General features: G+C 44.3%; 5 protein-coding genes and 2 long non-coding RNA genes across 8 annotated transcripts; 3 read left to right on the top strand and 4 right to left on the bottom strand.

Annotated features, from left to right (window-relative positions):
• The first annotated feature begins 8,591 nt into the window (after positions 1 to 8,591).
• On the top strand, positions 8,592 to 12,385 carry RFESD (Rieske Fe-S domain containing). Its single transcript, XM_048290718.1, has 4 exons — positions 8,592 to 9,748; positions 10,540 to 10,720; positions 10,811 to 10,845; positions 11,048 to 12,385. The coding sequence occupies exons 1-4, from the start codon at positions 9,671 to 9,673 to the stop codon at positions 11,339 to 11,341; spliced, it is 588 nt and encodes a 195-aa protein (XP_048146675.1). The 5' UTR covers positions 8,592 to 9,670; the 3' UTR covers positions 11,342 to 12,385.
• Positions 12,386 to 29,025: 16,640 nt separating this feature from the next.
• RHOBTB3 (Rho related BTB domain containing 3) lies at positions 29,026 to 53,602 on the top strand. The gene is made up of 12 exons (XM_048290698.1): positions 29,026 to 29,111; positions 29,281 to 29,497; positions 36,876 to 37,068; positions 38,874 to 39,025; positions 39,819 to 39,927; positions 40,703 to 41,071; positions 43,344 to 43,456; positions 45,006 to 45,117; positions 47,824 to 47,997; positions 49,181 to 49,347; positions 50,537 to 50,633; positions 53,214 to 53,602. Coding segments are annotated over exons 1-12 (1,821 nt in total). The 5' UTR covers positions 29,026 to 29,109; the 3' UTR covers positions 53,330 to 53,602.
• A 3,763-nt stretch (positions 53,603 to 57,365) lies between these two features.
• Positions 57,366 to 63,816, bottom strand: LOC125320250. Its single transcript, XM_048292385.1, has 3 exons — positions 63,805 to 63,816; positions 61,120 to 61,126; positions 57,366 to 59,996 (listed from the first exon to the last, which is right to left on the bottom strand). The coding sequence occupies exon 3, from the start codon at positions 59,211 to 59,213 to the stop codon at positions 57,366 to 57,368; it is 1,848 nt and encodes a 615-aa protein (XP_048148342.1). The 5' UTR covers positions 59,214 to 59,996; positions 61,120 to 61,126; positions 63,805 to 63,816.
• A 3,126-nt stretch (positions 63,817 to 66,942) lies between these two features.
• LOC125319508 lies at positions 66,943 to 69,179 on the bottom strand. Its single transcript, XR_007200777.1, has 2 exons — positions 68,579 to 69,179; positions 66,943 to 68,184 (listed from the first exon to the last, which is right to left on the bottom strand). It is a non-coding gene; the product is annotated as an uncharacterized LOC125319508 (long non-coding RNA).
• Positions 69,180 to 87,560: 18,381 nt separating this feature from the next.
• On the top strand, positions 87,561 to 140,873 carry LOC125319489 (ketosamine-3-kinase-like). Of its 2 annotated transcripts, none has more exons than XM_048290717.1 (6): positions 87,561 to 88,333; positions 136,945 to 137,096; positions 138,468 to 138,559; positions 139,067 to 139,149; positions 139,555 to 139,677; positions 140,402 to 140,873. In XM_048290717.1, exons 2-6 carry the CDS (start codon positions 136,954 to 136,956, stop codon positions 140,738 to 140,740), a joined length of 780 nt encoding a protein of 259 aa, XP_048146674.1. In that variant the 5' UTR covers positions 87,561 to 88,333; positions 136,945 to 136,953; the 3' UTR covers positions 140,741 to 140,873. The 2 variants fall into 2 exon arrangements, with proteins under 2 accessions (XP_048146674.1, XP_048146673.1); XM_048290716.1 differs by lacking the exon at positions 87,561 to 88,333 and adding an exon at positions 135,814 to 135,963.
• On the bottom strand, positions 93,888 to 98,409 carry LOC125320249 (serine/threonine-protein kinase PAK 3-like). The gene is made up of 7 exons (XM_048292384.1): positions 98,341 to 98,409; positions 97,600 to 97,648; positions 96,706 to 96,818; positions 95,915 to 96,032; positions 95,005 to 95,104; positions 94,365 to 94,561; positions 93,888 to 93,896 (listed from the first exon to the last, which is right to left on the bottom strand). The coding sequence occupies exons 1-7, from the start codon at positions 98,397 to 98,399 to the stop codon at positions 93,888 to 93,890; spliced, it is 645 nt and encodes a 214-aa protein (XP_048148341.1). The 5' UTR covers positions 98,400 to 98,409.
• On the bottom strand, positions 100,913 to 103,908 carry LOC125319506. The gene is made up of 3 exons (XR_007200774.1): positions 103,869 to 103,908; positions 101,255 to 101,389; positions 100,913 to 100,977 (listed from the first exon to the last, which is right to left on the bottom strand). It is a non-coding gene; the product is annotated as an uncharacterized LOC125319506 (long non-coding RNA).
• Positions 140,874 to 142,605: the final 1,732 nt, after the last annotated feature.

Below are 142,605 nucleotides of genomic sequence, written 5' to 3'. Positions count from 1 at the left end.
GCAGTATCCTTTGTAAATTCTCACTTGGATGAGTGCCTGCCCCTGGGGAAATGTGTGTGATGGAAGCAATAGCAACACAGACTGTAAATTTTTCATGTTTGCTCTACTTAATTTTTGATGGGGGGGATTTGTACTCTCACAGATTATTACAGAAAATTCAAATAGTAAAACCTGAAGTGTAAATTTGGAAATATATCTCCTAAGCTACAACAAAAGCAGAGTAAGGAACGGAGAGAAAGACTTACATTGTTTGATCTATATTCTGGAAAAGATGAAGACAGAAAGAAACTTATGCATCTAATGCTTTGACCGATGTCTAATGTTTAATATAGGACAATTATGTTAAATATGGCTTTTGTTTCAAATGGTTATTTTAAAAACAGATACAGAATTAAAAAAAAAAAAACAGGAAAGGAAAAAAAAGGCATTTTCTTATTTAAAAAACATTGCAGATTTCAGTGGGAGAATCACCTCCCTTCAAGTGCTTTGCCAGTGTTTATCTGACAGCATCTCTCATAAGGGTTCAGTCTCTCAGGTGTCGTAGAACAGGCCTGATCATAATGAGAGCATTTCAGCTCCAACAGGATAATTGGAAATTGGATTTTTCTTTCTGTCGTGTCCTTTGGGATCTTCTACAATTGAGCTATCGGATGTTTTGATGGGTAATTGTGATGGTAATGCTGGTGGTGTAATAATAATAAAAACAATGAGGATGATCATAAGTATTTCTTGCAGTTGAATAGCAGCCTGAGAGTTATTTGGGAGGACTTTTATTAAAAGCCCCAGCATACGCCCAGAACAAACCCATTATCCACCTTGTGTGGAGCTGATAATGGGAAAAATGATGTTTTTCTCACTTCCGTTCAAATTACTCACCTTAGGCAAGCAGGGAAGAGACTTTTCCTGGTCTGATTTATTTAATTTTTTATTCCCAAGGGCTTTGCAACACTTTACACAATAATCAGCCACCATATTCCCTTGAGTTTGGGACACCATCAATCTGAGGGTGATCATCACCATAGAGATCCCATGGGGGAAATCTCATGGTCACAAAAAGAAGCCAGTTGGTTGCTGCTTGTCCTGGTGTTCAAGGCTCCCCTTGGCCCCGTCTGTTCTAACAACTCCTCAAAGGCTCTGCCAAACCCCTGCTGTGCTCCCACAGGCTTCAGTGTAAAAGGGGGAAGCAAAGGCACAGGGAGGTGATGTGAGAACAAATTTGTCATTGTCTGGGTGATTTCTGCTTACCGTCACAGCAGCCAAGCCGAGCTGGTTTGTCACTTACCCTCTTCATACTCAACCTGACCTTCTCCAGCAGGAAAAGGTACAGCCTGCTGAAACACTAGCACTCGACTTCGATTGCTACAGGGTGGTGCCTGGGGAAGAAAAATGACCTGAGCACCTCCATGCAAATTGTCTGCTGTTAAATTAGAATAGAGGAAAGAAATTCGAGATTAGAGACTAGACACTAGACCGGACTAGACTAGACTAGACTAGAGTATTTCATTTGAAAGGGACCTACAGCTGTCATCAATTCCAGCTCCCTGACCCCTTCAGGGATGACACAAAGTTAAAGCCACATTAAAGACATTGTCCAAATGCCTCTGGAACACTGATGCCTCTCAAGGAAGCCTGTTCCAGTGTTTGGCCTCCCTCCTGGTAGAGAAATGTTTCCTCATGTGAAGTCTGAACCTGCCCTGACACATCTCTGAGTCATTTCCATGGGTCCTGTCATGAATCCCAGGGAGAAGAGATCAGCACCTCCCTCTGCACTTCCCCCAGAGGATGGTCAGTTTGTGAAGTACTACACGGACAATTTTTCTACCAAAACGCTTTCTTTGAGCAGGGGTGGAAGGATGCTTCCAATATTTAGTACATCTCTGCTTCAGGACAAAGGTGGAGTGAGAGGAGACATGTGGTAGTGTTGGCAGAGGAGAAGAGAGAGGGAGGCTGAAGCTGGGAAGAAGCAGATGTGGACCAGAGGTCTCTGCTCAAATGTCCCCTCTTTGCCTATACCCTGTCCCCTCAAGTTCTCCTAAAGCCCCACAGTACCAGGAAGGCTTTTTGCTGACATTAAACAGAAGGAAATTGTTGCTATACATAGCTGTAATTGTTTTTTTCAGTCTTGATCTGAAGTTCATGATTTAGAACAGTCTGTATGGTGCTTGTTGTAAGTGATGCTTTATGTAATCATTCTGTCTGAGATGTATTGTGAATATACGAACCTCCAATGTGAGGTAGTAAGACACAATGGAAATCTCTCTTTTCTTTTAACCTCTTCTGTGCCACTGTAGCTTTTCAGCATTTCTAGAGCACAGAAAAATCTTGTTATATGAAAAGCTAACAAATAATGCTTCCAAAGTAGATGTTTTTTATTCTGTCTCATGTGGTCTCTCCAGGTGCTTCTATCTACCAGAAAAATGCAAATGGTTTACAACAGCTTTCACTGCATAAAGGCATTAGCATTCTCTGCTGCTGAAGAACTGAATATTAGTTTTGAAAAAAAATTATGCTTACTTATACCAAAAAAAAAGTGGAATTTTTGCAAATCATGACCTTTTCCACTGCAGAATTGTAAACTTTCTGTGTGCGATAAAACCAGAAATACTTGGAAACAAGGATATACAAATTAAGGTTAAGAGATGTGAATGTCATTGTAATCGGGTTGTGGGTTCTTTTCTTCTAGGAATGGTGAGAAGTTTGTGGGGATAGGGAGAGCATGGGGGGAAAACATTTGCAAAAAGCAAATCTAGCTTGGACATGAAAGAAAACTTGCTAGGTGCTAATTGCTAGGTTAGATGTGCCTTGGAAAGCTGGGATTCCTTTTTTTCAAGTCACAGAGTTAAATTTTTGTCATCCTTAACCCAGTTAGAATACATAAACTCCATAGGTTGCTGAGGTCCTTTCCGCCACTACTTACACATTCCTGGTATGTGAACCACCATTTACTGATGAATGCCACCATTTACTGACCGTTTGCTGATTCTTCTGGAGTGTAAGAGTGTTTTGAAAATGACAAAGATCAATTTGTCTTTTGAATGCATCGATGAAGAACTTGAATTATAAGTCTGCTGGGAAGGTAATACAGAACAGAGTACCAACACAATATGCTTGTGAAACCTTGTGATGTTGAGCAGATGGTCCTCTGCATTTTGCACAAGCTGGCACTTTGTCAGGGCATGTGGCTTCTTTCATAGCCCTGAATTACCATAGAAAAACAACAGGATTATCTTACACTTCTTTATAACTAAATGGATTGACACCTGTAAAAACAAATAGAAGAGTACTATAAAATTGGTCTGATGTATTCTTCTTATCAAGGTGTTAAGACCTGTCCTGCACTGTCCTGAAGACCTTTCCAAACTAAGTGAATTTCCACATTGGTCTGTAATCTCACATAATGCCCAATTTTTATGGTTTATAGTTATGCTACAGTTAATGAGATGCTATGCCAGTATTTCTGTACTTTCTCTAGAGTAAAAGTCCAGGAGATTATTCTGTGACACCTCTCTTAAAAAAAGACATGAGCTGGCAAAGCACACATTTCTGGATCCTAGGGTTTGTTTCCAGCTGATTTTTACAGGTATCTTTTAAAATAGCTTGGTACCAGTGGAAGTAGAGGGCGAACATGGAGGAGGTAGCAGTGCCTCCAAAGAGATTAGCACCTGGTGTTTCTTGGACCACAGATTAAAAACTATAAATTTATGGTACAAGGTTTTAAATCACATCTGGTGGTTTTTTGTTTGGTTTGTTTGGTTGGTTTTTAAAAATAAGTTAAATTCAGTTGCTAAAGTGATGTAATTTCTTCTTACCTTTAGGTAACTTCTGAAGATATTAAAATGTCCAAGTGGTTGCACAGGTGCATCCAGTAGATTATTACTCATCGTACACCAAGAATTGCACAGGAGAGTTCTCAGAGCAAAAAGTGAGGAAAGTGAAAGCATTTTATTATGCTGTGTGTGCAGGGACAGATGCCTTACAGGGTGGGTACTGTTCTGATTTTTTAAAGAAAATGCTCATAGGCTGGTCTTTGAGGGGGGAAAGAAGGCCTGGGAATAAATCATATAGATGTTGCTTACCCAGTCTATGAGACAAATAACTGCATAACTTGTGAGGCTTTTGCAAGATGAAGGCAGAGCACTCTGGAAAGTAATCACAACAAGCAATCAGAGACCAAGTAACTGCAGTAAAACCTGGCATGATGCAGGTACAAGAGGAACTAAAGGACTAACTAAGGAACTCACTGAAAAACTAACAAGAGGACCAAGTGTTGACTGAAATTATGGAAATAGTTGTGAAAGGGACAGACTGGCAAAACAGAGCTGGAAGGAGAGAAAAATTTTAGGGCATGGATGAAATGCTGTTCTGCATAGACTAAACAGTAAAGTTGCTCTTGAAGTCCTCCTTAGCAGCGTATTATTGCCAGTTTAGAAGAAAGAATTAATTGGGCATTCAGAATTCTTCCTAGTTTGAAGTAAGGTCTTCACAAATAAAAATGATAATGCAAATTGGTCTGAACTTAAAGTACTTTTTTTCCTTGATTTGAAAGAAATTTCCTTGCATTCTAATATGAGATTCTTGAATAAATAAGCTTATCTTTTTAGCAATGTTAGAATGATAAAATAATTTAAAAGACACTTAATTACTCTTCCACATTTTATTTAAAAACAACAACAAAAAAAGGTACCTAACAGAATCAAAAGGCTCCTGTAGAGTTGTAGGCACAGGAAGGAGAAACTTCCACTGATTATATATAAGGTGGACACTGCCAAAAGTCCTTCCCCCTGAATATAGTGTCAGGAGTTCTGATGTTCTGTTTTGCTGCTGTTGAAATAATTGTTAATATTTATGCTAAAAATGACACAAAAGTGATGACAGCAGATTTCCTGTGGTGCGTCCTTGCCTTTCGACATTTTTTATGGTTGTTTGGTCCCCTCCATACTTCATTGGGAGCCAGACTTGAGCATCTCCTTGGTGACTGTACATTAATCTGGGCTGTAGGCTTCTCTCTGCCTTCTGTGGCACAGAGGGGAATTGCCAACCCTCTAGGACTGGAAACCAGGATTCCTCAGGATTTGCACACTCCCTCACTGGTACAGAAGTTGGAAGGAATCTTTTGAATGTATCTTTTTCTTGTGGAAGGTGATATTTTTTTCAGCTGTATGAGACACTGGGCTTAAAACAATTTCCTTGTTACTGTTACTGTCATCAACACAGCTACAGGGAATGATTAGATACAGAATTATTTGTTGTTAAAAAAAGGTGGTTTAGATAAAAATAATCTCTGCTAGCTGTCATGCCTAACAGTCAACTATAGAAATGATAGTGCAAATGCATCCAGGAATAATATTAAACCTGAAAGGGAGGCAGGTTCATTAGCTTATCAAAGAAACTTCCATTATGAAGGGTCATGTGGAAGAAATGTGATAAAGACTCTGTATAGGAAATGTACCATTGATCTGTGCAAGCATGATAATACGTCATAATATAATAATAAGATATAATAATGGATGTAGTTCTTACTTCCTTGGGTATGCAGGCCCTCGTTATGAGACAGAGAATCAAAGAAATAAGGCTGGTATTAAATTACCTAAACACACATGGAAATCACTGTTAATAGGGAATTTCTGAAGTGACCTGTGATAAAACATGTAGGAGATGAATCTTAGTGAAACTAAACATTAGATGAAGTCACTGTGGGAGGTTTATCTGGGATCTTTCAAGCTACTGAAGAGGAAAACATTCTTTTCTATACAGACTGCAAAACTTGCTCTTTCAGAACTGTAGCGTGTAAACTGCAGTTTCTGGAGAGAACATGGAGCAGGAGGTAAAACTGTACTTCTAGCTGTAAAATCCAGAGAAAAATGCTTTTCTGTATTGTTCTACATTGATTTTCTAAAAGTGGAACAAAATATTTATCTGCTTGTCTCTTCTCAAATATTTTGAACCAGTTGTCCACTCGAAAATAGGATATAAAATCTGAGTAGCTTTGTCTTCCAACTACTTATATCAAATACTTACATACATGATGAGTTTAAAAATCTCTTGGGTTTTACTTTGTGCTTTTTCCCAAAATAATATAATTGGTCTGCTAGAATTCAATGTAGTGCTGTTCAGTATTTTTTTGGGAAGTAATTGAATGCAGGAGTATGCAATTTTTTGCTTGTTCAGCATGAGAAAATGCACACTGGGAGAGCTACCAGTGCTCTTGAGGATAAGCTAAAATCCAAAGGAGTCTTGATTAGCTGGAAAAATTATCTGAAATCAATCAGGTAAAATAATAATGGATTAGTTAAAAAAAAAAAAAAGGGAAAGGGAAAACCACTAAAACTGTGAACAAAAAACTGTCTAGGCTGCATTTTTACAGTTCGAAAAAAGTACTATATACCTGGAAATTTTACAGAAACAGAAACAGCATCAGCCAACCACATGATGTGATGAAAAAGGAAATTAGTGACTTGTGAGTATGGTTTAAAGGAGTACTGTTTGTAAGACACAAGAGGCAATTATTTTATTAACTGCAGTTAATAAACTGCAGGGTATTGTCTCTGCTTTGTGACTTTGTCTTTTAAGAAGGGCATAAACATATCAGAGCACTTGAAGGAAAATAATATAAATAAGGGACCTGTGAATTGTATTAGGTATCAGCTGTCAGAGCAACCTTGAGAAGTCCTCTGCAGTGACAAAGCCTTCACTTTGTGGAAAATGCTGCCACCAAGAGCAGGAAAAAGAAATTATTTTGATTTTCAGGCAGGGCTGTTCTGATGAGCAATTTGGAGGGAAAAAAAAAAAAACTCCAAGTGTTTAAACATGAAAACAGCCTGCCAAGCTATCTAAACTCTGCCACTGGAATTAAGTTCAAAATATTTGTCAGGAATGGTACCAAAGTAGATGTGATCCTGCACAAGATCGGGAAGCTGGCAGAGGTCCCTTTGGGACGTTCTTTACAGCTCCTTTTTGTCAGCAGAGGGGTTGGTTTAGGCCTCGCCATTATTACTTTAAAAACAGCCACTGAGCTTTCGATGTCACCTGCTTTGGTCTGTCAATCATTTTCGTACGCATGAGCTGTCATCAGCATGCTGAGGGTTTTGATGACACATATACAACCAGCTGTAAACATTGCACGTTGCTTGTGCCCGGTCCCACAGAAGCAGAACTCTCACATCACAGAAAAGTATAGGTTTGGCTGTATTTGTAATGTCAAAATGACAAAAAAAAAGAAAAACTCTACTGGTTCAGTGAGTGCAGGGAAAACTTCATAAAAAACAACAGAGCTAAATGAGGAGGGTACAGTCTCAGAGCAATATTCCTTCACTGCTCTGCCTTAAAACATGCCAGGCAGGAATAACTATAACAATGTTTTAGAAGACTTTTACCATATGCAGGGGTGTTTTAAACATATCCATCCCATCGCAGTGTGCCTGTTATAGTCCCCTATGCAGTCTGTGCAGCTCATCAATTAACTAATGCAAGGATTGCACCAGCCTGCTTGAAATGAAATGGTCACATCTACACTGTTCTAGTGGGTTTAAACAGCAGCAACCACAAAAAAAAACACCACCACCACCAACACGACAAAAAAAGAGAGTTATTTCCTGGGCTGGACAATTTTATTTCTGAGTGAGGTATCCCAAAATCCACAGATACGACCAAAATACTGGTAAGGCTTTGTAAGGATGACAAAAACTCAGGCTCTGAACGGGAATAAAGTCCGGTCAACTTCTGTAGCAACTGCCATCCTGCTGATCTTATCTGCTTCTCTAAGTTTGACATGAAAACATTGGGGGGGGGGGGGGGGGCAAAATAAAATTAAAATAAAAACCATGTGCCCCAAGCTCAGGCAAGGCTAAGATAAAAGACACGGGCATCAGCAGCAGGACGGCGCCCGCTCCGAGGGGATGACGGGGGCAGTTCGGCTGAAGACGCGGGGTGAGTGGTCCCTCCTCTGTCTCTCCCTTCCCACCTGCAGCGGGGCTGCTGCTGCTCTGGTGGCCCTACCCGAGCCTCCGCGGAAGCTTGTGTGTATTTATATACCTCTATACATATGTGTGTGTGTGTGTGTGTGTGTGTGTGTGTGTGTATATACACACATACACATGTCGGCTGCGCCGCCCCGGCGGAGCATCCCCCCAAGGAGAGCCGGGGAGAGCGGCGGGCGATCGCCCACGGCCCCGGCGGCAGGGGTATTTTTCCTTTTATCCAGAATAGCAAAAATTATTCAGAGCAGGGTGCAGCAAGGAATTGCCACAATTCACAAATTCAGCTCTGTTTCCAGCTGGAGAGGGAACCCTTCCGCTGCTCTCAAACCTCTTTGTCGTTCCCACCAGGTGGCACTTGGCAGCAGGGACAGCTCCATGCGTGCTGTCTTCTGTGACTCAGAAAATATTAAAAGCAGACAAACTTTTAAGAAAATATCTGAAAAAAAGCTGTTAGAAGGCTATCTTACTGTGTACATGCGTTGAAATAACCTTTCCTCTTGCTGCCTGAAGTGTGCTCACTTCCTCGACTTGGTGCTGCTCCGGTAGCTCGGGATTCTGCCATGGAACCTGTGAGGTGCTGATGTGACCCATTTCTGCTTATCTAAGGGAATAAAGTTGCCTTGAGGGCTTTCTTTGGAGGGCCCCTGATGTGCCAAGGTAGTCCTTAGTCCACACTTGTTTGTAGATAAGAGTGTAAGTATCAGCTGTGAAAGAAAGCTGTTGGCTACTGGATGCTTGCACAGTTTAAGCTATTCAGGGTCCACGATGTGCTGATGGTCTCAGTCAGGCTTCAGAATGGGAGCCTGGATAATTTATGTGCGAAAAATCCAAGCTGACCGTAAAATGTCATGGCTAAATGAGCTGGAGGTTAGGTGACAAGTGTTACTCTGATACTGGTTGGGACACACACATATACATGTACGTGTACAAATACCTGTGTATGCGTGTGCTTCTGTTTCTATAGATGTATTTATACACACACGGGTTTTTAGAGGTGTGTTAATAAAAGCATTTTTAACTACAGACTTCTGCATTTTAGTATCTTTGCCAATGTGGAAAGTTTATAGGGAGAGTCAGCCAAAACGTGATGGCAAAATTTGGGGATTTCCTACTCTGCTTCCTGAGGTTAGTTTGCTTATCTCCTAAAAAGACTAAGTGTAAATGCCTGAGTGGATCGCCCTGTGAGTCTGGCAGTGACGTTTCACTTTCTGGGTAAGACTGGGTGGTAGTTCCTTGAACTGGAAAGCAGGGAGTTGGTCTTAGCAGTTGGTCATGTGCAGATCAGTTAACAACTGGTCTTGGAAATGCCACACTGTCACTTAAACCAGTCTTCCCAGCGCAGTGGTTTATGAGGAAGCACGCAGTTGCTGATCCTGAGGACACGCCACGTAACGTGTGACTGAGCAGGATTTTGGGAGCAGGCAGCACTGGCGTGGGCTCACGGTGAGGAGAGCAGCAGGAGGAACTGGAAGCTCTGCTCTTCTGTTATCAGGCCAGCTCCAGCGTGTCCCCGGTTCTTATCAGCCCTGGCAGAGCCGGTTTCTGACGCGCTGAGCCTCCACACGTCCTGCTGTAGGGTGCTGTTGGGGCTGGCCCCGTTGCCTCCTGCTTGCACTTAAAGAGGGGCTGCGAAGCACCTTGTGACATATGGGAGCAAGGCAGGGCAGTGCTGATAGACACCGTGAAGAGAGGGGATGCTAGACCTCATCATCCTCAGCCTCCACTACTTCATCTGCTTTCTCATCTCTGTTGCAATCTGGTGTGGACCAAAGGTACAGTGCAGCTCTCTGTGACTCTGCACACCCTTGCAGCCAGGGAGACAGAGAGATCCCCCCCACCCAGCCCACGGTTCCCCTTTCTGTGTTTATAAAGACCTGTTTCAGCCTTATTTTTCTAAGGAAGTGAGGTTGTACTGGGAATTGAGGAAGAGCTGGAACACAGTGGCTAATTGTAAGTAAATTTAATGGGAAGGTTGCTTTTGTGATAAAACTGCTTATATTCTCTGTTGTGAGAGGGAGAGTCCGTTATATGTTTGAAATATGTAAGAGGAGGGAAGGAAAGGCAGGCACATTTGCTAAAAATGTCAGGCTGAATACAGCTTCTTAATAAATAATATTTTCTCCCCTTCACAGAATAATTTTTTATTGACTTAAATCACTTTATATTTCTAGCCATAATATTATGTGAAGAGTATCGGATTTACATGTAAATGCTACCCATTGAGTACCTGAATTGTACAGTATTTTACATTTGCCATACTTGTATTTATTTGCACATGGGTTTTGAGGGGTGAAGGTGGTTTAGGTGCAGAGTTAATGAAAAGTGATTGAGAGTTTATCTTGCCTCAGCCTCAGGTATCAGGTTTCCAACAGCTGGTTTTCCTTGTCCTGATAGTTCTGTTAGAGAACATGCTGAGTGAACTTTATCACCAAGCTCTTGTGCTTTTCTACATCTGCACACTGATAGTCTTTCACTGAAACTTTTTCTCCCTCTGCCCACAGAAATCCAAATGTGAACTGCTTTATAAGTGACTTTTTCATTTGTTTGTACTGTGTGTTTTAAGGATGTGGATCGGCACAGCTCAAGTGCAGGAGGAGCTGAGGCGGAGCCAGATGGCCTTGTATTCATTGGCAAGGAAGAGGACATAAAGAAGTCCCAAAGAATAACAGCCAAAGTCGATGGCAGAGAAATTGTTGTTTTCTACCATGAGGGGAAATTCCATGCTCTGGACTCTCGCTGCTACCGTAAGATATTTGTCTGTGTGATCTCAGTGTTGCTAGAGTTAAGCATGAAGTGTGCTGCATAAATTAATATGGTGTTCTGCCATGTTTCAGATGAAGGAGGCCCTTTATGTCAAGGAGAAATAGAGGTATGTAAGCAAAATAAAAATAATGCAGAGGCATAGAGTCATATGGAAGCTCTAATGGATTTTTTCTAATGCCTTTATCTGAACATAATATTGAAAAAACCCAGTCGTATACACATAATAGCAGACAGTCATACAGCCAAATTACCAAACATACATTTTGTCCTAGAAGATGACTTGCTATCTTTTCTTCTTCTTCCTGCAGGATATCGATGGACAAGCATGTATTGTTTGTCCTTGGCATAAGTTTAAAATTACCTTGGAAACAGGAGAAGGATTGTATGAAGGAATAAATCCTCTGGAGCCATCACTAACACCAAAGTGGCAATCAAAAGGAGTCAAACAAAGGATTCATAAGGTCACAATAGACAATGGAAACGTTTATGTGAATCCTCCAGATCTGTCTGTGAGCTTCGACTCTGATTATTATGCTGACAAGTACAAAATTGGTGGTGAATTAGCTATGGGAAAACAAAGTCACTCAGAAGCCGCGGAGTAGGTCACAGCCAAAAAGCAGAATCCCGGGGAATGCACCAATGAAGAACATTTGTTGGGAAAAAAAAATGTACTGTGCCATGAAGGTTGTCTCCAAATTATATTCCAGCGTTAATGTTATGTTAAAGCATCAAAATACGTGGAAATGAGAAAGATAAGCAGCCCTGCATTGCCAGAAATGTGACTGATCTTGTGCTGAGGACATTTTTTTCACTTGCATTTCAAAAAAGACTTAATTACAGCAGAGTGCCTCATAATATTTGATATTTTGCTAGAACTATTTTAAATTTTAAGAGGGGATATTGTATATTACAGTTTATAAAACTTACTATATAATTTAAGGTAGATAGTCAGGTGGAAAGGTTATCTTTATATGCTTAACAGTTTATACTTCTAATGCCTTTGGTAAAAATTGCGTGGGAATTTTTAACTTTTGAAGTACTTGTGTGATCTCTAGGTGTTTATTAAGTGCCACAAAGGGAAGCACAGAATTTCAGCATATTTTGGTGCACTCCTTTGTGCCTATTTGTGCGTTGCTACCTTGAGTACATAGAGCCATTTATTTTCCTTCTCCTCACTGAACTCTTGTTAGTTCATTGAATAATGTGGCAAGGATTTGTTATGTATAGCTTGTTCTTCCTGATTCTGTTGGTTAGAGGGAGCTGTTTGGTGTCATATGTGATGTAGTAGCCCTTGTTTGTTTTATTTTTTTATTTATTGTAACCACATTTTTATACATTCATTTGAAAAAAAATCATGCTTTCTGTGTAGAGGCAAAAGTTGTGTTTTTCTCTGTGTGTTCACTGTACAATATCAGACCTGCCCCAAAAACCCCTTCCAAAGAAGTTTCTCTCTGAGCTCTGCTGCCCTCCGGGACATGGTGGGCTCTTCTGTTAAGCCTGTGGAGCATCACGGAATCATTGAGGCTGGGAAACACCTCTAAGACCATCAAGTGCAATGGTTAAATCAGCCCTGCCAAGCCCACCACTAAACCATGTTCCCAAATGCCACACACATCCCTTAAATACACCATCCTGCATTGCTGCAATTCTTCAGCATGTTTTTTTGTGTGTGTGTGATGTGTTGGCTTTTTGCAAAGTTCATTCATAGTCAGGTTCAGTTTTAAATGCCTGCTCTTCAGCTTGAAGTTTCTCTTGTGTGCGCAGCAGGCTGGCTTGCTTTTAATGTATGTCATGGGCAACTAGGCCTGTGCCAACACAGTTGTTCATACAAAGGTGTTTAGAAGTAGTGAGGCAGAGGGAAGAATCAAAGGAAAATTTGTGCCCCATCGATCACAATGAAAAAAAGCAAAGCACACAACAAATTAATTTCACCACATCGAAATTGAGAGAACCACCTCTGATCATGCCTCCTTGACATGATTTTTGTGGTTGACAGGGGAAAAGCACATTGAAAGTGCTTTTGAGCTGACCTATCTCAGTTTTGTATTTTATATGAACTACAGCACAGAAACGCTTCTGTTGCTTCCTCCTCCTCCTCCTCCTCCTCCTCATCCTCCTCCTCCTCCTCCTCCTCCTCCTCTTCCTCCTCTCCCTGACCACTCAGCCAGCCAGTGCCAATGACCAGATGCAAATGCCTGCCTTCTGTTAAATGAATCACATCTTGATTATCTGCTAGAAAATGCTGTTATGTACTGACCAATTCTGTGATTTGTTGGGAGTTTTTTATTACTATTTGTTTGTTTGCTTTAAAATGAATATGTCATCTTCTCCTCTTGAAGCCACAGGGTAGACAGCAGGAAGGTAGGGCAGGTACCTTCCTGCTGTCTACCCCAGATGATGCCCCAAGGGGCTTGGGTGGCATGAGGGGGATGGAGAATTGCTGCCCTTCCCTCCCTCCTCACCCAACCACCTGCACCTGCGATTAAACTTGACCACAGACATCGTGTCCTAGTGAAAGACATGGATCATATAAAAGGAGGGTATTGAATCACCCCAAACCGGGCGAAGAGACACTACAGAGACAGAGTCAGAGAAGCGGGTATTTGCTTTATTCGGCACTGGGTGCGTGGGGGATCGCTCCTCCGAACACACACGGCACTTGCTACAACACAATATTAGGGGTCAGATTCATGAATACTCATCAGGTTCCTAGGGATAGGAGGGGTTATACAAATTAGTTCTCGGAAGTCATTAATATCATTAGCGTATGTGTCACACGTGCGGTGTACCCTGGTGGTCTCACTGGGGAAGGCTCCTCTTTTTCCTCCGGGGTCTTTCTGATGAATATCAGTATCTTCATCACAATGCACTTTTCACCTTTCTTTCTGAGGCATGCATAGTCCTTTATAGAATGATTCAGCAGTTTCTGTCTTGGATTCAAGTAAATTCTTGTTCCTCTTATCTGGACAAGATTGAGTCCTGCTTCTTAGGTTTTGATCAACATTTGCTGTCTCCCAATACTTAACTGCGCTTACATGAGTTAACTATTGATCATTTTTATCAGTATTGCAAGATCTTCAGCTATGCCTGCATTGGCTCATGGATTGTTGAGATGGTATTTTTTAATGACATTTTTTGAAGCAGTGCATTACTAGAAATTGACTCTTTAAATTAGTAAATATGCAGTTCAGTTTAAGAAAGTACCAACTCTGAACAAAATGCTATTGACTGTATGACATTTAGAAGCATGCTGGTAACAGGAAGTTCAGTTTGAAAGCTTCATGGACATGTTCATACCAGTGGAAGAGTGCTCATGATTTTGCAGAATTGCCTTTACTGGCTAAAATTCAGAAAAGTGTTTATTCATGGGCTTACTCTTAATCATATGGAATAAATGCAACTGCATGTCCAGGCATAGGTAAATCCTTTTTCTTCAATACTTCTCAGGTGTAGTAACTATCTGCAAGCTTTTATGGTTGCTTTACCTTTTTTTTTTTTTTTTTTAAAGTGTTCTTTCCCAGGAGGATTGCTTTAATTTAACATCTAAAGCTTGCCCACTTGATTTCATTCCCCTCGATTTTCCTGTTGATGATCACAGGAAGAACTGAGAATTATTAACTTAGGCAGCCATGAACAAAGCCAGGAAGGTTGGTGGGCCATTAGTTTTTCATTTGATTTTCCTCTTTTTCTTTTTTCTTTTTTTCCCTTTTTCCTTTTTTTCCTTTTTTCTTTTCCCCCCCTTTTTAAATATTATTTTTGACAGCAAAGAACAAAGCCTTCAGTAAGTTAGTCACTTCCTTTAAGAAAAATACGTGCACTATTCTGAGCTTTGAAGTGCTAGACTATGCACCTAATTTGAAAATAGTTTAAATATTTAATGTCCTATATTTGAACATTCTGAGTCTTTTCTTTCCAGCCCTTTCTAGGTCCCCAGCTATACCGGTAAGAGTGCATGAAGACATGGAAAGCACAGGTGTTTTCCTGAAAGGGAACCAGTCAGGAGATTTTTCGTGAGGGACAGAGGGGGGAATGCGGGGGGATCCCAGATGTGCTGGGAGGGCAGCGCCAAAGCTGGATGAGGAGTGCCCATACAGGAAAAAAAGAGGAGGTGTTGATCCTCACAAGGGAAGGAAACTTAGGTGGGGAAAACCAGGAAAAGCAGCAAAAGGCACCTTTGGGAGCAAGGACGCTGGAGCAGGTTGGGGGAACCGAGAGCCGTCCAGGGTAGCCCTGGAGAGGCTGGAGCGAGGCTGGAACGTGGCTGTTCACAGTCAGGGACTCACAGCTGGACGGGGACAGAGGCGAGGAGTGGTTAAGATGCTAAGGTGGCATTTAAGGGACAGTAAAGAGACAGAAGGAATGAGTAGCTGCGGGCAAGAGGTCAGTGAGTCAGTGGCTGGATAATTACCACTTCCTAGAGGGGTGTGTTAATAACAACCAAATCATTCTGGAGGAGTGTTTTGTTTGTCTAGGGGGGGAGGTTTGGTTTAATTTGACAAATGAAAAAACACCATCTGGTTTTTTTTCATCACAGATCAGTCAGGCAGGCAGCAGAGAAATAAATTTTATTCTTTGGAATGAAAATTTTCGTGATGATTCTGCAAGACTTTCAGGCTCTGTAATAAGCAAGCAGCTTGAAGACAATCAATAAGTTATGTTTATACTATCATGGAAACATCTTTTCAAGAAAGACAAGTGAAGACTATGTAGCAGTTTGAAACGCAGCGTGAGCCTTTACCTGATGTGCCTGCACTGCAAACCTTGATTAGAGAGTAGTGACTGTAAGGCTGGGCGCTGTCCCTTTCCTTCTCTTTGTAGTACCTTGTTGAGCAATGTTCCCCGGCTGCACTCAGTGCTGCACGCTAAGTTAAGGATCCCTTCAATGTAAAACCTGCTATTAAGTTGGGACTGAGAAGTTCATTATTGAGCATGTTTCTTGGACAAGAGCAGTCTTTGCAGGATGGCAGAACACAGGGAGAAAAAAATGTGCATTCTGTAGGAAAATAATTTTTAAAACCACCTTTCTCTGTTGAAGACCTTTTCAATGGCTTTGTACAGTTCCTAATTTCATACTTAATATTGGAATGAAATCAGTTCTGAATTTTGCATCTCTGGTTTCTGAAATGATCAGAAGTATCTCACGTGGTTCTCTTGCTGGTGGTACAAATATGGACTGTTAAAGTCAGCATTCACCAACACCCATCACTCTGCCTCATTGGCTTGGCAGCTGCTTTCCAAGGTTTCTGGGGGAAGCAGGGGCCAGGGAATGGAAATAATCTCAATGGAGAGGTACTTCAGCCTCTGTGTGTGTGTGGGAAGGCTGCCCTTTGCTGGCAGAGCTGTGGGAGAGCTGCTGCCACAGCAGATCCGACCACTGGGGTCTTCCCCACCCCGGCTGCACCTGAGGTATCTGGGGTCTGTTGTTTTCTGCTGGGCCAGCAAATTCAGCCAGCTCCATCAGCAGGCGAACAGGTACCATGCTGAGGGAGGCAGGAGGAGTCAGTGAGGCTTAAGGGGGTGTGATAAATTGGGTCAGTTCTTTGAACTCTATTCTGCAAATGCTCTTTTTGATGTGGCATTTATTGATGCAAACCTATGGATTTCATTAAGTGAATTTTTTAGTTGAATGAAGAGTTGAGCACAGTTTGCTGCCATCTATAAGTTACTGAAGTAGATTAAAAATGAAAGTGACAGTTTTGCCTGTAGGTAAAAAACCTGGAAAATCAGTGCAGATGTCCTAATTAGCCCATCTGTGACTCTTCCTCCATGAGATGAAGAGAGGTCCCTGACAAGCAGTAGCTGTGATGCTTGAACAGTGGAATTGTTCCCCTGAGAGATGTCAGAGAAGGATGGTTTGTTGTTGCAAACCATAGTAGTTAGAAATCCAAGGCTTATGAATGAAAGACTACTCCAGAAATAATTATTCTACTTGAAAGTAAAATGTGTTATTAAAACCAACAAATGAAAAGTTATAATTAATTTAACTCTTCAAATTACAATTAATTTTTGCATCAGCTGTGTTTGACTAAGGACCCAGATAATGAAGAGATTACAAGTAAAGGTGATCCCTCTTTATTAAGGCAGTCATTACAGTGGAAAAAGTGGTAAAGCTTTTACTCTTACTGAAGTAGGTCTGTAGCACCTGAAAGTTTTCTGATATTTTTAATGTATATATGTGAGTTTAATAAGAGGTTTCACCTCTGCACACAAATGTCCTGCCTTTATTTCCATTAACATCCAAGACTCATATTCAAGGAAAAACTATAGGTCTTTTATTACAGTGTGTGCTGAACATATCCCCTCCCCCACACCCCACCCCCTCCAAAAATGCAAAACTTCATGTTTATTTGGCACAGATTGCTCCAGGAAAGACTGAATAATTGTGTATCTTTGTTTTGCCCCAGGAAAGCACAGAAGAGTAGTGAAGTGATGGCCTCTCACATTCATTGTAAGGCCTTGGGTATTCCTGGCGCAGCACTGGCTCAGCACCCAGGAGACCAGCACAGTCACCCACATTTGAAAAGCCATGGATGCTCAGGATCAGCAGCACTTCCCTGGAGGCTGTGTCACCTTGCAGTGCTCATGATATTTTTCATGAGACTCAGCACTGAAAGAATACCTGAAGCTAATAATAAGTTTGGAGGTGCAGGTGTTCACAGTAGTTTTCATTATCAATTTTCTTGTGCTAAGCAGAATGAAGATTTGATGTCAACTACATGGATATGCAAGGTTCTGCACCTGGGTCAGAGTAATGCCAAGCACACAGGCAGGGCAGAGAGAATGGTGGAGAGCAGCCCTGAGGAGAAGCACATGGGGTGTTGGTGGACGAGAAGCTCGAGATGAGCTGGCAATGAACTTGGACGGGCCAGAAAGCCAAAAACGTCCTGGAGCAGCAAAAGCAGTGTGGACAGCAGGCCAAGGGAGATGATTCTGCATCTCCACTTGGGTGAGACCCTGCCTGCAGAGCTGCATCCATCTCTGGGGTGCCACTATAGAGGGATGTGGACCTGTGAGTCCAGGGAAGGCCATGAAGATGATCTGAGGCTGGAACACCTCTGCTATGGAGACAGGCTGACAGAGTTGGGGTTGTTCAGCCTGGAGAACAAAAGTTTCTGGGGAGACATTAGAGCCCTTTCCACTCAGTAAAGGTACTCCAAGAGAGCTGGAGAGGGTCTTTTGACAAGGGCCTGCAGTGACAGGACAAGGGGAATTGGTTCAAACTGACAGGGGGCAGGTTTAGATTAGGCATTGGGAAGAAATTCTTCCCTGTGAGGCTGGTGAGGCCCTGCCACAGGTTGCCCAGAGAAGCTGTGGCTGCCCCATCCCTGAAAATGTTCAAGATCAGGATGGATGCGGCTTTGTTTGAGCAGGTCTAGTGGGTGACATCCCTGCCCATGGCAGAGGTGTTGGAACCAGAGCCCCTTTAAATGTCCCTTTCAACCCAAACCATTCTGTGATGTTATGATTTTATATGATGTGGTATTCTGGTTAGTTTTTCCATTGCTTTTTAATAGCTGATAGCTGTGAAATTGAAGCAGAAATAACCATTTGAAATGTTTCCTAGTTTTGCTATGGAGTATTATTCCTCTGTTAAAAAAAGTGAAAACACTGGAAATGAAACAATAAAAGATACCAAATGTGGTTTTGGCATTTACCCAAACACTCTCCCTGTATCTCCCTAGTGAAAAAAGGAAACAAGAAAGAACCCAAAATTTCCCTTGGCCTAAAGAAAATAAATCAGACTTCTCGTCTTTTGAAGTTCAAATGGGACAAAAACAGAGCTGTTCTAAACTCCCTTCCTGAGATGACAGATAAATGAAGCACATGGTGGCTTCCCCTTGCTCAGGGCAGCAGTTTTGCTCTCCCATGGTGGTGACAGGCTGTCCTGTGACTGCAGCTGTGCCATACTTACCCTCTCCTTACCTGTATAAAGCAGTTTGTCAGAAAGCTCCCAAGCTCTCCCTGTACCTGGCTCTGCAGAACTCGCCCCAGAGAGGGTGTGGCTCAGTCCAGTAAGTGTCAGATTTGGTTGACAGCCTGTGTCTAGAGGGTTTTTAGTCAGCAGGTTCAGCTGGAAACACAGGTTTGGAGTCTTTGGCCTTGCAGAATGCACAATAACAAAGGAACAAAGTACCTACGGAGACATGTTATGGGGTTTTATCTGTACTCTGTACAGAAGTGAGTGTTCCCCATGCTTTCTGCTTAATGTACCCTGCAGGCATTCCTGTTGGGTGTGTGGGTGTGTGTATGTGTGTGTTCCGTTCAGAAGCTTCCTCCAGCTTCATGAGACCAGTTGGCCCAGTCTCCAGCAGGATTTTATAGCCTTTTGCAGGCTGATGTGCACCAAAACCAAACATCTCAGCTGCCTCATCTCTGGAATGCATTAATTATGCGAGTGCATGGGTGGTTCCTCCTGCAATTCCCACTTGCTGTTCCAGTCTTAGGAGAAACCACATTGCCCATCAGAGACGGTGGGGGGAAGGAGGAAGGAATGTCTCTGTCACACCCCTCCAAGTTCCTTTCAATAGGAGCTGCAGGTGGGAAGAATATCAGTTTATTTTGACAGAGTTGTTCTAGCTGAAATTAAAAATAATAAATGCAACTTCACATTGACAAACTCCTGGTGTTTAGCTTTAAACACCTGGATGACATCCTCTGCAATGCCGTCTCTATACCTGAGGAGCAACATAAGCATTAATTAAGAATGAATGCTGCTAACAAAAATCGCTGTCAAGATCTTTCATGTATCACCCATCTCCAAGTTTCCTTGAAGCCAGGGAAATGGAACAATGGAGGGCAAGCTGCCCATCAACCAGCAGAATTAAGCCTTTATTTCAAAGGGGAGGAACTGAGTTTCCAAAACAAGCTTCCTTCACTCCTTGCAAGATATTTTCTAGCCCAGCAGCTCTTGACAGGTTGCACATCTGAGTTGACTGCAGCTGTGTCCCATCCTGCTGAATGTGGGGCATGTGGGATGCTTACTGCCAAGATGGGATATTGGCATGACACTTTGAGGTACCTAGGAATGCACCCTAGTCACAGGTTTATTTTAATTAGGATTACGAGGAGCTATTGTACATGGTTATGCATATATATGCATATTGGGCAAGGTTTCTGAGTAAACAAAGCTGGGCCTGCCAGGAGGCAGCACATGGTGAATCGCAAATGAGGTATCTGCAAGATCCTGCCCTTGTTCAGAAGTTCATCCTTTTTAGAACTCGATAATCCAGGTTCCAACAGGAAAATAGAATCCTTAGAAATAGGAGTATTGTAGCACCTGCAAATCCGCTGCTGCCTCCCCTCTGCCTCGTGCCAGTTTCAAGGAGGTCCATGGGCAACTTCTGCCTTGTTGACCCTGTGTTCCTGTTCCCTTTGGGTGGCTGAAGAGCTACTTGTGGCCAGTCTCCTCCTTCTCAAGTGTCTGCTGGCCCTTCTCCACCACACTGGCCACAATGCAGTCACCAGCAGGGAGATCTCCAGCAACCCAGCCATCTGGGGCCACACCTGCTGAGCCCAGCCAGCAGGATGAGGCCTCCCATTGAAAGAGTTGATGGAGCTGATGGAGAAGGTGTGTCTGGACCAACCAGCTGCAGCCTTCCTGTCCCACCAGAGTCTGGGTGCTCAGACGTCCATGGCAGTCTCCTCTCTCCAACATATGCCAGTGGGGAAACTGCTGGAAGAGCTGCTCCACATCCCCAGCCTTCTGTGAAGGGGGCTGCTTTACAACTTTTCAGACACTTGGGCTGAGAGCAAGGCTTTGATGTGTGCAGGTGAAGGTGCTGGTGGAGTTTATGGTCGAAAACTATGGTGACATCTTTGGGGAGGTGATGGCTGGCCTCTCCTGTCCATCAGTTGAGGAGACCCCCACGGCCAGTGACAGGTACAAGGGTGAACTAGAGTCTTGTCACAGCCTGGGGCTTGGGATACCAGAAACCTCAAGAAGACAGCTCTGTGTGCTTCAGGTGTTCTTGATGGAATGACATGGAGCTGTGTCAGGGAGTGTTAGTTTGGATATCAGGAGAAGGATTTCACACAGAGGGTGATTGAGCACTGGAACACGCTCCCCAGGGAAGTGGTCATGGCACCAAGCCTGACAGAGCTCAAGAGGTGTTTGAACATGATGGGATTCATGAGGCTGTGCTGTGCAGGGCCAGGAGCTGGACGGTGAGATACTGATGTGTCCCTTCCAACTTAGGACATTTTATAATTCTAATTTGGCCGAAATGGCTCACAAGGGCCAATGAGGAACAGCATTGTGCAGAGTGTGGAAAGAACTCCATGGCAGATCCCAGGCCCTCTCACTCTCCACTCTGAGCCCTGCTGTGTGGCACAGGGGCCCAGTTCACCTCTGCACATGCACAGGGCTCTATGGGCATCACCTACAGACAGAAGGTGCTGGAGCCATCCTGTCACCAGTGCCAGCCATTAGTTCTTTTCTGGGCTGTAATGACCCTGCTCTGGGTGAGCTCCTGACCTCAAAGAACATTGACCTGGTGAGGAGCTGGGTCAGGACCCTAAACTTCAGCTGAGTAAACTTCCAGCTGTTCAAAGAAATAGTGAGATCTGCTGGGATCTGTCCTCAGTAACGGATCTGACCAGAGGTGGCAACTCTTTAAAGCAACTTTTCTTGGAGCAGAAGACCTTTCCAAGCTGATGCGTAAGGAATCAAGCAAGGCAGAAGGGAAAGTCCCACAGATAAACAGGGATCTGCTCCTGAAACTGAGGAGTAAAAGGAAACACACTGCCAGTGGGCATAGGACTGGTGACCAGGGAACAGTACAGAGATACTGTTTGGATGTTTGGATGTGTGAGGATGGGATCAGGAAAGCCAAGGTAAAAATGAAACAGGACATGGCAAAGGGTATGAAGAGTAACAAAAAGGGATTCTATAAGTACATCAGTCAGAAGAAAAAGGCCAAGGAGAATGTACCCCCTGATAAATGAGAAGAGAGAACTGGCGACAGCAGATATGGAGAAGGCTCAGGTACTCAGTGAGTTCTTTGCCTCACACTTCAGTGGCTGTCAGGCTTCCTGTGTCCCTTGATTCCCTGAGGCTGCAGGTGGGGTTTGGGGAAGTGAAGTCTCCTGCATCATCAGTGAAGACCAGGTTTCAGAGCACCGGATGCACCTGAATGGGCATAAGTCTACGGGACCTGGTGACATGCATCTCAGTGCCCTGATGGATGATGTTGCCAGGACACTCTTGTGATAGTTGAAAAGTCACAGCAGTCAAAGTCCCCAGTGACTGTAAAAATGGAAGCATCATTCCCATTTTTAAAAGGGGAAAAAAGAAGGCCCAGGGGACTACTGGCCAATCTGGTGGCATTCTGTGGTGGAGTGACTGCAGTGACTGACAAGGGAAGACTGACCAGTCATCTACCCAAACTTCTGTAAGGCCTTTGACACAGTCCCACACAACATCCTTGTGTCCAGATTAGGGAGATATGAAGGGTGGACTACTTGATGGATAAAAAGTTGGCTGGGTGGATGCAGGCAGAGAGTTGTGGTTGATGGCCCACTGTCCAGGTGGAGCCTGGTGACAAGTGGTGTCCCTCAGGGCTGTGTCTTGGGGCCAGTGCTCTTTACTGGTTTTAATGATGACGCAGACTGTAGGATTGGTGGACCTTCAGCACTTTTACAGATGACATGAGGCTGAGTTGGTGCTGCTGACACAACAGAAGGATGGGATCCATCCAGAGGCACCTGGACAAACTTGAGAAGTGGGCCCATGACAACCTCATGAGGTTCTACAAGGCCAAGCACTGGTGATGCACCTGGGTCAGGGCAATCCCAGGCACGAGTACAGACCTGGAGAATGCTCTCCTTGAGACCAGCCCTGCAGAGAAGGATGGGTGCTGGTGGATGCTGGTGGATGAGAGGCTGGACGTGAATAACCCATTTATAAAGACACCTTTATTTATGTCCTTTCATCACATGGTATTTCTCACAGCACATGCAGAGTTAGGATGCAGCAAACACTCTAAGCAGCCAAACACCTCTTGAGAGAGGTCTGACCTTCTGGAATAAGCAATATGAGAGTGCAGGATAATGCAAGAGGCTACAAGGCTAAAATTAAGTTAATTTCTGACAGCAGTAAGGACAACGTTTAAATCCATGAAAAACATTCAGTTGTCACACACCGTTCATCCTCTCTTGCTGCCTTGGTAATTGCTTCTGTATTTAGAGGTATGCAGACAGAAAAGGAGGCTGAAAAATAGAAAGTAGTGGTGAAATCATAACAGAAAGGAAAACAAAAAAGAAATCAGGAAAGTAAGTTAAAAAGAAAACAGATGATTGGAAGTCTCACTCTGAACGGCATATGTGGGTTTTAGTAAACTGAAGGGTTTTCTTAAGTATTTTTTTAAAATACAAAATGGCCATCCACTGGCAGATGATTAACATCAATATAATGAAAGTTAATTAACAATGTGCTATGTCTTTTGATTCTGGAAAAGTACAGTTGTATAAAAAGGGTTAGAAGGCAACTTCAAACAGGAAACTAACTCCTGATGAAGATCTACTTATGATTCATTGAGACCTTACAACTTCCATAAGTGAATAAGCGGTTTTGTTATGCAGAGAGTTTATGGCAGTTATTTGTATATCTAGGTATAATCTTTGTTCTTTAATTTTCTCTTCTTAAAATGAACATTAACTCATGTATTTTGCTGACATTATTAGATAATTTTCATTTACCATAGTTAATGAATGCTATCTTCACTCCTGTTGTATGTTTTTAGTAAGAAAAAAGTGGAAACATGACTTTAGTAAGAAAAACTATAAAGTTATATATTGCTGGAAAAAAAGTGTGGGCAGACAAAAGGCAGAGCTTCTGCAGGGGCACGTTAAGTAGTTTGAGGCACCTCTCCCTGTAAAATTCACGTGCTGGGTCACTCAGTCTTAAGTGCTTATCCAGGGGATCATAAGGTGGATTAAAACAGCTCAGAACTTTCAAAACATGCTGAGCGTATGCCATCCCTCCCCTGCCCCCAAATATCAGCAGCATCTCTGGCCAGGGTGGTACCGTTCTCAGTACCTAGTGGGAGAGCACACCCAGGCAGCAGGGGTTTGTTGAAGCGATTTGATCAGTATGTGTGGCCAGGCTGCCCCAGAAGAGACATTTCCTTGCTCTCTAGTGAGGATCACGTGCCGCTTCCCCATTCTTTGTGGTGCTTGCTCCACGCCCACCTCTCCCTGCAGCTCAGCCTCAGCACAAGTCCACGCCAACAAGCCTTGGGAGGGGAACCAGGGCAGGCTGGGGTGGGGGTGATGCTCCTCTGCATGACATGCTGGTCCATGCCCACCTTGTGGCAACAGCTTCCCTTTCTAAAACAGCAGAAACAACTACTTTTTTTGGATCCTTTGACCTGCATTCTAATGCAATTAATAAACACTTGTTAAACTATGACGTGAGAATCACAGGATGCAACTCTGCATTTACAGTTGGGGGTTTTCACCATTGTGAGCGGGGTTTCTTCTTTCACATCATGTTGTGCTTTCAGCCCTTCACCTCTGGAGCAGGTTGGGGCATTTAGGTACCACACGGGTCCCCTCCTCATGGCACAGGACCTTGTTTCTTTCACCTCCAAAGGCAGAGAGCTTGCAGGGCTGTTCTTGTGTGGGACATCTGCAGCAGCAGACCGGGCTCTTGTTGTCCACATCTCGTCTTCACAGGGCTAGCAGCTTTCCATAGCTTACTAGTTGCTTGCACAGCTGTATTCTACCACAAACTGGATCTGGTTTTAAATTTAGAAGTGATATTTTTCTTTCTCCTTGTCCTCCCATCAGATCATTTCCCACCCACTTCGTATTTTTGTTTCAATATTGCCCTGGTATTACTTGATCTGATACACTAAGACTAGAAAAAAAGAAGTAGTAAAAGTAGATGTTAATAAATAGATAGGATTAGACGAAATTTTTGAGAAGTCATCAGAAACTGTGACAAGAAAAAAATAATAATTCTCTCTGGGATCTGTGTATCACTGGAGGGCCCCAATATATTCAAAAACTCTTTTAGCGGGGCCTGGGGAATGCCAGAGTAGTGGGAGCAGCTACCACTCCTGGTGAGAGGACACAGCCTGTGACAGAAAGTGAGATCCAGGGATGAACACAGTCTGTTGGGAAGCTGTTGGAGAGGCTCCAGTGAAGTCCAGCATCACTGGCTTCTGGAGGAAGGGTGGTAAGTATGCCAATAAAGAGGGTCGTGTGGGCATAATAATCCTCTTGCAATTTCAAAAAGCCTTTGAGAAGCTTTTTGCAAAGCTTATTAAACTTTGTAAAGAAAATAAGTTGCCACAAGATTGGATGAGAGGTTGGTTTTGGAGTTGAAAGCTGGTGTAAGAAGAGGAAGTGAGGGACAGGGCTTAGTGGTCACTCTCCAGGAAGGAGGAGATTTGTGCAGTCAGGGGATAATTCAGGTCAGAAGGGATCTCTGGAGGTCATCTAACCCAACCTCCTCTCCAAGTGTGTCTAAAGGGCTAAGGTTGTGCAAGGACTTCTTCAGTGAAACCTTGAATACCTCCAATGATAGACATTCCACAACTTGATACAAAAGCCTTCCAATCTGAGCAGTTTTTTCTTGATGCCTCCATCTGTGACCTCCAGAAAGAAGTCAAGAATGAAACCTGTTGGGCTGGAGGGACATCGGACTCTGGCTGTGAGTGCCTGTGCCATCCCTGAAATAGACTTGGATATGGAGGGTGGGGCTGAGCTTGGTGACGCTTAAGGTTCTTTTCTGTCCCAAACCATTCTGTGATTTATATGTGGAAATTGAAAAAAATTGCTTCCAAGTTTGGGCAACACTACACGATTTTTCTGGCATGGTTATGCTGAAAAATACTACTGGTCCTGAACACTGTCCCTCCATTCATTTCCCACACACAGCTTTTGTTGGTGGGGGTGTGGCAGATGACTGCAACAATAGAAAACCTCCTTTTTGTTTGCTGGTGCTTTGTCTGAACAGGGGGTCTTGGCTGGTAGCCGTGTCTAGTCTGGACAGGAACCAATAAAGCCAAGCCTATCACAGGTTATTTTTTGCAGTATTAGGAGGAAACAGCTTTATACAGCAAAGTTTATTACTGTTATTTGGAATCATCTTCTATCTTTGAAAAAAACCACCTGGAAATTTACCTCTCCTAGAAAAAAGAACTCATTCAAAAGGTCTTGTCTTTCACCTGAAGCTGATCACACCAGCAGCAGCAGCAGCAGCTTTTTGCAACGTGCAAATTCAGCTAATGAGCAGGTTTGGCAGTGACTTTGACTTCAGGTGCATTAAATCTCCTCACTGTCCTGAAAATACAGGCTGGATAGTTCTGCTTGGACCAGTACAAGTAAGGCTACAGCTTCCACAAGGGAAAAATCCTCCTCCTTGACTTGCCTGCACTTATCTCCTTGCACTGGAAAATATCATTCCCCTTTGTCATTAGCGACTGTGTATTTGTTCTCAGAGCTTTATCTGAGGTGCTCACCCGAAAGCTACAACGGAAGTGGTTTGAAACAAAACAATAATGTTCCAGCGCAAACTACACGCGACCGAATATGCAATTGTTTCCTGGACCCTATCAAAGACTCCCTTTTCTGCAGTTAGTGTTTGTTTGTCAGCAGCAATGGCAAATGCCTGCTGGCTGAGGAGTTTGCTGATCACAGGGTATTCAACTTCCCGACTGCCAAACAGAGAACAGTCAAGCAATCCTCTGCAATCCTCTCAGTTAAACAATCTTCTACGGCTTTCCCTTGCAGTGCCCATGTAATTGGCAGAACGCATCTAGGGTAGGGGTGCCAAGCAACTTCCCTATTTGTGGTATTTATTATCCTGCCAAAGTGAACTAATTTCCTTCCCTGTTTTGTTTGTTTGTTTATTTGAAGTGTATTGCACAATCCCTGAGCAATGCAAGCAAAAACTGGGTTATGTACTTACTTTGACAGGAGTACAGATAGCATTCTCATCCAATTTTAATGCTTGGTTTAGATATTGTTCTCAGTCTTCTAATTGCTGGGAAACACTAAGACAAGTTCAGTATATTTCAGTCTGTAAACTTTAAGTGCTGTTCATCAGCTGAGATGAATCTCACATCCACCATCTGCCTACTTTGCCAGAGCTGATACTTTTGTCAGCCCCAAGTTTCCCAGGTGGTTGAAGGAACTAGTGAGAGGAAGACAGGTGTTTTGTGACCCTCCTTCTCGGTTGGTACCCCTGCCCTTGGCACCCCCGGGCAGGACTTGGTCCACAGCAATGAATGAGTTTTGTTAATTGGAGTGTGGGTTAATTGGGTCACTCCTCATTTGTACTGCCTTACTCACCAGTCTGGTTTTTCTTGTTACAACTATCTATATATGTGTCCACATCTGCACGTATATGTGTGTTGTATTTATAATATGCATGCATACATGTTTTTAAACATATGCACTTATAAGTCTGTGTATGCACATTTGTGTATGTATATGCATGCACACGTTTATTCATGTATTTAGTTATTTATGCATTTAGCTCTACCAGGTCAGGCTCATTAGTGGTGTGAAGAATTTTTCTCCGAAAGGTTTCCTCATTTTCAATGGGTAGATCGCTGCAAGTGCAAATGTAAGAATTCCAAGGGAGGTTCAGTGACCTTTAAAAAGTACACAAATAGTCATGGTTGCAAAATTTTGAGTCCTCTGTTGACTCACAACATCATATACCCAGTGTTTGGGCACCGCTGAGGCTTTGGAGGTGTAGGGCGATACATCACAGTTGGAGGATCATCTGGGGAAAAAACCAGTGGTTTCCTGTGATAGTTTTTTAAACTTACCTAAGAAACATGTATTCTAACTTCTTTTTTTCAGGAGGAAACAAAACCACAACCTCCACTTGTCCTTTGTCTTATAGTTTTCTAGAGCAAAGATAGACTGAAAAGCAGAAGATCGAATGGGATAAAATGTGTGGAAAACAGGTTGGTAAATTATCTGTTGTTTTGTTCTTTTTTTTTTTTCAGTAGTAGAGTTTATAATAAAAATAAAAATAAAAATAATTCATTAGCATTCATTAACAGATATTAATACTTACATTTTATTAAAATGGTCTTGCCATTAAGTACTATATTGGTACAAAACTTTGGCAGTGACATCAAATGGCATCTCCTACATTTGCAAATAGTGGAATAGTGCTTTTCTCAAACTATGGATTGTTGCAAGCAAAGCTCTATTCACTATTCTGTTGATAATCGTATCAACTCCTGTTTTGAATGAGTTCTTGCCCATGGGATTAACAGTAGCATGTGTTCACATAACAGAGTATTGTTTATCACCTAGAATGACTAAAATATTTTCACTTTTTTTTTTTTTAATTTTAGAGTATGCAGTGGTATCTGACAGCAAACATGGTATTTTTAGAATGGATTTGGTATATTTCCTGTGTGACCTCTGTAGGTGACCCTGCGTTGGGGGTTGGGCTAGGCGATCTTCAGAGGTCCCTTGCAGCCCAAACCATTCTGTGATTCTGTGATTTGTGTTTGTTTTAATACAATTTGAGATCATCCTGTTGGAAAATAGTGCTTTAAATGTCACATGAACACTAAAAAGTCTGCATGGCATTTAAGAAATTATCAGCCTAATATTAAAAAGATATATATTATTTAAATTTTAAAAAATTAAAAGAGGTTTAAATACTTTAAGAGACGATCTTCACACTGCTCTTTCCTTTGGCTGTGACAGTCCCAGGTCTCTCCCCTGGTGCAGGCAAGTGGCGGCACCGTCCCCTGGTGTGGGGATGCTGGTCCTGTTCCTGCGGGGCGGCGGCAGAAGCAGGAGCAGAAGCGGGGTGGGACACGGCTCTGCCCCAGAGCCTTTCCCTGCCCCAGAGCCTTTCCCTGCCCCTGCTCACCTGGCTGCACCTGCTCTCGGGACGTCATCTCGCTCTGCCCATCGCGTCCGCGGTGCTCGCTGACGTCAGGATGCGATGGCCGTGACCGCCCGGCCGGACCCTGCTGCGCCTTCACCGACAGCGGCGGAGCAGCGCGGCCACCACAGCCTGGGCTGCTGCCGCCGCTGCCCCTCCTGCTGCTGCTGCTCCTCCTGCTGCTGCTCATCCCGCTGCTGCTGCAGACCCTGATCCTGCTGCTGCTGCTGCTGCTGCCGCCGCTGCTGTTACTGCGACTGCTGCTGATCCTGCTGCAGCTCCGGCGTGCGGCTGCAGTGCATCGCCCGGAGCAGCCAGCACCAAGTTATCCAGCCCGGCCAAAGCAGAGGGAATGCGGCAAGAGCTCCAGAGGTCACCGCAGCGAGGCTGAGCGTGGACACCAAGGAATACGAAGCCAAGCCCGCTGGGGATTTGCAATGCAAGCAGCCTTTCCAGGTTTCTTTTCTGCTTTGCTCCCACCCTGCTGCTGGATTTGAGATCATGTATGTGGTTTTGCTGTTGATTACAGGAGGGTGTTAAAATCTAGGGAGGGAAGAGGATTCGGAAGGATTAATATGTTAGTTTTGATTTAAGGGGATTTTATTTTCTTTCCCCTTATCCCTGCCCTTCATCTTTGTTAACACAACTTTGTCTTTATTATTTTTATTTTAGGTCGGTTAATATTGTAGCTTTTGGGAATGAAAGAGATGGTTTTTCTGAGGACAATCAGCAGCCCAGCCTGATCTGGAGCTATCTCAGGAGAAGTGCTCTCATTTCCCAGATCGACAGCAGCCTGTCTGCCAGTCACGTTGGAAACCCAGTTTTTACCGAGTATCAAGCCTGCGTGTTTGGAAATGTCAGACTGGTGGTACACGACTGTCCTGTCTGGGTAAGAGATCCATCTCAGTCTTTGTAACTGCAATTAGCAGTGTGAACTTATTTTAGTAAAATGAAAACATATCCTAATTTTATATGGTTTTCACTGTTGAGGAATTTTATTAATAGCTTCATTATTGCAAATAGTAAGAAAAACTTATAAAATGTAACCAGGCAAATGCTGCGAAATCTCAAAGGTGCTACAAAAAGTTTCCCACAAACAAGCCCCTGTTGGCCTCCTCTGTGGGAAGGTGGTTTTTTCAACTGTGCTGCTTAGTGGGAATTTTGTTAAAGATAATCCAGAGGTAAACAAGAATGCCTTCTTAGTGACACTGCATTATAAGCTTTCTCTTCAAATATTTATCAACAATAAAATGAAACTTAATTTTTCTGTAAAAAACAGGCAGTAAGTTTTCCAGCTTTGAAAAATGACAGATGAAAAGATTTGATAGCTTGCAAAATACAATGTAGGGAGTAATTTTACTTCTCTTACAAAGAATAATCACATCTTAACATTATTACCTTTATCTGATAGTAAAAAAAAGATTTTGGCACTGTTGCAAGTTGTCAGCACCTTTGTTAGTAAGTGAGAAAACTTAGTTATGAGTGTGAGCAGATCAATGATTATGTAAGAAATGATACTGATAATCTAAATTAAAACATATTTAATGACTACTTAGTAGCCTTAAAAAACCCCCATCAGCTTACCAGCTTTTAGAAATTAAAACAATAATCAGTTTCAGGTCCATAATTCTATCCTTTTGGGTGATTTTTGTGCTCCTGTAAGGGAAACCTTTTGGAGAATCTGCAGGAATTGTAACAGCTCCGTGAAATACACAATCGGAAGCTGGCAATCTTGAAACTAAACAATCCAGTTTAGCTGTCCTTCTGTTTTTTATTTCTTTTTGCCAGCTGTGCTTACAGAGACCAGTTCAGATGGACTGGAGGATCCTGTTTCTAATCTGTGAAGCTGCATGTGACCTGCATGTGCAGTTTGCTGGAGTCACTGGAGCGTAGCAAAGAGTAAAATCTCCTGAATATAAATGAAGTCTGTAGGACTTCAAAAGGCTGTTTCAGAGGAATGGAGGATTGTAAAGGAGGTGGGAAGGCAAGTGGGGGTAGCTGGAGAAGGGGAAGGGAGGGGTAGATTGGAGACACAGTTGATGAGTTTTTACACTGCTTTAATTACATTTGCCCTTCTGCAAAATGAGATTGTTCAGTTCTGGAGACCTTATAATTTCTGCCCTTCAAAAGCTAGCTTGTTATTGTCTGAGTCACTGCACATCTGAGCCCTCAGGTTTTTTCCCTCTGTAAGCTAGAGGAGGCAGAAGATGTATTACTGGGAATGTTGAGGACAAATTAGCATTTTTCTCTTCATAGAAGACATCTCAGATAGCAGGACTGGACTCTGGTGGTTATTTGCAAGCAGTGTCCTTGCTAGAGTAAGGCAGAACAGGACTATTTCCCATAGGTTGAGTGCTTGAGGCTTACCATGTAACAGTGGTTTATTCAGGGCTGCTCCCCTGCTAGCCTGGGGAAGCAGCACAGAACAATTCAAAATGTTGACAGTTGTTGCCTCAAGTCGGATACTGCAAGGAACAGGATCCCTGTTGGATGTTACCAAAACACAGAGGTGGTGGTGTGGTGGGTCTTGCAGTATTTCAGCCTCTACCATCTGAGCACAAAGGCGGATTTGTGTTTTACCTGGGATTTGTACTTCATCTAGATTAAATCCATATGATTAAGGCAAGTCAGTCCTAGACATGAACTTGGCACCTGAGTACACTGGTAGTTGGGAGTCTCAAAACTCAAGGGTGCCCCGCTGCTCTTTGTCCTTCACAGCCATCAGTCTGGAAAGGCAGTGTTGATGTGAGTTTACTGAATAGAGCTCCACGGTGAGTGGGGGGGACCCTTTTGTATGGCAGATTGTGGTGCAGTTTAAGTTTTCTTCAGTCCCAGTCTGCTGCTGCATCTGTCTGTCAGTCCAGGACATTGCTTGGCCTTTTGAGTCTGCAGGAGGGCCAGCAGTTCAGGTGTCTTTAGAAAATTAAAAAGATAGATTCATGTTTGCCAACATGCAAAACAGCATGTTGAGAGCAGCTCTCCTTCCTGAGGCAGTTGCAGGGTGGAGGATGGAAATGTTGACTTTGGGGACCTTATAATCCACGCAGATATCACAGGGCTGTAGAGACAGTAGCGGAACACCACATTTTCAAAATGTGGGAGCAAAATGTCAGGGTTTCCAAGGACAGGTTGCTATTTGTATGCCACTCTCTGGGTGTACCATTATGGCTTGCTGTGTCCGGCACTGCTCTGGCAGAGCTGTGTGCTCTATGCAGGGGACGGCTGGACAGTGCACCCACATCCTTGTAAATCATGTGGCTTCAAAGCATTTTCTCAAAAAACACAGACCTAGGATGAGAGGAGACATAAAGAACTAGGTAAAAGACATGTGTGCTAACATCTCTGCTGAATATTGTGATTTTAATAGCTGATCAGCTCCTATGCATGCTCAAGCTGTTCTATTGTAGGTCATATTGAAAAAGAATGTCAGAGTTTTTCTAATTTTGGAGGGGCAAACCTCTGTATGGAGCTAGTAACTCACAAGGAGTACCTTCCAAGAGGAATTTTAAGATTTGCTTTGGGAAAGGCTGCTTTAATAAACACTCTGTATTAGATTTGACAGTCTTCATGACTGAGATGCCATTTTACTGACTTGCATGTATTTTGCAATTCCACTTAACACTGAATTTTTTTATGCTTCTGCAGAAAAAGTGCAGGCACAATTTTTAATATCTGGTGACAAGTGACTCTTCCTCAAGTCCAGAATTAAGCACAGAATAGAAGCTGTAATTCGTGTTTTGATTCATTTAATTACAGCGCTTGAAAATAAATGGCAAAATAAAAACTTCTTTCTAAGTGTTCCCTACTTGCGGTAACTCTTGTTTTCCCCTCTCTTACTCAGATCAATACCCTGAGGATATGAGAGTGTTTCTGTCTTATCCTGGGGGTCTTGCTGCCCTTTTTGACTTTTTCTACTATGAGCCACCTGGTTTTGGTTTGGTTTTGTTTTTATGGCTTTGGTTTGTTTGGTTGATTTTTCCCCCCGGAAGCAATACCCCCAGAATTTTTTTGGTTTCCCCTATTCTATAGAAACTGCTCCGTTTCTAGAGAATTACTAACATCATCAAGTACAGAAATGTTACAAAAAGGGAAAAAAGAGAGCTGGGTTTTGGAGATTGCTTTGTGTTGGATTAGATAGTTGCAGTGGTGCGGATTCTCTGCTGCATCTTCTCAGAGCCTTGCACAGAGCTGCAGATCTCCATGGGGCTCACTAGTACATAAATATATTAACTGCAACTTAAATATATTAAATACAATTTTGAAAAGCTGTTCTATGATTTTTTTTTTCCTAATTCTCTCTTACAACTTTCTCATTCTCTTAGTCTATTTGTATTTTTTCTTGTCTGCTTTTTTATTTACTGCACCAACAGGAATAGTCACTTGAACACTGTGAGCTTTCTTATGGCAACGGTATCATCCATAGTGTAGTTGTCTGGCTTTTTCCTCTTTATCATAATTCTTGTGCCCCTTGAGCTGCCAAGGCTGGCCAGTCCTTATCATGTCTAAAGGTAAAGGAATCGGATCCACTTTTAGATTTCATTTACTATTTTTAGAAATCTAGACAAATTACTGCTTCAGTAAAAAATGACAGCTTGTAACTTTTCATTTTTCAGAATGTCATCCCTTCTCATTTTTAAACTTGAATGCCTGAAGTGGCAATTTACAACAAATGATCATATCCTGGTAAAAAATACTATTAAATTAATTTATGAGAGGATGACACAGGCCAATATGAGCTTCCTTTGTTTTGTGGGGGGGACGTTTAGGGGGATTTCTGAAGAAGATACTTCCATCTGTGCTGCAGATTACTTATCTGAGTAGGTTCAGGGGACTAGTAAATTGTAGAGGGTACGCCCATAAAATTTGCCCTGCTGCACACCTGATAAGAAATTGCAGAGGAATCTTGAAAAAAAATGGGGAAGGCCCCAGATATGTGGTGTGGAGAGCATCAGTGTGAAGAAGGTTTTGGTAGAGGAGACTGGGTCTGTAAAAGGATCATAGGGAGGGATAACTCCCCAGTATTCCCAATGCAGCTCTCTTGGATACTGAGGAAATCCCAAGGGAACTTTCCTAGGGGGTGGCCAGGCACCCTTGTCCCCACAAAGAGCGGCTGGCATTGCTGCTGCCTCAGATCAAGGGCTGGTCTGGGTGGACGTGGGGACACTTACGAGCAGATTTCAGAAAGAGTGTGGGCATTGCAAGGGCATTTGTGTGAGGAATTTCACTGCCATTCCAAAAAGGCATTCATAAACCATTTTTAACAAAGCAAGTATTGTTGTCTTGAGGGATCATGTGATTTTTGTAGGAAAACTGTATCTTCAATGCCTCTGAAAGCTTTATTTTCAACACTGAATCTTGAGAAGTATAATTTACTAATGGCAAGAATATGTTATGAGACACTTAGAATGAAGGCATGCAAGGAAGGATGAAGCTTTTCCTGAGTGGAACAACATCTGAAGTATAATTATAATTATAATTAATAAGGTCATATTAAAATAAACTTAGCTGTGCAGTTACTTTTTCCTTTTGTCAACGGCTGACTTGGGAAACAAAGCAAGAAGCATGATGAGGAGTAGCTGTTACACAAATTTCATGGATGGAACCTGAAATTAAGGTTGTTCCTGAATCTGAACTGATGTTCAGATTCAGAAGAAATTCCATCTGTCATTTTTGCATAAAGGTTCTCTAAAAGCGATAACAAAGGAGGCTCCACATGCTCTGCATGTGCAAATAACCCATTGTCAGAGATATTTTTGGAGGATTTTCCCAACACATTAGATTTAGCTCTGTTGTACCCTTGAGTGAGTGAAAAACAACATACGGCAAAAACAATATACAAACTATACACAAATATGATATTAATACACATTAAATTCCTTAAGAAGTTTCCATAAGCATTTTTTATTACTCATGCTTAAAGTTGAGCAGTTACCACATATTTGTCCACCTGTGCTCTGCACTTTGTTTATGATACCACCAATTGTCTCCAATCTTTTAGCAATGGGCAGGTACAAACCTGGGCTGACCTTGAAGAGTGTCAGCTGGAAGGAAATTGCAAAGGAACAGATGTGCTTTCTGTCTGCCAACAGAATAAAACATAAATATTCTATGTTATTTTTGGGTTGTACTGTATTTTTCCATTAAACCTTTGTTGTGTTAAATGTATACAACTCTATTAAAAATTCTTCATTGAGGTCTTCATCAGCTAAAAGATACTAAAGCTGTCCCTTGAAAACTTTCAATTTTTGCCTGCTTTTGTGACCGTGTTCTCCAAATGTCCATCTAGACAGCTGTCTCAAAGTACTGTAGCTGGTAGTCTTACTGCTAGAGGTACTAAAGGTGCATTTATGTGTGAATGTTATGCCATTAACTGGGCCTAAATGATTGTATTAAGTGCTAGTTGAGACTCTCCTTAGCCTGGGATTATAATAGTCTTTAGCTGGTTGTCTCAAAAAAACAACTATCAAGAGCAGTGCACTTGACCTCCTCTCTTGTCAACATGGTTAATTATCTAAGAGCTATTCCTGATAAATTGTTAATTGTGGTTTACTTATTGCAGAACAAAAGCTTCTATTACAGAGATCAGTGGGAATGCCTACTACAATTTATTTCCTGATTTATTTTTTTGTGAGGTCAAGACCTGAATTGGGAATTATGTGCACTAACAGTTCAGGTAAATATTTGCTGACTTTGACTTCCATCAAGGTCATGCTACTTCTTGTAGTTAAGAGCATTGCAGCAACCTCATTGTATTTCAAACAATGACCCTTTTGAAATGATCAAAAATAGTTAAGTTGACAATGCAAGCCACATCACTTGTTGATATTACTAATCTTTTATGTATTTGACTCCCATTTATAATGCTTTTATTTCTGTGACTTGCTTTTCAAAATTTGCATTGATCCCCCCCAACTCAAACTTTGAGTTGTGCCCTTTTGTTACTTCTTCTGTGCTCACTTATTCCTGTTTTTCACATCATCTTTATTTCATTACTGCTGATTTCCTTTTTCAAGATCCCAAGTTCTTCTAGTTTTGCCTCATGATATGCAGGGCTGTGTAGAATGACAGAATCACAGATTGGTTTGGGTTGTAAGGAACCTTAGAGATCCCCTCATTCCAACCCCTCTCCCATGGGCAGGAACTACTTCCAGTAGACCAGATTGCTCAGAGCCTCATCCAGCTTGGCCTTGAACACTGCCAGGGATGGGGCACCCACAGCTTCTTGGGGCAAACTCTGCCAGGGCCTCACCATCCTCTAAGTAAAAAATGTCTTCCTTAAGTTCAACCTAAATCGACCCTCCTTTAAAACCATTTCTGCTTGTCCTATCACAATAGGCCCTGCCAAATAGTTTGTCCCCATCTTTCTCATAAGCCCCCTGAATATCTATAAATAGAAAAAAAAAAAAATCTTGGTTCTGAGAGGTGATAGTATTTTGGGTTATCAGAATTGTTTTTTGGTTCTCTGGACCAGTTCCAGATTTCTCTCAAGAGTTTTCAATTCAGCATACATTCAAAGGTAGGGCTATCCCAGGTATTTATGAGCTATCTTCAGGTGAAGCAGAAGTTGTGGAATCACAGCTCCATGACGAATACACAAGTAATAAATGTATATTGCATGTGGATACAGCACAGTTGGAAATTGACAGGGTATCAAACAATTTTAGAGGTTAAGTCCTCAGCATGAGCAATGAAAAATTGAACGTGAAATTGAAAAAAGAAGTTCAGGTATGTGATTGAAGTCCTTATCCTGAAGACATTAACACCTGGTAAAGCTATGTGGAAGCTCTTGTGAAGCAGATAAAAATCACACTGAATTATTGAGTTTGTATTTAACAGTTCACAGGTACATGGGATAGTTCTGTGTAACCTTTTCCCTAAAATGGTGTGATTAATAATGTTTTTGTATGAATAGCTGAAAACCTCTACCACTGAAGGTGCTTTTATTTCCTAAATGAAACAGTTTTAAAGTTAAGTATTTAAACCAGCAAAGTTTCTTCCTAAAAGAAATATACCCAGATAAACTATATTTTCAGTTCTTCTTGCAGAATTCCTGAAATCATGGAAAATATTTGTGATTTATTCTAACAAACAACTTGTTCTCCACACAAGGAAATTGCAAAGCATGAATTCTGCTCATTGTTGCATGTCTTCAGATAAGGTCTAATCAGCCAAAAACACTTACGTAAACTTTTGCATTAAGAATATTGAATATTTAGTCTTTTTCTTAATAGACAGTAAATTCTTGATCAGTGTTTTTTTCTTATTAGGATATATTTGACAGTGACTGGTACACGTCCTGCAGGCTCATTGGAGGAGCTGATATTATTGTGATTAAATACTCTGTCAATGACAAGACTTCATTTCAAGAACTAAAGGACAGCTATGTCCCAATGGTAAAAAAAGCATTAAACCACTGCTCAGTTCCAGTAATAATTTCTGCTATTGGTGCAAGAAAAAATGGTATGTATCCAGCCTCCTGTAACGACAGATAAAATCTCATTTGGAATTTGGGTACAGTGTAATTTCAGTAGAAGTTGGTTGTTTTTCCAAGTTGTTAACAGAAACAATTAGTCTGTCAGGATGACAGTAATACACACATGTATTTTGGCTCTGTAGACTGATGTATTGGCTAGAACATTGTGCTTAATTAACCCCAGTGATGAAAGGCAACCTATCCTTCTTTGACCTCTGCAACGACTTTCTTGTGGAGCCATCACACATGGGGATTAAATCCAGTAATTTGGATTAAGCAACATATGTTTGGGTATAAAATATGTCTAGTGTACAAGATCAAAATTCTATCCAGCAGTCTGCAAACACTGGAGAATGGGTGGGAAAAGCCTTGAAATTCTCTGGGATTTTTTTCTTAAAGTAATGAATGAAAAACACGAGCCTGGCTTGTCTTTTACTTTATGACACTTGACTAAAACAAGTGCTTCTGAGCATCCCTCCTTTTAATGAGTAAGGGACGCGAAGAGTGTAGATGTAAACATTTATTTTATAATGTGCATAGAAATATTCATCCATATGAGTGTATCCTCTGTGGATGGAATGCTCAGTTTTGCCAGGGTCAACTTATAAATCTTCTAGCTCAGTGACTGATAAAGGACAGTTAAAGATCTCCATAACAGTTAAATATTTATTTTCTTCCATTTAATAATTCACTGATCACAACCAAAAGCTTTTATGCTCTCATTTATACAGGAGTAATAAATCTCCCATTCTAAAGGCGAGATCTTGGTAAATTGTTTGTCTTCCCAACCCTTTTCTTACACTTAGTATTTAAGCACAGGATATCACCAAACTGAATGACTCCTCTAGTGGTTTTTTTTTTTTTCTTTTCCACTTAGTTTTTTCTGTCTTCCTCTTTAAATAATGTGGTCATGGGAGACATCAGGCTGGATCTCTGGGTTTGCCCTGGGACCTGTCAGAGCAAACTGCTGTGCACACACAGAACCCTTTTGTTTCTAGGAGGTATTTGTGAACACAGCAGTTTGCTCATACAGATTACTAAGATCTTAATCCTCTGTAGTGGTAAATGGTGCTGCCAAAACAAATGATCAGAAAAAAAAAGAAAAAGCTCTTTTAGTACATGTTATCCATAGGTCTAGGCAGAGGACATTAACATGGAGCATGCACAGCACGTTTGAAAGCACATCCATGGCTGGCAGGTTCTTACTATCATTGAGCAAAGCTGACCCAGTGTGGCTAAAAGACTTTTAACATTTAACTGGCATAATATTAAAAGTTCCTAATTTGTTTTTTAAAAAACGTATGTAAAATATGTGTAATTAAATCAGATCCTGCAGTATGTACATACCCATCAAAGGTTGGTCTGGAGTGGAAATTTTCCTTTTCCATTTCTGTGTGTGCTTCCTGCATGGACAGGCCACAATAATTCAACAGGTTTAAGGGTGTCATTCATGAATGATAACACCTGAAGGCTAGTACAAGACCTGGGCATGCAAATGTAATGAGCCAAAGCCAAACCTGGCTTCTGGAAGTCTGGCTGGGCTTTTCCACCTTAACAAAACCAGTAAAGTAATGCTAGTGTAATGTGTATTGAGGTTTGTAGAGTGACTAGTATTTTGAACTGATTAATAAGAAGTTGGGGTTTTTTTCTGTAATTACAGATTTCTTACTATAAAATTACTGTTTTCATTTCCCTCTTTGTTCTCTTCTAAAATAACTTTACAGTTATTTAGGAATCAAAAAATTCTGCATTATTTGGCCAAAATGGGTTTTTTTATTACTTTTTACCCCAGGAGTGCCCTGCACATGTCCCCTGTGCACTTCAGACAGGAGAAGCTGTGTCATGACCTCTGAGGGAGTTCAGCTTGCAAAGGAACTTGGAGCCACTTACCTTGAACTGCACACTCTTAATGACTTCTACATCCAGAAATACTTTGGAGGAGTGGTGAGTGAGAATCTGCTGGTTTGGAAGCAGGTAGAACACAGAGGGAGTGCATGATTGATGTGAGGGCTTTAGAGAACCAGGGGAGGCATACCATGGACCCTTCCACTGAGTGCAAGTTCCCACTGATGCAAGATTCAAGTTAGAAAGAAGTTCTTCACTGTGAGGGTGGTCAGACACAGGAACAGAATGGTCAGGGAAGCTGTGAGTGCCCCATCCTTGAAAGTGTTCTTGGCTGGGTTGGACAGGGCTTGGAGCAACCTGGTCTAGTGGAAGGTGTCTCTGCCCAGGGCAGGGGGATTGGAACTCGATTGTCTTCAAGGTACTTTCCAAGCCATTCTAGGATTCTATGATCCTGTGATGCTATCTGAATTAGCAGTACCTAAGTTGCTCTGGTTTTAACTAGGAAGGTTTAGGAAAGCCATACAACACACTGCAGTTTTCCACTTGTATTTCTGTCCTTTTATCTTAACACCCAACTGAACGAGGCCACTTCACAAGATACAGTCAGCATCTAAAGAGGTTGTTAAATTGAATATCTTTGTGTCTGTCATTTCTAGGAAGATGAAATACCCAAAAATTAGCTACAATCATTTGAATAAATCATGTGTTAAGTGGTACTAATTCCATCTAAATATGGTAGCTTCTGCTAAGGAGTGTTGGGACTCTCTTGGATGATTCATAATAGTGTCAGTAGCTTTAGCGCTGAATACAGAACCTGTTATACTCCTTAATTTGACATCTAGGTTGTTATTAAACAACAAGAGTTTTTAAAAAAATGTATTTCTTGTCTTAGTTGGAATATTTTATGATCCAAAGTTTGAATCAGAAGTCATCTGAAAAAATGAAAAGGAAAAAGACACAGAAGTGCCATCGAGTCCAACCACCTCTGCTTGAACAGCCAGGTGCTCACTCATGTCTGGTCTCTAGTATCATTCCTTATGTGTGTCACTTTCTATGCACAATTAATATTTTTTATTGCAGTTTTTACTAACAATTGTTCCTGTGAGCTGTGCTATCTATTGTCAGTTATTCTGAGTATGTTGCATCATCTTTTAGTGATGGTTTAATTAACTTGAGGAGAATTGTATGGCAATATGTAACATTGCAATGGATTTCTAGTTAATTTTAGATATAACTAATAGCGGTTTTCTGGTGGACTTAATGAATAGCGAAAACATGAATTAATAAAATCCTTACATAAAAGGCTTGTGGACTGATTACAAAAGAAAGCTGTTAGTGCATGAATTACTATTCTACAGCATCAGCAAGGGAGAGAAGTATGCACTTTTATGTGATTTCTGACCATATGATGCATTTATTCTGTGAAATAATTACTGACAAGTAGTATCTCTAAATTTGTAATTGTCTCTTCTTGTGTGTTCTAGAAATTTGCTCAGACCTCTTAGATTTGGGATACACAGTCAACATTTCTTTATAGTGTAACTGTCTATAGAAGGTTCATGGAAGGACAGGCACTTACTGTGAAATTAAGTATTTCTTAACTTATTTACTGTACCAAGTATTTCCATTTTTAGAGTATTTTACTGAAGATAGTCGAACTGCATATAAGAAATTTTCTCATTGAATACCTCTTTTAAAAATTGCCCTTTGTTTGATAAGGTCAGTTGTCCTATGATTAACACTTGCCTAAGTTTTACAGCCTGACTTCTTTTGCAGAAAAAATGCCGATCCTGAAGGGTGAAGCCTCGCACTACAACGCAGACCTGCACAACCTGCTCTGCTGCTGCCAGTGCACAGATGTGGCCTTCTACCCCGAGGACCTCAGCAGGGCAGTGGAGGCTCACAAGATCATCCTCTGCTCCGTCAGCCAGCTCTTCATGCTGCTGTTTGGGGTGAAGAGCCCATCTGACGCCCACGATGCCTCCATCATGCAGCTGGCACAGAGTCTCTTTGCGGTGGAGGCAGGGGATCCCTTCCCCTCATCCCCCCGTGGTGTCCCACCCTGTGTCCCACCAGTCAGGGTGGTGGTGAAGGATTCTGTCTTCTGCTCTTGTCTCCCAGACATCCTCCACTTCATTTATTCAGGTACCTACTGGGAACAGGTCTGGCTACCCATTTCCTATCCTCTCATGAAGGAGTATGTGCATTACCCTAAGGAACATGGGTTTGCTGTCGCGAGATGATGTTTATACCATGTTGCCACACGTATTTTATCCTTTGTGACTATTATGGACAATGGAAAAAAACCATCACCTAGATTTAACAAAGATTAAATTAGTTGTCATTCCAGACTTAATGGGCCTAAATTAAATTAGTCTATAAGCTAACATCAATAACATTCAAAATTTTGCCAAAAAAAGTTTGGAGTTGGAGTCATTTTCAGATCCTAGGCTCTTAAAATGTTGTAGGTTCTAAACACAAGAGCAAGAGTGCAGAGTTACTTAAGAAAACCCAAGTAATTTTTCTTCTGGGTATGGTGCTGCTGAAGAGAAAACAGTGGTAAATGGTGGGAGTCTGGGGACTTCCAACATGTTGCATGAGTTTTGTTACCAGTTTGTACAGACTGTGACCTCACCTACGTAATGCCAGCTATTAAAATGGCACAGATATTTTTTTCACTTTTCAGATGTTGCTTAGAAACCCTCAGCTGAAAAAGTTGGGGTTTTTTACTGGAAGTAGAAATACCTGTTTGTTCTTTAAAATTATTTTTCAACCTGTCAGAGAATCTTTCAGCTTTCAGTTGGAGTCTGCTCATCAAAGGCATCCCTTTCAATTCTTTCCAAAACAGTGACAAACATTAAGAACAGATGCAGAAGTTTTTCACAGTGAATGGATTTTTTTTGGTCTCATTTATTGGAGACAAGGATAGGGGATTAAAACTGGAATTTCAGCAGGTGATGGATAAATACAGTATTTTTAATTAATAGAATAATTTGGGTTGGAAAAGATCTTGGGATTATCAAGTCCAATCACTAACCCATCACTGCCAAGCCCATCACTTAAACCATGTCCCCAGGTGTCACATCTTTGAAGTGCCTCCAGGGATGGTCACCCCACCACTTCCTTTGGCACTTTGTTCCAGTGCTTGGCAACCCTTTAGGTGAAGACGTTTTCCTGATATTGAATCTAAACCTCCTCTGGTGCAACTTGAGGCTGTTTCCTCTTGTTCCGTCACTTATTACCTGGGAGAAGAGACTGACCCCAACCACAACCTCCTTCCAGGCAGTTGAAGAGAGTGACATGGTCACCCCTGAGCCTCCTTTCTTCGAGTCTAAACATCCTTGTAAACATCTTCATCTGTTACCATCTACAACTTGTGTCTGCTGCCTTGTATGCACTAATTTCGCTTTTTCACTTTCCTTTATGTCAACCAAGGAGCTGTGAAACTGTGCAGTTGCAGGCAGAGCTCTGCTTTAGGTCACAGGTCCCAGCATGAGGGGCATTGGCAAAAGTCCTTGTGCCTTTTGGTGCCTCTGAGAGGTGATCATGTCTTTTGAAGGCATGTGAGGTATGGGCTGAGAAAAGAACAAATAATGAGTTTTCAGGTTTCCAGGACTGTGACATGATGCCCATGAAGTTATAAACCAGTGTGGTATAGCTGGGAGCTGACTGAGCTGAGGATGCTGTGTGCTGTAGGTGCTGATTTAGCCTCTCGACAGCAGAGCATCTTCAGGGCTGTGCTAAGTTGGTCTTGGCACTGAGCTTTATCTATTTCTGTGTTCTTGTCCTGGGTTAGAACTGAAAGTTACCACAAAGCCTCATGGTGCTTTTGAGACTTACTCCAGTAAAATGCATGAAGATAAACTATCTTTGTTTTAACTCTCTTCATTTTCCCAAGAAAGTTATTGAGACACCTCAGTGAGTATCATGGCTTTGACTGTGAAAACAAGAATAACAGAAATTCTACTGCAAACTTTGTGCTGGTTTTAGCTATGAGGACTCAGAATGTAACTGCGCATGAAGTTTTTGTGGTTCAGTCACCCAGAGAACAATGCAGCCAGCAGCAGGGGCAGAAACTAAAGAACTTCCACAAATATTGAAACACTGAGGATTACTTTTTTCTGAATCTCTACCTGCAATATGTAGTGACTGAACTGGGAGGAATTCAGAAACTGAGTTTGAAAGCAAGGGAGACGCTCTAGTCTGTTGGTACATGGTTGCACTATAAAAAGTACCATGGAAGTTTTAATGTGCAAAACTGCATCTTTCCCCTGCTAAAAGCAAGGATCTGGCTGATTTATGTACAAAAATCTACCATTTCTGCAGGATGTGTTTGGCATTGATATCACCTTTTCTCTGCCTGCTGAGGCCCATGCTTTGTTGATGTATAATCCATTTCTCCCTGCTCCTGTGACAGGTGCTTTTCAGTGGGAACGATTAGAAGAGGACATAAAAAAGAAATTGAAGGATCCAGAAAAAACAGAGCATGTGCTTGAGAAAGTTAAATGTATCCTGAAAACTCCAGGGAAGGTACATCTGACTCCCTTGGGGTCACCGTTAGTTACTTAAGCTCTCAAGAAATTGTTTTATAGGCAACGGTCTCTTGTCAGTCTTTGTTTTAAAGTCATTTTGGCTTACACAGCTTGTGCTTTTCATGTTTTCAGTGGCTTGTTTGAAGAAACGTACACAGTTATCCTGATGTAACATGCAGAATTAACATAATTGGTAAAAATCACACAAGTACGTATTCTAAAAGGATTAGTTGTATTCACAGCTTTCTGGCAGTATGATTATGGGTTGCTAATTCCCATGTAATAGAGGCTGCCTAGGGAAGATTTTTTCCTGAACATATGCCAAAAGTTGGGATTCTGCAGTAGATCCAGAGGGGTAGTTTCTCACATAAATGTTGTGATATGGAAAGCCGTCTATAACTCAGTATAGTTCATTCAGTAGACGACCTCACAGAAAAATGTAACATATCATATTATTAAGTTAATAAAAAGTTACAATGTAGAATTAGTTTTAATATAGAATTAGTTTTTATAGACATTTGCTTGTGGAGCTTATACTTTCCCTAATATTATAGAACTTGCTCTAATGATTTCTGTCTGTTTAGATGGGAAAACCTCTCAGATTCTCTTGGAATAACACAATATAAGGATCAAAAAGTTACTGAGCTGTTTTCAGCTTCTGACTGCTCTGTCTTAGGCTTACCAGCCCTTAGTGCCCACAGCTAAAACATTTATAGGTTTGGACTTGGAGAGTCTGGAGACTTTTGAGATACTGAGCCTGCACTGTTGTCATTTTTTTTTTTTTTTTAATGCCTTCAGGGTACTCTTATTTCATTTTTCTTTGGAGGCCAAAAAAAGGAATTGTGATTTTTCTTAGTAAAACTGAAAATTGATAAATTTAAGATTTTAATCATAAATTCATCTAAATTTCACTTGTCACAATCTAGCAATATGATTTTAATGTTGTTCCTTTTGGCAGCTTTGGATTACATTTTTAAAGTAAGAAAACCAAAACAGAAAACTAGCTGGGAGTATAGGGCTTTGGAGGGTCTTGACACCACCAGGTTACTGTAAGAGGAGTCTGTGCTCCAGCCTGTGAGCTCCCCCTGCCTCTGTGGAGGAAATTCCAGGGCAATATAAAGAAACACAGAACTCTCACCTGCCTTGCATCTGTAGAGAGCATTGTCCTAGGGGGCGGATGTGCGTCCCCTGCTACCTCCAGAGACCTCAAAACTCATTTTGCTGCAGTGTTGGGTCTCAACAGGGAATGTATGAAGAAGTGTGGACTCCAGAAAACTCCAATGAAGCCCAACCTGTCTGGTCGGGCTGGATGGGGGAGTTTAGTCAAAGGCCAAAAAAGGCAAGAGCTGAGGTGTGACTGTGGGGAAAAAAGAGACCCCTCAGAGCTGCTGCACTGTAGGGAATAGGAAATTAAAAGATAAAAGGTGATTGCAGAGGAATGCACATGTGAGAGGCTGTTGTTTATTTTCCCATATAAATGATGTTCCATAATATTTAGTTCTGTGGGCTGCCACACGACAGCTCTTTATTACCAATTTATTTTTCAGCTAAACACTCTAAAGGAGTGCAGGTCACACGAGATAAAACGGCTCTATAATACATCTCTCAGGCTGTTCTTTAACACACCTGTCCTGGCTGATGTCATCTTCAAAATACAAGGTAAGATGCCTCTGCTGCCTTTGCCTCTAGCCTTTGTCCTTTTTCCCCTCTTCAGGAGTGTGGGGCATAGAGGTGATCATGTTCTATGGAATCAAAGCTAAAGAAATGTGAATGCTTTGCTGTGACTCTGGAAAGCAGGGAAAGCTTTCCCTGTGGATGCTCTGTAGCACTGTCCACTTCCAGCATGGTTTGCCTGGGCTGAGCCTATAGGAATTCCCTCTGCCTGTCATGGTAGACTGTGCCATCCTGATTGACATTATTTTTTATTCTATTTTATTCTGTTTTGGTTTACTCCATTTTGTTTTGCATTCTTTCATTTTGTTTTACTTTGTTTTATTTTATTTTATTTTATTTTATTTTATTTTATTTTATTTTATTTTATTTTATTTTTTAATCTCACTCCAGTTCCCAGCTGCACAAGCACTAGAACATACTCAAGGGCTCTGCCCAACATCACACCTTGGAGAGGCATGGGCTCCACCTCTGTGCTTGTCACCCTCAGTGAAAAGATCAGAGATGGTGGTTATTGACTCCTGCCCAACATCCCTCTCTCCGTCTCAGGCTGGTGCTGGCTGTGGAAGCACCCTTCTTGTTCCCCCAGAAGCTGACAGGGACTGGATTCACTGTCCTTGCTACCAGGGTTTGGTGACCTGCAGATCTGATGCCACTGACATTCAGCACATTTTACTGCCTGATGTGCTGCAGTGTCAGGATTGAAATTTTTGTCTGGAAATTAAATGTGCTCATCCTTACGATAAAATATGCAGTGGGAGAAACATGTTGCATGCTTTTGTAAGAATAAGAATGAGATGGTTTTTAAAAGTTAACACTATTCTCTGTCCATCCTCACCCTTCATGTAGAAATGGCCTGCTAGAATTAGACAGTTGTTTAATTATTTTCAGATGTAAATCTCAGGGCCAAACATGAAGCATTAACTCCTCAAGCATAAGCACACAAGGGCAAGCAGACTCCTTCTAGATGGTCTCTTTAATACATGGAAAAAAATTCCACAAAAATATCTTTGAAAAGGAGAGGGAAATACTGATGTTGAGCTCAATGACGTGAACAATTCACCTCAGTATCCCACTCCTTCAAAAGGCTTTGTGGGAAGTTGATGAAACCAGAACAACACTATATATTTCACAGAAAAAAAACCCAAATCCCTGAATGGGTTGACAAGAATTTTAAAAAAGCATGCTCATCCATTAATAAAATATGAATTGTTTCTCTTAATGCTTGATACATCTTCCAAACGTTTTTCTCTAATTCATCAATCACAAAAAATGTATTAAATAACTACTAAGAGAAATTGAAGGCCTTAGTCTAGACAAGCCTTGTCAAAACTAGACAAACAAATTTGTACATTTTTGAGAAATTCCTTGGATACTTAGCATTGCTTTGAGCTTTCTAGCTTACAGAAGTAGGGGAGTCAGGAAAAGTGGGAGCCCATTATATCTGTGTAAAGACACAGAACGTGACTGAGCTTCTTAATTAGTAGATGAATGTCCATTCACAAGCACATACAGAACTGCATGTGTATTTTACATCAGAGCAGCATCATGTTACTACAGACAAACTACAGAAATTTGTAAATACTACATATTTACAATTACATAAAACTATTGACAAGTGTTCTTTCCATATAGACATACACACACATATATGTGTATATATATATATTTTTTTTTTTTTTTTTTTTTGTATGCAGCTTAGACATTTTGGAAGTAGAAGCACAGGGGAGTAGAAATAGAACAAAAGACAAAAATGCCAGAAGGCTTAAAAGAATTACTCAGGTGCCAGTGTTGTGGTTAAAGACATAATTAAAACAGCAACTTCTTTGTAAGTATATACAGTATATTTATCTCGCATGTCAGTTGATCTGTTTATTTTAATTTTGATAAAAACATTTACATCCAACTCTAAATGCTCATTTTGGTTTTGGTTGCTGTCCTGACTGGCACTTGCTTGACACTTCCTTGCACGTGGAAATGGACTGCTCAGTCCAGCTGGACTCTGCAGCCTGAAAGGCCTCTACCACCCTGGGCTGTTGGCCTCTCCAGGTCTTCCAAATGCTGTAGTAAAGCAAAGGACTCACTTGCAAATACTACAAAATTAATAAATTTATAGAAAAAATCATCAGTGGTTTTTTCATAAGACAACCATTCGGGAAGTTCACTTAGGCACAATATTTAATCCAGTTAAATTTATACCTACTTACTGGACTTAATGGAATTTCATCTGGAACAATTTGCCTTTCTCTGCTTTGTGTGGTTATTCTGGTACAAATATTAATTACCAGTAGGGTTGCTGGTGAACACAAATGACCCATCATAGAATCATTCAGGTTGGAAAAGACCCCTAAGATCATCAAGTTCCATCATTAACCATTTGCAAAAGAATTCATAGCGCTAAATATTTATGCAATGGGCTGGAGGTTCAGTTAATGTGAACAGATTTATTGTATTGGTTTAGTCTATTTCATTTTGGTTTAATTAATTTTTGTTTGCTGTTTTTTGCTTTATTTTACTATTTATTATTCATCTTAATTAGCATGCAGTGAGTGTGCTGTTAGTTACTGCCAACTTTCAACACTTTAGTCATGTTCACTGGAGTGAAGACCTTCTAAGAAGACACGAGCTTTAAAATGAACAAGATCTGTGTTATATAACGTCACTGTATATTTATTTTAATCTTGCATCCTGAAGGTGCAACTGTACCAGCCCACAGGGCAGTTCTGGTGGCCCGCTGTGAGGTTATGGCAGCTATGTTTAATGGTAATTATCTAGAAGCAAATAGCGTTCTGGTTCCTGTGTACGGGGTTTCCAAAGACACTTTCCTCTCCTTCCTGGAGTACCTTTACACTGACTCCTGCTTCCCAGGTAAGAAAACTGTAAAATACAGTTCTTTATCTGTGACTCATTTTTCCAAAGTACTCATTGACAGAGAGTATTGTAGCAGCATTTATTTAATTGAAAAGTGCCAATATTTGAATATGCAATGTCTCATATTTTTTCGTATTGTGCAATAAAAAAAGAAATCCGCCCTATTCAAGTAAAATCAGCTAGAGGCAGAAGAAATACTGCTAATAAAATTATGTATTTGCTTTGTGCTTACATAATATGATGCAAAGAAGTTGCAATTTCACTTCTGATCCATTATAATATTTGGGATTTTACTTTTACACTACAGTAATGTTGTTTTCTAATCTTGATTCTGTGTTTGATTTAAAAGTTGTAATTTCTTTAACACGTATATAGCTAAGTTTAATATAAACAAGGTTAAATTGCAAGATTATCTTATTTTTACACATGGTTGTCTTACATGTATGTAAACCCAGAAAAAAAATGTCAACTGGAGTGTTTGGAAAGAAAAATTGAGCTAAAATATTCTTTGTGTCTCGACCTTTATCTTTTTTTATGGGAAGAAAATCTGCATACTACATGTAAAACATGATTTTAATGCGGCTAGTTTTTCCTTGATATAATGAATGATGTTGTGATATGGTTTTTTGCTTTTGTTTTCTTTTGAAATAATTATTTTACCTTATTCTTATATTCTCCATGTTTCTCCTTCCACTCCATCTAACATTTCCTTGCTTATCAATTTAAATAAGCAACCACCATGCTATATTTAAAAAAAAAAAAAAAGGTTGCTCTTTTTTGTCTTTGGCCTATTGGCTATATTCTATTGTATCATAAAAGTGCTTTTTTGAAAGAGAACTCAGAAAGATAAATCCTCTTATTAATAACCACTTACTCTAAATAGATCAACAACACTTGACTCATCATCTTCAAGTTCTGGGATATTGACAGTAATTCTTTACACCTACCTGCCAAAAAGTTCTAAACTCTTTTTTTTTTTCTTAATTGAATAACTTATCTGGAAAAATAAGGTGATACAGCAAGCATAAATTTATAATAATGAAAAATAAAACAAGGTCATCACAGGTGTCTGATTTTATGTTTGTTCTTAGGTAATTAAAAGATAACTTGGTGAAAAGTAGCTTTGATCATCTTATCAAAAAGGTAAAAAACGTGTAACTTATGTCTTCTTGATTTTTAGCCAGTATTCTCCAAGCGATGTCTCTGCTGATCTGTGCAGAGATGTACCAAGTAATGAGACTCCAGCATATTTGTGAACTTTACATCATCACGCAGCTTCAGAGCATGCCTAGCAGGGAACTGGCTTCCACAAGCCTCAGTATTGTTAGCTTGCTCAAAAAAGCTAAGGTATGTGTTATATATTTCAAATGAGAATATATATGTTGACTTTAGTAAGTTGTTTGATTTTTAAGATTTTTAAGATGTTAACAGCAATTTGTGTTCCCAAGGAAATATGCTGGTATACAATCTGTTTATTAGGGATAACTAGTGATACCAGGCTGGCCAGAAGAAGTCCTTCAGCCTTTAGTTGCAGAATGTGCAGTCACAGAAACACAGAATTGACTCTACCACTGTCCCCAGGGCAGCCTGCTCCAGAGCTTGACAACCCTTGCCATGAAGAAATTTTTCCTACTATTCAACCTAAACCTCCCTGGCACAACCTGGGACCATTTCCTCTTGTTCTGTCACTTGTTTTCTGGGAATAGAGCATGACCCCCATCTGTGCACAACCTCCTTTCAGGGAGTTGTAGAGAGTGATAAGGTCCCCCAGAGCCTCTGTTTTTACCAGGATAAAAAACCCCACCTCCTTCAGCTTCTGCCCATAAGATTTGGGCTCCAAACCCTCTAGTCATACCCTCACCTGTGTAATTTCCTTTATCATGGATACACTGCAGTAAGTCATCTTAACCATAGCTTATGCCAGAAAAGATGTGTTTTAGGCAAGTGAAGATGTACTCCTTCCTCTTTTAGTCAAAAAAGAAAATTATGCGGTATGCAGGTGACAAAGGAGATCTAACTGGACAGAATATTGAGAGAAATGCATAAAAAGTATGAAAAGAAAAGATTTGAGGCTGAAAAAAAAGAGATACAATATAGGCAGGGTTGGAAAACGAGGAAAATAAAAACTAGATTGCAGGCTATTGCCTTAATCAAACAGGATTTTCTGCAGAAAGAGGAGACTACAAAACCAACATCCACCTTCCTTCCCTCCATTTGTGTGAAGCTCTGCCTCTGTGCAGATGACTAAATTTCCAAGATTCATGATTGCTCAGGGGTTTTTCCTACCTCTAGGAGAGGGAATTTTGTGATTTGCTCTTTGGTGTTTATCTGTTTACATATTTGTAAATTCACACGTTTACGTATTACACCTGTTTCCATTAAATGACTTTTCCTTCATTATCTTCCACAATCAAAACTTTATTTAGTAAACTGCGGTATTGGCAGTGGAAACCTGAATATTTTGATACATGAGATGCGGTTGTGTTTTAGACATTATAGCATTACATAGTTTTTTGTGTTTCCTTTCTTTTCACAGTTTCACAATTCTGATTGTCTTTCAACTTGGCTTCTTCATTTTATTGCCACTAACTACCTCATCTTCAGTCAAAAGCCTGAATTTCAAGATCTTTCAGGTATTTTTCTGTTCATTTTGAAGAAACAAATATTTTTCTGTTTTGCTGAGATTAGAAGTGATGTTCTGGACAATATCATTTTTGCATGAGACAATGATTAGGGTTTCTTTAGGATATTCCAGCAGGATGTTTCACCACGCTACTGTGGGATCAGCACACAACATGATCCAGCCAGCACAGCACCACCATTTTTTTTGTTCCTACTCCGATGGCCAGGTTCCCACCCATGCCTGAATTTGCTGGAACACTTTGGCCATTGCATGTCAACCCCTTCATGTTATCTTGATAATTTAAATCAAAGGCAATGGGTCATTTTTGGTACTTCTTCATTAGTGCTGGGGTTTTCCTTGAAGAAAATAGCATTCTTATATTACTCTCCAGCAGATCTCATAAAATGAAAAAACTGTGGTCCATTCAAGTAAACAAATCCAGCTTCTTCCAGGAAACTGATACTTATTTTTCCAAGCATTTGTATTTACTTCCTGATATGTAACTAGAAAGTGTTGCTCATTGCCTGTGTGATTTTTCTTTACCCTGATGAGGGGTGCATCTCTTTGACCCGGATACCTCTCTTTGACCCATGACACCTCATCACCTCGAGGTTCAGGACAGAAATACAGCAGCAGGCAGTCACTCTCCAAGGGCTTTCCAAGACCTGAGACCTTCACAGAATCACAGAATCAGCCGAGTTGGAAGAACACACAGGGATCACTGAGTGCAACTCCTGGCCCTGCACAGCTCCATCTCCAAGAGTCACACCTGGAGAGTATTGTCCAAAAGCTCCATGAACTGTCAGGCTGGTGCTGTGACCACTACCCTGGGGAGCCTGTTCCAGTGCCCAAACATACACTGGAAGGACTTTTTTCTGATCCATTCTAAACCTCCCCTGACATAACTTCAGGCCATTGCCTTTGGTCCTGTCACTGGTCACCACAGAAAAGAGATAAGTGTCTGCCCCTCTTCTTCCCCTCTGCCCCTCTTCTTACCCTCAGGAGGAAGTTGCAGGCCCCAATGAGGTCTCCCCTCAGTCTCCTCCAGGCTGAACAGACCAAGTGCCCTCTGCCACTCCTCACATGGCTTTACCTCAAGGCCCTCCTTTTGACACTCTCTGATAGTTTAACATAACTCTTATACTGTAGTGTCCCAAACTGTCCCAGCACTTGAGGTGGGGCCACCCCAGTGGAGAGCAGAGCAGGACAATCGCCTCCCTGGCCTGGCTGGTGATGCCGGGCCTGATGTCCCCAGAACACGAATGTCCCTGCTGGCTGCCAGAGTACTGCTGACTCATACTCAACTTGCCACCAACCAGGACCCCCAGATCCCTTTCCAGGGCACTGCTCTCTGACATCTCGTTCCTCAGTCTGTCCATATATCCAGGATCACTTCATCCCACATGCAGAGTCCAGCACTTTTTACCTGTTTGAACTTCCTATGGCTGGTGATCACCCAGTCTTCAAATTCATTGAGGCCTCCCTGCAGGGCCTCCCTGCCTTTGTGGGAGTCAGCAGCTCCTCCCAGATTTGTATCATTTGTAAACTTGCTCAGTGTCCCTTCCAGTCCTCCATCCAGGTCTTTTATGAAGATGTCGAAGAGCACAGGGCCAAGGATGGAGGCCTTTGGAACCCCACTAGTGACAGGTCACCAGTCTGATGTCACCACAGTTACTGTAACTCTTCGTGCACAAGCCGTGACCCAGTAGCTCACATAACATGTTTATCCAGCTGCAGGCTGGATATTTTGTCTAGAAGGATCCTGTGAGAGACAGTATCAAAATCTTTACTGAAATCCAAAAACATTACATCAACTGGCTTCCCTTGATCAGCTAGGTAGGTTACCCTGCCACAGAGGAAATCAGATTTGATTAGCAGGATACTCCACTGAAGAATGAAGCCCTGATTTGCGCCCAGTATGAGTGCAGTTTGCCTGCCCTCAGGCTCCCCAGGCTGTGGGCCTCTCTGCTGTGCCTTGGTCCAAGCCTCTCAACCAGGAACCATGGCTGCAGGCTGGCTCTGGAATATCTGGGGTTAAGGGGATGAAAACGCACCTTTCTGCAAAAGCAGAAGAGATTAATCTAAATAATATGGTTAAAAGACACTGTTATATAACTTTGCTAGTGATAAAAACCACATGCAATAGGAGATTAACATCTTGCTGAATTCTTAGTTGCAGTCCTCATCTTGCTTTTTGTACTGATCTTGAGACAAACTACTGGCACAGGAATTGACATACCCTGCTTTAGAGTGCTGCAGCATAGAAAAATCCTTGCATAGCACACCTGGCTATCCTCTAGGGATAAAGAATGTTCATCTTTAGGAATATCTCTCTGCTCTCCTTAATGAGTATTGTATTCACTAAAAAAGCCCAACTTGTTTATTACTAACTTAATAACAAGGAAATATTGTGTGACAGCTCTTACATCTGCTCCACAGCAGAGCTGAAGCAAAATGGGCAGCACTCATCTTTATCTTTTCAGTTTTATTTATAGCCTTAATGTTTTTTAATCTATTTTAAAAGACTTTTTACAGGCTGTGCATGTGTGCTCTATGTCTATACATTTAATTCCTTTATTTCTTTGTCTAGTGGAAGAGCGCAATTTTGTAGAGATGCACCGATGGCCTTCAAACTTGTACCTGAAGCAGCTTGCTGATTACAGGAACTATATCCACTCTCAGAAATGCCACTGCACAGTAATGTAAAGAAGCTGAATACACACAAAGTGCATCTCAACTGTAAAATTTCAGATTGGGGATTATATAGAATATAAAAACCGTGTCAAGTGTGAAACCTGATGCTGACCTCCTGTGGAACTTACAGATATTCTTTGTTTTGCTAACAAATCACTCTAATTTTTACCTTGAAGCATTGAGAATGTATGTTGAAGTTTTATTTTAAGCACAAGGACTTCATATCCATGGGGATTAAATGTAGTACAGGACAGTGCCATGACTGCCATCTGTTCCCCCTTCTAATTTCTTTATTGCTTATTTTATTGTTTTTCATGGTTATTTGTGGCTGCTAGACTGAATCTGTTGAAAATAGACTAGTTCTGTAAATCTGAGTGTAATAGAAGCATAGGAGCACAGTAGCAGCGCAGGAAAGCTGAGAAGCCAGGTCATAAGTTCTTCATATACTTGAGGACGCAAAAATTTTCTGCAACATTTGTTAGTTCACAATATAAAGGGTAGGCTTAATAAGTACTGTGGTTACTATTAATTTATTACTTCAAAGAAAGCTTGTAGTTCTGTTACAATCCTCTGAGTAGATATTTTAATTCCAGAGGAATGCCTATGCATCACTGTATTCTCTAGTGCCTCCCAAATATCTAAAAAATGACATAATTTTTCCTGCCAGTACGTAGAAGAAAGCCTGTTTTAACAATCAGCAGATTATTAATTAGGGATAGGTGATGACAAAAGCTGGCCAGAATAAGTCCTTCAGTGTCGCGATAGAGGGGAAACCCAGACGCTCAATATGAGTGATCAGCAGGAATCTGATTTATTGATTGTACCAGAACTCCTTATATACTAACAATAATAAGCTTTATGCATATTCGTAACGGCGCATTCTAAGTGGTTCATGTCGACTAAGCTGATTCTAAACCCCTCCTTAGACCCCCTTTCATGGTCAGCAGTTCTGCCTTTTTCCCTGGCCTTCTAACCACAGATGTCCATTGTTTTGCTGCCAAAACCTAACCTTGCTGGATCTGCAAATAAACCCATAGTTCAGCAATAAGACTCAATGGTGGTTCAGTTACTGAGCAAGATACATGTAATATTCTGTAACTTCAGTTGTTACACAGGATGTGTGGTGCATTGTCTTATGAGACCTTGCTCAGCTAACTGCAAGGGTCTATGTGCCCATTCTCACGTAGCCAGCTTCTCAGATCAGTAAGCTGCAAAGAATCTGTATATCCTGAATCTATATGTCCCTTTTCACGTAACCAATCTGTCACAATTCCCCCGTTTATATTAGTTTGAGCAAGCAAAACTCCCTGAGTTAGTCGATCTACACGTTTGGCTAAACAAGAAAATATAATGCGTGCTCCAAGCAATAGCAAAAGTATGATGCCGACCCATCTAAGACCTTCTTTTATGAGACTTATGGACCAAACTCCAAGTCCTCCAAAGGTCCCTTGAAACCATCTATCGAAAGGACTGTCCTGAACAGTGAGCTTTTTGGTATGTTCAGTGAGCCATTGAAGCTGAGAATGTATGGATTTACTGTGATCTGCTAAGTTAAAGCAGCACATTCCTTCTATGTCTTTGCATCCATGTCCATGTGCTAACAGTAGGAAATCAATGGCTGCACGATTTTGCAGTAAGGCGTGGCGTAAGCTATCCACGTCTGCAACAAGCTCACCTATCAGGTGTGAGGTGACATTTGCTTGCTTGCCTGTCCAACTTGCCAACCTTCTAAGCTGAGTGAGGGCACGTGCTGATGCAGCTCCTGGGGCTAAAAGAGAAGCAAAAAAGACAGCAGGAATTTTCCATAACTGCATATCGTCTCTGCAATTAGGATCTAATGGAAGAGCGCTTCGTCGTGCTCGCTTGTGTGTAATATTTAACAGTTGCTGAATGCTAGGAGCAAACATTGTTAGTTTCCCAAAATAGCACGGTCCTCCCACTGGTTTAGAAGGCACTCCTGGCCATGCCCTGTCCCCACAAATGAGGAAAGTTCCTGAGGGAAAAGCCCTGGATTCTTGTGGAGGATTATCAACTGGCCATACTGAGCCATTGCAGTACACCGTGATGTTAAAGTACCATGAGGTGGTAGGGCTCAGCCATGTACTGTCTTTGTTTTGCCTTTGGGGGCTGACACTGCTGTCAAAGTGACTGCCTCTAAACGTAAGACAATAGGGACTAGGCTGAGAGCCTAAGAGATCTAGCTCTTGTGGCTCAAACATAGATGTATTAAGGCCTAAGGCAATTGCTCGTGCTTGGGCAGCTAGAGGGTTTTTCTTTATTTTAAGGTCATTGCAGATGTTAAAAGTGGAGAGGTGAGTATCGAGATAGTTATCAGTGAGGGTGGAATGGCTTGCATTACAAAAGGTTGAGAGTGCAATTTCCGGCTCTGAGTAGCTGAGGGTGTATTTTTTAAGGCTACCAGTTTCTGCTAATGGAACCCCAATAAGGCAAGTGCAGAAAGGGTCAGAAGGCGTTGCTAAGGATAAGCAAAAAGAATCTTGGCCTGTTTGGTTAGCCCAGGTAATCCACATGTTTTTTCGGTGGTCTATAGCGCTAACGTGGTGTGGATCGGTAGCGTGCACGGTTATCAGCAATGTTGCAAGCGCTAAAGCGATGGCACATGCGTTCCCACTCATGGGTACGCACCATCCATTGGCGTGGTATTTTAAGGCCATCTCCGCAAACTTTATGCACTTTTGCGGATTTAAGCTGTAAGCGAATGCGAGCAACCTCGTGATTAATTCGATAGCGAAATTCAGCAATAGCTCATTGTTCTACTGACTCATAAAGAGTAAGACCCTGAAAAATTGGTAAACCAGTTTCCCGTTCTAAATCTCTCTGTAACGTGTCACGTCGCCAAGTTCCCTCACAAATAATACACCATGCTCCCCCTAACAGAAGTGTCTGATGAACCCACCACTCTTTGTTACAACCCCATCGGATAAGAAACCATGCAAAATGCCCTGGCTTCCCGCAAACACCACAGGTTCGACAATTAAGTTTCCCTGGATAATACTGTTCAAGGGCGTCCAGTAGCTGTTCTGCTTCCTCCCAGGATTCAAAGTGCCTAAGTCGGGTAGGCACGATGTTTGCAAGAGGTGCAATCACTGGATCAGCTACTAGATGTAGCCGAAGCAGACTCAGCTCCGGAAGATGATATTGTGGAGGCTCCAGACTTGAGCGGTGTCGGTTTGACCCAGCGGCTGGGTATCCACTGTGGACCTGTAGGAGTAAGCACACAAACATAGCCACGACCAAAATATAACACCTCTGCAGGGCCTTTCCATTCCCCTGCAGCCATGTCCTTAAAGTGAACATAGCTTCCAGTCCCTCTTTGAGCTGGTGGAGGGGAAAAGTCCAAGCAATGGCCACTCCTAAAAATTTTGGTCTGTGGTAAGAACCATGTCCATTTGAGCGAGTATGTCTCGTCCCACCAGAGCAGCAACACCAAGTGGCAATGGGATGATAGACACACTGCAATTTACCACTTGATCAGCTATAGTCCATTGCAATGGAGGGGACTTGTGAGCAAGGGTAAGTCCTCCCACTCCAGTGACTGTAGCATCAGATTCAAAGGTGGGCCAATGCTGAGGCCAGTGGTGACTGCTGATGATGGATACATCAGCGCCAGTGTCCAAGAGTGCTGTCAGGGTAACAGTCTCTTCTTGGTATGTTACTGTCACCTGGCGGCGTGGCCGACTTTTCAAGCTCACAGTGAGCATGGCTGCCGGCCCTGTGGATCCGAAGGCTCCCTCACCCCTAGGGTTGGAGTGTACAGGCGATAGTCCTTTAGTGAGAACCGGCAAAGGCACCAATTGGGCTAGTCGAGTGCCCTTTTCTATGAACATTGGTGGAAAAAGAGTCTGTACCATAATTTGAATTTCTCCAGTATAGTCCGCATCAATTAATCCTGTAAGTATTTGTAATCCTTCCATAGTAGCTGATGAGCGTCCGATTAAAAGTGCTCCGACCGCTTTCCCATTTATAATTATAGGTCCTTTAATCCCGGTGGGGACACGCTGCGGTCGAATGTCTATAAGAGTACAGTTTATTGAGATTGCCAAATCCAATCCGAGGCTCCCCCGGGTTGCGGGCTGGAGACGAAAGTGCTGGTCAGAGTCGGTAGAGGTGTGCAGGTGTTGATTTCCCGGGTCACTGGGTATGCTGCCGCTTTTGGTGTCATCGCGGGGCGGGCCTTCCCGCTCAACTTCCCGTTTCCCGACCTCCGGCAGGCAGTGCTGGCATGGGTGTCCGATCGGCAATGCTGACACCAGACATTACCAGCGTTGCAATCCCGTCTCATGTGACCGGAGGCTCCACAGCGAAAACGTCGCAGTCGGGTGGTCTGTCGTCGAGACCCGCTCCGGTGATTTTGCAAAGGTGCAAGGGCAACTAAAACCTGACTCTGATTTGCCTCAATCTGCCTCTGAGCTACCTCAGCCTGCTGTTTCATCCCTATTCCCAGTTCCTTTCCAAGTTCCTTTATTGCATTAACAATCATAGCTTGGGGACCTACAGGGACCTGTGACATTCTCTCTAGTGCCTCCTCAATAGTCCAAGTAGCAGGCAGAGTAACTAACACACTACGTGCAGTGGGATTACAATTCTGGATAGCGCATTGTTTAAGCAAAATACCATGCATATAGTCTGGAAGCCCAGTCGCTACAATAGCGTTTGCTACGCGATCTATAAAGGTACTAAATGGCTCATCTCTTCCCTGTTTGATACTCATATATGATGGTAATCTCCCTGGTTGCTTAATCTGATCTATTGCTCGTCGTGCTAAATTCATGCTTTCCCGAACCTTATCAGGACTTATGAGAGCCTGTGCTTCTGTCCGGGTGTAATTTCCCAGACCCATTAATTCCTCTAAAGTTACCCCATGTGAAGGATCTCCTGTTCCCCACTGCGTTGCTACCGACTGCTGGCATAAAGTCTGCCAGTAAGCTCCAAACAGCATACGCTGGTGCTGTGTTAGTATTAGCTTAGTGATATTTTTAATATCATTCGGTAGCAAGAGCATAGAGCCCCATAAATAATCAAGCATTTGACGAGTTGGTTCCCCTTTTAACCCAGATTCATTAACAGTGGCTTGCAGTTGGGTAAGCACTTTCCAATCTAAAGGTCTGATATTAACAGTGATCTGTCCTTGAGCATTAGGAGGTGAAAATTCAACTGGAAAAGCCTGTACAAACTCTCTGGCAGAATCTATGTCTCCCTCAGCAGCAATATTCTTAGCAACCTCTCTCCAAAATTCCTCTCGTTCCTTAGCTATCTCTTGAATTCCTGAGTCTGTGTTTACACTAAGCGAACTATTAGCTTGCTCAGAAGGGAGTGAAAGTGCTGCCGACTGGCTCTCAGGCGGCAGCGGTTGAGGGGGGGCTGTGGGGGATTGTTCAAACGGTGGGGCTGTAGGCAATAACTCATGCTCTAACGATGCAGAGGGGGCACTAACAGCTTGGGGAGATGCAGGAGGCGAAAACACAGAATCTGAAACTACTTCTCCTGTCTGCATAGTAAAAGTATTCATTGTGGGAGGTAACAGGCAGCTATCACCCATGTCCTTCTCCCGACTAAGCGGCGTTCCTAAGCGCTGCGCAGCGGCTGCTGCAGCCTTCTGCTCTGCCTCATACTGTGCCAAAGCATTACTCACTGCCCGCCACGGTTTCATCATCTTTTTAGCCACCTTATCATCCTGCGTAGCTGCATCAAATATCTTATCCCCAAACACTTTCCACTGCTCCCTCTCAAAAACTTCATTCGGATCAATAAAACAACCCTTAGCAACCCCATAATCTAAAAGTCCAGGGAGATCCTTTTTACAATCTATCCCTGGTGTGCTCTGCTTTTCTAAAAAGCATTTGAGCAATTGATACACCGCTTGTCTCTTAGCCATACCTAAACGTCAGCGCGCTGTTGCAGCCTTTGCAAGACCCGGCGGTGCATGGCCAGCAGGACTCCTCTGTAGGTGCTCCTGGGCTTGGAGGTGTGGACTTTTCACTACCTCTGCAGCCTCCCGAGCTGCTTACAGGACCGACGCAGACTCTCTATCGTGCCGTGGCTACAGGTTGTCCGCCTCTACGGTCCCTATTCCCCCCAGGTTGACGGACGCAGGTTATCCGTCTCTACGGTCCCTTTTTCCGTCCTCTGTTCGGGCGCCAGAATGTCGCGATAGAGGGGAAACCCAGACGCTCAATATGAGTGATCAGCAGGAATCCGATTTATTGATTGTACCAGAACTCCTTATATACTAACAATAATAAGCTTTATGCATATTCGTAACGGCGCATTCTAAGTGGTTCATGTGGATTAAGCTGATTCTAAACCCCTCCTTAGACCCCCTTTCGTGGTCAGCAGTTCTGCCTTTTTCCCTGGCCTTCTAACCACAGATGTCCATTGTTTTGCTGCCAAAACCTAACCTTGCTGGATCTGCAAATAAACCCATAGTTCAGCAATAAGACTCAATAGTAGTTCAGTTACTGAGCAAGATACATGTAATATTCTGTAACTTCAGTTGTTACACAGGATGTGTGGTGCATTGTCTTATGAGACCTTGCTCAGCTAGCTGCAAGGGTCTATGTGCCCATTCTCACGTAGCCAGCTTCTCAGATCAGTAAGCTGCAAAGAATCTGTATATCCTGAATCTATATGTCCCTTTTCACGTAACCAATCTCTCACACTTCAGTCTTTAGGTGCAGAATGTGAAGTCACAGAATCATAGAATTGATTCTACCACTGTATCCAGGGCAGCCTGCATGGTCATACTGTATTTTTCCCCAGGAGGAATAAAGAGAGGGAAAACCACATATGCTCAGGACATATCTTATGGTACTGATGGATGGGGGAGAAAGGCAGAGGGGTTAACAGCCTTTCATGGGGTTTGAGAGAGAAAACTCACTAGCAGAAGTGAGTTTTTGGGAAAAGTCTGTCTTGTAATCATAGGTCCCCAAAATATCTGGCAACATAAATGTTAGATGTGCTGGACATGTAGGAAGTGACCCTCACAGATTTGCCAGTGTTGCAGGGATGTCAGCTTTTGTGGTGGGACTTCAAGCTCAAACATCCCCAGGGGCGACTTCATTCAAATTTAGTTATCATCATGTCCTCATAAGCTGCACCGTGTGAGACAAACCTAGCTGTGGATCCTTTCTGAGATACAACAGAAAAACCCAGCATATTATGACTGGCAGGGTCCTTGCAGATGCTATTTAGCATTTTCTTGACCAAAATAACTTGTCATGCTGCTGACTTGTGTGTACATAGTATGTGCTAATGCCAAAATGAACCCAGCCTTTACCTGAGCGTAGGTGCTTTTCTAGAAGCGAAATCTAATCAAGGAGCTAAATGTCTCATTATCATTCTTGCACTTTGAATTCTGCTTTTTCATCTGTCTTTGTAATTTGGTATGTAGCTTGAGACTTTATCATTTTCTCAATGTCCACCACACCAAATGCACCTGGAAACTACACTTGTGAGAAGAAGGTGGGAAAGCAAATTGCTGGAGCTGCAGCTTTTTTTTTTTTAAGCTATAAGAATAGTTTTATTTTTCAATAAAGTTTTATAGGTAAATTGTTCTTTTCAAGTTTCATTCTAGAGTCATAGGGATTTTTTTTTCCTTGGTGATAATTTGCAGAACTTGAGAGTGTGTTTCCTTCCCTATTTTTGTATATACACAAAATAAAAAGGAGTTTATGATTCAGCTGGCTGCTTCAGACTCAAAATTCCGAGGTTAGTTTTATGCAAGAATGATTTAATTTTTTTGAAAACTTTGCATCTGCTGATCTTAAAGTCCTTTAAAAGACAAATACACTATCTACATCTCACATACAAGAAGTCTAAAATACAGAGCATTATATTGCTTTTTCAAGATCATTAAGGAAAAAAAATAGTAGGAAAGTAATACATATGGAACTAAAACATGAAAAAAAAATTTTATCATTATACAGTTATGAAAAAAGTTAAGCAAAAATTAACTGGATAGATAGGAAAAAACTGTAAGTTTTTTGAAGCTTAAAGTCATGGAAAAATTTGTGCATACAGCTGAAGTACAGCTTGTCTAAACATCTGATAGCATCCTTGGTTGCTTCTACCAGAAGCCAGCTCAATTATCAAAAGTGGGGATTAAATGCTTCATACTGACATCCTGTGCAAAAGTGACACAAAAGCCCTGTGAATGTTTGTCTGAGCTTTATGTAGTCCTGCATTTTTAATACTTTGAAAGCTTTTCCAGGTTTTTTGCCAGGAGTTAGTCTGTTGCCAATGATGTGTGGTTTACACTAAGCGAACTATTAGCTTAGTGGTTTTAATTATCGGTAAATGTTTTATAGGTATTTAAAAATAAGCTTAATGGAAATACAAACACTTTATATCCAACCCAGAGAAATATTTTGCTATTATGCATTTTAGTCAGTGGTAGCCACAGGTTTTATACAGGCAAGTCAGGCAGTGTAAAAATATTTATTATTTATTCAGAGGTTCAGAGATTAATGCTTACTACTATTCAGACAATAAACCATGTTTCCATTTTACTGAGTATCCCCATAATGCTGTCTGTATCAGGTGCAGATGTGCTGTACTTGCAGACAGACCATCTGGTAAACTTTAATTCTTGGAAGAATTCTTACTATAAATTATTATTTTCATTCTCTAAGATGATTTTCTGTAGAAATGTATATATCTTAAAGCTGTTTTTAAACCTGATACTTTTAGCATTTAGAAACATGACTGAAAGTAGATAGTGATGCTTTGTGAGTTACTATTCATAGCTGGTTTTAGTGGAGGTTTTAGGACTGTATCCATCACAGATAGTCAGGAATTAGGGCAGTACTGAATTTGGTATTTATCTATAACTGTGTATGGCATAAAATAAAAACTGCTATGATACAAACTCCCCCCACCTTATGCTATGGTATTAAGTAAAAATCAGGAACCAACTGAAAAAAAGAAAAACCAAAATATTTCTGGAATTCTTCCACTGGTTTCAACACCTTCCAAACTCCCCTAACACTGGCAGCATTGGGATGCAAGAAAGAGGTCAGTGGTTGTAGTGGGTTGAGTTCGAAACCAGGCAGAAACACCAATTAAATGTAGTGCGTTTGGTTCAAGATATTCATTACTTACTTATTTTCCTTCTGTGAGATAAGAATTAGGAGAAAGCAAAGCAGGCACAAACCTTAAACAGTTGCAGTACAATGAAAGAGCTTTATTACTAATAGAATTAAAAGTAAAGAGAAAAGAACAAAAAAAAAATTAAAGCAAATCCCCCTCCCTCCCCCCTTTCCAGCACTTCTCTCCTTTTACCCAACTCGCACAAAGGATAACAGAACATGGGATGTTAGTCAGTGTTCCAGTTCTTGAAAAGTCTCTCTCTTATGCTTAAGGAAAAAAGGGTTTTCTTCAGTTGCACGTGGTTCCCAAACTGCCACCAACAGCAGACCCGCCCGGAAACAATCAATCTGCTGTGGTGTAAAACATCTCTCCCATGAAAAATCTCACAGTTCCTTCACACTGCAAAACATGGGCCATCACATGGGGTTATTCATCTTTTTAAGGATAAGTTATTTTGGCCTGCACACAAAGGCTTTTCTTCGCCACAAGTCTCTAAAAGCCTCTCACTGCTTCTATATAGCCTGGCATAGGCACTCTTCACAATCTTCACAGGCACACAAGGATCCTCCGTCCCCCCATGTTCTTCAAATGGATTAAAGAGACAAACAGTTTGTGGTATTACAGTTTCTTACCACGGCATGCAAGAAGGTTTTTTAAGCTACGCGCGAGAATCGCGGCACCGCCCTCTTTTCTCCCATTGCCATGCTCAGCTCCGTCCCACGGGACTCACTTCTCTTTCTCTCTGACTCTGAAGCCGCCATGTTGAAGAGTGTTCTTGTTCGGGCTTTACGGTGGGGAAAGCCTCGCTCCCTCTGTGCTGCTGGCTGCGTGGTGTCCTCTTCAGTTCAGCACGGAGTGTGCTGGCTGCAGACAGGAGGCTCTGCCGGCTCCCGTTGACTCCGCCGGCTCCGCATGGAGAGGAGAGGGACCCGCCTGTCCCCAGAAGCCGCGCTGGATGGGTCCAGCTGTGAGCAGTCCATGGCTGGTTTTAGCTGTGAGCAGTCCATGGCTGGTTTTAGCTGCCTGTGGCTCTGGGACAGTCCCCCCGCAGTGATCCAGGGTCCGTGCCGCAGCGTTGGGAAAAGGGGGAAAAGGGCAGTGGCCCCGGCCCGGCCCAGCAGGGCCTGGAGGCTCCGAGCCCCCCCACCTTCCAGCAGGCGAGCTCGGACAACAGGGAAATCCCGGCTTTCCGTGCAGTTTAAATATGTAAATTGTGAGAAGAGTCATTGGTCTCAAAGACTGTCCATCAACTCAAGGTCAACCCAATACAGTGGTGAACTTGGATGCCCTTCAGCAGTACTTAAAGCACTTGAGATTATATATTTAGGCTTAAGTTTAAGTAGAGATGCAACTCCTGAGTCCTTCATTATAGACCTAACTCTTTTAAAATTATTTAGAAAATAATTTTTTTGAATAGTGGATTACACCCTTAATTCTTGCTCTCCTACACATGTGTTCTTGTCCCAAACTAGATCTAAGCTTTATAGAGACTAACAAAGAAAGCTTTCTGCACTAATAAGGTTTTCCACATGATACTCAGAAAACCTCTGCTGTTGTCCTTAGGTCATGGTGTGTTTGATTTGAAAAAAAAAAAAGCTGTTAGAAAAAAGAATAACTATTTTATTGGGCATGTCCTGAAACTCTTGTATGTTTTTCTTTTAATGTACCCTGACTAAATTACACATTTCTAGATTGAATATGTAAAATTTTGATACAAAATTTAAAACCATTTCTCTAATCAATCTCATGACTACTTATAGATGTGTATTAGCATGCTTGAGTGTTACACTGGAGATATTTGTTGTAGCTTACTGCAACCATAGAACCATACTGGCTTGGGTAGAGCCATTGGCTTGGGTTGCAAAGGACTTAAACATCATCTTGTCCCAACACCTGGGACAAGATGCCTTGGGCAGGGACACTTCCACTAAACCAGGTTGGTCAGAGCCCAGCCTCACCTTGGACACTCAGCTCCTCAGCTGAGTACCCACTGAGCCACAGCAGCAGCATTGAGCAGTGCTGGGAGCTGCAAGCAGTGTCCCAAAAGCCAGAGTGCATTCAGGCAGCAGTGGGAGAATTTGGGAGGAAGGGAAGAAGGATCTGGTTAATGAAGCACTGAAGAAAGAGAAAAAGGAAAGAGAGATCTGATAGGAGAGGATCACCAGTCCTGGGTCTAGCATTGATCCAGCCAAGGGTGTCCAGGGTATTGTGAGTTCCCCACCTGCGTTCTGTGAGGGTACCTTTTTATAGGTAAGCATATGTAGCCTCCCTGCATTTTTTTCTTACCTGTCAGACTTTTCCAGTGGTTCTGAAAACGAGGCATTTCAGCCAAGGACAGCATTAATACTCTTTTATCCCATCTTCACTGTCACTACTGTAAATCTGTGGGAACCTGCTCATCTTTTTCCTAAAACCTTCTCTGGTGAAATTTTTGCCATCTTGTGGCAAGTGCAAAACTGCAAGAAACTTACTGTGGGAAGGGATGGATGGGTGAAAATCAGAAATCATACAAAGGATTGGCACTAAGTTTGCTGCAGATGGCACCTGATTTCCAGGGCTGTGACATGGTATTCAGCCTTCAAGGGTTACCAGGGATAGTTTGTGCCCACTTCCCTGCAGTGGTATCAGGGGAAGCTCTGCTGGTGGACAGCAAGTAATACAGTATTTGCTGTCCTTGTAAGTCCACAGTGTCTCTTACAAAACACTGCAAAAAGTGATGTCGGCATGAAGACAGACATATCAGCCAGCCCGGGTCTGCTCCAGAAGCCTCAGGCTGCAAGACAGAGAAGGCAAACACCTAAGGCAGAGACATTTCACACAAGTACAGATGGTGGTTTGGGGTAGAAGACTGAATTCTGGTCAAAACTTTAATTTTAAAAGGTTTGCAGTTATTCTTCCTCTCCAGGTCAATATTTCTGACTTTGCAGTACAGTGATGCCTCACAGAGTGTTTTTTACTGCAAATGTTTCAAATTCAAGGCTATTATGATGAAAATGGCTATTTTGAAAGCATGTATCTCATTAAGTCTTGAAGCCATTCTTAGCCTGTCATATTTGGAAAGGAGGAGGAGGTTCAGGCCAAGAGATGGGGGAAAAAGCCCAACCCTTCAGTACTGAGATCCTTCCCTTTTCTCAGTTCTGCTCTGCTCCCAGCCGCTCATTCAAGGACAGCTGGAAACAATGGCTGAGCCCAACAAGAACATCACTCTATCCATCTTCATCTTGTGGAGGCTGCTGGCCAAGTCCTTTGTGTGTCAAAGAGGCAGACTTAGTCAGAGGAAAGTCAGCCCTGATCCTGACTTTTGTGGCTGTCAGGGTGAAATCTGTGTTTTAGGGTTTTTAACCTGAAAGATTTTCCACGTGACCTGGGGCTTCACGTGGGAGCTCCAAGCTGAAGATACAAAGTCCTCACTCCTCTTTGCTCAAAAAGATAAAGACTCAGGGGCTGGCTCTAGGCTGTAAATGCACAATCAACAACTACCTACATTCTTCTATATGTCCACTCATGCTCAGTTAACAAGAGAAATCATCTGGACAAGCCTGGACCATTACAGGCCCATCCTTTTGAAGGCCAGGGATACTCCAGTTCATATACAAAGACTTTATAAAGACTGGGATGATTTTTCATTCATGAACCTGATGAGTTCTGCTTTTTCCTACACCAAAATCTTAACACCTGCAGCAGCAGGTGGGGCCATCCCGTGCACAGGTGCAACCTCACCAGCAGCACTGCAAGCTGGGATGCTTAGCTGTGTTTTGCACCATGGGTTAGCCCAACTGTGAGCTGGCATGGGACAGAGGAGTGGTGACAGGCTCCTGGTGAAACCAACAGGGTGCCAACCCCCCATCACCTTCCTATGCCAAGGACACCGTGCCCTGCCCCACTCCCAAGGGTCTCAAGCAGCCTTCTGGTTTTCAGGGATGCTCCTGCTTTATTCCCTGGTGATGACCTTGTAGAGTTAGATGCAAGCTATGCAGAGCCTCCTGAGCCCATAGAATAATTTTTAACAGGCATATAAATCAGCTTTGTGTAATTTACTGGATTTGTGGATTTTTCATTGTAAATTTAGAATGTCTTTTTCCATTTTAGGGTGTTGCATTTTCTGGTTTTTTTCCTCTTTGGAGCAGAGTGGTTTTTTTGTTTGTTTGTTTGGGGTTTTTTTTTTTGTTTGTTTGTTTGGGGGGTTTTTTTGTTTGTTTTTTAGGGATCTGGACCAAAATAACAGCCAGAAATATGCAGGCCTAATAAGTAACTAGACATTACACATCCTAAAGGAAGTTTACAGGCACAATGAAATGTGACCCAGAATAAGGAGCTCTGCTTGTAAACCCTCTGTCTCGGCCAACTCTCGACAGCAGCACTCTTGCATGCTCTGTCAACCAGCAGCCGTCACCAGGCCAAGGGGAGGCACCGAGGACAATTCACCCCGTGCTCCCCAGCATTCCTTGTGCTGCTGCACTGCACAGATGTAGGAGCACCCCACCCAAGGCAAAGAAAGGACCCAAGTGTCAGGGTTCAAGAGGTGACATTTTATTGAACTTCAGCTGAAGGAGAACAGAAGGGCAACAACGGCTTACGTGTTCAATCACAAAACGCCCCAAGAGGCCTCAGGTACTGGGGCTTAACATCGTTGGCATGAAGACAATTGAGGAAGCTGTAAAATACTCTCCTAGGAAGAAAGGGGCATTCACAGCCCTGTTTGAAGGTTCCCAAATGTTGTCCTCCCTCAGTCAATTTACCCCAAAAGAGTAAGGTTATGGCATTGCTGGCCACACCTCTACCCTGTCAGCTGAATAAATAAATGACAGGAAACTTAGGAAAAGAACCAGACTCCAACGTCCCCATAGGCCTGTGCAGGAATCAACAGCTGTGTCTCTCTGGAAAGACTGTTTGTGACAGACTATGTTGAAAAAAGCTACAAAAGGGACAGAGTTTCCATAGGGACACTTTAACCCAATTTCTCTTGAAAACCCATTGAAGTACCTTGCCTCCAACACATCTCCATGTGTTTTTAAAACACTTGCAGAAGACCTGGATATTCCCTGGCTCACTGACAAGGTGAAGCCAAGATTAACAATCAGTCCTGGGAGCTGCTTCAGCTGACAGCTTAGAGCAGCCCATCCGCGTTCCTCTGTACCCCTCCAAAACAAGGTGATTTGGGGTTGTCCAAATTCCTACGCCTTCGACCACTTAAGGCAAAGAGCTTGAATTTACAAGAAAGGTTGGAAAACACCCCTATACTTAACATAAAGAATTTCCATTTGCTGCAATATTTTCTTAAAACGTGTGCATATTCTTAGTAGAGGTACTGGGTTCCCACCATCTACTGATAAAATTATTTCAGTGGACAAACCTAAGTGTTGAAGAAAAGAATTGACCAGAAGAAAGCCACTCCAAATATGACATAAGTGACAATAAAAGAAGGAGTTAACAATAATGCAACTTCTTTATTCTTACAGTTGAATACTAAATTCTGTAAGCTTTGACCAACTAATCCTTTTAATGTTTTAAACAAATAATCTTCTACTCAATGCTAACGTAAACTACTGTTCAATACTAACTTGAATAATCCTAAAAAAACTAATCCTCTATTTGAAATAAAAAAGCCGGAGTTCATTGATGTTCTCTTGCTGAAACAGACGACTGGTCCCAGGACTCCACTTGCCCCCTGTCAAATTCAGATACTCACTGCTGAATATGTGACAGCTTTTCGTGGAGATACTGCTCCTGCTGTTCATCTCAGAGTAGCTGGGGCTACCCTGTGAAGGAGAATGAAACAAAAATTAGGACATACACACATTTCTGCTGAGTTTAGAATTTGATGTCCTTTGCTTTAAAATACCCTTGACCCAGACTCAGCAGTTACCAAGCCCTGCAGGTCTGGTTTTACTTATGTAAAACACAAAAAATACACATAGTTTGACTCTAGAGATTTTTTCCCTCTGTGAGCTACCACCCTCCTGAGAACATTGCAAACTGAGACACTTGCAATAGAGACCTAAAAACATATTCCAGACAACAGAGAAACTTAACAAGGAGCATTCCCTAAGTTGTTTGTTAGTTTCTAATGTAAACAGTGGTGGAACAAGTAAAAATTAGGAACAAATGAATAGCATGGTGGAAAAACTGCTGGCACAAACTGCACAATCTCACCTGCTGAAGGATCTTTCCAAGGGAACCCTTGTAATTTTGCTTGAGCCCATCTCTCTACAAGCGAGCAAGTAACTCTGGGTTCTCGTAAGTTCTCAGAGCCAGTAAGTGAATCACCCTGTCCCTGTAGGGTCACTGATAAACAGCGTTGCACAGAGTCCAGTCAGTGCAAGCTTCACAATTTTCAATTCTGTTTTGCCCCCATCGGACTTGGGAGTCTTCCCCTGCACCCTGGCAGGCATCGCAATTCCTGAAATTTATCTTCTTCTTGCACCTCATGAGTGCAGGCAGAAATGGAGCCCATTCTTGGAGACAGGTAAAGAGGAGAACAGGATGTCAAAGCAGGACTAAGGCAGAAGGAGAGTGGCCACCAGCTGCTGGCTGGACATCACTGGGCTTCTGCTCAATCCTCTGCTTCTTCCTCACCACAGGACTTGTAAAGATGGATGCCAGAGGCCATTTCTGCAACAAAAACCAAATAATAACAAAATCTATCATCAGACTTAGGTTTTGCTGCCATTCTGAAAAAGCAGGCAGTTGTTGAAAACACATCTTTCTTACCTAAAAAGACCTGTCAAACAAGGAAGTACTGCAGCTAAATATGTGCTCTATTTCATTCCTAATTTCTCACCCTCATATTTAGCAAGTCCTTCTCCAAATCTGCAGCTAAAAGGCTTTGGGAGAAAGACACACCCTTCAGTAGCTCTATCAAAGGCTTCCCCAAAATGAGGAGCTCAGGCTAGTTTTCTCTAGGTCCCTGCTTCTGCTTGGACACACCAGGAAAAGACTCAGGTCTTGCTGTCACACACCCACACGATTTACTAAAGCAGACACAAGAAGCCCCTGGTGGGGTGCTGAACAGAGAGCATGGATGATAACAACAGAGAGTAGCCCCAGGGTGGCTGCAGGTGTCATGCCTGATCTTCTCCAGAGGAAACCCTGGATCACAGCCTCTTCCCTACCAAGCACACACTGCTCCCATCCAGGCACATCAGCAGCTCAGAGCACGAGTGCCAGACAAGGCTCTGTGCCAGCCTGCTGACAGAAATCCTGTGGGCACGGAGGCAGGTCGGAAGAGGGTGCTGAGGCCTGCACCGTTTCCTGCTCTGGCTGGAACAGAGCTGGGGAAAAACAGAGCTGTGTCCTCCCTCCTCTATTTAAAGAGACTTCTCTCAGTGGTGGAAGGCTTTCTGTACTTCCCAGTTTGTTGCTCGACATTGCACACATAAAGCACGCATTTCATCTCAGAATGCCTCCAACATTTCACACATGGGATCCCCTGAATCAAAGCGCTGCCTTCAAAGTTGCCTAGAGGGAAGAAACAATATTCCTACAAGTGCATCACCACAGTAATTTGTCCATATTCTAGACTTCCCTAAGATTTCTATTGAAACAGTACCACCGAGATATGTGTGCATGTTTTAGGTAGTAGATCTGTCTGTCCCCAGATTAAAAGAAGTAAAAGTAACAAAGATGCCCAGAATCAGGAATTCATCTCTTAGAAGCCGAACTAAATCCCACCTTGGGATAAATTTTGATGAGCAGTAAATCTTTAATCAGTTGAAATTCAGTACCAAGACAGATAACAACTTGTGCCAGGGATGCATCCCAGGCCAGATGCACCTGACTGCTGTGCTGGACAGTTCTGAAAAGAAAACTACAGATGCCTTTTACATTTAGGGAGGTACTGGCAAGCACTAGCCTGGACTGCTGCCTTCTGCCCAGTGACATGCCCCAGCAAGAGCCCTAGCACAGGCCTGACTCAACTGCTTCCCTGCAGGGCCAGACTCGCCCTCAGCCTTCCCATGCAGCACCACTGGCTCTATCCAACATGGCCCAGGGCCCTGCCGGGCCTGCTCAAAAGGCCACAGGTGCCCCAGAGACCAAGAGCTGCAGGAGGCCTGACTGCCCTTGCCAACATCACTGCTCTGACAGACGCTGCCAGCAATTTCCAGTGTTTTATACCACACACACACACCTCTCCCTCCCCTCCTGCACTGCAAATACAAAGAGGGGATGCAACACCACAGCTGCAGCTGACCCTGTGCAGCTGCACTGCAGGAAGTAAGGGCCCATTCAGGCCTGACCCACCTCGGTGTTCATCTCTTCAGCTCTTCCCCACACCCTGCCCATCTCCTCCTTTTTCTTTCCATCTCCCTAGTTCACATTCACTGTTAAATAACACCTGTACTATTGACTTTGGAATAATGATCTTGCTTGCGTCTTAATTCAGGGAAAGGCTTCTTTTATTAACAAAATCTTTACACCATGGCTATCCACACAGGAGTTAGGAAAAGCAGCACATTAATACCTTCATCAAAATCCAAGGGACACGAGTACTTCAGCTTCCCCAAGTCTTGTCACTTCTTGTTGGACTGCTGAGTCTCCTGCTGCATCCTGGCAGCAACTGGGATTCTAGAACTCCAAAATTTGTCTTTTTGTGGCACCTCATGGATGCAGGGGGAAATGGAGCCAACACTCAGAGACAGGTATGAAGTGGAACGGGATGTGGAAGGCAGCACCAAGGTAGAAGCTGCTGGCTGGACGTGCCTGGGCTGCTGGTCAATCCTCTGCTTCTTGCTCATCACAGGGCTCGTAAAGTTGGAATTTAGAGGCCCAGAGTTTGGATGAGGTTCTGTACTCTTGCCAGGAGCAGCAAAGTCAATTGCATGGTATAGGGGCTCCTGGCACTAAGGCGCCAATAACCTGCAGACAAAACTTGAGTGTTCCTCCTTAATGTGGCAAGACTGGGTTGGAAAGAGCTCGGCACTTGTAAATTGCTCTTTGGCTCTTTTCAAAGCCACTAGGGAAGCACTGCACACACAACCTCCAAGCCAACCTTTTTAAAGAAATGCTTAAGAATTAAGATAATAAAAAGAGCTGCCATGAGGAAAAGTCAGCTGAAACAGGAAGGAGCAATCAGGATCTTGGTTATGTCTTATTACCACAGGCCTGGGCCTTAGGGTATATCACTGTGTCCCACAGCCATAGGGAGGAGGAGGAGAGAAGATCTAGCAGGCAGGAATTGTGCAGCAAGATTGATCTATTTAATTATTTTACAAACTCTTTTATAGACTTTTTTCTTCATCGTCTAATTGGACAAAGGATCAGCCACCCCTTGGGGTGATTGGCTAAAATCCTAAAACATCCATTGTCAAAATATTTTTCTACTATACCATAAACAAGACTTTTCAAGGTTGCAGGTGGCTTGGTTGTTTACATACCCTGCTACCTCTTCTGTGAAAGAGAAAAGTCTCTCATAGACTTAGAAAATAGCAAGAAAATCCTTGCTAGCAGCATTTTTGTATCTACAATGTCTCTCTGCTTTTCATTGGGGTTTTCTGACAAGCTTAAAAACACCATGATCCTTTATATTCTTTATTAGCTTACACTGCCACTGTGTACACACACTAGTCCTGTTAAAGCTCAGACCTTCTTGCCAATCTGGACTTCCACCATCTACTGATAAAATTATTTCAGTGGACAAACCTAAGCCTTGAAGAAAAGCGTTGACCAGAAGAAAGCCACTCCAAATATGATATAAACAACAAAGAGAGAAGGACTTAACAATAGTGAAATTTGTTTATTCTTAAAGTTCAACACTAACTTCTTTAAACTCAGATGAAGTAATCCTACATTTTTTGATGAGACTGACAGCTGGTCTGGGGGGTCTTACAGAATCAGACCTGAAACCGGTCAGAATTTACCCGTAAGAATATTACAGTGAATCTCTGTAGCTTTAGTAAAACCCACTGAGAAAGCCAAGAAGATGTTCTGGACACAAGGGAAGGATGTTCTTGCTATGGGACATTGAGAGTGTACAAGGAGAACTTGTAGATAATACGTAGCAACTATACTTTTGCTTGTATAGCTGATTGTTTTTCTGCCTGAATGGTCATTGTTTGTTAGACAACCTTGTCATGGCTTTTTAAGCAGCCAATCTTAAATTAGGCTACAGCCTTTGCGAAGAGGTATAAGAATAGCAGTAGAGAAAATAAAAAATCTTTCTAACTTTCTCGACTATGGATTCCGACTAGTGTGGCTTTTACGTCCACCTCAACTACAGCCACATGTGGTGACGCTGAGATGTGATTCAAAGAGCCTGCCTGGAGAGCTGGAAGCCTGCGTGGAGAGCAGGGGAAGCAGATTCAATGGAAAGAAAGTAGCAAGGAGAGCTACCGAGATCCAGATCGGACTGCAACCTTTTAAAGGTGAGCCTGTTGATAACAGAATGGGAGCAAATACATCTCAAGAGGAAAATCCAAGAGTTAATATATGGATGTCGATGTTAAAATGACGTGGCATAAAATATGATAAGCTGATATTGCAAAGACTGTTGCTTTGGTGTAAAAATCAAGGAATAGAGACCACATGCATCAACGCTTTTACTATCCGAACTTGGGAAGCAGTAGGATGGCGTATTCTTGACCTTGCTTCTAAGGGAGATTATACTGTTAAGAATTTATGATGACATGGAGGCTAGTTTTAGACACTTTGAAAGAACTGAAAAAAGAGCAGGACACTGCAGCTGCCCTGGCAGAGAGAACAGACACAGCTAATGCTGATGGGACTGAAAACATTGCAGTGGGAGGGGTAGGGGGGCACAGGCCGGTGAAGAAAGATCTGTATTGTTTCCAATACCCAAGCTGCAGAGGGCTTTGCCTCCTTCCTTTTCGGGTCCTGCTTCTCGATCTGCTTCTACCCCGCCCTGTCCCTACAAATCCTTTTGACCTACCTTTACCACCCACTGGGTGGGGTGACAGTGATGGGAGGGGTCAGAATGAGAGCGTGCCATCAGCACCCCCGCTGCCCGCTGCCGCACCCCCACTGTCTGCTGCTACTAATCCTTTTGTACAAAGTGCAAAAGAATCTGTGCCAGGGGTTCAAAATGATAGCCTGCTTTATAGAGATACCTTAACTTTGCAACCCGTATCTGTAGCTCAGGGTATGCGAGATCCTGCTGCTGTTTGGAGAGATATCAGGCTCACAGCTTTATCTGATAAAGATTTTGAAGCAGCAGAAAAACTTTAAATCATTTGGCAATCACCAAATTCAAAAGAGCCACTAGACTCTGTAAATTCTGCTTTCCCGGTTATCAGAGGCAGGTGTCAAGCGCCGGATCAGCATGTTCCATTTAACTGGCAGGTATTATCTGAGCTACGCCAGCTTGCTACTAATTACGGTTTGGGATCCCCGGCTGTCCTGGGTTGCAGTGTATTCTATCACCATCCTCGTGAGCTGTTGAAACCAGGTGGGGCAGTGTTTCCTTGCCTCCTCCCCCCAGACTATCTTTCTGTTAATTGCCCATCATTGTCCTGCTGCCTGACTCAGAGATAACTCCCTCCGGACTATCTGCTGTTAATGAGCCTAATCAACACTTGGCCTCATGACTCAATACCCCATTGTGAGATGCTCCACCCAGAGGGAGGAACCAAGCATCCCATCGTGGATATAATCTGGGACTCTGAACACCAGAAGCAACCCTTCCCACTGGATTTCCAGAGGACAGGAGCTACACAGCCACCACTGGACTTCCTGAGGAAGAGCAGACTCTTTTACTACAGGATCACTGCTTCAGAGGACTGCAGCCACCATTCTACCAGACTGCTACCACCACCCTGCCTAACAGGGTGTCAGGTTGTACCTTGACTCTGCCAGTTTGAACCAGTGTTTTCTTTTACTTTTTTTTTTCCTTTTCTTTAATTTCCATTAAATTGTTATTCTGACTTGGTGCCTCCCACTGGTTTGTTTTCGAACTAGTACACTGGCTGTGACCAAAATGCTGAAATTCATAACAAGTGAAGAGTTAACTCCCTTTGATTTAAAGCAGATTGCTAGATTGCTTTGTACACTGTTCAGTATACTGTGTTTGAAACTGAGTGGAGGGCTTCTTGTGAAGAGACTGCTTTAAACAATGTGTGATTGCCACTAGTTGATCCTTGATTTGGTGCAGGTTTACCTCAATTAATGGGGTTGCATCCCGTGGATGAGCCTCAGCTGCAGGCTCGCCTGCACCCTTTGATCCTAGCACAGTCCCGTGACCATGCTTTGCAGGCTCTGTTTAAAGTAGCGAGTATGTCAGCTCCTGGGAAAAGCTACACAACTATCAAACAGAGCCCTAATGAGACTTTTATGGCCTTTTTAGACCTTCAGGACACGATAGGAAAACAAATTGTAGATGCATATGTAAAAGAGGCTTTAATTTTGCAAATGGCACGAGACAATGCAAATGAGGAATGCAGGAAAGCTATCGACTTACTACATATGAAAAAACCTTCATTGAATGATATGATTAATGCATGTGCAAAAATTGAAGCTGCACCACATCAAATGGCTATGCTAACCGAGTCTGTTACTACAGCTGTTACAGCAGCTATCAAAATGACACATAACTGTTTTGGCTGCAGACAGCCTGGTCACTTTAAATCTCAGTGCCCACACAGAACTCTGTCCTCTGGAGAAACTAACAAAGTTGCCAACAACAGAGCAGCTCAGGGAGCAGTTCTGTGTAACCAATGTGGTAAACTGAGACATTATGCAAAACAATGTAAATCCCCTTTCCATACCAATGGGCAGCCACTGAAAAATCAGGGAAACTATTCACGGAACACGAGGGGACGGCGCGTGCAGACAAAAATACTTCCCCAGGAACCGCTGTGCCCAGCACAGGTTTATGAGACCGGCTTGCCGGCGGAACAAAAGGCTCAGCAGGGATGGATGTTTGCACCGCTGACACAGTGATTATAGACTCTCCTACAGTTCATAAAGTGCCTTTGGATGCACATGGACCTATAGGGCAAGATTGAAGTGCTTTGCTAATGGGAAGATCCAGTGCTACTTTGCAAGGGATTTTTGTGCATCCAGGAGTGATTGATGCAGACTTTACAGGACAAATATGTGCAATGGTTTCTACAGCCACTCCTCTTGCAGTCATACCTGCTCAGACTCGTATTGCTCAACTTGTACCTTTCAAGTCTCGTGTTCCCAGGACCGGACTTAAAAAGAGAGGAGACCAAGGCTTCGTTTCTACTGGCATGCCTCAAGTTTTTTGGACTCAACAACTTTCTGAGCAGAGACCGCAACTGATTTGTGAGCTAACACTGAAAGGAGCACAGCCACAGACTGTTAAGATCAAAGAGTTGATTGATACGGGAGCAGATGTCATGGTGATTTCACATCACGACTGGCCAAACTCGTGGCCTGTCACTGCAGTGGGAAATTCAATTGTGGGTCTTGGGGGAATGACACAAAGTTATTTAAGTACACATTTTGTGCTCATAAAAATTCCAGACAACCAGGTTGCTACAGTTCGCCCATATGTGACTGCTGTGCCTCTAAATTTATGGGGATGTGACGTTTTGGCCACTTGGGGAGTTACAATTGGCTTAAATTTTTAATAGGGGTCATTGTGCAGGGCGGTTGCCACCCAGTAACACCCCTACGATGGGTAACTGACCATCCTGTGTAGCAGGCATAATGGTCCCTAACACAAGAGAAACTTGCAGCCCTAAGCAATTTAGTTGATGAGCAGCTATTGCAAGGGCACATAGAGCCATCTGTCAGCCCTTGGAATACTCCTGTATTTGTGATTCAAAAGAAATCAGATAAATGGCGAGTGGTGCATGATCTGAGATGGATTAATGCAGTCACGGAAAGAATGGGTGCACTGCAACCAGGCATGCCATCTCCTACCATGATTCCTATAACATGGGACATTTTAGTTGTTGATTTGAAAGATTGCTTCTTTACAATTCTCTTACATCCTGATGATAGACCAAAATTTGCATTTTCAGTACCGACTGTTAACAATGCTGAACCTGTAAAACAATATCAATGGAAAATTTTACCACAAGGTATGAAAAAGAATCCAACTATTTGTCAAATGTATGTCGCCCAAGCCCTATGGCCTATCAGAGAACAATTCCCTAACAGTTATTGCTATCACTATATGGATGACATATTGATAGCATCTCCTTGCAAACAGGATTTGCAGAACATACAGCCAGAGCTTTTAAAGGCTCTTCACAAACAGATTACAGATTGCACCAAAAAAAAATCCAAACAGAAGCACCCTGGAAATATTTGAGATTAAAAATATTTGAACATACCATATGCCCTCAATCTGTTCAGTTTGACACTACAGTGCACACTCTAAATGATGCACAGAAATTGCTAGGAACCATTAATTGGCTGCGTCCCTATTTAGGATTCACCGCTGCACAATTTTCTCCCTTGTTTAATATATTAGCAGGAGATTCAGATTTAAACTCACCAAGACAGATAACCCCTGAAGCTCAACAAGCCTTAGATAAGGTGCAACAAGCTATTTCCATTCACTGTGTGTACTGTGTGGACCCTGACATTGATATCATTGTTTTTGTTGTAATTCCAGAATTTCATCCAACAGGTATTATTGCACTGGTCTGATCATTGGTCTGATCATTGGTCCCCTGACCCACTGCATATTCTAGAATGGTTGTTTTTATCTCACAAACCTAAGAAAAAACAGTCACTACAGTTTTTTAATTGATTGCTCAGTTAATTATTAAATGTAGAAACCGATGCCTGCAAATTGCTGCCAAAGATCCTGCTAAAATTACTATTCCTATTCAGCAAGGTTATTTTGAATGGTCCTTGGCCAATAGTTCCACACTGCAAAGCGCACTGCAGAACTACACAAAGCAAATTGATTACCATTTTCCCAGACATAGATTATTATAATCACTGAATACTACCCCATTACCAGCAAAACCAAAATTAAGTCATACGCCTGTAGATGGGCCTACAGTATTTACAGATGGGTCAGGAAAGACAGGAACAGCAATTGTCACCTGGAGAAATGAGGACGGATGCCAGACTTTGCGGGATCAGGGTACTGGATCCACACAATTGCTCTAATTAAAAGCAGTTACTGTGGCCTTTCATCATTTTAATGAGCCTTTTAACCTAATTGTTTACTCAGCTTACGTTGCAGATGTTGTACAATGAGTAGATTATTCCCTTTTGAAAAAAGGTAATAATGCTGAATTGTTTCTTTTGCTAAAAGCTTTATGGACAGCTGTTTTGCAACGCATTTATCCTTTTTATGTTTTGATTATTAGGAGCCATACAAACCTACCAGGATTTCTTGCAGAAGGTAATGCTTGTGCTGATGCATTAGCTAATCCTGTTTGGGCAGTTCCTCAGCCAGATAAACTAGCCCAGGCTAAAACATCTCACACCTTTTTTCATCAAAATGCGTGCACACTGTGTAAACAGTTTTCACTAACACCTACAGAAGCTCGTGCTGTTGTTAGTGCCTGCCCAGATTGTTATAACTTTAGTGGACCTTCACCCTTAGGAGTAAATCCCCGTGGTCTTTTGGCCCTACAGCTTTGGCAGACTGATGTCACACACATTTCAGAATTTGGTCACTTTAAATATGTACATGTTTCTATTGACACCTTTTTCTCTGTTGTATGGGCTTCTGCTCATGTTGGAGAAAAGGCCCATGATGTAATTTTGCACTGGCAGCAAGCCTTTGCTGCTTTAAGCATACCTGCCTGTGTGAAAACTGACAATGGGCCAGCCTTGCCTCTCAAAAAGTTAGGAATTTTTTACATTTGTGAAGCATCTCTCACAAATTTGGTATTCCTCATTCTCCCACTGTCAGGCTGTTGTTGAGTGTGCTCATCACACACCTAAAACTGTTTTAGAAAAACAAAAAGGGAGAATGCAAGGGGAAACCCCACAGTCCAGATTTTTGAAAGCTATAGTTACCATAAATCACTTGACCATACCAGCTCATTCAAACAATCCCTCAATTTTAAATCGTTATTATTCCTCGCAGTCCACCAGTGGAACACATTTGCCTCAAGCTAAAGTATGGGTAAGGAATTTGCTTACCAGCCAGTGGGAAGGCCCCTGGGACCTTGTCACTTGGGGGCGGGGATACGTTTGTGTTTCCACAGATACTGGACCACGGTGGGTGCCAGCAAGGTGTGTGCGTCCTGATTTGCGGCAGAATATCCCACCTCCTGTTCGGGCAGATCCTGAGGATAACAGCAACACAGGCTGATGACCTTGGCAGGGTAGTTCGAGCTACCTCTGACCAGAGAAAGCATTGAGCACTGATGACCAAGGAGGACTCTATTGCACTGTATATCCCTGCAATCAAGGGGTGTTGGCTTGCACTGGGATGTACTGGAGTGCAAATGGCAACGAACAACAGAAAATGCAGGTGCCAATATGGTACTTGTCAGTTTTGCTGAGCTTAGTGCCTGCTTTTTCTGCTTGGCCTGTCAGTCAGCTGAGAACCAATGTGTGGGATACCCTGGCTAATGACACAGGGCAAGATACTCTGTGCTTAGACACTGCTACTCCTGACAATCCTTTTTCTACCTGCCTTGTTGGCTTGCTGATAGATGGCTGGCCAAAGCCTAGGACAGTTAGCAAGCTTTTACAATCACGCAGTCACGCTGATGCTTGGGATCAGTGGGCTTCATACCTTCCCCATGCAACTCTTGAGCCACAAGAAATAGAGTTTTTAGGACCTGTGAAAATGGACCTTTGTGTTAAGTTTAATTACTCTAGATCTGATCACTCCAAAGGGCAAGATGTTTCTCCTAACCAACCCATATTTGCAAATGAAATGCCTGGTGCAATTCCAGTTCACCACATATTTCACACTCTACTACTGTTCCTCTAGCTTTGCCACCAGGGGTGTTTTTTATTTGCAGAGACTGAGCATGAGCTGTGATTCCATCACACATCAAGGGAGGTCCTTGCAGCTTAAGACAACTCTGACTGTTAACACCTAACACATCTATGATTTTACAGCATAAACCACGGAGGGGAAAACGTAGCATCCATGCATTTGCCCCTGATTGCAATGACAACACTAAATTTTGGCCATCAGGTACTCGATGGGCTGTTTCCTTCCTTTCTCACCAAGTAGCAGCTGCTAAACCATTGGGACTGTTAAACAAGTTAGGATGTTGCTTAGCTCGGCAAACTAACGCTACTTCATTTGCTTTAGCTGGATTATTATCAGATGTTGGTTCAGTAAGGCATGCTACACTGCAAAATAGAGCTGCCATTGATTTTTTGTTATTAGCACATGGACATGGATGTGAAGATTTTGATGGAATGTGTTCTATAAATTTGTCTGATCATTCAAAATCTATTCATGCCCACATCAAGGAATTACAAACAAGCGTGCCAAAATTGCGTGAAGAATCAGAATCTGATTGGGTCAATAGTTTGTTTGGCAATTAGCAAATTGCAGGATGGGTCAAAAATCTGCTTAAAATTGGATGCCTGATCCTATTGGTAATTTTTTGCATCCTGCTCACTGTGCCATGTTTATTGTCTTTTTTGCAAAGGGCCCTGCAAAAGTCAAGAAACACTGCCTTTGTAATACAAAGAAAAGGGGGACCTGATGAGACTGACAGCTGGACTGACTATCTCACAGAATCACACCTGAAACCAGTCAGAATTTTCCTGGGAGAATACTACAGTGAAACTCTGCAGCTTTAGTAAAATCCACAGAGAGGGCCAAGAAGATAATCAATGAGAGAAGATGTTCCGGACACAAAGGAAGGATGTTCTTGCTATGGGACATTGAGAGTGTACAAGAAAGAATGTGTGGATAATATGTACAAACTATTCTTTTGCTTGTATAGCTGATTGTTTTACTGTCGCGATAGAGGGGAAACCCAGACGCTCAATATGAGTGATCAGCAGGAATCCGATTTATTGATTGTACCAGAACTCCTTATATACTAACAATAATAGGCTCATGCATATTCGTAACGGCGCATTCTAAGTGGTTCACGTCGACTAAGCTGATTCTAAACCCCTCCTTAGACCCCCTTTCGTGGTCAGCAGTTCTGCCTTTTTCCCTGGCCTTCTAACCACAGATGTCCATTGTTTTGCTGCCAAAACCTAACCTTGCTGGCTCTGCAAATAAACCCATAGTTCAGCAATAAGACTCAATGGTGGTTCAGTTACTGAGCAAGATACATGTAATATTCTGTAACTTCAGTTGTTACACAGGATGTGTGGAGCATTGTCTTATGAGACCTTGCTCAGCTAGCTGCAAGGGTCTATGTGCCCATTCTCACGTAGCCAGCTTCTCAGATCAGTAAGCTGCAAAGAATCTGTATATCCTGAATCTATATTTTACTGCTTGAATGGTCATTGTTTGTTAGACAACCTTGTCATCGTTTGTTAAGCAGCCAATCTTAATTAGGCCACAGCCTTTGTGAAGAGGTATAAGAATAGCAGTAGAGAAAATAAAAAATCTTTCTAACTTTCTCGACTATGAATTACGACTAGTGTGGCTTTTATGTCCGCCTTGACAACAGCCAAATAACCTAAGTCTTGAAGAAATGAATTGACCAGAAGAAAGCCACTCCAAATATGATATAAATGACAAAGACAGAAGGACTTAACAATAGTGAAAATTCTTTAGTCTTAAAGTTCAACACTAACTTCTTTAAACTCCAATGAACTAATCCTACATTTTTAACAAATAATCTACTGCTCAATGCTAAGAGAACTTACTGCTCCTTACTAACTTAAAAATTCCTACAATAACTAATCTTCTATTTGAAATAAAACATCCGGAGTTCATAGGTTTTCATAGGCTGAAGCAGATGGCTGGTGCCAGGACTCCACCTACTGCTTATCAAATTCAGATATTCGGCTCTGACTATGTGACAGCTTTTTGTGGAAGTACTGGCACCTGCTCCTCATCTCAGAGTAGCTGGGGCTACCCTGTGAAGGAGAAATAAAAAGAAAATTAGGATATGCAAACATTTCTGCAGAGTTTAGAAGCTGACGTCCTTTGCTTTAAAAAACCCTTGCAGCAGACTCAGCAGTTACCACACCCTGCAGGTCTGGTCTCACACATACCTGTTGTATCTGCTGATAATCTGCTAGGATGCGATGAAGCAGCATCTTCAAGAAAAAAAACCATAAAGAACATTTCATTACCACCATAAAATGCAAACATATGTAAACCACTAAAAATACACTCAGGTTGACTCTAGAGATTTCCTTCTCTGTCAGCCACCACTCTTCTGGCAGGTTTGCAAAAAGAAATCCCCAACTCCCGGCATCACCCAAGATCTGCAATTAAGCCTCTGCTCTAAGACTCTGCCTGGGACACCTCTCACCTCACTGTTTGTTCAACCCTCAAGCAGGGTTTCTTGGGCAGGGTCTTGCAAAAATCGCACCCAGCCCAAGAACTGTCTGAGCATATATGCCAAGTCCACAGTTTCCCTTTGTCTCACTGGTAGCCATACCAGGGAATCCAAGACACTGCTGTGATGAAGGACAGTCTTCACCTGTCGCCATGACCGCCACTGACCACTGCCCAGGCTAGGCTCCTGCGGTGTGCGACAGGAGTGGGGAGCAGCTGGAGGCTCTTGGCTTTAAAGCTGCTCCTCAGGAGTTCAGCTCTGCCCAGGGGAGCTGAAGCTCCAGGCACAGTGGCTGTCAGCAGTCCGGACGAGGGAAAGGATAAAAAGTAGCAAGGAGCCTTACCACAGGAGGTAAGCCAACTTTATAGGAGGCAACTCACAGGGGACAAGCCTCGAACAGCTCCAGGGAACCTCTTATAAAGGGAGGTGTTACAATGGGGATGGCTTAACTGGGGACCAATAGAAATCTCTAGGGGAGGGATATGGACAAGGATAGACATTTCCTTGGGCCAATAGCCTCAAGCGGAGGAGGGAAAGGGATCACATGCCCCAAGGGGGCCTGGAGGTTTAGGGGATTTCCAAAGGGGGAGGTATCTAGAGGGGTAGGGTCTCGGGGGATTGATGGGGACCATATAAGGGTAAATTGGGAGGTTTCAGGTGATGGACACTGGACCTTCAGGAACAACAGGAGGGGTTTGGGTGATTGATAGGGAAAGAGCTAGAACAAGGGGAGGAGAACAACCATGTAGGGAGCACCGGGGGAGCGGCTTGGGTCTGGGGCAAACCAACTGGGAATAGGAGTGGGGAAGGTAGGGATGAACCATTGGAGTACAGAAAACTTATATAAAAATACAATAAAGGTATCGCATCACCACATTCACCGTTTTGTCCTTCTTTACCTGATAGGCTTCAGAGCCTGCAGCCAGGGACTTCCATTGTTCATAATACTGTCTGAAATTTGTTTGGATCTTGTCTATCTGAGTATGTAAATGCCAGTATTCCTCATACTCTGCACTGAAGTCATCCTTGTAGTGCTGGCATTGCTCCAAGGAGACAATGGCTACGTACAATGGGATGATGTAGTTTTATGAGTCATGCAGTAAGGTGGATGGCCCATTAGCAGAAGATATTCTCAGAAGGAGTTATCAGGGATGCATCATGGAAGAGATAAAGAACACTGCCCCACCTGGTTTTAACAGTTTATGAAAATGATCATAAAATACATACTTTTAGTTACATCTTACATTGTAACCTAAGACAGGGTTTAAAGTTTGCTAAATTGAATGGGTCAAGTTAATGCTCTGAGAAGTGTTTTATGTTGATTGGATGTTGTACACGTTTTGCCAAAGATCCCTGATTTTCTAAAGTTTGCCAGTAAAGTTGTTTGGACCTTGTCAGAGACTGAAATATTGTAGTTTATGACTTACACATTTTCTTTTTTAAATGTAATTTTCTTTTAAAACTGTATTACAAAAGCTGCAAAAAAAGACTACTGCACCCTGAATGGGGCCCTGAGTGAGGCCTTACACCGCTCCCTGATGAAGATAAGATAAAGTGTCAGGGCTGGGGACATTCACAAAGCACAAGCTTAACACCTCCAAGATGGAGACCACAGCCCCAGGGCTATCAGCTGCCAGGCTTGCAGAGACCCTCGAACCAAAGGGCGGGGGAGGAGAGGCTTTGGGTATCTTGGAAAAGCCTCTGGTCAGAAGCTTATCCACAGCAGAAGGGGGTGACATGGCCCATCACAGGGGCCCCCCTCAAAGGGGTCCCCAGACCCTGCACCAGAGCACCAGAGATGATGCAACAGACCCTCAGTGTTGCAAGGGACAGTGTCAAACCAGGCCCTGAAAGGGGAGACACGTGGGCGTTCCCACCTGGCCCAAAGTGTATATTAATCCATAGGATTCTGTACTCTTTGGCATGTGGTGTGGTGGCGTGTGGCCATGTGACCACGGCAGCGATGGGGGACCCTCACCACCGGAAGACCAGATGGAGGGGAGCAACGAGACATCGTTGGGACCCTTGGATGGGTGATCTGCTTCCACCTAACCCCTGTCACCTCTCCCTGTCCCCCAACCCCCTCACACACTTCTTTTCCTATTTCTTTCTTTCTTTTCTCTTTCCTTCTCTTTGCCTCTCTACTATTAAATAAAATACATCCATTTTTTTGCAACAATATTTAATCTTGTTTGGTTTTAATCTCATTTCTGGGAATATTTAGAACCTTCTAAGGTCTTTCCGGTTTATGCTCAGAGACTTAGCTTGCTTTGCTTTTCTGAGTTTAAACCGGATAGTAACAGACCTCTTGAGAATATCTTGTTGTTATTTCTCCCATGCATTTAAGCCTGAGTACAAGAACTAGTGTAACCCCTTTCAAAAGCCCTTTTAGCGAGCTGATTGGTGCCTCACACATGGTTGTTCTCCCTCTTGACTCACTCAAAACACCTTTCTTCGCTTTTTCTGTGGTTTTCCTGCCTTCAGTCCTCATTTGGTTACCTTTTTGCTGAGGACAAATTTCAGCATTAAAGGCCAGCCTTGCTGGGAAAATGAGTATATACCTTTGAACCAGCTCCAACCAAGCTCCACAAGTCAAATGGGGGTACATTTCACCAAAAAGACTATCTTAAAAAGCAAAGGACAGTCCACTGTTCTTAATCTAGATTAGGATATACATCATATATGAATGTTAATTTCTTAAAATGAATTAATTCACCAGACATTAACTTAATCAATGCTGCCATCACCAACAAAAAAAACTTTATTCAGAAAGGGAAATGTAATTGGTTTAGAAGCGCACCCTGTAAAGGCAGAACAGCATCATAAATTAACATTCCTATGTATTTCACACTCAATATTAAGGTGTCGGCTTGTTGGGTTTAACCTGTAATCCCATGAATGACTATATACCTTAGAAGGGCCAGAAATAAGATATTCAGATACATATACGAACCTTTCTGAGAACTGTAGTGGTTTTCTTCTTGTTGCTGACTTTACTGACATTAAAGCAGAATATTCACGGTTTACAGTGACAATGCAGATCGTATTGCATACGGGGCAGTGGATTGGAGAAGGAATTGTTTACAGCCAGACTGGTTAGAGGCTGTTTCTTAAAAAGTTTGTTTCAAGTGCACAGAACCAAGTTCTGACTTAGAACAGAAAATGAAACACTGCAAAGATTTTGGGCCTAACCCCCATCTCCCATGCCTCAGCCTCAATGTAGAACCTTGTCCATGGGATATTTTAATGTGACATGGGGAAAACTGCTACCAAATGCCAGTAACTAAATGACCATTGCATCTGAGGCAGATGCTGATCCAGCAAGCTCACGCCACACTGATGGCCTGCAAAGGATGCCTATGATTTACCAGCAGAACTGGTGAATCCAGTTTACCCACTTCCCAAAAAACTCCACAGATCTTGTCAAAATACAGACTACAAATCTCTTGTTTACAAGCATCTCTTGAAACACATCTCAAGTTTGTTTTTCACAGCGTTCATCTGTAAACCAGTGCTATATTTTATCTGGATTGTGATAGGATGGCATTTGCACAGATCCACATCAACTATTTAAGTATGGGATTTAAAGCAGCAAGCAATGCAGCTCTTTGTGCCAGAGACTGCCCTTAAGCATTTTCACACCACCATTCATGACGCTAGCTGAGCTCATCAGCACGAGCTTTGGCGTGCTCTCGGACAGAGGGGACGCAGCATCACTTCCGCAACGTCCTCGCCGGACATCTTTGGTGCAGGAATAGCGTGAGATGGATGCGCGTGCTGGCTCCTCCTTAGAGGAAGCATGTCGGGGAGCCGATGGAGTGGGCTCGAATCAACCCAGAGACAAAGAAGGCAGGAGGGGCTCTTGGTATGAGTTCCAGCAGGTTTATTTGCAGGAAGCCAGGGACCAAGGAAGAGCCTCAAATAAGGCTGTGCATGACATTTTATAGTGGGATGGAACAAGGCGGGGAGAGGGAAACAACCAGTGAGGTGCAAGCGATGGGGTGGATACAATTCAACAAGGACCAATAGGGGGAACCGGGAGGCAGGAGTTACAACAAGAAGCCAATGATCAACGGAATAGGGAAGAACCTTTTAGAACAGGGGGAGGAATTGAACCAGGGTGCCGCCTAGTGGGGTGTAACTTCAGACCTCAGTCCCGCCCAAGGATCCACCCTCAGACCCACTATCTTATGCAGGGAAATCCAGCCAGTGGATGGCATTGGTTGATAGATACCCAGCCCATTGGGGGGTTGGGCTACGACAACACATTGACAAGAACAATTCAATCCTGATGGCAGTTGTGGATGCTAGCAAGGGCTGGCAGAGGAATTTTCCTGTGAAACTTTTCTTTCTCGTGAGACGGCAGTTAGAGAAATCCAGCTTCTCACAGCTTCTCTGTGAAAGCTTTCGTTCTCATGTGAACTGGATGGACAACAGTTTGAGAGAATGTAAACCATTTCTATACCTGCAGGTTGTTATGAGAACCGGGAAAATTATTTTCCTTCTCTAAGAATAATATTTGGAAATGGGTGTCTTACTGCTCAACCTATCACCTTGAGAGATGGTGGGTCAATAGGCCAATCATGTAATTTCTCTTTTGCGAACCATGCTATAAAAGGTATGGGTGATTAAACGAGGTCACTTTGGCCATATCATCTGACCTGGACTTACGTCGTGATTTTTGCTGTGTCTCTGGGGATAACAGCGACAGGCAGTGACTCAGATCTACTACAGCCTAAAACATAAGGACAAGATCACTGCAGGCAGATTTTACTCAAATGTTGAGATTGAAATAAAACAATGATAAAAGAGCAACCCCAAACTGGAAACAGTAATAATTAAAAGCAAGCAATAAATAGAGATCCTTGATGCACCAACTTCAGGACACAGAAAATCTTTTTAATAATAGGTTGTCTATATACCTACAATAGTTCTTTCTTAATGATATATTGTGGCATTTAAGTAAAACCTTATAAAATGAAGGCCTTGTTGCCTGTGTGAAATTATGGCTCAGGCCTGTTACTTTGGCTAGAGAAGGACTGTGAGAAAAGTCCATGAGAAGAAAAACAATCAGCTTTTACTCATGAAAATGTAGTATCAACAGAAGCATGAACGTGAAACAACAGAAGGAGAAAACCAGCAACATATCTGCTCCTGTTATTTTTCTGAATGCTTGAATGCTTATGCTATAGGTAGCCAATGGTAGTATATTGCAGTTAATAATAGCCAATGAGTCTATTGTAGTAGTTTAGCAGCCAATGAATATGTAACACGAGTGATAACATACAAAAGGTGTATGAAATAGGCTGCTTTGTTTAATAAACGGCTTTTTGGCCCTTGAAAGAGGCACTGTCTGTGTGTGTTGTGACCGCCCCAACAGTGACAATATATTATTGAATATTTGTACACTGAAGTGACTGACTACACCACTAAATACATTTTTACAGTACTGTAAGAAAAACTCCAGCTTCCATTATTTCATGGAACCTTTTTCTATTTTAAAGTACCACAATGGGCAATCTGTGGCTTTGTCGAGACGGACATAACAGCACACACTTCTTGTAATCCAAAGTCATAAGAGTTTTTATTTTCTCTACTGCTATTCTTATACCTCTTCACAGTGGCTGTGGCCTATTGAGATTGGCTGCTTAGCAAACAATGACAAGGCTGTCTAACAAACAATGACCATTCAGGCAGTAAAACAATTAGCTATACAAGCAAAGGTATAGTTGTTACATATGATCTGCAAGTTCTTCCTTGTACATTCTTTAACGTCCCATAACAAGAACATCTCCTTGTGTCCAGAACATCTTCTCTCATTGATTATCTTCTTGGCCTTCTCTGTGGGTTTCACTGAAGCTGCAAAACTTCCACTGTAAAATTCTCATGGGTAAGTTCTGACCGATTTCAGGTCTGATTCTGTGAGGCCTCCAGACCAGCTGTCAGCCTCATCAGCAGTCTCCTCTTCAAAACCCTATGCCAGCTATTCATAAACCATTGGGAAAGAAAAGCCCCCAAACAAAACTAAACTAATAATACAAAGGATAGAATTAATTAATCCAAACAACATTTTGGAAAGCCACTACTATTTGTGAACATAAGATGCTCAACCTCTCAGTATTATTTTCTTCTAGCACATTACTCAAAATGATTCATATTCAGCAACTGCTCCAGCAGCAAATAAACCCACGAGTACATCAGAGATGAATCAAAATACGACAGAACCACCACAGAAAATTTAGCTTTGTTTTCTAGGGACTGCACAGAAAAATGTCTCCAAGTTTTCTTACTTAAAAGCCCAGGTAAAGCCAGGCTCACACTCATGCTATCCAAGAAGTTACCGCCAGGGTGAGCACATCAAGCTCCGACACACAGACACAGACAGACAGACAGACACACAAACACACACACAAACACACACACACACACACACACTCTCTCCCTCTCCTGGATGCGCACACATCCCTTTCACTCGCACTTAGAACCATCTTCCTGCTGAGCTGAGGACAAGGAGCGACCGGAATCCCGCGGGCACTCCAGCTTCACTGCAAGGCATCCGCCAGCCTTGAAGGTACAAAGCGAGCACAGCTCGGAGCTCTTACTGTCCTGAGCGAGCCCCGACGAGCTCCCACATCCCGCAGCCCCTCGCCAGGCACAGCCTGGGCGCAGCCGGGGCCGCTCCGCCTGCGCGGGGCCGCTGCCGGGGCGGTGTCGCGGCTCCTCCACGGGGCGGAGCTGACCCGGCCCCGGCGGCCCCGGCCCGACCCCGCTGGGCTCCGAGCGCGGCCCCGGCGCGGCCCGGGCGAGGCGGCGGGGGACGGGCTGCGAGGGGCCGGAGGGGGTCCAGGAACGGTCGGACATCCCAGGAGAGGGGAGAGAGACCTGGGAGAGGGAGGAGTGACTGGGAGAGAGGAGAGATGCTGGGAGAGCCCTGGGAGAGCCCGAGAGAAGGGGGAGGACTTGAAAGAGAGAGAAGGACCCGGGGAGGGGAGGGGAAGGGAGGGGAGGGGCACTGGGATGGTGTCGTGGTTTGACACTGACCTGATGCCGGCGCCCATGAGGGTCGCTCGCTCACCCTCCCCTGCCACGGCTGCCACTAAATTTTGTGCCGGTTTGGCCAAATTTAGAAATATATCCTCTGAGAGAAGAAATATATCCTCTGAGAGAAGGCTGGTTATAAACCACCCCTCTCCCACCAGGTTCGGGGAAAAAAAAGAAACTTTTTCCTTGAAGGAAAGTGAAAGAAAAAAACTATTTATCTAACAAACACAGGGGAAAAGGATAATACTGCTAAATAATAAAAATCTCTCGCTGTAGAGAAAAACCTGGGAAATGTTAGAGTCCTCCCTTTGGTCTCCCTCTTCCTTGGAGCTGCGACTTGGCCCAGGACCAGGCCCTCTGTGCTCGGTGGAAGGTCCTCCCAATGTGTTCTGATATTGAAGCAGTCCATCAGAAAAAGGGAAAAAATCCAAAATTCCTGGAAAAACAAAGTTCAACTCTCCGGAGGGAAAAAGCCCAAAAAATGGCTGAACAAGCAAGCAGGGTGCTTTCTCGGCTCCCGCTCTCCCAGCCACAGAATGCAGAAGCCCTTTCTTTCCTTGTGGAAGGAAAAAAAAATGAATGAACTCTTCATGAGTGAGATAAGGACCAGGAGAAACACTTCAAGGGCAAAACAGGCTTAACTTAAAGTTACAAAGTGAATTTTTTGGTAACAGAATCAGAGGAAGATAATGAGAAGTAAAATAAGCCCTTAAAACACCTCAGCCCCTCCCTCCTTCCCCCTGACAGCGCAGGGAGACAGGGCATGGGGGTTTGGTCAGTTCATCACCACGATTTTCTTCTACTTCTCCGGGAGAGGAGTCCTTCCCCTGGGAGGCTGTGGGGTCTCTCCCATGGGAGACAGTTCTCCACGAACCTCTCTGACGTGGGTCCACCCTCATGAGCAGCAGTCCTCCCAAAACTGCTGCAGCGTGGGTCACTCTTCCACAGGGTGCAGTCCTCCAAGGCCAGGCTGCTCCCGCCTGGAAGCAGGGCCCTCTCTCTGCACCGGGTCTCCCGCTGGATCACAGCCTCCTCCAGGCACCCACCTGCTCCAGCGTGGGCACCTCCCCCACGGGCTGTGGGTGGATCTCTACATCCTCCATGGACCCGTGGGCTGCAGGGGCACAGCTGCTTCACCATGGTCTGCACCACAGCCTGCAGAGGAATCTCGGCTCTGGCTCCTGGAGCACCTCCTGCCCCTCCTTCTTCACTGACCCTGGTGTTGCCATGTTGTTTCCCTCACGTGTTCTCACTTCATTCTCTTCTCTTACTAGAAGCAAAAACCCCGTGACTTTGTTTTGATTTTCTTCTTAAAGATGTTATCACAGAGGTTTTACCCACCTCTGTCATTGACCCAGTTTTGGCCAGCAGCATGTCTATCTTTCAGAGCCATCAGAGATTGGCTCTGCTGAACATGGTGGAAACTTCCAGGAGCTTCTACCAGGAGCCACCTCTGTGGCCCTCCTGCTACCAAAAACCAGGCTGAGCAAAACCAGTACAGACGGACAGAGTGAGCAAGGCTCGGTAAGCTCACAGGGTTATGGACATTTGCCACAGAGGGGCTGCAACAAAACGGGAAGTCAAAGGCAAACAAGCTCATGGCCTGATTCCAGAACAGCCCAAGCAACCTTCATGCCTGCTGGCAAGACAAGAAGGCTCTTCACACCTTAAAGGCTGCTTAGCCCTTTGCAAGACCTTTGCAGGACCAAAACATCAAGATCTACAGCAGAAAGATGTGGGGGGGTTGGATTTTTTTGCTCACTGCATGGGAGTTGCTTCAGTTGCTGTTTTGAAGGTCTTGCCTAAGTTGTTGTCCTAAAATACAGTAAAAAAAGGCTGTGTTTTTGCTAAATGAAGACACGATGCGTCTGTCTTTCAGACAGGAATAAAGAAAACATAGATTGCCAATTAAATTTATTCTGCTCCTTTCTAAATCAGCTCACTACACAAGCACAAGCCTCGGGAACATCCCCAATTCCCTCTCTGCCAGCAACTCAGAGCTGCATGGTGCCGTGCTTGCCGTGCACCGGAGAGCACAAAGCAGGCTGGCCTGGTGGCCCCGAATATTTCTGCAGAACGCTCTGCATTTCACACCTTTGCTCTGACTCAGTGCAGAACTCCGGGATTGCGGGCGCTTCCTCCCAGAGCTGTGTGAGGCACTGGCTCCTGCAGATCTGTCGCTGCCTCCCGTTGGCCTCGGTGCCCCTGGCAGAACTGCCGTGCCTGAAGGACGCTGCCCTGTGCTCGAGCCTGCGGAGCAGCCCGGCTCCCTCCCGCTGTGCCCAGGCTGCTGCACACACTGCTAACCTTTCCCAGGAGTTACAGGGCAGCCGGCAGAAGAGTAGCAATCCTCAGCCGGGGCACCAGCCCTCGGCTGCCTTTTGCCTTTCTCCCTCCTGTGCCACCTCCAGACGGCCAATGGCACCAGTCTGCGCTGTGCCCAGCACGGCTACGCTTCCCTCGGGAGCAGCCAGCTGCCGCTTTGGCTCTGAGATGGGAGGATGTGCCCGCTCCCTGGAAGAGGCACCCAGTGCCAGGCTGCTGCCTCTTGCAGCTACAAGGGCCTCCTGCCAGCCTGCCTCTGCCGAGCCTCAGGCTGCTCTGGGCTCTGCCAGGGCTCTGCTGGGGCTCCGGCCTGGGCAAGGCCGGGCCGCTCTCACCTCACGGTCGCCGACAGCTCTGCATCAGACGAGACCTTTCAGAGCACCCTCGCTGACCTTTCTGCTTTCTCAGCTGAGCAAGACTCTCCCCGAGCCAAAGAGATTGCACCTAGGGATACAAATCCAAGTGGCAGGAACCCCAATGCTCTCGAGTCACAGCTGAACGCCTGCATCTGCACAGGATGTCTTGGCTGCAGCACTCCTCCTCTGGTTTTGCCTGCAAATGCCATTGCCCTTTCTGCCTCAACTACAAGCACAATGGCTGGACAAAAACCGGCCAGTGTGCCGTATTCCAAAGGCAGTGTGGTCTGGAGAGGATGAATGAAGAAGAGCCTGCCCCACTTACAAACCACACCAAAGAAGCCATAAGTGTCACTTTCCACCTTTAAGGAACAACTGACAATTCAGAAGGAAAAGTTGAGCTTAATCACAGGGTGAGAAATAAGGAATCTTACAGATGAGTTGGGGTTTCAGAAACTTTATTTATTTAGAATCCTACTCTACAATCATACTCTACAATTGTACTCTACAATCCTAATCTAAACTGGTCATGGAGAAAATAGTCCTGAATGGATGGATTGCCACTCCAATCTTTTCTCCTCCTCCTTCCACTTCTTCAGTGACAGGATCAGTGGCACCAGGCTGGATGCAGGCTTGGCTGATGTTACAAATGGATGCTGCCCAAAGGAAAAAAAACCAACCAAGAACAATGAACCATGATTTTCCAAGCTCAGTGCTTCAAAGGCAGGGGTAATATTTTTAAATGAAAAGGGGATCTAATCCGAGTAGGTCTAAGGTGTGTGTTGCAACAGTGGCACAGGTTGTCCTGAGAACTGGTAGGTGTCCCATCCCTGGAAACATTCCAGGTCAGGTGGGAAGGGGCTCTGAGCAACCTGATCTCTTTCAAGATATCCCTGCTCATTGCCGGCCACATGGATCAGATGGCCTTTACAGGTCCCTGCCAGCCCAGCCCAGGATTCCTCACCATTTTCATTTGAAAAGCACCAAGAGTGGAGATGAGGAGGAAGGGGACTCATCTGATGCCTTGGGCTTCAGTGGAGGAGGAGCCCATCCTCGGACACTGTTTGACCTGCAGCCCCTTTGCATTTTACCTGCAGGAGCTCCTTGGCAGACCAGCGCCACTCCTCGTTTGTCTGCAGGCAGCAGCTCAGGAAGTCACGCAGCGAAGCCGAGAATAGCTTGGGCTGCCACAGCTGTGGGGTACCTCCTGTGGCTAACAGGAGTTCAGCCTGGAGAAAAAGGAAACACAAGACTCCACCTGCTTCTTTTGATGCTTTAGGTTTTAATTTTTCTATTTTTCAAGTCCTGTACTGCCTAGTGTGTAGCTCTGAAGTTTCGTGTGGCCTGTTAGCTACTGTTCTCTCGCGCTAGTTAGATATAACAAAGCCTCTCTAGGTTTGCTCTCCAAGGACACTTCCATTGTCCCAGGGCCCAAAATGTGTAAACTGAAAGCCTCTGAAGAGGGGCAAACTTGGGGTAATTACATCATTAACTGGGGTCATAATTGGAGAATTAACCCTGATATGGAAATGGACCAAACTTACAAAACTGTGAAGAACTCATGACCCAGAGTCCATCTTGGATGTAGCCTTTTGACTGCCCAGGGTGTATCTTTGAAGGCCGTTCAAATAAATACCTATTTTTATTCTCTTATTCTTGTTTAGTCTCTGTTTTTAGGTAGCCACTCCAGGCATCAGTTTCAAGTCTGTAAATGCTCTCCCAGAGCCCGTTGTTTAAGCTCAACTCTGCAGTGGCAGTTTGTGCCCTGGCAGAGAGGCAGAGATGACTTTCCTATACCAACAAAAAACCCAAACCCCAAAGCAGCCACAGCTTTTCCAGCATCCAGTGGATCTTGCCTTGGCAGCTGATTTGATTGGCTGACCTAGTTACCTAGCAACTACATCAGGAAAAGCACGTTTTGCTTCTCTGAAGATTCACACCAGCTTGACAGACTATTTGGAAGAGGGACTTTGCTCTAACTGTTTTCAAGTATTATTATATAAAAGGGAGTTATTGCTCAGGTAAGGAAAGAAACATTTGCAACCTCACGTTCAACACAGACACATTAAGATGCACGCAGAAACATGCTGGGATGAAAATGCCTGTTTGGGCACACAGGAGCCACCTGCAGCTCTGTCTCGCAGCAGTCTGCAAGTTCCAGCTTCTCTGATGTGGCAAATGAAAAACTTTTCATGGTCAAATCAGCAGAAGGAGAAATGCCATCCCTATGGTAACCCTCTGCTCCTCTGGATACTCAAGTCAATGCATTAATGATGTGCCCATCCCAGAAAGTGCCAGGTAAGAAATGGGAGGTTTTGGCAGGCTCTCCATGTCACCAGGCTCCAGCTTGGTCACGTAGAGAACGTGGCTTGGGCTATGACAGAAATGTGGTCACTAAGTGTTTCAGCAACACTGCACAAGAAGCAGAAGACACTACGTGGCCTTTACACCCTCATGCCCAGGTTTTAGGCAAGTGACAAGAAACTGTACAGGGAGTGCAGTTCTTCTCTAGAAAACCACTGTTTTAGAGACTGTGTTGGTTTGGGTTTCTTTCCTTCTTTTCTGGAAATGTAACACCAGCTCTGAGATGTGTGTTTTGTGTTATTAGAGACATCTACACAGACAGACGTGCTGGAACAACTTAAAACCCAAAGAAAAGTGTTGCCTGAGAATGGAGAGTGTTTGCACTCAGGTAAGGCCTGAGTACCCCCACTGATGCAACCAAAACTACAGCAGATGCTGATGTGCTGCAGGGCCATTTTTAGAAGGGGACCTTGGTGGAAGCAGTGCCAGCAGATGGCAATGGGATTTTGTCTGATGGAGGACAGAACACAGGATAGGTGAAAAAGACAGAGGGATCAGTGAGTATTTGCTCCTTACCGAGATAGGACTTTCATTACAGTGAGGAACTTCTCGTTCCACCATTTCGATTCCCACCATTCCAAGAGACCATATGTCCACTTTGGGGCCATATGGTTGACCTGTCACAACCTCAGGCGCCATCCACCAAGACGTCCCGACCACTGAGCTCCTTTGATTCTGCTCAGCGGTGAGCTGAGCAGAGAGGCCAAAATCAGCTGAGGAGAACAAAAAAATTCTGTACAATTAGGAAACCAAGCAAAAGAACTCCCCACTGTAAGTCTGCGAATGCGCTGTTGAATCTCCTGGAAATCCGTCCCTGCTCTGTTTCCTCAGGACTTTAGCCAAGGAAATATGGAAGTGGCTGCTTCCAAAAATCCCCACATCTTTTAATGCTGCCCCCAGAAGTGGCTTTTATTCCCTGGAACCTTTAGATTGTAGCTCCCTCCCTCTGGAAGGGACACACACAGACCCAAACCAGTGCCACTCTGGACTGCTTTTTCCTCGCCATACCTCTGTGCATGTTGCAACTGTGCCTTCAGCTCGCTGCAGGGGTCCCTGCACTGCCACCAGCACCACTTTGGGGGAACTGGCAGTCACTCAAAAGCAGCCCCAAACCCCACATCCCCGGAACGCTGTGCCTGGCCAAGAATATACCAACCCAGCTTGACAGAGCCGTCAGTTCTGAGAAGGATGTTGCAGCTCTTCACATCTCGATGGATGACATGGTTTGAGTGAAGAAAATCCAGTCCTTGCAGGCACTGAGAGAGAAAACAGAGACAGGAGGATAAAAATTAGTGGTGTGATTTGAGCACACAAGAAAGGAAACAGCTCTAAAATATTCCCTTTCCAGGGGAATAGAGTGTAATGGCAGAACACAGTGCCATTGAGAGGAAGAGCTTGCTGCTCCAACACTACCTTTCTAAGGGAAGGCACATCAGCTTTTGAGAGAGCCAACGGGAATTGCTGTTCTAGACTGTCCTCTGCAAACCAGCCAGAATGACTGCTGCTGCAGTGGATGTGCTTTCTTCATCCAGAGGACAAACAAGGGGTTGCCAAGAAAGAAAGAGTCCCTCCCTTTGCTGTGAAGTGGGTCACTTTTGGGTGGGAGGCTGCATGGCAAAGGTTTTATTGCTGGCCTCAGCACAGACTTGGAAGTATCACATGACTCACCTTTCAGAAGCAAACAGCATTTTGGGTGCACTACTATCCTTTTCAGCTGAGGACTCTGAGAAATGAGTCCCTTTTATCATTAGTTTCAAATTCTGCCACCAGCACCTTTGCTTTCACAGGCAAGGAATGCGCAGGCTCCAGGCAAACATTCAGAGAGGCAGGGTGGAGAACAGTAAATACAAATACAAGAGACAGAGTGAGAATGCAACAGCAGGAGATAAGAGTACAAGAACAGAGTACAGTGAGTGCAGGCACACTGCCACGCAGTTCACCTGCTTCCCCATAGCATAGCAGCCACACAGAAGCAAAGTTTGGCACATGGAACCACTCCAGTTCTCAGCCCCTGTTTCCCAGACAATCCTGCCCAAGCCCTCGGAAGCACAGGTGGGATCCCTGACCTCCCGACTGACGGCGGCCATCTCATCTTCAGATATGTACATCTCATTGATGACATCACTCAGACTGCCTCCATCCATGTACTCCATCACCAGCCAGAGTTCATCGTCCACAAGGTAGCTGAAAGAAGGAAACAAGGCCATGGAAACGAACGTGCATGGCTACGCTACTGTTTGGAACAGACAACGATTGATTCTTGTTTCCAGGTCCCTTTGAAACGAGGACAGACTCAAAGGAATAGACGTTCCCTCTAGGCTGTGCAGTGATTGCAGTCTGTGCTGTGTCAAGGAGAAAGGCACAGCTGTGAAAAAGGAGATGTCTTAGATGGCCAGCAAGTGAAAAACGCAGTTTACTAACAGCCCAGATAAAAAGCTGTCACACACAGCTGTGTGTTTTTTATGGAAAAAAAGCACCTAGTCTTCCTGGCATGCACAGCAATGGAAAAGAGGGGCAGCAATCCAAGGGAAATCCTCTCTCGGATGGTTCATCAGCATTTAAGACTCTTGAGAAAAATCAAGCCCCAAGACAACGTGGTGGCAGTGAACTTGGAGGGTATTGACTTAGTAAGATAGCGCTGGTCCAGGCTTTTGAAGAATTTTCAAACTATGTGTGCCAGGGAAGACTAATGCAGACAAAATGCACTCTCTTCCCATCCATTGGAGATGAGTAGAGAAATAATAATTGATCAGTAATTAATGGCTCTATTTTCTGCCACAGACCAAAGTGGGCTTTTGACCTCTCATGCTTGCAGTAGGTAAACAAACATTCATGGGATAAGACCACGACCACTCACCTGTCTAAATAGTTGACCAGGTTGGGATTCCTATTCATCTTCATGACCATGAGTTCATTGACAGTTAGTTCCTTGCTGGTCAGTCCTTGGAGATTAATTTTCTTTATGGCCACCTAAAATGACAATGACAATGACAATCAGTACCTGAGAAGTTGGTGGCACGAGACCACAATGCACATGGAGCGAGTGATTTTGGAATGACACAGCCAAGCTGTGCCAAAGTGCCTTGTGATTAGACACTGGAGTAATTAGGAACTGACATTCCAACAGCCCATGTCTCCGCTCCCTTGGGGCCAGAAACAGGACACATGGCCACTGACGTTTTGCCTTGTCCACTTGGTATCAATGGTGTCTCAGCTACCACCCACAAAGCTCTGCCCACACTCTCTGCTGCTCTGCCTGGGATCCAGAGAAGTAATCCAAGCCTTGCTACTCTATGGCTACATCCTGGGCTATAAGCAGGGCTTAGGGCTTTTAGGGACATCTTGCAGATCCCTCCCTACGTGCAGTTCCCAAGTGCAGCACTGCAGGTTGCTAAGGAACTACCAGTAAGATTCAGATGTATTTGCTGGCAGCCAGAAATGAGAATTCAGGACTCTGAAGCTGTAGCCACAAAAAAGCAGTGAGATGCTCTAAGGCACCACCTTTGTTCTAGCCACTGAGAGCGAGTGAGCACTTCCTTCTCCAAAAGGAACCACTGCTCTCCTTGCCTTCCTTCTGGCAGCTGAGAAGGACAAAGACTGTCCCAAATGTATTTTGCAGGCTGGCACCAGTCTGTGCTTCTTGTGCCTTTGCAGCACAGCTCTCCCGGTGACCCAAAGCTCCAGCCACAACTCACACCAGAGGGGAAAGCCCTCAAGAGCTGCAGAATCTGCAGGGACTGTTGACATTTACCTCTCCTCCTGTGGCATTGTCGAATGCTCTACAAACACTTCCGAAACCCCTAGAAACAAAACAGCAGCAAAGAAAGGAGAAGCCGTTTAGATCTTGGAGTGAAAGCCAGCCCGGACAGGAGATCTCTGCTGTAAGTGCCTAAAACCTGCAGGAGGCATGAGGGGTCTGCCAGAGGGCACATGATGCATTTTCCTCTCAAGTGCATGGGCACTGGGCCTGTTCCTGAAGCTTTGGGCTTTAGTGCCTCAGCTCAAAAAGAGAGCTTATTCTTTCATCTTGAGTTTCAGTTTCTAAACTGTGTGGTTCTAATCCTGACCACCGAGTATTTCCTTCAGCAAACTCTTGGAAAGAACTGTTCCTGAGAACTGTTATCTGACAGCTACCAGGGGGTAGGCTGCTCTTTCAGGCAAGCAAGATTCTTCTCCTTTCATTAGTGTGGCCATATGATTTTGAGACATACAAAAATGCTAAGGAAATTAACACACAGCTGTCCCACACTTGAGAGACAGGAGATCTTCCAGCTCCTGTTCCTTGCTGCAGGCAAGACCGTGGCAGCATGGAGATGTCTCTGACAATGCCTTCTGACCACACTTACAAATTCTGACCAGCACTGAGGGATGGGCCAATCTAACCCCAGTGTCTGAACATGTTTGCAGCTTGCCTGACTTCACACTTGGTAGATATTCCACCAGCAGAACACCCGGCCCATGGTTTTGTAGAAGGAACTGCGGTTGGACTCACCCGCTGCCGATATTTTCCAGTTCAGTGTATTTCATCACCGGATTTTCCATGCTCATCATTTTCCCTGAGGGAAACAAAGTGCAAGATGCTCACTTTAAAGCAGAGATGCCAATTTCCAGGAGATACAAAAGGCAGCCCCACTGTCTGGGGCTCTGAGCCTTTTGTGGTCATCTGGGTAACAACAACAACAGCGACAAGAACCACAACAGCAACAGCAACAAGCCAGGCAGCTCTGCAGCACAGATGGCCAGCACTGAGACTGATTTTCTACAGTCCTCTGAAGAGATCTCTTGAGAGGAAACAAAGCACAGAGAGATGCATTCCCAGGAGAGGAGGGCACCTTTCGCAGTTTGCCAAAAGTACGCCTTTCTCTTTGTAAACCAGAGCAGCTCATGTTGTGACCAATACCAACGGGGCTTTCAGCATCAGGATGCTCAGCCTTTATGGGCAGGCTGAGTTCAAAGATGCCCTTGCCCGTGCCCCATGTGAAGAACCACACTGCTTGTCTTCACCCTGACTGCGCGGATCAGTCGCTCGCATCGGACTCGCCCTCTCAGCTCCGCACACGTCCCCGTCTTCCCAGCTCGGCACAGCGGCCATGGGCAGCAGGGACAGCAGTGCTCCTCAGGCGCCGGTGTGGCACGGACAGCTGCCCAGAGGAGATGCTGAGCCTCTCGTGAGTCCAGGCCGTGCGATGCAGAAGCCGGCCCAGACGAGGGGCTGCTGCCTCCCGGCAGTTCCGTGCTGCAGCGGCTGGGCAGCAGCAGGACTCTCTCAGCTAAGGAAGGCTCCAGCCTCTGCAGTCGCACCGGCCGTCAGGGGCAGGGCAGGTACCACAGCAAGGCTGGGAAGGCCCAAGGATGAGCACTGACAATCACTGGCCAGAAGCCACAGCCAGACTGAGCCCCGTTACAAGCTCTTGCCCCCTTTCAGGACACAAGAGGATTGACTTTGAGATCAGACACACTGAGGTGCACATCAATGCCCTTTTTGTCCCAACAGGTGATGGTAGACACAGAGTCAACTGGGCTCTGTTCTCAGCCCCACCAGGTCTTACCTGAGAGCACAGCACTGGCAGCTGTTATGGGCAGGAAGCAGATTAAATGGGTTGTTGCTGCAGAATCACAAAGGGCTTCATGTGTTTTCCTAGAGAGTGAGCTGTGCAGGGGTCGGGCCAACGGGTAGCATTCTAACAGTCACGGGAATGATTGGGAATCAGGAATGAAAAAGTGCCACGGATCTGAGGAATAGACAGTGGATGGGCTGGAGGCTCACTCCTGAGAGCAGTGCAGTTTTACCTGACCACACCACATCAATGTGTCTCTTGGACACATCCTTATAAGCATGAAACTAGGATATTAAATAGAGATTGTTATAAAAGTATCTGCTTTTTCTTTGCGGGTACATGGAAAACACCTCTTGCTCTCTATTTGTGCTGTCATTTGATGTTCTTTCAAAGGAGTTCTCACTGACAAAAATGTTGCATTGTCATAAAAACCAACTGTAGATGTAGTAGTGGTATTTGTAATAGTCCATGACACCAGTAAGACACCTGTGGAAGGAGAGCTCCTCTGGGATGGAGGAAAAGAAAAAAACAACTCCACAAAAAGAAAAACCAGACCCAAGAAAACTTCCAAAAACAAATGAAAAAAACCCCAATGCAGTCCGAGCTGTGCTCAGAGGCAGCAGGAACATCCAGAGCACTCCCTCGCTGCCTCGCAGCACAGCAGTTCCTGTGAGGAGTCCTAAATGTCCCTGTGACACCAAACTGCGGAGGAACATTTGGCACAGCTATGCTGACACATGCACACAATACACTGTCCCTCACACAAGAAATATGCAAGACGTACTCAGTAGCTCCAGATACTTCTCCTCAATCTCCTGTTTCTGAGCAGCTGCAGCCACACTGGACCTAAAAGAGCTGATCAGGCTCCACTTCTCAGGTTGGGGACTGGAGACATCATTAAACAATGCTGCTGCAGCAGCATGTTGCATGACAGAGCTTGTGTAGATCTGGGAGAAGAAATGAGTTTGTGTCAGAAAGGTGGCTGGCAGAAATTGCCACCAGATCACATTTCAAATGCAAGCCCTTAGGAAGATGCTGTCGGCTGCATCCAGGGCAGCAGCTGAGATTCAGCAGCCCAGGACGTGTCCTTCAGAGTGGCTGTGATAGAGACCACAGCAGGATGGCACTCAGAGACATCACCCAGCCCGCCTGCTGCTCTGCAGAGGAAAGGTAGGAAGGGCAGAAACCACCAGTTTGGTGACTGCAGCGGCTATCTCTGCTTCACTCACTTGCTTTTCTAGAGCCTCTTGCTCCTGAAGGAGGACATTCAGTTTCTCTCAGGCTACTTTTGTTTTTCCATCCAGTCTCTTCTCCCTTGCTCTTAACCTAGTCTCAGTTGCCTGCAGCTCTGCCTGCAGCTGTTTGTTGAAGTTCTGTAAAAAACAAGAGAGAGGATATTTCATGAGTGGAGTGGCTTCCACTCTTACACTCACCTGGTCTTGTAGATCGCCCCTCTGCTGATGGAGATTCTTCTCTTGGATGATTCCGATGTCTTCCTTGTTCCCCCTCTTCGCTGCCTTGATGTCACTCTGGGCTTCGGGCAGCTCTGCTTGTGGCTCTGCCTTGATGTTCTGTACACACAAATGCAGAGCAAGTGACTGGGAGCTGCCATCAGGCTCAGCTTTTTCCTCTTTTGGCCTCAAAATCACATTCATTCAGCCACTCCCTTCTGCTTCCCTACCCAGCTCTGCTTCCATTGGAACCCTCCCGTCCCAGGGCTGGTCTCTGCAGATGACAAGGCTCTGTGCTTTCAGTGCCTGTGGGACTCCTGGCCTCCTCAGTCCCAAGAGCTCCGTTTTATGTCCCCGTTCCTGCCCTTCACTCTTTCACCTGGCTAGTCAGGCTCACCTGGCCATTCTCTTGTGGCTCTTCCACCTGCTGCCTGAGCTGCTCCAGCTGCTCTCGGGCTGGGAACAGCTCTCCCCAAGTCTGGCATGGCAACTCTGATAGAGCAATCTGCTCATGCTCTTTCTCTAGAAGGAGCTGCACAGAAAGCAAGAGAAGATGGGTTTCAACTTCCCATAAAACATTTGTGGGGAAGGACTCAAAGACTGATGGGCTCACACATTCCCAAAGCAATGTGCTGCTGCTCTCCTGGGTCCTTCTCTGCCCATGGGGAGGCACAGATTCCAAAGTGACATTGGCAATACAATCAGGGTCCATCTGGGACTGAAGCTCCAACAGACTCTTAGGCATCTGACAGGGAACGTGGGGCATTTCTCAAGGCTCTGCTGAGGACCTCGCTCCTCTTCTGCCGTGTCCTGTTTGTTTTTTAGAAGTGACTGACACCCAGCCCTGTCCCACAGCCCCACCCTGGCTCTGCAGGTGGCTTCCTGTGTGAGCTTGCTCCTTGTGAGAGACACTTCTGGAGTTCATGTTCTCTTCAGGCCTGCACTGCCATTCCTGCCTTTCTGACATCTACACTCTTGTTACAGATCCTGGATTATTCAGGAGATGAGGATGCGCACAAAGACCCTCCAATGGAGGTCAGAGGGCCTCTATGGCCACCTCAGTATATGGAGGAGGACCAAGGTGTTTATTGTCCTCCCTTTTTTGTCAACTGAGAATTCTGACCGGCAGTAACAGAGACCCTCATAAGGCCCTATTAACAAATTAACTTAGACACCCTTCAGGATGCCAATGAAGGAAACCATGTGTCCTGTAATGCATGTTTGACCAGAGTCACCAAACCCCAACAAGAGGCTGGGATTGTTCCACACCCATAGGACAGACCAAACTTTAAAGGATAAACAGGGGGAGGAAAACACCTCTGAGGGGAAGAAACAACCATCTCTGGAGGGGGAAACATCTCTGCCTGCTCGGGATCGATCGATGGAACATGTCTCTCCTCCTCTCCTGAAAGGATGTCTTTAGGTGAGTTTGCACCTCCAATTGCCTTGGAGCAGAGCCAGGGAGTTTCATTTAGATAGACAGATAGATAGATAGATCTATCTCACTGTTATCATCTCACTTTTCCTATACTTTCCATCACTACACACAACAACACTCGGTAGGCAGTGCCCTGATCAGCGGCAATCCTGAACTTGCTCTCCTGTTGCCTCAATAAACCTCACTCTTGGAGAACCTGGAGCAGTAAGGTCCTTAAGGAATGCGATCAGACCCAGGGCACTGCACTGGGAACTGCACTCTTTGTGCATCTGAACTGGGGCAAGTTCTTCTCTTGGACTCAACCAGACTGACAATGTTAAAGGGGCTGCAATCAGAAATGAAGCCCATCCCAGCCCCTCTGATCTCTGAAGACCAGCCAGAATGCAAGGGCGTTGATTTCCTGCTGAAAAATCCCATACCTGAAATACAACACATTCTGATCCCCTGGGATGCGAAAATGAACAGGGGCTGATAACCTGAAAGTGATATGCAAGGCACTACTGGCTGGCCGGCCACCAGAACAGCTCCTTCTGCACCAACATCCCTGCCTCAAACTATGTGTTCTCATGCAAAAATACTTCATCTTCCAGAACCGCCCTCTTGCAAACTACAGTTCTAGCAGAATCTCGTCCAGTGCTGGAGGAAAAGAGCAGGAAAGGTTGAGCAAAAGCACCTTTGCTTGCCGAGAAAGAAAATACAGGGCTTCACCTCCTAGCAAACCAACAAACCAACAAACAAAAAGACGAAAGTGTCACGTGCTTCAGAGCTACAGCTTTGCCCAACTCTAGGCTTTAATGGAGTTTTCAAATGGAGTTTTCAAATGGAGTTTTAAAAGCAGACTTCACAACAGAAAGTAGCTGCAGAAACATGGCAGCCTCTGACTTCTGCCACGGAAGAAGGGTTCCCAACTGCGCACTTTGTTTCTTTTGCCACACGGGAGAACAGTGGCCTCACACAGGTCCATGGACAACACAACCATCTCTTTGCAGCTTATCACAAGCAAAACCACAGGCGCACTCAGAGCCCCTGTCAGCTCTGCTCCTGACTGCTCTGCCTGAAGAGGCGAAAGAACAACCTGGCAACAAAGGCATCAAAGTCCCTGACTTCAAGCAGCAGCTCCCCGTCCCCAGTGCGTCTCTGAAATACTCCCAGGTAGGCCCACCCAAGAAGCTCATGTCGACAAACCACCCCAAAGAACTTGTGTGCTCACATCAACAGCTTTTGTGCCAGCAGCTACCTGGCCAGCCTGTGGAGTGGGACACGTCTCTCCAGGCCACCGTGTCCCCTACGTGTCTGGCAAGGCTGAGAGCGGTGTCCTTTGACCACTCCCTCCTCTGGGGACAGGGGAGCCTTCATGATTCACGTTTGCCCCTCTTGGAATCCCAGCAAGCTGGGGCCTAAACTTGACAGGTCAAAGGCCATGTTCCAGCTCTCACTGGCTGGGGGGAATCCCTAGGTCCTGGCACGACTCCAGCACTCAGCATCCTCGGCCACCACCAGCAAGTGCTGGCCGCTCAGAAACTTGCAGCTCTCATTTCCTCTAAAGACAGCACCAACCAGAACTGGCACTTACTGGCTCACGACGTTCAGGTTCGCGTCTGACCACGGCTGGAGAGTTCAGGACATTTTGCTCCTTTTCAGCCTCTTCTCCAGGAGCAGAGGGAGCCAGAGGAGAGCCTGCAGTTGGTTCTGTGCTCTGTGGACAGGTTGTAGCATGAGGGACAGGCAGTTACCTATCATTTCTAACCTTATCTCTCTTCAGCTCTACAACCAGCTCTGCTAAGGAGCAATCATAACCTTGGATAGCAATGGCATTCCAAGTGCCTCCAACTAAAGTAAAATGGGCTAATTCAACAGTACTGCATATTGCTCTGAACTAGATATTCCACCCTGGCTACTCTCAGCAAGCAACGTTCTCTCTGCAAAACCGGGCTTTTACTTCTTCCACAGCTCTGAAATGCAAAAGCAGGTATTCCACAGCGATGCCTTTGCTACTGCTGCTGCAGACTCGGAAATGCATTTTCTTTCAGCCCACCCAGCTGGCCCTCTACACTCTACTGCCACAAGCCAAGCTCACAGATTGCTCCACAATTCTTAAACGCCAGGAACATCAAAGGTTCCTTTCTCACTCACCTCAGGATCAGCACCTACGAATACACGGATCAGGTGACCTGCAGTGGGCAAGGGAAAATGACCCAAATTCTGTGAAAATACTGCCTGTGCTGGTGAATCCCGCAGAACAAGTCCACCCAAACAGAGAGTATTTTCCTTTCACAACATCCCTCCAGCAGACACATTTCTTCCTCACAGCCAGCAACAGAGCAGGGCTATATTCTTGGTTGTGCTTATTTTGCCAGTGAATGAATATAAACTTGATCAAGAAAATGCAAGTCATTCTTTAACTCTCAATGCTTCTTTTCTGCCTAACAGCTAAAGCAGCCTTTTTTATCCTCTCCTTCAAGTCTTTTTTTTTAACATATAAGTTGCATGCACTAATTCCCATTATGTTACTGAAAAAATTTGCCCAGAAAATCTTCCCCCAAACCCCCCTGAGATGTCATAGTTCTACTGTGAAACAGCCCAGGAGCAGCTCTGGGGTTCAGGAGCAGACACTCACTGTTTTGGAGGTTGCACTTCATTGCAAAAAGAATCACTATTTTAGCACTCAGTAAAGGGTCGAGTTAGACAGTAAAATCCTTTAATGACAAAATTTAGAAAAAAAGAAGCTTTCTCTGAATTCCAGGCAGAACTGCAGAGTTCTTTGAAGGCCTTCTGAGAACACCTCCCAGTCTGCCTTTTCAAAGTTGTCCTGCTTGACCCAGCACACTGAGGAAATGACAGACTCTGCTGCCACAGACTCTCCCTTGGAGGGAAGGGAACCCCTGCACCTTCCCTTTCAAATGCTGCCCGCACCTCCCTGGCTACAGACACCCTCTTTTCAGCTGAACGTGTTGACAGGAGCTTTACCAAAGCAGTGGCATCCTAATGGTCTGTTTGTTTCAAAATCAACTCAGTTACCAAGAAAGAAAGAGCAGGAAAGACCTACACAAGCCAGGTTAGGTTACACCCAGAGAAAACCTCTACTCACGTGTCAGGTTAGTCAGGTAATAGCTGGAATAGCCAATGCCATACACAGTGCAAACTGCACCAGCAAGTGCCTCCATGATTTTAGCACTGCTGTGCAAGTTTGCAGACTGTGCTCTAACACAAGAAAAAACAAGGCTCCTGTCAGGAGGCAGCTGCCCCCTGACAAGGCCTCAGCCAGGAGGATGCTCCTGCTCTGAGCAAGCCCAAGAGCTGCTCTGACACTGAGGCCTTCCATGCACCAAGGCAGCCTTCTGATGACAGCACCACAACGTGGCAACCATGCCCTGACATCACAAAGCAGCTGCTCTGCATTGGTCTGAATTGATGCAAAGCAACCCAAGCTTCCCTGCAGCAAACACAAAATAGCCTGGGAAGTTCTCCTCTGTCACAAAGCAGCACAAACTCCCCTCGTGGGCCAAACCCTGCTGTTCAAGGGGTCCAAGAGTAACTCAAAGAGTGCCCCAAGCACCTACAGCCTGTACCCCAAGTGAACACTGAGATGGGACCAAAGCAAAGGAGACCACACCTTTGGCCACTGATGCTTCTGACTAAACCCGAGAATGCCTGTTCCTCTTCCAAACCTGCTGCACACACATCAGCCTGCTGCTGCAGTGCCAGGGCATCTCAAAGAAGCACGTGTGGCCTGTGCCTCACCCCTGGAGCTCCCCAGGGCACATCTGTGAGCTGCAGAGATGGGGCTGGAATGGCCATAAGGAAACCAAAGAAGAAAGATACAACAGAATGTGGGAAGACTTAGAAGGTGGTGGGAGGAGGAAGCCACTGGGACCAAATGGGTAAATTCCATCAAAATTGGGAGCTACGAGGCAGGGACCCAACAGATGTGGAATAGAGCCCCAATCACCTGTGAGTTCCTTTCTCTGTTAAAAAGAAAAAGGAGAGAGAAATAGCTGGGCTTTAGCTGCGTGTCTAGATAGGAAGCCACGTTAGATTTTTGAATGGCTCCACACAAGTTTTTCAAGTTTTTTCCAAGCCTGCACATTCCCCAGCCCCAGGACCACCCCTGGCCGGTGCATGAGCCCACAAAGTGCAGTGGAGAAAGCAGCTGGCCAAATGCAGACGGTGAAATCTGGGAGGCTGCGTATTGTCCTAATGCCAATCCTCTGTGTGTGCCAGACTGAAAGGCAGGGCAGTTTGCAAGAAATGCTTGACTACATGCTTGGAACTATTGGCTTCTTTGGATTTACAGGCATCATTTTTCCTACTTACTAATGTCATCATCTCCAACATTTAACTTTTCAGTGGGTGACCATGTTTTCTTCTAGATCGGGGATCAGAAAATGATTTCAAACACAAAAAACACTCCCCAAAGCCCTGCTAAACACACTTCATGCTCCATTCAGAGAATGCAACTATTTCTTCAAAAAAAAGGAACTGAAAACTTTAGCAGCCAGTCCCAGCTGGGATGAGTAGTGATGACTTGTGGGAAAACCAAGGGCTTTGTGGGGGCTGCATTTCTCTGCACACACCCAGGCCACCTGGGGCACAGAGCTTTGGCCCCAAAAGGTAAACAAGAGGGAAATGGCTGGACAATGTTTCATTTTGACCTTTTTTACTGTCCAACAGAAGTGACCAAAATGAAAGGTTAACAAGCAGAGCTCAATCCCTTCTCCTGCAGGAGGGGCCCCATGACAGCTCCTGCCTGGGGCCAGTGCCCTTGTGCCGGCACTCCGTGCATCAGGAGCAACAATGCTCATGGTTTGGCCGGGCAGTGCCCACAGCTCCTGGGTCCTTGCAGGGATGCACAAAGCCCAGCCTGGTTACCTGGTACTTATGCAAAGCTTCAGGAAAAGATTAGAGTGGAAAAATATAACTGTCATGATATTTTATTTTACTATGTTTACATGCTGTACAGGATTGTAGTTTTATATATTTGTAGTATTTTAACACCTTTAGTCTCTGAGACACTGTCAGATACACTTTGATTCCCAATGGAAAGTTTTAAACTTTCAGTTTAGTTTATAAAGTGAAGTTACTGACATTAAATAATACATACTTTGTAGTGTAGTATGATGATGTGGTGCTGGCTCATGGGCTTGAGCTCCGGCGCGCCCTCAGTCAGAGGGGACGCAGCGTCTCTTCCACAACATCCTGTAGAGACGTCTTCGGTGCAGGTAATGCGTAAACTGGTCACGCATGCTGGCTCCTCTACAGAGGAGGGACATCAGGGAGCCGATGGTTTGGGCTCACGTCCCCCAGAGGCAAAGGAAAAGAGACGGCCTCTGGTGTGGGCTCCAGCACGGCTACTAACAGGAGGGTCCAGAGACCAGAAGAGCCTGGTAAAGCGTTTTCCACATGCTTTTATAGGGGGTGGATTAAGGCGGGGAGAAGGAAAGTGACCAATAGGCTACAAGCAAAGGGGAGGAGACAACTTTAACCAATGGGGAAACAGGGAGGCGGGAGTTACAACTGGGAACCAATAGATAACTAAGTAATGGAGAACTTTCCAGAAGCGGGGGAGGCAGCTTGGGCCAAGGTGCCACCCAGGGGGATGCAACTTAAACTTCAGTGCTGCCCATGGATCTGCCCTCGGATCCACTGTCTTGAGTGGGAAAATCCACCCACTGTATTTGATTGCCACAGCCCCAAAGGGGGCTGGGCCACTGCAACAGTAGGACACAGTGATTGTGTGAGTGATTATGATTGCTTAGGCACAGTTGGCTTGGGTCTGTACAGGAATGTGAATTTTGCAAGAGAACATTTTCCCTAAGTTTTGTAAAAGATTTGAGAAACACTTCTTATTTGAAGTAATCTGTTGCAAACATCTTTTCACTTAGCAGCCTGAGGAAGGCTCTTACTTTTGAGAGTGGTAGAATTTTACATTTTAAGAACAGAAAAATGTAGGCAACTCATGAACTTCATAATTATTGCAGACCAATATTAATCTTTCAGAAAGCATTACTGATGTATATCTGATGCAATGCATCTTTTAGCCAGGTTTATTTCATACATACTTCTGCTTTTTATTGGCTACTGAATATATCCAGTATGCATCAGATAAATCGGGCACATGCTCAATCCAAATTTGCAGGTTGAAGCAGATTTTAACACTACTAAGACACATAGTTTCCCATGTAAGGTGAAAAGTAGCTGAAGCCCTTGACTGTGATTAGTTTTGATATCATAAGTTGATTGAATGTGTCATAGGTTAGCAAACTGAGTCTCGGAGTGATGTTCTTCTTACAGCTTCCTCTATGACCTAACAGAACCTATCAGCTGGCCAGTTTGAATATGGACAATTCTTTAAGCCACTTAAAGTTGTGACCGCCTCTGTGATCCACACTTAAAAATAGACAAACTCCCCCCCAAGCTCTCTCTCGTTTCCAGTGCTGGGACGGGTGGCTGCAGGCCCCGTGTGGGGGCCAGCGGGCCCGGCCAGGCCCTGCTCGGGCCAGGCCAGGCCAGGCCATGGACATCCTGGAGCTGATGGGCCCGGTTCCACCGGTGGAACCCCACCCCCAGCAGGGCTGTGGGCAGCCAGAGCAGCTCGGCTCCCCCCTCCCTCTCCACTGTGGCCAAGATTTCAGCAAAAGCGGCACCGCTGTCCGGCAGAGGTCTTGTGACCAACTGCAATAAGTGAAATTCCAGCTGCAAGGCCGAGGTGAGATTAACTCTTTTATTGCTGTGAAGAGCTGAAAACCTGAGGGAAGAGAAAGAGGAGATGCTTAAAGCTGAAATTCTGTTGTGAAGCTATGATATATCAGAGTATCCCATTGTAACTTCATGAAGATCTGGGGGGGTGGAGTGTTCAACTTGTATGCAAAAGCACCTGCACTGAGATAGGCAGATGCTGACGCAGCTGTAATTTCATGAGAAGCTTCGACAGGGAGAGATGGAAGCGATGAGGACTTTTGCTCCAAATGGGAAAAGAGAAACCTCAGTTCCTAGAGATGCTCTCAGAGATAGTCCTAAAGATGAAGATGAGGAAGACCCTTTGCTCCCAGGAAAGGAGAAGGGCCTCTGTTCTTAGAGATGAAATGCTCCCAGAGATGGGTGAAGAGAACTTTTGTTTCTGAACAGCTCAACCTTAAAATTGTACCCCAAAAAACTTCAAGAGTGGACCCTTGAAAGCAGTTGTGGGAAAAGCTGCAAGGTGGGGGAAGGGACTCACATGCAAGCAGAGAGACCTCTTCCTAAATGGACTGAACAAAATTATTTGGAAGTGGGCGGCTGTCTCATGATAATGTGTTCATAGCATGGGCAAGAGAGACTCCTCTTCCTAAATGGACTGAACAAGGTTATTATGGAAGTGGTAAACAGATTGAACATCTTAAGGGTTGTCTTTTTACATTGTCCGTGGGAGAAGGGAGGAAAGTGGGGGGAGGAGAAGAGTTCTGAAGGTGTGGTATGATTTTTTTTTCCTCTTTTAGGTCTGTTAATAAACCTCTTTATATTCTTTCAAGTTTGGCGCCTGCTTTGCGTTTCTTCTAAAGCTTATCTCACAGAAGATAAACAGTAATGAGTATTCTGGGCCAAACCACTACACTAAATTGGTGTTTCTGCCCGGTTACAAACCCAACCCGCTACAGAATGTCATTTTGTTCTGAGAACTGTTAAGTTGGTAAATAGTTAACTGGTTATTGAGCTAGTTAGATATGGAAATAACTGTCTTGATGGCGTGAAAGTAGTGGTTTTTTAAAGACACTGGAAGCTAGAGACTGGAGGAGTGTAATCATAGCATCATTAGTGGAAACCAAATTGTATTATACTTTGCTTTCTTTTTATTTGTTTTTCTATCAGTTCCCTGTGGTCAATAGGCAAGGGCATCTAGATTATCTTGAAGCTGGAGAAAATCCTCTCCTCCTCGGCCTGCTCCTGTTCTGCAGGAGGGGGCTTGCTGGGAGCCCTTGGGGGAGCCTCCAGTGTGCCAACTTCTTCCTACCTCTCTGCCACTGGACTGTGCAGATGGTGCTCTCCACAGCCTCTGCCAGCCACTTCCAGCCCCAGTATATTCCCTCCTGCCTCTGGATTAGCCAGGGCCACACAGAGTCTGGAAGATGCCATTTTCAAAGGGTAAGTCCTGCCCAGCTCCTGGGCATGAGGCCACGCAGGAGCACTGGGCAGTGGGGGCTGTTTTCAGGGCACTCTCCCAGTCTGGCTCCTGGCATCTGGTGACCCTCCCATGTCTGTCTCCGTGGCCATGTCTGCCAGTAGTTCCAGACCTGTGTGCCGAGGTGTGAGGGAATGAAGGTATGGATATCCCATTGTGACATCACCGGATGGTGGAGGATGACATCGCTGAGTGGTGCATCATGATATCACCAGGGAGTGATTTGTGACCTTGCATTCCTTTCAATTTATATTCAGGCGCCAGATGTCCCACTGTGGTATCATTGAGTGGTGGACTGTGACATCACCAGGGGATGGATGTGATGTCTCATCCCTCACTGCTTGTATTTTGGTGCCAGCCGATCCTGGGTTCAAACTGGATTGATCCTTGACTCCTGCCAAGCATGCCTGATCCTCTGCTCTCCTTGCCTGCTGCAACAGGCAGACATGGCCATGGAGACAGAGTGGAGCTGCCCCATCTGCCAGGACACTCAGAATGACATGGCTTCTGCTCTGCCCTGTCACCACCAGTTCTGCCTGGGCTGCATCCTGCGGTGGGCAAAGAGAAATCCAGCGTGCCCACTCTGCAGCAGGCCAGTAGAGACTGTCAGGTTTTCTGAGCGGGGGGACAGGACTACATACAATTTGCCATCAGCTCCCCTGAAGAGTCACCAGAGACCAACAGCCAGGCATGGAGAGCTCCCCTCCACCTTGTCAAAAATAGCCCCCATGGCCCTTTCATGTCTCCTCCATCTTCTCCACAGGGAACACTGTCCCCAGCTGAGCAGGGGGCTGCAGGGCCAGAGCCTGTGGGTGGCCTCCTACCCGAGGTGTGGGCAGGACTGTTCCAACAACAACAGCACCTCCTGAACCCTGTGCAGCCCTGGCTGCACCAGAGGCTGGCAGAAATCTATGGGGACCAGTGGTGGAGGGCAGAGGCTGCAGAGGCCTCCATCCTGCACAGCCTTTGTGCCCATGGTCCAGATGCAGAGGCCTTGGTGGAGGTGCTGCAGCCTCTCCTCAGTGGGCACACAGCACCACTGGTCCATGGTGTCATCAGCACCATTGTGGGCCAGTGCCACGAGGAGGCCCAGAGGCTGCTGCGCTTCCATCATGCCAGAGAGGACAACAGGCCTGTGGTAAGCGCCAGCTCCAGCAGCTGCAGCTGCACTAGCTCCCAGGAGAGGACTCCTTCCACTGGCCCTGCAGGCTTCAACGTGGAGGAGGAAGCTGGTATGTCACAGGCCAGCCTCCAAGGGAGTCACAGCTGTCCCCAACCTGTGCCTGACCCTGCAGAGCAGGACCAGACCAAGGAGGAGCCAGAGCAGGGGGCAGGTCCCTCTGCCCAGGGTAGCATCTGTAGCCCCTCTGCTCCTGGCCAGGGTGAGGACCACTCTCTCAGGGATCCCCAGCATGCCCAAGGGAGGAGAACCCCCAGATCCCAGGATTCTCTTTAGCCCAGCAAGAGGCCACCCTGCTGGTGGTACTAGCGAGACTCCACGAACCCTTTAGCCAAGAAAAAGTAAATAAATTCTATTTCCCTGACAAAGTCCCTAGGCTCTGCTTTCTCCCCCTTCTAGTGTCTTTGCCTGACCCCCATGCCCCACCATTGGCTCAGGGCCCCTGGAGCTCCCAGGACCATTTTGATAGCACCTCCCCACACAGGAAATCCTGCTGCAGCCGGAAGAGCTTTTGAGAAAGTGGGTGCTGTGCACTCCATGGTTATCCTGGGAGATGTTTCAGAGCAGCCTGCTGACTTACTTGGATTTCTGTAAGGCTTTTGATGCAGTTCCCCCCCAAGATCCCTCTCCTCAATGACAGAGGGATGGATTAGGACAAAGCAGAAATCAAACTGAGTGAGGATCAGAAGATCTATAAGCACAAATCCTGCTTAAAATAAGGAATCAAAATCCGTTCTGAAAAGCAGGACCAGCCCCAGGAGCAGCCATAGCCATGGGGACAGGCCTGGAAGGGTCACCAGAGACCATCAGCCGGGCAGGGACAGCTGCCAGTGCTCTGAAAACAGCTTCAGATATCTCAGTGTCTTCAGCTTGTCTGTTTGGGGGTTCTTGGTTGCTTGATTGGTTGCTTGGTTGGTTGCTTGGTTATTTGGTTATGTCTTGACTGGCTTTTTCCAGATGATTTTCATTTTCATTAGGATTTGTTAGCTGTTGACATGCTGCTTTAGATGTCTAAAATAAACATTTTCATGAGTATTTTCCTCAAAACAGCCATTTTTATCCTCTTTCTAATTCAATATCTATTTTAAATGCTCATTTAAAAAGATATAATCTCTCAACTACTGTGGAAGAGAGCAGGTTTTTTTTGCATTAGAAAAAGAGTGATTACACAGTCCCTGGTGACTAATTTCCAAATGTTACATATAGTCACAGCAGAGAAATCTATTATTAAATGGTAGCCAGTTCTAGCATCTATGATTATGCCATTTTTAAATCCTAAGGGTTTAATTCCAGTATATAAATTGGCAGGGAGTGTGATTGGAGAGCATATTTTGGCCTCTGTCCTTTCACTGTAATATTAGTAACCTATCTCTTTTTAGTTTGGGTTTTTTTTGTTTTTTCTTTCTCTGTGGTTTTCTTTGTCTTTGCTTGAAGGACTTTGCAGATGAGATTCCACACCGTCTTTCTACTGGAATCTCATTGCAGCTCTACACTCACCATTTCAGAGGGGTCAGCAGCACTGTGTCATAGTTTTTCTAGTCCATGAACTTCATTGATAGTGACCACTCTCATTACTTTTCACACATTTTTATTTTGGTTCATAAAGACTGTGTTTTCCTGCTGTATTTTTCTGCTCCCTAGCCCAAATCAATTAACATCATATTCACTTTGTAAAGTGATAAAATATTTGAAATCTGCATTCACATTCACTACACTGAAGGTCCACCTTTCTTCCTGCTTTCTGTTTAACAGCTTATTTGTTATGTTGAACTCAGAGATAGAAAGGTTGCATAAAAAAAAAAAAAAAAAGAAACAAGCAAAACTCTAGGTATTGGTAGAACTTTTTTATCATTACTACAGGTATTCAGAAACTGAAATGAAAAATCCAAATTTAGTTCTCCCTGCGGTATTTGTGACCAGCTGGTAACACTGAGATTCAGTGAAGTGAGTAAATGTGAGCTAAGTGTTGATAGACCAGAAGATAGCTGTTACTGTAAAATGCTAAAAAGCTGCTGTCATTTCCTTAAAAACCAACCAACCAACCAAACAAACACAAAAGAAAGCCTTCCATTTTAAAAAAAATCTTACCCATGATAATTTTGAATTTTCCCAGTGCTTTCTACCCAGCCAGTGTCCACCACATCCCCACTGTGCTACAACACTTAATTAACTGCAGCAATCAAAGATGAGTGGACGAGTTTGTCATAAAACTCAGCCTTCTGAAAGAATGATTTCTGTTAAAGACTCCATCAGCTCTTTCTGATTCAATCTCTCTCCTCCATTAATTCCCAGTTCTCACAAATACTACACAAATTCATCCTTAATGCAGGGCCTTGTGCTGACTGTCAGTTCTTGTCATGGTGAATGTGTTTCTTTATCTTGTTCTTGATCGAGTTGATTCTGAATTCTACCTATTCATTAGTTCTACTTTTTTTAATTTCCAGATTTCTCAGTCATGACTACAGTGTCACAACACAATGTTCCTGACTCCTTTTTGCCAAATTTCAGATGTGTTTTCAAAGATCAGTTCTGCATCTTTCACTTCACCTTTACTGCCTCACATTCAAATGACAGATGAACTTTTATCAGCCTTGCAAAATTGTAAAATCAGCTCTTCAGGAAGAAATCAATTACAAGCCATTCTGTATTTCCAACCTTCTTTTTGTAGCCTCTCCATCACACATTCCACTTTTCAGGTTTGGAGAACAGTCAAAGTATTTTGAGAGTACAGCTTCAGAGCTGGGCTCCTTCCTCTGTTTTAACATGTAATAAATACAGATAAAAAATACAGCAAACACTTCAACTGGCTTTCTGTGGTGATCTGCAAAGACACAGATGGAAATGGTATTTGAAGTTTCTTCCGAAGGCCTCTCTACTTCTACGGTTTCAGCACAGACACACAGCTCTACCTGGTGCTGTTTAGCCTATTCAGGGGATTAGTGCTTTTCTATTTTACCTTTCTACCATAAAATGCTTCAGGAATCATTACAGGGCACCCACTGATGCACATCCATTTTATTTGTCTCTAACCCAGCTGCCCTTTTCCATCTCTGTCTGGTTCCTTCTTTACTTCCTGAGATCCTCTTAAATAAAATCCTCAACAAAGTGATTACAGCACTTTGTTCAATTAAAAGCTTAGCAGGAGAAACTCAAGAGGCTTGGGCTGGAGATAAGGAAAAGCTTTTTCCCCACAAGGACAAGGTGGGGAAGTGAAGGCCTGGAGAAATTGTGCCACCTTGGAGGATTTCAAGCCTTGACTGCCTGAAGCCCCAGGCAACCTGGTCTGACCCCATGAAGGACTGCTTTGAGCAGAAGGCAAAAGGAGAGATCTCCTGAGATTGCTTCCAACTTTAATTATTCCTCAATTCTACAACAGAGCCAAATCAGGGTTCTACTTCTTTTGGGTGGGAAGGCCAAGGCAAAGCAAGGGCTGGGCTGCAGCTGCTGCTGCTGCTGTGTGAGCCAAGCGTGCAGGCGCTGCCAGAGCTGTGCTTGGGGATGGGCTGGAGCTGCAGCTTTCTTTTCCTCTCAGTAGCCTGGTGCCTCCATTCCAGTTTCTATCTGGCAAATCCTCAGCTGGGCAAACTTGCCAGTCTTGCTCTCCGTGTTCCAGAGCTCAGGCACCTTCCTTTTGGGCATCTCTTTGGGAAGAGATGTGTGTTCCCATCCAGACCCTGCAAAGCTGCAGCCTGGATGAGACTGTTCTGCTGTTCTGCTCAGGACTGTGGAGGGAGGAGCACATCCCTGTGCCAGGAGCTGGCAGGACTCCTTCCTTAGTGCCCACTTCATCTGTTCAGTGTGACTCCCTGCATTCAACATTGTCAGCTTGGACAGCTCTTGGACTGTGTTTGAGAAGTCAATCTTCTCCGTCGTTGAAGACCTTTGGGGCCCAGATGACATTGTTAGGAATGAGGGATTGAGGGATTAAGCGTGTGAGCCATGGAGGTGTTGGAGTACATTCCAACACCTTAACTTTGGGATTTTACTTCCTCAATGGAATAGAAACATAACATGGTTGTCTTAGTTTTGGGTTTTTTTTTACTCTACAGATTTTTGCCACATAATCCTGGAAATACCCCAGTTCTGTAAATATTTGCCCGGATAATACATCTGTAGAGGCAGCAGAGGGCTCCAAAATGCAACACATTGTGATTGTCTGAGCACTTAGGTACGGGTGGTGAGAGTGCCAGGCAGAAATGTGTGCTTTGTGTGCGGGTTTGCAGCACCCAGCCCTGGGCAGTGCTGGCAGCGAGCTCTGCCCCTGTCGATGGCCGTGTTGGGAAGCAGGAGGGCCCCTGGCTTCCTGCTGGCTGATTTCTTACAGCTGGCGGGAGAAGCCAGGCTCAGGGTGTGAGGGCACATCCCCTCCCTTGGTGTATCCTGGTTTTCTGAGTTCATGTTTTGCCTCAAACGGCATTTTTAAGAGCTTCAGTTGCACCTTGGCCACCCAAGTCCTGAGTTTAGAACCTACCAGCCCAGGCACTTTGTCCTGGGTCAGAGACAGCTGCACTTCTCACAATCTGCTCCTTATTTCACCTTCCTTTGCAAGAATGCGGAGTCCTTGAGCCTCAGATATTTCCTCTTCTTTACACAGGGATGTTGAAATACAGATAAAATCAATTTCCATACACTTTTTTCCGAAATAATCTTTGTGAGGTTTTGAGGATATTTTCCTTCCCATGTCTTATACAAGGAAAAACTTCCTCTCTCTTCCCCTGCCCCAAAGGCTCTTGCAGAGTTTCTTTGTGCCATTTCTAGTTCTTTATCATTGTTGAATATATATTTAAATCTCATTGTGATAATGAATGCAACTGCAGGTATGGATAAATGCAGATTTAAACATGAAGCTCATTTTAATATTTGCTCTAGTGGTAGGGCAGACAAAGCATGTTTTATTTGTATAAAATGCTTTCAGTTTCCTGGTGTTTTGTTTCAAAAGTGGGTTTTTTTCTCTGCTGTTTACTTTTCTCTATAGAGATCTGAGGCGTATATAGGTCCCCTGTACATATAGGTCCACTATAGAGAACTAATGGGTTTTCACATACATTTACATGCACATGAAGAGGAACTCTTCATTTGAAAGCAGTCATTTACTCTCCTAGATCAGCTCAGGGAAAAAACAGATAATCAATTCTGCTGTATTTGGAATCAATGGTATCCTCTCCAGTCCAAGCATAAAACAGCTAAGCTAAGACAGCACATGTCCTTAACTGTGGAACATCAGTGATGGCAGGGAAGAGTCCATGGGTCTCTCCTGGGGATCTCCCTGGGGAGTAACTTAAACTGTTCTTCTTGCTAGCTTGAATTAATCCCAGTGGTAGGACATACTAAAATGAGCTGTACATCTTGTCCTGATCCTTGCCTTACCCATAATTTCTGCTTTATTATCTGACTCTTCTGTATCTCCACGGGAACCTGGAGGTTGTTGTTCATGACTTATTTCCCCAGGACGGGTGGGAAGTCTAATTTGACATGATTGCTTTGGTGGCTAATAAAAAACAGATTACATGCTAAAATGCATCTGCCAGCCAAAAAATGCCTATACTGAATTTGAAATAGGGGTATTTAAATGCAAATGGAAATTTGGCACGTCTGCCATTGACCCATGTAAATGATGATCCTGATGATCCTAGGAGTTTTTATTTTTGGGTGTACATTGAGGAAGAAATATAGCCAAACATTCAAGAATATACATCATTAGAGACTTTCAGAATAGCCATTTTGTCTCCTTTGCCTAACTGTGAAGCCCATGAAATCACTCCCTTTGTTTCCTCAGCAGCAAAACAAGTGGGAAGAACAAGCCTCATTAGCAAGTCGTTGAGCCTTGAAATGAAAAGCAGACCGATTAAGGTGACCTATGTAGGCACACTTCCCTGGTTCACAGAACAAAGGGACTTTCGAGACTGACACCTGTGGTTCACAAAGGTCCTGTTAGGGAGATTCCCTGAGACCTAAGTCCTGAAAAGAAAGCAAACCTGAGATAGATTAGTGCAAATGGGAAATATGGGTAGGGACACGCTGTAGTTCTGAGAATACAAACCCTGTTATTTGCTCCTCTTCACTGTTATTTTTGTGATCTCCATTCACAAGCAACCTCATAAATAGGGAATATATGACCTGCTGATGTTTCTTTAGGAATGCTGCTGACCCCTAGCCCTGGACCTTGCCGAGGAGCCTCCTCCTGCAAGCCTGACTCCCTGCATCGAGCTCGTTTACTCACGTGGGTAGTTGGGTTTGACTCCGAAGGGCAGTCAGTCTAGGGGAATGGAACTGGCTGCTGTTAGACCAAACTTAGCAGTCTGTTGCTGTGGTAGGAACACTCAAACTGAAGTCGTGCACTGGAATCACATAATAAGGTGGGAAAGGACCTCGGGACGTCTTTAGCCCGACCTCCTGCTCAACACAGCATCATCCACGACAGATTGCTCAGGGCTTTGTCCAGTTTCTCTTGAAAATTCAAAGGAAGGAAGGCCTCTCTGGGTCTGCTTAGGAACTTCCAGAACCTGGTTAGTTGCAGAAAATGTCTGGCCTGCTGACCATAAGTCTCCCATTTTAGAATAAAAAACCAAACCAAAACCAACAAAACCCCATCCAACCTCCAAACCAAACCAATGCTCTGATTGAATTGCAGCATTACAAAAAAATTAGATAAATATTTTCTATCAAGAGTTATCACCACATGATCGACCTTTCTGCCAGATGAAGAGCTGTTTGCACACCTGGTGGGCTGATACAATGCTTATTCTTCAAAAACCACTGGCCTATGGAACTGCACAATGCTTATTCTAGGATCATGTTGAACATTAACCAAAAAAGAACAGGAGAGTAACCAGCCCAGTTTTGCCAACTTTTCTGCTAATTTGGAAAGCAGCACAAGTTCTTTGGGTGGTCAAGTTGGACTTGGGGGTCACTGACCACCAGGGACCAACAAAGAGACCCCTGGGACAGAAGATCACATGTGCAGAGAGGAGGGATCACATTAATGATTTGGGGAAAATTATTACCATATGTATGTCCATTTCAGAAAAATCAATGGATATGTATGTAAAATATAATATATAAACAGAAGTTTTCCTATAATCAGAATGCATGATATTGCAGAGGAGATATGCCCTTGTGCATCCGGCTGAATAAAGACTGCCTGCTTCTTAATGCTACATTGGTGTTAAGGACTTTTATTTTACCAGTTTGTGGTAACAACTTGACTCAGAGCAGATGAACTAAACTACGTAATTATCTTGTGGCAATTTTGCCAGAACATTATTTGTGTGAGCTTGTGCCTTTTTAAAAGTTTACTTGTATGGAAAATGTACAGAAGTTTTCCGTGTATAGCTCCCACCCCTGCCCCAGCACACACGTGTACAGACACACACACATAACTCACACCCTTTAAGACATTTTTATAAGAAGCATTTGTTCATGATAAGCCTCTTGTTGGAAGGAGCAGTTGTTTCTCACTACATGAAGAATGACAGCAGAAGAAATTTCCTTATATGCTCAATAGATAATTGTCTCGTTGGGATCAGACTCTGCAGAAATTCCTCTGTCTCCATTTCCCCACATTCAGCCTTAGAGACATTTGAGAGTGAGGGAGATGAGGGTAATGCAAGGAGTCAATAAGAACATTAAAAGGGTTGCATTTTGCCTATAGCCCTGTTACATCTCCAGCTCCAAGGAAGCTGTGAAGGTCAGGCCCATGTGTTAAAATAACTCACAGCTCAGAGAGAGGGACAGGACTGCTTTGCCTAGGTGGCAGAGATGTAGAATCTCTGTACAGTAAAGAACAGCAAGTCAAGGTGATGGCTGGAGACTTAAATGCAGCACTGCCAGCACTGACTGCTCTTATCATGATAAGGTGACTGGTACTGACAGCTTTCCTTTTCTTTTTTCTGCAAACCAAGGCTATCAGTGTTTCTGTGTTTGTATTAATGAGAAGGGTAGAGGTTTGTGGTTTAATGGAGAGCAAAACAGTGTTCGAATTCAACTGATTTCACTTTCATTTTGATGACATTTTTTCTGTGTTAAGTCTGAAAATCAAGGACATCTTTTTGGAAGTGCTCAGAATCCAAGATCTCTGACTTTGCTTTGGTAGTAGCCAAGTGATCCCTCAGAGCCTGTTTGCCTTGAACTGAGTAAACAAAGATGTGAGCCCTTTTGGGTTGTTTTTTTTTGAGAGAAAAAACCCCCCAACTCAAACCTAATTCAATCTGTGTTGAATTCTCTAAAAAATCTGACCTATTCAAGGAAGTAACACTTTGTGATACTTGTGGTATCAGAATGTGCAAATTTTATAATTCATCAAGACACTTGTTAATCCAGAACAATAATGCTTTTATTATTGTTTTAGCACAGTTGATAGAAATAAAATTATTTGAAATTTTGGCTTCAATCTTCAATGCTGCTTTGAATATGAGAATATTCATTTGGGGGAGGAACAGAATGCCATTATGGTTTTTTGTTCAACACATAGGTCCTCTCATTTCTCTTCTCTAGCTTAAGCATTAAAGTAAACCGCCTCCTTTGGAAAGGCAGCTTAAATATAACTGTTTCTGCTATTTTGCTTAATTTTTTTTTTTGCATGATCTGAGCATACTCAGTTGCAATTAGCTTTATAGCATTCTTTGTAATTGTGGGACTGAAAAAAAGACCAGAAGAATTTTTCCCAAGAATAGAACAGTCTTAGACTCTTTGTCAATATTCATATTTTGCTTTTTATATAACTTTATTAAATCTGTACTTTGTAATAAATTTTACCAAGCAGGCTTTCAGTTCAATTACAGCAATTGCTTTTCAGCAAGCTAGACAAAGAAAGCATTCACTTAGGAAAACAAGTTTTCCACATACATATGAAGTAGTCTCCTTATCCATTATTCCACCTGAGCGAACTCCTTGCAGTTCAATAATTACAGTGTAATATAACAAAATTATAAGCTACTGAGTAAGAGTATAACAGGTAAATTTATTAAGGTTAACTCTTTCATACAGCACCACTGCTGTATCTGGGACTACATTTTCAAATGTGCTCACATTTGTGTGTCAGGTTCTGTCAGTTACTGGGGGAACTTGGACCCCTGGCACCAGAGGACTGCCCCAGCACGGACTTCACCAGGCACTGTATGGAAGCAAGACCTGGGAAGGGGAGGTCACCGTAGGCTTGCTTGGTCCAGGTTTCATCACTTCCTCTGACGAAAGCCCCTCAGGGCTGCAGGGTTGCACAGGTGCCTGCCTTGGCCTCTTGTTGGGTGGAGGAGAATCCTGGGGGCTGGGGGCTCTCCTCTTTCAGGCACACCGGGGCTCCCTGAGAGTGGTCCCTGCCCTGGCCAGGAGCAGAGGCGCTGCAGATGCTACCCTGGGCAGAGGGACCTGCCACTGCTGCCTGCTCTGGCTCCTCCTGGGGCTGGTCCCGCTCTGCAGGAATGGGCACAGGTGGGCAGTGGCTGGGACCCCCTTGGAGGACAGCCTCCAATGTTCCTGCTTTCTCCTCCATGTTGAATTCTGCTGGGACACTGGCAGAAATCCTCTCCCGTGAGCTGCTGGACCTGGAGCTGCTGGACATGGAGCTGGAGCTGGCACTGGGCACAAGGCTGTCAGTCTCCTCCCTGCCAGTGCAGAAAAACAGCAGCCTCTGGGCCTCCTCGCTGCACTGGCCCACAATGACATCAATGAGGCCATGGACTAGTGGTGCTGTGTGTTCCCCAAGGCAGTTCTGCAATATCAGGACCAAGTTTTCCACATTCACACCATGGAGGCAGAGATTATGCAGGATGCTGCTCTGTCTAACTTGTACCAGCCACCACTGCTCTTGGAATATTCCCTCCAGCCTCTCATGCAGCCAGGGCCACACAGGGTCCAGGAGGTGCTGTCGTTGTTGAAATAGTCTTGCCCAAACCTCAGGCAGGAGGCCACCCACACGCTCTGGTCCTGCAGCCCCCTGCTCAGCTGGGGACAGTGTTCCCCATGGAGAAGATGCAGAGGACACCAGAGGGCTGTGGTGGCTGTTTTCATCCAGGATGATGGGAACTGCACCTGTGTGGCTGCTGGTCTATGGTGACTCTTCAGGGGATATGACAGCAAAGAGCAGATAGTCCTGTTCACCCTGCTCAGAAAACCTGATGGTCTCTATTGGTGTCCTGCAGAGTGGGCATGATAGATTTGTGTGTTCACCGCAGGATACAGCCCAGGCAGAACCGGTGGTGACAGGGCAGAGCAGAAGTCACATCCTTTGGAGTGTCCTGGCAGATGAGGCAGTTGCTGTAATTTTCTCTGGCCATTTTTGTGCTCGGCAGCACTTTGGGGAGACCTGAGCATCAGGAGTTGCTCCCCTTCATTGGCGTCACACACTGTAGAAGCTGCAGTCACTGACTGTCCTAGGGAGGGGAGGAAGAAATGGCCAGACCCCTGAAAAAGAACACTCTCTCGTCTCCCTAAGTCCCATCACCCACCCCATGGCCACCGTGCAGGGATGTTTTCCTGCACAGCTCATTCTCAGTGCTGCACCTGCAGTGCCCAACTACGCCAACCAGGCAGGGCAGGGAAAGAGGAGCGATGGGTGTAAGATGGGCATGGAGAGCTGTTGATGGCAGCCCCCAACACACCACCAGTGCTGGGTAAAGCCTGGTTTGACTCTGCAGACCTCAGTGTCTTCCTCAGCAAGAGTCAAGGCTTAGGCTAGATTGGCCCAGTTACTGCTGGTGTCCAAATAAAATCAGCAATGGATGTGCTGTCACAATCTGCCACTTCAGATTTCACCCTCCAGCGCCTGGTGATGTCACAATGGATGTTCCCCCCTACAAGTGCAAGAGAGAAAAGAAAATATAGTTTCTTGGTTTGAACTTCTAAATTTTCATGTTGCTCTTCCTTGATCACCTGTGTCACACATTGTTATGATCCAGTTTTAAGGTTCTTAGAAATGCCTCTGCCCGAATTAAGGTGCAAATGAGACCATATGCCAGTGGCAATAGTAAGGGTTTTATTTGATGATAAATATGAGGGAGAGGGAGAGGGAAGGAAAAGAAAAAGAAAAGAAAGAGAAAGAAAGAAAGAAAGAAAGAGAAAGAAAGAAAGAAAGAAAGAAAGAAAAGAAAGAAAGAAAGAAAGAAAGAAAGAAAGAAAGAAAGAAAGAAAGAAAGAAAGAAAGAAAGAAAGAAAGAAAGAGGGAAAGGAAAGAAAGAGGGAAAGAAAGAGGGAAAGGAAAGGAAAGGAAAGGAAAGGAAAGGAAAGGAAAGGAAAGGAAAGGAAAGGAAAGGAAAGGAAAGGAAAGGAAAGGAAAGGAAAGGAAAGGAAAGGAAAGGAAAGGAAAGGAAAGGAAAGGAAAGGAAAGGAAAGGAAAGGAAAGGAAAGGAAAGGAAAGGAAAGGAAAGGGAAAAGAAAAGAAAAGAAAAGAAAAGAAAAGAAAAGAAAAGAAAAGAAAAGAAAAGAAAAGAAAAAAGAAAAAGAAGAAGATGGGGGGGAGAGAAAGAGTGACAGGGACAGAATAAGGAAAATATCACCACTCCGTGGATCCCAATGTTGTTCGTTGATCCTCTCCAGCTGGTCTCCTCGGTAGTGAAGTCCCCCCAGAAGGCACAGAGTCCCACGGGTGTACATGCTCAGGCTGGGTGGGCATGTCCGGCCATGTCCCCCTGGGGTGGGGTCAGTCTCTCACGGCAGACTCTGGGTCTGTTGCACCACGTGCAGCCCTGTGGGGCCAAGCCTCTCACGTGACCGTCCTGTGGATGTGTCCTGTGGGGTTGGGGATTCCACAGCTGGGCCAGTTTGTGTAACGGAGGATGGGTGTTCATTGCCTCTCACCAGAGGTTGCACCATGCACCCAAAACCTCCTCCTCCCCCCTTGGTTGGGGGGAGTCTGTGTAAACCTGGCTTCTGTGAGCTGTGCTCTCCCCCCACCCCAAACTCAGCCAGGGATAGTTGCAGCTGGTGGCTTTGGCCTTTTGTGGATGCATTCCTTTCCCTCAGCCTGAGATGACTGAAGGATAGGTTTCCCTTTATCTAATCAACAGTTTGACTTTTCAGTTCAAAGTCCCACTCTTCAGGGAAGCTTCTTCCGTTGTAGCTTCTTTATAAGGAGCAAAATTTTATATCAATGTTTGAGGCATGAACTGTTTTCAGTCTCTGACACACATGCATGGCCATGTTATCATGTCACTGCTCCTGATGCATTGCCAAGGTGTCCCAAGAGCAGGAATGTGGTGGGAGGAGTCAGTATGGACTTCCTGTAGCTAGATGATGCCTCCTTCCCTCACTGCCTTTCCCTGGGCAATGCCAGGATTTGGAGGATTTGGGTGGGGTGGCCAGCCCTGGGTGAGAGGAAGGGTCCCCTCTGGTCATAGGCATTTAGGCCACTTCCGTAAACAATGCCCACATACTTCCGCCAAGCCCCTCAGGTATGGAAGAGGGCTTTGGTGAAGCAATGCCACATTTGTCCCTGCTGTGTCCCTCGTGGACTGCTTAGGCAGCACTCTCCTGGCACCTACATGTGCACACAACCTCACCTTCACAGGTGGTTGCGAACAGCCGCTCACACCCAGTCTGTGCACGAACCGGAGACAGAGACGTGAGAAGGGTTCTCTGCATGCAATTCTGAGGCGTTTAACGGCAACGCAGCCGAAGGGAACAGAGGCAAGAAAGAACCACCAAACCAAAAGCCCGCGCCAGTTTTATCCTAAAAACTCCCGAAGGCGGGCAGAGCATCCAAAACCAATGGTCTGAGGGCTAGGGGGCAGAGGCAAGGTTGAATGGCATAACAGGGGCCAATGGGAAAAGGGATGGGAGGGGAGAGAGGGCCAGTGACCAGCAGAATCTAGACAGAGGGAGAACTTTCTAGCACAGTGTTGTAAGGAGAGACCACTTTTAGGGCAACTTGGGGGCTGTACTGTGGTCTTAGCCACTGCAACACTCAGGCACAGCCAGTGTGGGGGGACACATCCTCATGATCCCCGTGCTGACACCCTGGAGTGGTGCCCAGGGTTCCGGGGATACTCCTTTTCGCTGGTCAGAGTTTGGGATTACCCTCAGGCACTGGGACCAAGTGGGGCAACAGGGACATGCCAGCAGAAGCCAGGAGTGATGCCCAGCTGGATCCTCAATGTACCTGTGACAAGATAATTTGCCCCTCCTGCCCATTCCACCTTTGTCATCTGCCGCACTGCAGGTGTGTGGCTGCAGCAGGGTTTCCTATGGGAGGAAGCACCACTGACATGGCCCTGAGGCTCCAGGGCCCATGGCTGTGCCACTCAGCATGCGGGTGCCTCCAACAGTGGGGCATGAGGGGAAGGGTAAAGGCATTAGAAGGAAGAGAAGCTCAGAGACTGTGTAAGGGAAACAACAATTTATTTCCTTTTTTTATTTCCTGACTAAAGGGTTGCATTAGTCCTGCTAGCACTGCTGTCAGGGTGGTCTCCTGCTGGGAGGAGAAGAATCCTGGGAGCTGGGGACCCTCTGCTTTGGGGGGTGCGAGGACCCCCTGGGCAAGATGTTCCTGCCCTGGCCAGGAGCAGGGGGGCTGTGTCTGCAGCCCTGGGCAGAGGGACCTGCCACCACTGGCTGCTGTAGTCTCTCCTGGCTCTGGTCCAATTCTGAGGGGTTGGGTGCAGGTGAGGGGCAGCTGGGGCTCCCAGCAGGGGTAGTTGCTGATGTACAAGCTTTTTTCTCCATCTTGGAGGCTGCAGGGCTGCTGGTCGGAGTCCCCTCCCAGGAGCTACTGGACGAAGAGCTGCTGGACCTGGATCTGGATCTTCTGGAGCTGCTGGAGCTCCTGGAGCTGGAGCTGGCCACAGGGCCATTGTTCTCATCCCTGACAGGACGAGAGCACAGCAGCCTCTGGGCCTGCTCGCTGCACTGGCCCACAATGACACTGCTGATGCTGTGGATCACTGGCACTGTGTGCTCACTGAGGAGAGGCTGCAGCATCTCCACATCTGGACCATAGATACAAAGGCTGTACAGGGTGCAGCTCTCTATGTCCTCAACCAGCCACCACTGGTCCCAGTATATTCCTTCCAGCCTCTGGCGCAGGCATGGTTGCACGGGGTCCAGGAGATGCTGCTGTTGTCGGAACAGTCTTGCCCACCTACCTCGAGTAGGAGGCCACCCACAGGCTCTGGTCCTGCAGTCCTCTGCTCAGCTGGGGACAGTGTTCCCTGTGAAGAAGATGAAGGTGTCACTGCTGCACAACTGGGGCTGTTTTCACCCAGGAGGAAGGAAGGGACTCTCCATGCCTGGCTGCTGGTCTCTGGTGACTCCTCACAGGCTCTGATGACCATCTCTATATAGTCATCTTCTTCATGGCCAGGAAACCTGACAGTCTCTACTGGCCTGCTGCAGAGTGGGCACGCTGGATTTCCCCTTGTCCACCATAGGATACAGCCCAGACGGAACTGGTGGTGACAGGGCAGAGCAGAAGCCATGTCATTCTGAGTGTCCTGGCAGATGGGGCTGCTCCACTCTGTCCCTGTGGCCATTTCTGAGTTCTGCAGAGGGCTGGGGAGAGTTCGGCACCATGAGCTGATCCCACTTGCAGAAATGCTTGGCAGGAGTCAAGGCTTGAACCAGACTGACTCAGGCTCTGCTGGTGCCCACATATGAGCAGTGAGATACAAGATGTGAGAAGCCATCCTCTGGTGAGGTCACAATCTGCCACTTGTGATGTCACCAGGATGTGAGACGGGATGTTCTCCCCTGCAGGTGCCCAGTGCCAGGAGGAAAAAGGAAGACCGGTTTCTTGTTTTGAACTCCTACATTTCTGTGTTGCTCTTCCTTGATCACCTGTGTCACACCTCTTGTCCCTGCTCCTGATACATTGCCAAGGTCTCCCATGAGCAGGAGTGTGGTGGGAGCAGTCAGCATGGACTGTCTGCAGCTGCCCCTCACTGCCTTTCCCTGTTCAATGATGGGATTTGGAGGATTTGGGTGGTCAGTGGCCAGCTCTGGGTGAGTCTCCCACCCCTGTGGGTTGTGCTTCCAGCACAGGGAGAAGTAGAAAGGAATCTTTTGCTCTAGCCCCATCTGCTCCCACTGGCACTTGCCCACGGTACAGGTCCCTTTCCACTTCCCAAGTCTCCATGTTTCTGGAAGCCAGTGCCTTTGTGCTCCTCAAACCCACCAGCAATGGAGCCTGGTCCCACAGCTGCAGGAAGGAGCTGGAGTTGCTGCCTTCCAAAATAGGGTAGAAGGGCCCTTTGCCCCTGACTCCAGAGAGCCCAGGATCCAACACCACTGTTGGCCCTACTGTCCCGTTATCCCTTCTTGCCTCGGGCCGTTGTCATCATTTGAGTCATTAGCACTTCTACCACTCCTTTTTAAATTTGGAAGAGTATCTTTGTTAGTTTGAGGGCTGGCTAGTGCAAGTTGGAACTGCTGTGTGAGGGCGGCGCTGGCTCTGCTCAGGTGACAGCCCCTGGTCTCTATTCACAGGGCTTCTCATCTGCCTTCCTGGGAGAGGCCACCACATCCAGGCATTTCAGGCCAATACCTACACCAGATTTTCCCATTTGGTTTTGAATTCAGAGTTTGTCATGTCTACAGCCCTGCTGGATCAATGGTGATGGCACAAGGACACTTTTTGCCTGTTTCTGGGGCTGTGTGACTGTTCTGCTTTGCTTGCCCAGTAAAAAGGTTTGGGAGTTGAGTTTTGGGAAAATCACCAGATGCTTAAACATTAATTTCCTCCCTTTTCTCTTTAAGTAACTGTAAACTCCTTCCCAGTTTTTTTCCCAGACACCTAAATCTACAATTAACTCAGGCTTTTTTAAAAGGTAGTGAGAATCAATCAGTTTTATTAGACAAGTTTGAGGATTCTTTCTTGACTTGAGGCAATTTGTCCAGTAGCAAATATCAAAATCTGTTCTCAAATGTAACAAAGAACATCTTCATGACAGGTTTTATAAGTATTGCCAGTGGCTCCATCTCAGGAACTCTTGCTTCTGTGCTTCACTATTATGCAGTGGTTTTCCTTGTACTTTTTAGCATGAATTCTCTATAAATAATTTCTACTGTTCCTCCAGGGGAAAAAAATCTACTAATCCTAAAAAGAAAAAAAAAAGAAAAAAAAAAAAAGGAAAAAAAAAAGTACAAAGGTTTCCTATTCACCATTTCTTGTAAAGCACCCCGTCAGTCAATACTGGGGCCAAAACACCATTTAATGTCCTCGTGGATGACCTGGATGTTGGAACAGAGAGCACCCTCAGCAAGTTTGTGGTGAGAAACAATGGAAAGGATTGTTCTGTAGACCAGAGGTTTGTTCTGCCATCCAGAGAGACCTCAGCCGGCTGGAGAAAAGGGCTGGCAGGAACCTCATAAAGTTCCACAAGAAGAAACACAGTCGGGCACCTGGGAAGGAATAGCCCCATCCACATGCTAGGACAGGCTAGGGACCAGCTGGCTGGAGAGAATCTTTTCAGGGAAGGCCAATAACCCCCTGGACTGGCAGAGCATAGGCAGCAGTCGAGGGAGGGGATCCTTCCTCTCCACACAGAGCTGGTGGGCTCCCCTTAGGACAGAGAGCTCAGCTTGCCAAGTGAGTCCAGTGAAGGGCCATGAGGGTGACTTGAACTTCTCGGAGAAGCTGGAGTATCTCAAGAGGTCCCCCAAGCATTTGGTGACCCTGTGATTCTGTGGTTCTGTACAGGTGTGTCTTGCTTGTGCTGAAAAGCCAGAAAGATGCCTTCTGAGGAAAACCAACATGAAGGCAATAAAAGACACTGAAGGCAAGAACTGAATTAGAAAATATTTCACTTTTGCATTATACAGTTACCTAGTTAAATTCTGTTTTGATAATTCTTAATAATAGAACCTGTCTTCTGAAACAGCTGGAGGAAAGAAGTTGAAATAATAACACTATAAAAGCACAAAAATATTGAGCACTAAATAATGAGCACTGAATATTCAGCTCTGAACATGCAGAAAATCATACACAGCCTGTTAGATGAAATGAAGTACCTGGAAAGTTGACCAGTATTATTTTTCTATAGCTCTAAAATATTGAACCTCTTAGGAAATGAAGAATACTGTAGCAGATTTGAGACCATGTTCCGCTCATTTCTGGACACATGTCCAGGACTGTTCATATGCTACAATGATAAAAAGCCTTACAGACATTGAGAGCTTGAGTCATTCCGATTATGCATGAAGCTTATTTATCTTTTTACTTCTCATTAGGAAATTTATCTGGAAATGACACCATAATTCTTCATGTGCAGTATACAGTCTCTTTCATCATCTTTTTTCATGTAATTTTGAGATTTCATACAGCAAAGTATACTAAGAGATGTAGATGGGTTGACACATGGGTAAATAAATAACCACTATGCCATTCAGTAAGTCACTGTTTAAACTGTAAATATATATTCCTGCCCTTCCTTCTTTCCTTCCTTCCTTCCTTCCTTCCTTCCTTCCTTCCTTCTGAATTCCTAACAGTACCAACTCCATGCATGGATTGTATTAAAGATACTATAGCATTTACAGTCACTGCATTTCACGTGCTGCAAACTTCCCTCCACAAACCTGACACCAGCACAGAGCAAATACTGTGGATAGGATCAGCACTACAAATAGTTGCTGGAAATTTCCATTTTTTCTATGCGACTTTAGCTTTCTCTCCACAATAAGAACAGTGTCTAGCACTGACAGGCATTTGTTTCCCATCTATCCAAAGCTCCTGGTTTTAATCCAGCAGAGGTACAATCTTTTCACTGGAACTCCAGCCATGGATTTACTTAGTTTGTTTTGGTTTTTGTTTTTTTTTAAATTTAGTCCCTGAAACAGGACCCTGTGCCACATGGAATAACTGTGAATCTGTATCTAACTTTAAAGTCAGCCCTGCTTTTGTGGTTGTGTTGAACAAGAACATTTAGAGATTGCTGCCAGCTGGGCTTGTCCTTCATTTTTATGGTTATAGAACTGCATTTTCCAGGGACTCCAGTGGCCAGCTGAGCACCTGCAGGTTTAGCCATCAGAACCTTCTTTATTATCTCCTCTCAAAATGCTCAGTCATGGTCTGGTCTTTCTTCAGCAGAACTAGAAACAGAAAGTACTCACCTGCCTCTGGTGACGTGACTCCTGTTCATGCTGAAATGGAGGGATGCCATTTGGTCACTTCATAAAAGATGATCAACAAATGTCAAAGGGTGATTATTGGTGTCCTAAACACAAGTTTGAGACACAGTGCAGACAATGAAAAAAAAAATGTTTCTGGATATTAATAGTTGTCCAAAAGAGAATTTCTTAAAAGTTTAAATAGAACTTTTTTCTTCTTTTAGACTAGTCTGTAAAGAAAAAAATAATACCATTAGCCATATGTTTCCGTTCACAGTAAGGACATAACTAACAATTGGCAACCAGCAACGTCAGCTCCTTAGTGAGCACTGTGTAGTAATTGTGCCACACATGTAACAAAAGTAGCAGGCAAGAGAAAGGATGCAGAGGCCTGGAGCCCTTGATCACCCACGGACCCACAGGATGCTGCGGGCTCTATTTTTAACATAAACATTAATTTTAAGGGCATTAATTTTAAAGGCAGTCATTCCAAAGCAGAAAAGTGAAAAGTTCTGCGAAGAACTCTGCTGGTCTCACAGTCTCTGAGCACCCTGAAGTGGTGGGTGTTCTGAGTACCAGTTACTTGGAATATGCCATTACACCCAACTTCACAACTTTAGAACTGGATCTCCATACAATACTCTTTTTCTGCTTTATTGACATCACCAGCCCTGTGCCACAGCCGTGCTCTCGGGTCTGCAGCTGTGCAAGGCCAAGTCCCAGGCTCGACTCCAGCAGACAACAGGAAACCTTGTCGAATTGGCATATACCCACACGTGCTGCATGGACTGCCTCTGATTTTTGCAAAAGTCAGCCAAAAGAGTTGTTCAGCCCTCAGATTTCACCTGTTTGAGCTGTCTGTGGATGCACAGCAGCAGGAGACACATCCCAAAGAGTCTTTGAGCACGAGCTGTTTTTATTGCTTACTGACAGGTTTAACTGCAGATCTTGGGTGATACAGGCGCCTGAGATTCGTTTTTGCAAAGCAGGAGAGTGGTGGCTCACAGAGAAGAAAATACCTTGTGTCAAATTGAGTGTATTTCTAGTGTTTACATAAGTTTGCATTTTGTAGTAGTGGGGAAATGTTCTTCATATTGACTTCATGGGGGGTTTTCTTCTCGAAGATGCTTCTTAGAAAAGTCTTAGAGTATCAGAAGACAAAACAGTCTCTGGGAGGGGGTAACCTCTGAGTCTTGCTCAAGGCTACTTTAAAGCAAAGAACATGAAATTCTAAACTCTGCAGAAATGTTTGCATGCCCTAATTTTATCTCTCCTTCATAGTCTAGCCACAGCTACGCTGAGGTGAAGAACAGATGCCAGTATCTCCACAACAAGCTGTCCACAGTAAGAGATTAATACAGGAATCTGACAATCAGCAAGGAGAATCCTGGCACCAGTTGTCTGCTTCAGCCAGCCAGTCTATCAAGTGTAGCTTATTTACTTAAAATTTAGGATTAATACCTGCAAGATTATGTAAGTCATTACTGAATTGTAATTTAATCATTTAAGATTATGTAAATTAGTGTCTTTTGTATTAAAGAAGTTTCAGCATTGTAACTACTTATTGCTTATACCATATTTGAAGCTGCTTTGTTCTAGCCTTTTCCTTTCTTCAAGGCTTAGGTTTTGTGCATTTAAATAAATTTATCAGTAGGTACTGGAGACCCAGTACTTCTCCTGGGAAGTTGTGCACATTTTAAGAAAAATATTGTAGGGAATTGAAATACTTTAGGATAAGTCTAAGGCTGTTTTCTCTTCTTTCTTGTTAATACAAACTCTTTGCCTAGTGTGATAGAAGGACCAGAAATTTGCACAAAAGAACAAGAAATCATCTTGTTTTGGAGGGTTAAAGAGGCAGAAACTCACCCCTGCAACTTCAGCCCCCATTGCAGTGATGGCTAAAAGTGTTTGCTTGTAGCTGTAGGTTTTTCCTATAAAATTGCTGCTTCCATTGTGGAAGATGAGACCATTTCCCAATCCAGTAGTTCCTCAGCTTTAATAATATTGGGGAAATGAATGCTTTACAAAAACGAAACAAATCTAGGTTTTGGGCAAGATTATAACTTAAACATGTCAGTATTTATTTATATGCTACTATCAAGTATTTTTTGAAAAGAGAGAGGCAAAGAATGTAATAAATATGAAATATTTATTTAAAGATTTTTGCCCTGAGTGCCAGAAATATAGCAAAGATGACATGTCTGTAACTATGAACTACTGTGATTACCTAAGAGCAGAAACTTTCATTTCATGCAACTTTTTGGTTTATTTTAATGTGAATCGTTGCTTACTTTATCCTGTGAAAACATAGGTTATTTGGTCAAAACTGAGCCAAATCTTTGAGTGTCTCACTGCATTTGTCATTTCAAAATGCTGCCAAGAGAAAAGGGAAACATTATGTTTTCAAATCTGATTTTGGTGCTTTTGACAAGATTTTGGCAGTATGGCTAGCAGACGTCATCTCCATCATCAAATCACCCTGTTGTGTGTCACTGTAAACCAGAAAATATTTCCCTTCCAGAAAACAGGCATTCGAGTAAATGGGATCAGTGTGATTTTTTCCTTAACTTTGTGGGTTCAAAGGCACTGCATTCCTGGAAGTGTAAAGGCAGGCAAAGTGCATCCCTTTCTGTTGCATGGATGGGACATTTGTGTTTCCTACTTGAGACCATGTTGGCCCTGGGTCCCTTGGGTTAGTGCAGTTGTTTTCAGCTCCACCTTTCAGTGGCAAAGGAACAGAAGCCCTTCCACACACAGCTGCATTCCCCTGGGTGTGCCTGCCCTGTGTCCTGAGCACACCCATGCCCAAGTGCTCAGGGCTCACGCAGTGGCTGTTGAACTCACTGGGGTCGTGCTGCAGCAGCATGGACTGGGGAAGCTCCCACCTGAGAAACAATGTGGCTGCTCAGCTTAAAATGCAGTGGAGCTCTCTATACTTGGACCTGTTCTGGAATTCTGTGCCCTGTATCTAAGCCATGTGCCTAGGTCTGACATGAGTCGCCACTTGGGACACAGTGTGCTGCCACAGTTGCCTCAATGTGTGTGATCATTCATAGCCCTGTCCCTGTGTCACCAAGACCCAGCACAGCTCATGGACTATTTTTCACCCCCCTTTGATTGCACTGACCTGTACTTGCCTGCACCCTCTAGGTTACAGGCTGTGCCTGTACTGCAGCTGTAGGTCAGTGCTGCTGCAGAGGTCCAGCAGTGCTGTTCATTGTCAGACCTGACAAGGCTTTGATGGAAGTTTTTGCTCCATTTGCACTGAGCATTTCTGAGGCCTTGTGAGTGTCCACGACAGCCTGTGTGCTGCAAAACAGTGCAGTGAATCTGCATCTCTGTTGTGTCCCTGGAGTGTACATTGCTGTTCAGCAAATGCTGGGAGCCCACTGAAGCAGGGCCTGTGATGGTGTTCTGCCTGCCCTGTAGAACTGACCTGCGCACACAATGACACAGACATTGCACATGGTGACTCCCTGGCTGGGGTGGCTGACAAAGTGTGCAAGAGTGCTGCTGTCATGTGCAGGCAGAGAAACAGGAAAGATGTGCATTAGACAACTGGTGAACAGGAGGGGATTTGTTCTGGCCCATTTGAGTAAGTGTGCTGCTTCAGAATGTGCTGGAAATGCACTGCCGTGCCTGGGGCATTCCATTCCATCACCATTTTGATGCTGCCAGTGATGTAGGCAGGTGAGCCCCCCACAGGATCTCACTAATTCTTGATCCTGGCTGCTGTAAATCCTCAGGCTGGTATTTAGCAGTGATCAAACAGCATCTCTCTGCTCTTTTTTCTCCACCATCAAGCCAGTGCAGTGAACTGACTTCAGCTCAAGATGTTCCATATGATCAGCAGGAAACCTGGCTTTGGTCTTTCTAGAATGTAGCTCTGCTCAATAATGAGATACAGCTTAATAGCATCACTTGCCTGAAAAATCAAAATGGGCTTTGAATATGTTGTATTTTGAAAGCATAAATTTGAAAAAACTTTTGCCAGTTTCAGCAAATATTGTGAAAAATAAAATGGGCGGTAAATGAGTACAAACAGAAGGTTAGTTCATTTGCACAGAGCATGAATCACATAGCACTTTTAAAAAACTTTTATTGATGGTTTCTTTCTTTTCTCAGATACACATAATTTTTGCCAATTACTGCTCCCATCACTTTCTCCCACTCTTGCTCCTCCATCCTCACCAACACCACCATGGAAGGATGGAGTGGGACTTGTTCCTCAAAACACAAAATGAAAAGACTTGCAACTCCTGAAAGCTGTCAAAGGAGAACAAGGAATGGCGGTACCAGGCAGAGCTCTTTGTGAACCTTTGCTTTCATGGAAGCTATGAACAGTTTGGGTTGAAAGGGGCTTAAACACCACCTCATTCCATCCCCCTGCCATGGGCAGGGACAGCTTCCACTATCCCAAGTTGCTCCAAGCCCTGTCCAACCTGGCCTTGGACAATTCCAGGGATGGGGCAGCCACAGCTTCTCTGGGAAACCTGTGGCAGGGCCTTTCCACCCTCACAGGGAACAATTTTTTCCCAATATCCAATTTAACCCTGCCCTCTTCCAGCCTGAAGACATTGTCCAGTCACTCCAGACTCTTGTCCAAAGTCTCTCTCCAGGTCTCTTGGAGCCCCTCTAGGCTCATGAAGGCGCTCAAATGTCCCCCCAGAGCCTTCTCTTCTCCAGGCTGAGCCCCCCCAGCTCTTGCTGCCTGTCTCCATAGCAGAGGAGCTCCATCCTTGGGATCAGACTAATTAAACTAAATCTCAAGGCAGAAATCAAGTACTTGATAGTGATGAGCCATCAGGCTTCCAGATTAGATAAATTATGTTTAAAATGTCTCAGCAATTGCAGCAGCTATAGAAAAATAATAAAAACAAGTAAATTGAGGTCATAAAACAGCTGAAACCAGACATAATAGAATGCTGACATCTTCAAACCAAGGACACTTGGCCAAACAGCGAAGACAATGCCAGATTATGAGGAACAAAATAAGGCAAGTCATCAAACTGGGTAAAGTGTAACTGTGGCAGGGGAAATTGTGATCACCAGCTCGTGGCCACCAACCCAAGAAACCCACCGACTCAACAGATGGGTGAAGGGTCTGCAGCACAAGTCCATTAAGGAGCAGCTGAGAGAGCTAGGGGGGCTCAGCCTGGAGAAAAGGAGGCTCAGGGGGGACCTTCTTGGCTCTCCACAACTCCCTGACAGGAGGGTGCAGCCAGGGGGGTTTGGGCTCTGCTCCCAGGGAACAAGGACAGGATGAGAGGACACAGTCTTAAGCTGTATTAGCAGAGGTTTAGGTTGGACATTAGGAGGAATTTCTTCACAGAAAGGGTGATTAGACACTGGAAGGGGCTGCCCAGGGAAGTGCTGCAGCCACTGTCCCTGGAAGTCTTTAAGGAAAGACTGGACATGGCACTCAGTGCCGTGGTCTGGTTGACAACGTGGTGTCCAGTCACAGGCTGGACTTGATGTTCTCAGAGATCTTTCCCAGTTAGTCTGAGGGGACACCTCATCATTGTATTCAACTTTGTGAAGGAAGAGAAGGGACAGACACTGATGTCTCCTCTGTGGTGCCCAGCAACAGAACCTAAGGGGACCTGAAGTTGTGTCAGGGCAGGTTTAGGTTGGTTATTAGGAAAAGCTTCTTCCTCCAGAGGGTGTTTGGCAACTGGAACAGGCTCCCCAGGGAAGTGGTTACAGCACCAACCTGCCAGAGCACAAGGTGCACATTTGGACAATGCTCTCAGGCACAGGGTGTGATTGTTGGGGCGTCCTGTGCAGGGCCAGCAGCTGGACTCGACGAACCCTGTGGGTCCCTTCCAACTCACAACGTTCTGCTATTCTGTAATTTATTCTGTCATGAACACAAGAAAAAAACTGAACACGGGGGCAAACTGGCATAAGAGGAGCGGGAGAACCCTTTGACAGCAGCGCCTGGGTCATGGGCCCGGCTCCTTCAGCCGCCTCCGCCGCCCTTTGGCCGCCTAAGTCGCCCTTTGTCCCCCCTCAAACGTCCTTTGCCCCCCTGAGATTCCCTTTGCCCCCCTCAAACGCCCTTTCCCCGCCCCAGCTGCCCCTTGCCCGCCCCTTCTCGCCCCGCCTTTCCCCGTGCCTTTAATTCTCTTCCCGCCGGTGGCTCCCCTCACAGCGGCCACCATGGAGGACGCCCTGAAGCGAGCTCTGGGCACCGCGCTGCTGCGGCCGACCGGGCACTCTGGCGGCGGCTGCATCAGCCAGGGCCGGAGCTACGACACGGACCGCGGCCGGGTGTTCGTGAAGAGCAACTCCGAGGGGGAGGTGTGGCGGGGAGGCGATCGGGGATGCCGGGGCTGGGCGGGCGGCGCCGAGGGGAGCAGCATCCCTGGGTTGTGCCAGTCCTGGTGTGGCAGCGGGACCAGGGCAGTGACCGATCCCCTGTGCTGGGCACTGCTGCGGCCACACCTCGAATCCTGGGGGCAGTTTTGGACGTCTCACGACAAGAAAGGCATTGAGGGGCTGGAGGATGTCAAGAGAAGGGAACGGAGCTGGGGAAGGGAGTGGAGCACCAGGAGTGGCTGAGGGAGCTGGGGGGGCTCAGCCTGGAGAAAAGGAGGCTCAGGGGGGACTTTCTGGTTCTGCACAACTTCCTGACAGGAGAGTGCAGCTAGATGAGGGTCAGGCTCTGCTCTCAGGGAACAAGTTAGAAGAAGCAGCCTCAAGTTGTGTCAGGGGAGGTTTAGACTGGATGTTGGGGAAATTTCTTCACACAGAGGGTGGTCAGGCACTGGCACAGAGTGCCCATGGCAGTGCTGGGTTAGTGCTTGGACTCAGGGATCTTAGATGGCTTTTCCAACCTTAATTTTATGGTTCTGTGATTCTGTGGCTGCAAATAGAGCTGTTGTTGAAGCTTGACTGTATTACTTGGTCTGGAAAGTCATGATGTGTGTGAATGTCAGCAACATTCTTCTAGTCTCCCAGCTGATGGTGTATATTGTCCATGGCTTCCTAGACATTTGCTGTATTAATAGAATATTGCATGCATTTTGTGTGTATGCAGTTTGCATTCCTTCAAGTGTAAAGAGAGTTTCTAAGTTATAGAGAATGCTAGAACCAAAGTTGCTTTCACTCAGTTGTTTTACAAAGTAAAATTTCTGCAACCATGGAATTATCATCAAGTCTGATGGTCCCGTTCTGTCTGTATCTTGTGTGTGAATAAATGTTTGCTCCAACCTTTTTATTTAACCTTTTACCTGTGAGTCACACTTCTAGAGACTAATGCTTTCCTTTAATATCTGGCAGGCCAGAAGAATGTTTCTGGGAGAAATGGCAAGCTTGGAAGCCATCCTGAAAACACAGACAGTAAGAGTGCCCAAACCCATCAAAGTTGTAGAACTGCCTGGGGACAATACTGTGCTGGTGATGGAACATTTGGAAATGAAGACCTTGAACAGGTAAAACAGTGTTACCTTTGCCTCCTTTAACCAGAAATTTTGGCTATTATGACAATTAAACAACTTGTTTTCATAGGAAAAACTTAATTTTTTTCTAAAGCAAGTCAAGGGACATATGGGAAGTCATACAGCAGACAACTGTAATGCCTCACCTAGCAAACTGATAATACATCAAGAAGTGAGTCTGGGTTTTGATTAGTTTTGGGTTGGTTTGTTTAGGTACTTAGTGGTTTTATAATAAGGTTCCTTTTTGCAGTAAGGAAAATGACCTGATCACCTGTTTTGTGTACTAGCCTTTGATATAAGAACCAGTGCTCTAATGCTTGTCATGAGTGTGCAGAGGCACTTTCCCAAATGAATTAGTCTTGATCTCCATATATTTGCAACTCTTAACCTTCATTTTGATAGTTTCAAAATTTTGTCCCTTCTCTGTGACTAGCACTTAATGTGATGAATCTGTCTGTCTGATTCCACGGGGAAGGTGATCATGACCAATTTCTTATCTCACTTTCAGAACTTCTGTAGCCAGTTTAAAGTCTTGTCCATCATCTTGCTTATTGCTGGGGTTTCTGATTTATGAAGAGCCCTCAGTGAGTCCCAAGAGAAATGGCAAAGACCTTGCTGGTTTGGATTTCAAATGGTACCTTCAGGGTGCAGATTTTGGGGGAGAGTTACAATCTGTGTTAACAGGAACAAAATGAAGAACTAAATTTGCCTTAAATGATTGTGCTTTTAGAACAGAGAAAGTTGAGAAAGGTCAAATAAAGGAAAAGGAACATAATTTTGTTTTACATGGAGGGCAACTGGCTGTAAGGATTGTTTACAATTACTACAAGACTTTTCTGAACTCTGTAGAGGATCAGCTTTTATGAAAAATAGATAATAAACTAAGCCTACCTGACACCCATCTTTGAGGCCTTTTAGAGAAGAGCAGCCAGAAACAGTGATAGAAAGAAGAGGATCAGCATTGTTTGGTTCTATTTTCCAAAGACAGTTTGCCAGAGGGCAAAAAAAAAGGCACAACATGTTCCACGTTATGTACATGCTTTCTTACACATACCTTACTGAAAATGCTTGTAGAAGTGATATCACACAGGAATTAGGATTGATAGTTTATAATTGTTACTAAATTTATGATTTCACTTTCAATAGTGGTGTCAGAAACAACCAAGTAAGTACATTTTGTCTATATTAATATGCAGTCTTGACAGGAAGATAAAGTGTTTATAATACTGGAATACTTTGTGAAGTTATTTTATTAGAGATGGAGAACTTCTATGTGCTTGATAAACGTTTTCAAGTGACCCCTGGAATATCAGGGTCTGGATTCATTCATGTGTCAGAGTTGCTAACATTATTTTTGTTTCTTAGACATTCAGCGCTGCTTGGAACTCAGCTGGCTGATCTTCACCTTCATAACCAGCAACTTAGAGAGAAGATGAAGAAAGAAGGGAGCACAGTTGGTACAGTACACAGCTGTTTTCAAATTTTACCTAATTAATAATAATTTACAAAGTAGTTAAAATATCTTTTGCCGCTTCAGGACAGATTCATCTTCTTCCAAAATAGGTAGTATGAGAATACGTTGGGATGAAACACCCAGGCAGGGTGTTCTTCTTCTTACTTTTGTTTGTTCTGCTTGGATTTCTGTGAGCAAAACATGTATTCAGTTTGGGAGCCTGAACCACAGTTTCTACAAGGACATCAGTAGAGTATCAGTAGAGATACTGTACCTTAAAATTTAAAAAAATAAAGAAAAATAAAGACTGTAATATAGCTGCTTTACATTGAGCTTTAAATTTAAAAAACAGCAGCAGCAACCATTGTAACAAAAAGAACATTAAGGTGCATTTTTTTTTTTATTCTCAGTAGAAGCAGTATTGTACCTGTGCATAGTTTTAAGGCTCATTTGCATTGTGGATGCTCAGTATTTTGTCATTGGTGTTGAATTTTTGTCTTTGATTTGAAAGGTAAAGGACAAGGGCAAATGGAAGTCCAGTTTGTGGATCGTTTTGGCTTTCATACAGCTACCTGCTGTGGTTATCTTCCGCAGGTAGGTTGTACTTCATCAGACTGATAGAATTTTAAGTTTATCTCATTTTCCCTTGGGTGACAAAAAGGGTCAAAATTATCCTAATGTAAAGAAATGAATTTTTGTGGAGCCATGAATAAGAAAAAGCATGGTTTAGCCTGCTAAGAAAAGTAGTGCTTTGGACAGCACTTATAGCTGCATTGGACACTGATGGCTCCTCAATTTCTTGGATTTTAATCACTGAGAGAAAATTATTTATTCCCCTAATTGAATGTTTGAAGATAACGTTCAATTAAATGGCAGCATTTACTGCCCTGGATGGTACCAGCACAAAGGCTGTGTAATCCTCAAAAGGCTTATTTGAAAAAGAAGAAAATCTGCCTTTTGTGTGGTGTAGGACTGACGTCTGCAGTCCTGTTCCTTCAGGTGAACAACTGGCGCAGTGACTGGGTGACCTTCTTTGCCAGACAAAGGATCCAGCCCCAGATGGACCTGATCGAAAGGAGCTCAGGAGACAGGGAAGCAAGAGAACTTTGGGCACAGCTTCAGGTACAAGCCATTCTCACAGTTCTCATTATAGTGACAGCTGGGTATCAGTTATCTAGATTTTATTATCTTAAAACAAAGTTCCTTTTTGTTGGTTTGCACCTGGTTCTGTTGGTAAGAGACTCCAGTTTTTGGGGATTAAAACACCCTTTATTCTAAGGTGTAATGGCTTTTGCCACATCACCCTATGCTAACATTCCAGAGTGAATTCCGAAGTGCCAGATAACACTTTGCCTGTCTGTTTGGGAAACCTTATAGATGAAGTTCATATTTCTCACTCCCTGGAACACTTGCATGATGAGAAATGTACATAAACAGTACTGTTCTGCACCTTGTTCATTTACTGTTTGTATCTGGTTAAGTGACTGCAACTTTGGCTCTTTGGGTGGAAATTCCTCAAGGTTGCTGAGAGATGCCTGAGCCTTCTAATGATGAACTGGCAGTGGTTGTTGTTGTTAAACCTGGTCAATATTACAGCACCAAATGCAGTTTTAAATTCTTTACTGTCTTCCTAAAAGAGATTTGGATGACTATTCTGCTCCTGGCTTTTATGAAAAACAGGAATCCTCTGGATTTGCTCAGAATCTCTTTTGACCTGGTCCTGTGCTGTTTGAAGTTACAGGTTTATTTAACTGACTTTTAAAAAGTTTGAAGTATGCAGATAAACGTCTACATTTTAAGGTGAATGATTGTAGTAATTTACGTGTCTTGCTTTTCCCCCCTGCAGCTGAAGATACCCAGTTTTTTCTGTGGTGTAGAAATCGTTCCTTCTCTCCTGCATGGGGATCTCTGGGGAGGAAATGTAGCTGAGGATGATTCTGGTCCAATTATCTTCGATCCAGCTTCTTTCTATGGCCATTCAGAGTATGATCTTGCAATAGCTGGGATGTTTGGTGGCTTCAGTGGTCCTTTTTATTCTGCTTATCACAATAAAATCCCCAGAGCCACAGGGTTTGAGAAACGCCTAAAGCTTTATCAGCTGTTCCACTACATGAACCACTGGAACCATTTTGGTTCAGGGTACAGAGGGTCTTCTATAAACATTATGAGAAACCTTGTAAAGTAAGTTGCTGCTTAAGCAAAATACTTCCTATGCTTTTTGGAAAACCTCAGACTTGCTGGTGCAGCTGCAGGCGTAGTGATGTTAGTTAAAAAGCCCCTGTGAAACTCTTGACCTTGCTCAGCTAAAGACCTTAGAATCAGTGTAGCTTAGTCATCGCTTTTTAGGATAGTTGGAAATAGCTTTATCATGGAAATATCTGCAGAAGGAGCTTATTCATTTGCACAGTGAATAAAGATCTCCATATCCAGAAAGTGCTTGAGATTATGCAAAGTAATACAAATAAACACTGAGGAGATGCCTAAAAGAGTTGTTCTTTGTGTTTTGCTGTGTCTTCTCCCCTCTTTCTCATCTGGTTGTGAGCCTGAGAGCAATGTTAACAACATGGTTTGAAAGCCAACAGGAAAATAATAACAGGAACTGTGAGAAGGGATTTGGGCTTGCTGTTTATTATCACAGAATCACGGAATGGGCGAGGTTGGAAGGGGTCACTGGATGTCATCAAGTCCAACCTACCTGCTTTAAGCAGAGTCCCATAGAGCACATTACTCAGGGTTGTGTCCAGAGGCTTTTAAAGACCTCCAGTATGTTGCAAATGTGATTCTTTTGGATGGAGACTGTTTTCTTGTACAGTGGTGTGAAATTTTGGTGCCTCCTGGCATGCTTGTAGGCTGTTCTGTGCTTTTTGGTCAGTGGGCTTTTATCCACAGCACTTACATTTCCACAATAACTAGTTCTCTTCTTTTTTTGGATTATGCTTTTGTCCAACAGTGTGCATTCCTAGAGAACTCTTTAGGTAAGACACTTTGCATGGACTCATCTTGCTTTTTTACTATTCTCAGTGCCCATACAGCAATGCCATCTGGTTGTGGTGCGGTCTTCACATACGTTTTCTGTAGCTTTCGAGTACAGGTGCCATAAGCTAACATTTTATTTCAGTCCTTGTGGAGAAATATTAAAAGACAAAGCAAAGGGAAGTGTCCATGGTGGCAGTAGTTCACCAGAAACAAACTGCAGCCCCAGGAGCAGGGACAATGAGGGAGCTTGGGGTGCTGCCCTGAGAGAGGCAGGAAACAAAGGACAGAGTGGCACAGAGGTGTTGTGGTGATGCTCTGTTTAAAGCAATGCAGCCAACGGGAACTAAGCCAAGGAAGGGCCCCACCAGTGACCAAAAGCTGAATTTTGTTTCACCGGCTTGAAAATACAATAAAACCTTTCACAGCTGCATACGCTAATGAAGTAAAACCCGTACATACTTCACATGTGTAAACTGAAGTCACTCAATCTCAATGTAATCATGAAATGACATCAGCTGGAACTTTGTCTTCTCCCACTCCCCCAAAAAACTATAAATACAACACAGGAGGGGAGGGAGGTTGGAGGAGACTCCCCCTGTGTATCCTGGGATGGCTGGTGGGTTGTACCCCTCTGCTTCTCCACAGGGTGCCTGTCAGGTAACCTTTATTCCAAGGGGATACTACTGCTTGTGGTTTCTGATACCAGTGTGTTCATAACCAGATCTGGTTATAGGGTTGTAACTGATAGCAGATGGTTTATAACCCTTATTCTGTCACAACGATCAGTAAACCACACTGTGCCTTTCGGATTTGGAATGTGCCCACTCTGCTGCACCTTTTGTGTATCTCTGGTCATGAGAGTTCTAATGCAGACTTAGAGTGCTGCACTGTTCCCTCTAAAATATTATCTGTAAAGGTCTCCCAGGGATTCAGACAGACTGAGGAGGAGAAGATGTAGACACCTGTGGGCCCAGTACATCTGTGGCTAACCTGGAAAGCAAGAGGGTCTTCCTTTCCTAAATTTTTACCTCACAGTCCCCATGAAGTGCATGTCATAGCTCTTGTGGTAAGAGA

The sequence above is a fragment of the Corvus hawaiiensis genome, chromosome Z, assembly GCF_020740725.1.
Source record: "Corvus hawaiiensis isolate bCorHaw1 chromosome Z, bCorHaw1.pri.cur, whole genome shotgun sequence".
Classification (NCBI taxonomy): Eukaryota; Metazoa; Chordata; class Aves; order Passeriformes; family Corvidae; genus Corvus; species Corvus hawaiiensis.
The sequence above is the reverse complement of the archived record's forward strand: the minus strand, read 5'-3'. Positions and strand labels throughout refer to the sequence as shown.

Coding starts and splice junctions, on each gene's coding strand:
- RHOBTB3 (XM_048290698.1), top strand. Junction 29,498..36,875: donor TACACGACTGTCCTGTCTGG/GTAAGAGATCCA, acceptor TTTTCTTATTAG/GATATATTTGACAGTGACTG. Junction 39,026..39,818: donor AGAAATACTTTGGAGGAGTG/GTGAGTGAGAAT, acceptor TTCTTGTCTTAG/TTGGAATATTTTATGATCCA.
- RFESD (XM_048290718.1), top strand. CDS start 9,671: ATGCTAGACCTCATCATCCTCAGCCTCCACTACTTCATCTGCTTTCTC. Junction 10,721..10,810: donor TCTGGACTCTCGCTGCTACC/GTAAGATATTTG, acceptor GCCATGTTTCAG/ATGAAGGAGGCCCTTTATGT. Junction 10,846..11,047: donor TATGTCAAGGAGAAATAGAG/GTATGTAAGCAA, acceptor TTCTTCCTGCAG/GATATCGATGGACAAGCATG.
- LOC125320250 (XM_048292385.1), bottom strand. CDS start 59,213: ATGGCTAAGAGACAAGCGGTGTATCAATTGCTCAAATGCTTTTTAGAA.
- LOC125319489 (XM_048290716.1), top strand. CDS start 135,823: ATGGAGGACGCCCTGAAGCGAGCTCTGGGCACCGCGCTGCTGCGGCCG. Junction 139,150..139,554: donor GCTGTGGTTATCTTCCGCAG/GTAGGTTGTACT, acceptor CTGTTCCTTCAG/GTGAACAACTGGCGCAGTGA. Junction 139,678..140,401: donor AACTTTGGGCACAGCTTCAG/GTACAAGCCATT, acceptor TCCCCCCTGCAG/CTGAAGATACCCAGTTTTTT.
- LOC125320249 (XM_048292384.1), bottom strand. CDS start 98,399: ATGATGAGCATGGAAAATCCGGTGATGAAATACACTGAACTGGAAAAT. Junction 96,033..96,705: donor CTGGTCAACTATTTAGACAG/GTGAGTGGTCGT, acceptor TCCTTCTTTCAG/CTACCTTGTGGACGATGAAC. Junction 95,105..95,914: donor TGGCCGCCGTCAGTCGGGAG/GTCAGGGATCCC, acceptor TTTCTCTCTCAG/TGCCTGCAAGGACTGGATTT.